Source organism: Equus quagga, chromosome 19 (assembly GCF_021613505.1).
Source record: "Equus quagga isolate Etosha38 chromosome 19, UCLA_HA_Equagga_1.0, whole genome shotgun sequence".
In the NCBI taxonomy this organism is placed as follows: Eukaryota; Metazoa; Chordata; class Mammalia; order Perissodactyla; family Equidae; genus Equus; species Equus quagga.
In genome coordinates this window covers 10,597,641-10,739,395 of record NC_060285.1, presented here as the reverse complement: position 1 = coordinate 10,739,395, position 141,755 = coordinate 10,597,641, and the positions used below count along the sequence as shown (strand labels likewise).

Below are 141,755 nucleotides of genomic sequence, written 5' to 3'. Positions count from 1 at the left end.
GTCTGAGAGGTTGATTCCTGAGGTCACGCGGGTAGAAAGGGTCAGACACAGGCCTCTCCGTTTCAAGGCCAGAGGGGCTCTTAAGCAGCCTTCTGATTAACCACCAAGCGAAAAGGGCCACCAACCACCTTTGGGCTAAAGGGAACCAAGGAGAGGGTTTGTCCATCCTTGGGCTGCAGCTTCAAGAGGGAACCACAGGGTCTCAGCGCACCCTCCTCCCCAAGGTGAGCCCCTCCCTCCCAACCAGGAGGCTTTGCGGCTGGCTGGGCACTGGTGGGACCCTGGGAGGACACAGCTTCCCAGAGACCAAGCTCCAAGGTTGAGAGGTCAGCCAGTCTAACTTCATTGGTTATTTTTATAAACTTAATATATTTTTCAGATTATAAAAGCAATATATATATTTGTTATAGAAAATTGGAGAAGTCAATAAAATATAAAGAAGAAAATAAAAGTCAACCCCTTTATTGCTTTACCTTTTGTCATAAAAATTTTAAATTACGCTAAAAAGTAGAGGGCATATAGTCTAATGAACCCATATACCAATCCCTAATTTTCAACAAATATCAACATTTTCCATTCTTCTTTCATCCATCCCCCCACATGTATTTTTTAAAAAGGAAATTCCAGAGATCATATCATTTCACCTGTAAATACTTCAGTAATTACCTCTAATAGATAAGGACTTTGTTAAAAAAACAAGAAACACACACAATATCATTATTACACCTGGCAAAAGTAATACCCTTTCTTTCATTAGATCATTTAATGTGTAGTCTATGTTCTAATTTCCCTAATTTGTCTCCAAATTTGTCTTTTTATTTGATTGTCTTTTTATAGCTGGTTTGTTTGAATCAGGATCCACACAAGGCTCATATATTATATCTGGTTGATATTTCTTATAAACCTCTCTCTCTCTGTCTTTCACTGAGATAAAATTCACATGCCATAAAATCCAACATTTTGAAATGTACAATTCAATGGCTTTAAACAGATTCACAAGGTTTTGCAACCATTGCCACTATCTAATTCCCTAACATTTTTATCACCCAACAAAGAAACTCCATACTCACTATTAGTCACTCCCCATTTCTGCCCTCTTTGCCTCCAGCCCCCAATGACCATTAATCTACTTTGTCTTTTGCCTATTCTGGATATTTCATATAAATGGAATCATACAGTATGTGACCTTTTGTGTCTGGTTTCACGTAGCGTAAAATGCTTTTAAGGTTCAACCATGTGGTAACCTATATCATTACTCCATTCCTTTTAATGGCTGAATAATATTCCAGACCGAGTTTCCTAGTCTGGATTTGGTTGACTGCATCCCTGTGGTGTCTTTTAACATGCTCCACTATCCCCCATATTTCCTATCAACTGGTAATTATATGTAGAGTCTTGAAGCTGGAGGCTTGATGTGATTTGGATTCAACTATTTTATCAAGAGTGTTTCATAGATGATGTTGTGTCCTTCCTAGGACATCGTAGCAGGAGCCACAGGGTGTTGGGTCATCCCACCTTTTAGGGATGTTGAGGTTACCCAGTGGCTTTAGGTGTCGTTAGCCTCATCTTCTGTTATAAAGTTCTCCATCAACATTTTACCCAGTGGATTCAGCATCTGTTGATGATCAAGGACCAGGTCTTCTGTTTCACCCTCAGTTTGTAGGTAAGGAAACCGAGGACGGGAGAAGAGAAGTGATTTGCCCAAGGTCACAGGGTTAGTAATAACCAATAGCTGCCACATATTGGGCCCTTGTTCTATGCCTGGCACTGGAAAGCACTTTACATGAACCGACTCATTTAATCCTCTCAACAGCCCTTTGTGGCTGGCTTCATGTTGCGATCTTCCTTTTCAAATGGGGAAACGAAGGCCCAAAATGGTAAAGGAACCTGCCTTCGATGAGTCATTTTGTAGTTCCCGTCAGGAGATGCTGGAGGACAGAGAAATGGGAAAACACAGTTCTTGTTCTGGTAAATCTGGACGTAGACAGGAAATCAGAACCACAAAAGAGAGCGAGAGAGAGATGGGAGTCATGGAAGTCTTCTCAGAGGAAGCACCACTGGAGCTGGGCTTTCAAGAATGTGTAGGAGCTTGCCATGGGCAATAAAGGCAGAGGAATGAGCCCACCGCATGAATAAGCCCTGAGGTGTGATTTGGGCTATGGCCAAAGGCTCCATTCCTCACTATGGACTTAGTCTCACAAACGTCTGCCCTTGGGATGGAGGAAGAGAGGGTGTGGCTTGGCCGTCACATGCTTAGAGTATGCAGACATTATTACAGAGTGAGGAGTGCAGAGAGCACTGGCCTAGGAGTCTGCAGATGAGTGTTCAATGAGCTATGAGGCCTGGATGCTGTACCCAGGTATGGTCTCTGCCCTCAAAGGCCCAAGAAAAACTGATGGAGCTGGACCTGGGGGCATCAGCTCCCACCCCAGAAAGGAGAGAGGCCACCAGCTCCATTCTTCAGCTCCAGCTCCAAGATTCTGCCTGGAGGGATCCCCCTCAGATACCTGGACCATTGACTGAAAAGACCCTCCAGCAAACTGTAGTTCAAAGTGCCCATTGTAATATATATGCATTTGTTTCCGTGTGCATAGAATGTTTCTGGAAAGGTCCAGAAGAAAAATATTTGCAAATCATGTTTTCTTTAATATAAAAAAAGCACCTTGAAACCAATAAGAAAAATGCCAACTATATGATATAAAAATGACTAAAGAATATGAACAGACTGTTCACGGAAAAGGAAACACAAAGGTCTCTGTAACTCAGGCAAAGATGGCAGCCTCATTCAAAACAGGAAAAATGCAATTTAAAACTACACTGAGATTCCCCTTTCATCCGTCAATTGAGGAAAGATGCAAAGTTTTGGTAACACACTGATGGCAAGATTCTGAGGAAACAGGCTCCTCCATCCACAGGAGAGTAAGTGAGCGCAGCCCCCGAGGAGAGCAGTGACGATATCGATCAAAATGGCAACTGCACACGTCCTTTGCCCTCGGCATCCCACATCCACGTATTTTATCTTACCGATGTAACCGCACGGGGGTGGGGGGAATGGGTTGTGAAAAGGGTTATCCATAGCAGTGTGTGTGTGTGTGTGTGTAAAACAACTTATGTCTGTCAATAGGGGCTGATAAAACAGACCATAGAACGTTCATCTGATGGAGCACAATGAAGCCGTAGAAAGGAATGAGGAAGCTCTTTATGTACAAATGGAGAAAGATCTACACCAAGTATTGTTCAGTGAAAAAAAGGCAGGTTCAGAGAAGAGGATAGAGTTGGTGGCTATTTATGTAAAAGGCAGAGAGGAGAAAGAACACGCATGCATCCCTCTTTTTCTATTTTTATCACACGAGTATCTCCGGCCGGCGGTACAAGAGGCTGGTAAGGCGGTTGTCTCCTCCAGAGAGGACATGGGTGGCAGGGGAAGGCATGGGGGAGACCTTCACTGTACCCGCTTTGTAACTTTTGAATTTCGATCCACAGGAAAATATTTTCCATTGCAAAAATTACATTCAAAGTTGAAAGGTTCATTTTACAGAGAGGGAGATTTGTGGGTCAACAGAGTTTGCAGGTTCCTCTCCCACCAGGCGCAGGGTGGAGGGGGGCAGGGGCCAGGAGGACGTCATTGGTGGGACACTCTCCTAGGTTTCCTGATTTAATCCTCACAGCCACCTGCCCATTTCTCAGTTGTGAACACTGAGGCTCAGCACTGGAGAATGACACCCCAAGCGCACAAGCCTGGGGAGGCAGGGGCAGTCAACGTCCACTTCACTTCAAGGCTCGTGGCCCCCCACATGCCCTGTCACCACACAATGCCACCCGCAGCCGGCCAGCAGGCATGACGGATTTCTCATTTAACTGGCACTGGCCGTTCTTCATCCTGAACTTTCTGGTTATTGGACCAAAGTGGACTGTTGTTTGCCTGAATTACATTTTATTAAAAAAAAAAAAAAAAAGGATAAGCTGATTGAATGAACAGTCATAGGACTGGAATGAATCCAGCCAGATTTATCAGAGACTTGACTCAACCGGCCCGTCCGTTGGATTCTTTAGGAATTTACTTTAAATTTAGTAGGCTTTTGGATTTGCTGGCTTTTTGAATAGGCCTGGATTTGGAAAGAAATTCAATTAAGTAGCTCTTTAAATTAGCAGGATTATTTTTCGATTGAATTATGGCAGTTTCTTTCAAGAGTTAATTTGCCTCCTCTCTGAAGCTGTTCTAGAATTTACCAGACTGTTCTGGGGGGCATGGAGATTCCTACCACTTCAGGTTCAGTCTATGCAGCAGCTGCTTCCCCCTGAGGCCAGCCCTGGGGCCACTTCCTCTGGTTCCCCCTCCCCCACCACATAGCCTGGCTTCCTGGTTCACACTGGGTGGTAGTGAAGAGTTTCCAGAACTGTCTCCCCACTGGGCTCTCAGTTCTTTGGGGCAGAGGCTGTGGATTCAGCTGGGTCGCAGTGCCTGGCACAGATCTTGGCCCAGAGCAGGGGGTCGGGCCAGGGTGGGAATGAACTCAACTGAATTGACCCCAGGCCTTCTAATCCCAAGGCCGCAGCCTCCCTCCCACTTCGCTGGGACATTCAGCTTAGCGCTTTTGTGAGAGGGGAGGGGGTTCTAACCAACCCATGTTGGAAGTATACCCAGAAGCCCTCCATCTCTCCACTCCCATTCCTCCTGGCGTCTCCCCAGTAATGCAAGTCTCCAAAGTGCACCATCCTTTACCATTTACAAAGAGTCGTCCACTATCTCTCTTTACTCCTCAGAGCAATCCCATAAGAGGTGGGTTCTCTCCCTCCTTTTACAGCTGACATCCCTGGGGCTCAGAGAGGGGCAGGGCCTTGCCCAACATCCCAAAGCCAGTGGGTAGGGGAGGTCAGGACTCCAGGCTCCTGGAGGGAGGGGCTGAGGCCAGGAGGTGTGCAGGGTGGTGGAGAAATTGGGGGGGGGGGGGGGCCTCATCCTGTGCTGTACGGGTGGAGGGATGAGGGCTGTGGAGGATCTAGGCTCCAAGGGCATGAGGCCTGAGCCGTGAGATGCAGCAGCAGAAGGTCAGGGAAGATTCCACAAAGTCCTGGGAGGGGAGGAGGTGGCCGGCAGTCGTGGGAGGAGGAAGCGATGTGGGATCACCCATTCAATCATAGCAGACCTGAGGGCCTGCCGGGGCTGGCCCCGGGCTGGGCCTCGGATGCAGGCAGGGGCCCGCAGGACAGCAGCCCACTGCTCTCAGGAGGTGCACGGGCTGGGTGAGGAGGCGCAGGGTCAGTCTGCCTGGCAGGAAAATGACAACTCTGCTGGGCAGCGCTTACTGAGCGCCCACTGTGTGCCTGCCTCTGTTCTAACTGCTCTCCACGCACTGACCCAGTTAGTACCAACCTGGGGGCCGGTGCTGTTAGATGCCCACTTCGCAGCTGGAGACTGGTGTTGGGAGGTCGGTGACTTGCTCAAGGTCACGCAGCTGGTAAGAGGGAGAGCTGACTTTGAACCCGAGCAGGAAGGCCCGAGAGCCTGGCTCTTAACGAGCTGCAGCTGCCTGGCAGCCCAGGCTCATCAGCAGGGCGAGGGGACATGCGGGCTGAGACAGGGGCTCTCAGAGGGCGGACTTTTCTGTTCTTTTTTCTGTTTGCCTTGAAGCAGAGGAATGAGCTAACTGAAGGTGAGAAGACTCGGGTTTAAGCCCCACCTCGTGCACTCACAACTGTGTAACCGTGACCCCTCGCAGCCTCAGTTTCCCCATCTGTAAGGTGGGGAAAGAATCCTTATGGAGCTTATGGAGGTAAAGCCCAGTGCCTGGTACACACCAGGCGCTCAGTAAAGTGGGGTCCCTTCCCTCTCTTGAACCCCTGAGGAGGTCAGGGACAAAAAGTCAGAGGGGCTTCCCTCCAACCCCTCTCCAGGGGTCTGGAAAGGTCTTCTTGTCCAGCCCACTGTGTGTACAGAGAGTGGACTTGTCTCGGGCCAGAGATGCGCTCCAGAGGAGGAAATTCTTTGAACTCTTTGATGATGATGGGGATGACGGTGGTGATGAAGATGAGGTGGTGATGAAGAGGATGGTGGCGGTGGTGGTGACGAAGCTCTGGCCCCTCCCTGACATTCCAGCAGGCCAGGGCGGGCTCGGCTAAGTGCTGGGCATCGCTCTGGGAGTGTGTGAGTGAGTGTGGGCACCCAGAAAACTCCACTGTGGGAATGACGGCCTTAGCCCTGTCACCAACTGTGCCTCGCCCTCAGGTCGTGGCCCTTGATGACTCCCTCTGACCTGCCTTTTCTACTCTCTGACAGAGCCTGTCCTGTGGGATTGACTGCCCAGATTGAGGCCACACTTCCTAGAAGGTTGTAACCAAAGCCCAGAGAGGGGAGACACTTGCCTGAGGTCACACAGCAAATCTGGACAGGGCAGGAACCCAGGGCTTCTGATTCTTGACTCTCTACCAGCCCTATCTTCTCCTGCTGAGTTAAGAGGGTGATAGGAAGGCTGCTTTGAGGCAATCTTTCAGCAGATCTGCCTGAGTTCCTACTGTGCACTGGCACTGGGAAGGGCCTGGAGATGGTGGAGACCTGACCCTGCCCTGTGGCAGCTCACAGGGCCTTGGGGGAAGGAGCCCCAGCGAGGCGTACAGGGAAGGTCAACCTCGGAGGATGGGAGAGGACCTTCCTAGAGGAAGAGAGGGTAACAACGAGAAGCGAGGGAAGGAAGGGGCGGGCACGGACTTCCTGGAGCAGAGGCTCCTTGAGGTGGGCGAGGGTGTGGTATCTGGCACTCTGAGGGGCCTAGCAACCCTTGAGGAGTGATGGGAGAGGCCAGGGAGGGCAGGGGCCAGGAGCCTTGGACGCCAGACCAAAGTGTCTGATGGTGTCTTGTAGACCACGGGGTCCCAGGAGGTTTTGAGCAGAACACAGACTGAGGGTCTTCCCAGAGGGCAGCTGGGGGAGGGAACAGAGGAGTGTAAGACCCCGAGACTCCCTGAGTTATGGTGACCAAGAGGTCTTGGGAGCCTGGAGTGTCTTGTCCAGTGGGACACTGTGTGGGGAGGAGTGGGGTCTCGGGCTGGGGTGGAGGTGTTGGGACCTGGATGATGGTGAGAAAGAAGGTGGCAGCGTGTGGGGCTGTGTCCTGCGCCTGTCCCCATCAATGCCCCACTTCCTCCCCCTCTTGCATTCTCTGCCCCGATGTCAATGTCCTTGCCTTTTGGGGCCACATTCTCCCTCCTCTTCCACAACTTTGGGGACCTCTCTTTCCCCTACTCTGCCTGCCCAATTCCTGCTCATTTTTTTCTTGTTAATGAAAATAATTTTTTAATTGTGGTAAACATGCATAACTTAAAATTTGCCTTTTAGCTATTTTTAAGTGTACCGTTCTGTGGCTCTGAGTACATTCACCTTGCTGAGCAGCCATCACCAGAACTTTTTCATCTTCCCAAATGGAAACTCTGTGCCCACAGAACGCTAACTCCCCATCCTCCCCTCCCGGAGCCCGGAGCCCCGCCATCCTGCTTTCCGTGCCCGTGAACCTGACTCCTCCGGGTGCCGCCTAACAGGGGGAACCATACAGCCTGTTTCTCAAAGCTCAGAGGACAGGCCACCTCCTCTGAGAAGTCTCCCTGACTCCCAGGCGGAGAATTCGTGCAATAAGCTTCAGGCCTCCCCACACGCCCCCTACCCCAACAGGGGAGGCCCCCAGAGGGCTTTTCACCCAGCTTCCCGCTTCCATAGGGTGGGCTGCACTCAGGCCAGAGGAGGAAATTCTTTGAGCTTCTTTGAAGTCCATGATGATGATGGTGATGATGACGACGACGATGGCAGTGACTATGCAGAGGGGGAGGAATCTCTGGCCCTCCTGCTGGCCTATTTCTCTGACCGGGGCAGTCCCTGGAGGCCAGGATGGTGTCTTTGACAACCCTCTGCCAAGGCTGGGCCCCGGCTAAGTCTGAGTGTGGGGTGGGGGGAGGACAGCGGCTCTGTCACCATGATGACACCAGCCCCTTGTCCTCTGCTCCCCTCACCCCATGGCCCTTGATGCTGGCACTGGTGACCCTGGTTGTCCCGGCTGTGTCCTTCCATCTCCCCCTCACCCGGGGGAGGCTCCCCTCTCGCTGACCACGTGGGCCCAGACCCAGCCTTTGCAGGGCCTCCTGCTCCTGAGCCTCATTTACAGCCAAGGGAGCCGTCCCCACGCCTGCCCGGCACCGAGGCCCAGCTCTCCCCGGCATGGGCACTGGCTGGAACATGCTACCCGACTTGGCCGGAAGGTCTCTTCAGTGTTTATTTTTGGTGCCGGGGAGGGCGAGGACACGGAACACAGGGAGGTGGCCTGACTTGCCCAGGTGACCCCAGGAACCCGCTCCCCTTGCTGCTCTGGGCTCTGGGGCCACATAGGGAGGCAGCCTGCAGGGCCCCTGCCCCAGAGAAAGGTCAGACCCTAGGCTCAGTGCGAGCTGCGGGAGCCAAGCCGACCTGGGTTCAAATCCCAGTCCGCTCGCTCCTTCGGGGCCCACAGCTCATTCCTCATCCGTGATTGGGGCGCACATGCGATGCTGCTGCCTCTCGGAAGGGCCGGAGCACCCAGTGAGGACCACACTCCAACTCGGGGCCAGGCTTGGGGCTGGAGCTCAGCAAATATCCCCTCAGCCCTCCTTTCCTGCACTGACATGTGAAGGGGACAGTTCAGCGGTGCAGACAGGCCTCGAGACAGGGAGGTTCAGGTCCCAGCCCTGCCTCTGACCTACTCTGAACCTCAGTATCTTCATCTGCCTCTTATGGCTGCTGTGCTGTGCATGTGAGTGGGGCTGTGCTGAGGGGCAAAGGCCACCCGCGGCTGTGTCCTCCCTTCTGAGGGAGATGGAAGGGGCTTGTGTTAGGCTGGCCTTAAGGAGATGTGGGAAGGGGGCCCGGTGGGAGGCAGATCCCGGGCAGCAGGGCCCGGGCCCACTGAGGCAGACCCTCTGGAGGTTGTGTCCTGGACTCTGCCCTGTTCTGTGTGAGAGCACAGGCAAATCCCCTCCCCTTAGAGGGCTCAGTTTCCCCTTTTGTACGCGGGGATTTCCACAGCCCCGGAGCTGGGCTTGGAGTCAGGTGGGACGTCAGGGGACTCACTTCCCTCTCCCTGGGCATGAGAGGCTTCTGTGAGACCGAGGCAGGCCGCCGCCTTGCGAGCAGGGACACCAGGCACAAAAGCTCCTCAGGGTCCAGAAGGCCTCTGCAGACGGCCTGAGCCATTTGATAGATGGGGAAACTGAGGCTCCTGGGGTGAGGCGGCCGGTCCGGGGTCCCAGCGTGGAGTCAGCGCCAGGCCAGAGCCAGGCCCAGGTCCCTCGTACCCCTGCCCCTTTCCTTCCGACCCCGGCCCCCGGCGCCCCCTCCCTCCAAGGCCCAGGCTAGACCTCCGGCGGCGGGCGGCGCGGCGGGCGCTCGCCTGCTGCCCCCGTGTGGCCGCCGAGGGCGCTGCCTCCAGTTCGGGTCACGCGGCGCGGCGCTGTCCGTGACAACTGCGGAGCGGACCGCGGCGCACCGGCGGGAGACGGCGGGCCGGCCGCCCGAAACCCTCGGGCCTTCGCCTGCGATCGCGAGGAGGGCCCTGAATGCGGTCATTCACAAGCAGAAACCCAGGACGCTTCTGGGAGGCGGGGTCACTTCGACAGGTGGCCCTGAGTGTTGGCGAGCGCCCTGCCGTGGAGGCCAGGGCTGAATTAGGTGCTGGCCTGAAAATAGCGAGGCTTTGGAGCGGGTTCCAGGCGCTCAGTGGCTGTCCCTTAACCTCTCTGCGCCTCCTTGTTCTCGGGGGAAATTGGCTCACACATACACACACGCACTCACACACACCCCTCTTTACAGGCTGCCTGGAGGATTAACTGAGGTGGTGTCTAAAACATTCAGCCCAGGGACCGGCCGGTGGCGCACCAGTTAAGCGTGCACTTTTCGCTTCAGTGGCCCCGGGTTCGCCGGTTCGGATCCCAGGTCCGGACATGGCACCGCTTGGCACGCCATGCTGTGGTAGGCGTCCCACATATAAAGTAGAGGAAGATGGGCACGGATGTTAGCTCAGGGCCAATCTTCCTCAGCAAAAAGAGGAGGATTGGCAGCAGATGTTAGCTCAGGGCTAATCTTCCAACCTTCCTTATAAAAAAAAGTATTCAGCCCAGTGCCTTGTCCCAGTGTGCGTGGCCGGCCTCCCTCCATCCATCCCTCCCCTCCATGGCAGTTTGGGATGGAAATGCACCTCCCAAGGGTGGGAGGAGAACCGTGGGAGGAGAACCCTGGAGATCCATGGACAGAGCAGGAAGCAAAGCTCATCACAGTTTCCATCACAGTTTCCTTCTTCAGTGCGCTCACCATCCCTCTGAGGGGGTCGGGAGAAGGTCTCCATTAAGTACCAGTGAGGGGACACCACTTTCGACCCTCCCTGTAACGGAGCTGGGCCTCATCCCAGCACCGATCGGCAGGAGCCCCTGGGGAGTAGAAACACACTGGCAGATTTCATTTTATTGATTTCTACCTCTCCTTCTGTACATGGCAGCTTCATGGTTTCCACTGATGGTAGGGAGAGAAAGTTTCCTTTTAAAATAAACTTAAGTAAAAAAGTGAGTTTTTAACATGCATTATGTTTTAAAGTCAATCTCGTTTAGAGGCCCCCAACTCTGGCAACAGAAGTGACAGTGGGGTGAGGATGACAACAGTTGGGGCTGGAATCCACTTAGCTCCCTTCCACGCCCCTCGGGTGAGGGCAGAGCTTTCATTCTATGGACTTAGTTCGGACATTCAGCCTGGCACCCACTGTGTGCTGGAGCTGCCACCCTCCGAGTCTCCTCTTTGGTACGGAGACAAACCCCAGCCCAGGCGGGGGCCCCACCAGGCTGGACATGCACCCATCCTGGGTGAATGTGAGAGGAATGAGCGGGTCGGGTGGGGGCGAAGCTGGGGGCAGAAAGGCGGGGGCCCAGCCAGTGCTCTGCTCCACCAGCAATTGGTCCAGAGTTTGCAAGTGACCATCTGAGACCCCCCGTGCCTCCCAGACAGAACCAGCCAGGATGGTCAGCACCTGCGATTGCGATGTGCCCCTGTTTCCGGGCCGTTGGTGTTATCTGAGCCGAACCTGACTATTATGGATTGAATGTTTGTGTCCCCCAACCCCCAGAGTGATGGTATTGGGGGGGCCTATGGGAGGTGATTAGGTCATACGGGTGGAGCCCTCATGAATGCAATTAGTGCCCTTATAAAGGAGACCCCAGAGGGCTCTCTTGCCCCTTCTGCCATGTGAGGACACAGCGAGAAGATGGCTCTCTGTGAACCAGGAAGCGGACCCTCACCAGACACGGAATCCACTGGTGTCCTGATCTTGGACTTCCCAGCCTGGAGAACTGTGAGAGATGAATGTAGCTTGGTGAGGGCAGACGCCAGCTGAGCACTTTGCTCGGAGACGGGGACCATGGGACTGGACAGTGCCCGGGAGGAGGCGGGTCGGGGGCTGCTGAGCTTGTTTGGGGCTTTCTGAGCTGGAGGAGTCGGGGAGGCCAGAAGGAGGGGTCCGGGAGGTGCTGTGGGTATAGACACTCTCACAGGCAGGATGCCCTCATATCTTCCCTGTGAATGGCTCCCCATCTTGTGTGAGCTCCTGGGGGCAGGGCTGGGGTCTCCCCTGTGCCTGGCATGGGCCTGGCATTCAGCAGGCTCCTAGTGAATTTTGAGTGAACAAAGTCACAAATGAGTGACCCAGAGGCATCACCCTAAGATTCCAAGACATTGTGGATCTGAAAGGACGGAGGCTGAATCACCCGGGAACGTGAAGAGTAGCTTCCAAAAGGACACACCCCAACCGGCACGGTGGTTGCCTCTGGGCATGGAGGGGGAGAATGAGGAGGGAGGGAGTCTTACTTTTGTGTGTGAATGTTTATATTATATATTATAATGTGTTATAATTATGCACTACCATGTGCACGTTCAATAAATGAATGTGGAAGTAAATAATCACCTGGGGAGCTCCTTAAACAAGCAGACTCCTGGGCTGCAGCCCCAGAGGATGGAAGCAGCAGGTCTGGGGGTGGCGGAGGGACCAGGATGAGTTCCCCAGGTGTTTCTGTCACAGGTGGCCCTGGACCACACTTTGGGAACAAAATCAATAGCTGAATCCTCTTCCCACCGGCCACCAGCTGGGCTCATTTGCATGGTCTTTTGCATATATTTGCATGACATCTCTGGTTCCGAATGATGCCCTTGTTAGCCCCATCCTCCTCTGTTCTGCTGTGTCTTGAGGAAAGCTTCTCCCTTCCCCACCCCACCCCCTAGCACTGCGCCCATCCCCCGTCCCGGCCACCCGCTTCCTCCTCACTCCCTATCCCCAGCCAAATACGTCATTCTTTTACTCCACCTCCACATTCTCCTAGTCCCCCAAGGCCTGGCACACACGTCACCTCCCCACCCCACCCAGCTGAACGTCTGTTCCCAGTCCCCACTCTCTATCCTCCTCCTCGAAACTCGCCAAACACCCCTCCCTCTCTCACCAGCGTCCCCGGGGACTGAACATCCACTGTGTGCCCAGGGCTGGGCCAGGCCCTTCGTCCATCTCACCCCCCAAGTCCTCCAGAGACCCCAGGAGACCAGACCCCATTAGACCCATTGTACAGACAAGGCCACTGGGCCTTAGAGAAATCACGTGACTCACCAGAAAGTGGCGGCTCTTTGCACCCCACTGACCTGCCTCCCAGAGCGCCGTGGCCTCCACTCTGCTTGCGTGAAGGTCATTTGGGTTTTGTTTTGCTTCACTTGCTTTAATCGGGTCTCCAAAATTACCCACGTCATACACACTCACTGAAGAAACATGCAAACGATCCAGGAATATTGAAGAAAATATGCGTTCCCTCCCCCCACCACCCCAATAACACCGTCTAGGAAGAGCCAGCGAACCGTCTGGGGTCTGCTTCCAGCCTCTTATGCACTTATATACAGATGTGATGTACGCAAATATGTAGGCATAGCATTTTTATTATAAGATATACATGCAAAAGACATACAATTTAAAGAAAAACAATACAGACGCCCATGTACTCACATCCAGAAAAACTGCCAACGCCTTAGAAACACAGCCCTGCGCCTTCCACAGCTGCCGCCCTCCCTCCTCTGACTTTCCTACAGATCGACCACATGTGCATATATGTGTTCTCTCTCTCTCTTTTTTTTTTTTATGAGGAAGACTAGCCCTGAGCTAACATCTGCTGCCAATCCTCCTCTTCTTGCTGAGGAAGACTGGCCCTGAGCTAACATCCATGCCCATCTTCCTCTACTTTCTATGAGGGACGCCTACCACAGCATGGCTTGCCAAGTGGTGCCATGTTTATACCTGGGATCCGAACCCGTGAACCCCCGGACACTGAAGCAGAACGTGTGCACTCAACTGCTGCGTCCCCGGGCCGGCCCCGCATTTATTCTTAAATAGTGAGTTAAGGATGAGAACTGCTAAATCGTTGCGTGTGCTGCATGTTCAACTCTATTAGGCAAGGCTAGACTATTTTCCAAGGAGACTGAACCAATCTTTACTCCCACCCATAATGCATGAGCATCCCCACAGAGCCATACATCCTTGCCAAATGTGCAACTGTTCAACTTTATAATTTTTCCAAGCTAGTGGGAATAAAATTCCAACTCATTGTGACTTTAATTTACATCTCTCTGATTACTAATGAGATTGGATATCTGTCTTGTTTTTATCTTCTATATCCGTAGTGATTATTATTTTATCCTTGATATATTAGTCATTGAAAGAGTTGTGATAAAATCTCTAATTATGATAATGGATTTAATTTCTCCTTATTTTGCTTTGTATATTTTGGGGTTATGTTACCAGGTGCATAAGAGTTTAGAATTACTACGTCTTCTTGGAGTTATATATTCCTTCTTTGTTTCTAATAATGCTTTTGCCTTGAAGCCTAGTTTGTCTGTTATTAACAGAGTGATAAATCGTTTTTTTTTTTTGAGGAAGATTAGCCCTGAGCTAACTGCTGCCAATCCTCCTCTTTTTGCTGAGGAAGACTGGCCCTGAGCTAACATCCATGCCCATCTTCCTCTACTTTATATGTGGGACACCTGCCACAGCATGGCTTTTGCCAAGTGGTGCCATGTCCGCACCCAGGATCCGAACCGGCGAACCCCGGGCCGCCGAAGCGGAACGTGTGCACTTAACCGCTGTGCCACCGGGCCGGCCCCTGATAAAGCTTTTGATTTTGATCTTTTTCCAGATAAAGAAGGACAATTTATATTTGTCTCCCTCTCTTCCTCTTAGTTGGGTCAAATCACTTCTAAACTACCAGTTGGCCTTTGTGAGAGGTGACTTGATTTCTTATTTTAAAACTATTTATATTATGGAAACTTTTCAATATAGACAAAACTACAGAATCATATAAAATGAACCCCCACGTGCCCATCAACCAGCTCAGATATACACCAAATGAACACATTTATCTCCATTTGTTCTCCCATCCAATAGTATTTTGAAGAAGCTCTCATCCGTCATATAAATTAATCCCTAAATATTTAAGAAGTATCTCTAAAAGAAAAGGACTAAAAAGAAACCCAATTCCCATTACTGTCCTATAACCATAACTTCCTGACATCATCAAGTGTCATCTTTTACAATTTGCTTTTCGAGTGAGGATGTAAATAAGGCCTGTGGGAGCGTATAATTGGTCAGCATCTCTTAAGTCTCATTCAGACTACAGGCTCCTACTCTCTCTCTTTTATTTTCCTTGCAATTTGTTGAAGAAACCAGGTCCTTTGTCCTTCATATAAAAATATTTTATTTGATGGGATTATATAGATAATATTCTTTAGCAGTATATGTTGGCCGTGTTTCCTCTTGGTACCTATAAGTCAATTTTTGGTTTTTAGCTGGTGCACAGAACTCCATAGTTACTATTTTTTAAAATGTCTTATCTCCTCTACTTACCTACTGTGAGCCTTGGAGGAGATAATTCACTCAGCAAACATTTAATGAGCACCTAGTCTCTGCTAGGCCCCATGCCCGATCCTGAGAGCTGTAGTAGGAATAAGCCAGACACATTCCCGAAGCTTCAGCTCAGACTTTCATGGTCTGCAGCATGTTTGAAGAGACCTTGTTAAATGCAGGTCCCAGGGCCCCCTCCCAGACGGGCTGTCTATCTCGTCTAGCACTGTCCTGTACAAATACGTGAGCCACAAACACGAGCCACATTTGTCAATTTATATTTTCTAGTAATTATGCAAAAAGATAAAAAGAAACAGGTGGAATTTTCCTTACAGAAAATTTCAATTATATATTTAACTATATATTTTAATATATAAAATAAAATATATTTAGTAAATATATTTAATATATAAATAAAAATGTATTTTAATTATATATTTTATTTAACCCAGTATATCCAAAATATTATCATTTTTAACATATAACCAATAAAAAACATTATTATTGAGATGCGTTGTATTCTCTTTTCACGTGCTAAGTGTTTGAAATCCGGTGTGTGTTTTACATTTACAGCACATCTCCACTCGGACCAGCCACATTGCAGGTGCCCCGTGTGGTTCGCGGCTACTGTGGGACAGCGCAGCTCGCGAGTCTCATCCGAATGGCCCCGGGGCTGTGAACAGCACTTTGCAAATTCCAGTGCCCCAAACAAAATTGAGGACAAAGTTATAACTAGGCTCAAATCCCGCCCCCAACTCCTCCCTCCCCGCCCCAACACCCTCCCGCCCCTTCCTGGATGCGTGACCTCGGAGCGCCTCTGCCTGCAGGCTGGGTCTCCGCGCCCGCGATGGGCGGGCGGGTCCCTCCTCGCGGTGCTGCAGGAGCGTCTGATGAGACGGGTGCCGACGCCCTCCGCGTGTTCGCGCCAGCGGGCCGTGAGGATGCGCAGGTCCCGAGGCGGAGAGAGGACCGAGCAGGGCTCCAGCCTCAGGGACCGAGCGGGCCGCGGGCCCGGGCTCCCCGCCGGGGTCGGGGTACCGCGTGGGGCTCGGCGAGGGGCCACGTCCGCCCGGCGCCCTCAGCCTGCCGTCCCCGAGGCCGCCACGGGGCGGCGCTGTGGGACAGGGGCCCCGGGGAAGGCGCGGGGGCCCTGGGCAGGTGAGGCAAGAATTCCTAGTAACCGCTCCTCTGGCGTAGACTTCCCTAGGGAGGGGAGAAGGGGATCATTCTGGTTTCCTCTGTGGCAGGAGGGGAAACTGAAGCGAAGAACTGTTCCCTCTCCCACGTTTATCCAATTCAAGCAACAGTTGCTGTCATGGGAGGAACTCGGGCTTCCCATTCCAGGTGAGGTCCTGATTCTGATCAGCCGAGGGACCTGGGCCGTCGTTCTAGCTGCCGGGCCTGCTTTCCCACCTGTAAACAGGGATGCCAGTACCTCCCAGGGCAGGAGTGGGGCCACTGCAGATGATGGCTAGAAAGGGGCATTGCCAGCTGTCTGATGCCAAGCTAGGGTCAACACATGCGACTGAAAGGTGAACTTTGAAGAATGAGGATGAAAAAAACCACTGCCATCAGCAAAGAGCCTAATGCCCTTTACACTGTCGGAGCGGCCCATGAGGTTGCTGCTACTGTTGCCCCCATCTTACACAGGAGAGCTGAGCCTCAGAGATGAGGTGTGGCTTACCCGAGGTCACCACAGTCCAGCAGAGCCTGACTCAGGCTTCTGTGCTCGCGCCTGACCAGATGTTAGCTGAAGTTGGAGAGGGGCACTTTCCCTGCCCGGCTGTTGTCTTCTATCCCTGGCTCCTGGCTCCCTTCCTTCCTTCTCGGCTCCTCTGGTCTCCCCCCACCCCCCGGTTGCCAGTTTCCCATTAAGACAAGAAGCTTCTCCATGCCCACGACTCATGCCTGCCAGTCAGAGTGGTCCATGCCCCTGGCCACGGGGGTGGACTCAGGGGTGGACGTGTGGCTCCAGTGAGGCTGGATTCTGGGACTCTGGTCGGAACTGTTGGGAGAGACTCTCTCCTGCCTGCTGAGAAACTGAGCAGTTGTGAACCTGGAGCCCGGGGCTTCTGGAGACGCTGCTTGAGCCTCTGGCTTCATCTTTGACTGAGAGGGGCTGCCTGGCCATGGGCTTGTGCACCAGGATGCAGCCGAAGCACCCCAGCCTTCCACGTGCCTCTCCCTGCCCACGCTGCCCAGAAAGGCCACCTCCTGCCCGTCTCCACCCCCTCCCCACCACCAGCTCACCAGACCTAGGATCTGGGGATTGCAGGCCCCTGAGATGTGGGTTCCCCCAATTCCCTGCCTCGACCAGGAAAGTTCTCAGCTCCACTCCGACAGGTGGGCAGCCGTGAGGAGTAAGCCCTTTGCCTAGAGATGCACAGTTGGCGAGCAGTGGGCCTGTGGGCTGGAATCCCATCAGTGCATTCATTCAATTCCTCATCCAGCAAGCCTCTTCTGAGCCCCTGCCCAGGGGCAGCCACCAGGGTGCAGGGTGCGGGCTCTGGAAACAGACCCCAGGGCTCCAATTCCAGCTGCCTCCCTCGCCAGTGTATAATCATGGGCAAGCTGCTTCACTTTTCTGTGCCTGTTTCTTATCTGTAAAACAGGGGAGAGAGGGAAGTCCCCTAGTGCCTCCAGAAACCAAAAACCTTCCACCTGCTGACAGTAGCCCCTCTTTCATAAGGCCGCGCTCTGCACATGCTGCCCCTCGCTTCGATGCTCTTCCAGAGGGACCATGGAGTGGTTGAGAGCTTGGACTCCGGATCCGGGCAGTCTGGGTTCCAGTCCCAGCTGGAGATGAAGGAGAAGGGCATCCCAGCAGGGGAATCGCAGTGCAAAGGCACTGAGGTAGGAAACAGTCCACTGCATTGGGGAGAAAGTTCCTTGGGGCTGAGTGAATAATGGCTCCACTCCTAATGTAGCAGTCCTGTCTCCTTCCTTCTGCCCTCAGGAGAACTGCTTTCTCTGGGATGGGGCTGTGGAAACATGGACTGGCTTGAAGGCCCAATGGAGAATTTGGGGATCCTAATTAGCATGATGGTCCTGGGCCCTAGGGGAGAAACGGTGCCCAGGTGGAGTGGAGCCCCTCAATTGGAGCTGGAATTGCAGTTGAGCCCAGAGGAGCAGGCAGCCCAGCCTTGGAGAGGGCCTCAGGTGCCCAGGATGTGGGGCAGTTACCAGGAGGCAGGAAGGCCAAGGGCCCAGGTTGACAGTGCCTGGCAGAATGGGGGAGGGCTGGGGGCGCCGGTGCAGGCCCCCAGCAGCCAGACGCCCTCGCATTGCTTCTGGGCCTCTCCGTGGAGGAGCTGGAAGCTAACATAGGACTCTTTCGGGGGCCTGAGGTGAGCTGGAGTCACTTCCTTGCCAGATGGGAGAGGTTGCCTCAGTCTCTTCAAGGCCAGGCTCTCCACCCATGAGGGACTGGCAATGTGTGGGCACTGATGGTGGCGTGCGAGGCCAGGGGCACTGAGAGGAGGGAGAGGGCCGCAGCCGCCGGGGCTGGGGGCCTGATGCCGAGACGCTGCCTCCCTCTGCCCTCCCAGCAGCCTTGTGAGGCGGGAGCTGAGGCTTCCCACATTTTACAGAGGAACAGACACAGGTTCAGAGAGGCCAAGTCACTTGCCCAGGGTCACACAGTTGCAACGGCAGGGCCAGGCTTCAGCCTGGGTCTGGATGACGCCTGAGACTATGCTCCTTACCACTGCGGTGTCCGGTCTCCTGAGTGTGACCTCAATAAGCAGAAGGCTAAACCGTTTTCTGAACACCTCCCATGTGCCGGGCCCTCTGCGCATCAGCTCCGTGAGCCTGAGCCCACCCGGCAGGATCCCTGTCACCTCATTTCACAGCCGGGCCTGAGGCAGAGAAGGGCTGGGCCTGAGCTGTTCCCGCCTCGGTTGGGCATCCGAGTTACCATGAAACCGCGGGCACATCCCTTTTCCTTTCCCGACCTCTGTCTGCCCATCTGTAATTCGAGGAGACGGGGTCAGGTCCCAAAGGGCCTTTCCAGCCCTGATGCTCTGAGACGTGTTTCCCGGGAGGCTGACAGAGAGCGGCCAGGATGACAGCGTGGGGTGTCCAAGCCCGCCTTCCCCTGCCTCACCTCCAGCAAGCCCATTCTCCAGGTCTTGGAGTGAGGCCTGCCTGTCTCCAGGGAAGAGAAGGAGCATGCGTTGGTGAGCCCCGCCTCCGTGCCTGACACTGTGTGGCAGGATCTGCGTGCACTATGCCCTTTAGTCCACATGTTGTCACCCCTGTGAAAGCGGGACTGTCATTAGCATGTCGTTCTTACAGATGAAGCCCAGAGAAGGGGAGCAGATCACCCAGGACAGCCCAGGGAGGAAGGGGCACCACGGGGCCCCTCACCGAGGCTGTGGGCTCCAGAGCCCAGCCCTTTCTGCGCCCTCCTTCCTGAGGCAGCAATGTCGCTGGGCGTTCCTTAGCCAAAGGCTGATTTCTTTCCCCTGGGTTCTTGGGTTCTTGGCTGCCGGGGCAGCAAGGCCATTTGCAGCTCCCCCCACTCCTTCCCTGCAGGGACCGTGCCGTAAATAGCCTTGTCCATCCTCTCCGTGGGTTTCCACCTTTGCCTCTCGCAGTGCTCAATTGCCTGTGTCCTCCCCCCTCTCACCTGTCATGGAGAAGACGGGAGCCATCCATCCCTTCCATTTCCCCATCGTGACTGTGCCCCTGCTGAGGCTCCTCTGGCAGCATCCCCGTTCCTCCTGTCTCGCTGCCCAGCCCAGAAAGCTGCTCCGTCCTGCTTCCTTCGGGGGCCCCCTGGAGGAGACTCAAAGGCTGCGTGGAGGCCGGACCTCCTCTGACTGTCACTCTGCCCGTTCTGTGCTTCCAGCTTCCTGTCCTTGCCCACTTCCCACTCCAGCCCACTCAGCCGCCACATGCAGCTTCCTGCGTGCCTCCTCCATCACTCACTCCTCTGCTCCAAGACCACCCAGGGCTCCCCACTGCCTGCAGGGAAAGGCCCCAGATCTTCAGCCTGCTGCCCTCACCTCCTCTCCTGGCTCGGCCCCCAGTGGCAACTGTCTTCCCCCTACATGCACCCCCTTCCCTCCCCCCTCTCCTATCAGCCAACCTCCGCCACGCAGGGCTGGAACGCTGGCAGCTGTGAGGCCAGAAAGCCTGGGGTAAAGCGCCGAGTGGCTGCCTGACCTTGGGTAAGATAGTCGCCTCTCTGATGTCTGTAAAATGGGGATAATAATAGAATCCCCTCACAGGGCTGATGGGGAGTCGAATGAGAAATCAAAGCTTAGGGGCTTTGTAACCTGTAAAGTGTAGGCATTTAATTGTTATGTTGTCAGGTAAGGGATTGTTGAGATCACCCTCAAACTGTAACAAGAGGCTGGGTGGGGTGTCTGTGCTGGGGATGGCGGGTGGAGGGCCATCTCACAGCCTGGAATGGAGCTGCCACCTGTCTCCATTTTGCAGGGGCTTGAGCGTGGCTCCAGGGGCCGACGTCCACATCCTCCTGTTGCAGGTGAGGAAAGAGGCTGGGGTCACACTGTTGCTGAGCAGGGAGTGGCAGCAGCCCTCTCCCCATTGCAGAAAGCTGGGGTGTGAGCTTGTTTGTCCCCTCTGGCCTCTGGGATTTTCTTCGGCTCTAACTTGGGTTTTAGTGGCTTCGTGGTCCAGCCCTGCAAGGCCTCAGCAGGGCGCAGCGCCACGGGGGCCACAAACTGCCCGGCAGTGCTCCCTGTCAGCAGCTCCACTTGCGAGGCTGCCTCGGCCTCTCTGGTTTTTCCATGGAGCCCCCACCACCACTCAGCCCCTCCAAGCCTTCTCCTCGAGGATGCCCCTCACTCAGCCACAGCCCACAGGGAGGGGTCTCTACCTTCCTCTCTGCCTGGCTGGATGCAGGCCTGGGGGGTTCTCCATCCTGGGAACCTGGAGCATCCAGCTGCTTCCCCAAAGACACGCCAGGCCTTGGGGGTGGGGGGAGGCCGCCATCTGCCCCTCCACATCCACATTCCCCAACCCCACGCACCTCTTGCTCTCCGCCTCTGACTCAGTGAGCAAGTGTCTCTCTCCCTCTAGAACTCTGTGTAGGTCTTCTCTTGGTCCATTCACAGGCTCCCTCTGCCCCCTCCTGGCCTGCTCTTGCTCTCTGTCCTGTCGGCCTCTGTCTCTCAGCCGTTGTCTCTCTCCATCTTTCTCTGTCTCTGACTCTATCACTGTCTCTCTCAGTCTCTGTGTCTCTCCCCTTGCCCATCTCTGTCACAGCCCCTCTGTCTCTGTCACCTGCTCTCACATCAGGGTCTGATGTCCCCTCCATTCCTCCCAGCACGTTCCCCACTTCCTGAACCCTCTCCCACCTCTGTGGACTCGCCCGTAAGCCCCTGGAGCAGGTGTTGACAGGGAGGCCCAAGAGGAGGGGAGGAGAGAGGGGGCTCAGAAAGACCTGGAAAGATCCTGGAGCCAAGAAGGGGAGGACAGCGAGCTGAGCTGCTGCTCTGCTTGGCAGGGAAGGCTCCAGAACACAAGGGGCAGGTGCTGACCTCCAGACCCTCATTTCAAGGGGCCACATCCCAGGAGGAGGTAATCCTAGTGACAGGTGGGGTGTCAGAAGCCGGGTTCTGGATGGGGCTCTGCGCCTGTCCCTGTATGTGGCATCTCAAACCCCCTTCCTGGGCCCGTCTTTCCTCTGTCCGTGGGGTCCCCGGAGGTCCCCTCTTGGCTTCCCTCCCCCTGCGGGCACTGTGAGAGCCGACAACAACCTCCATGCAGCAGGGGCTCCAGCCTACCTGCCCTTTTTGCCATGGTACCTGCAGTGGACAGCTATGGTGACTGTAACCAGGGAGCCCTGGGGGCTGTCCCAAGCCGGGGCAGGGATTGCCCACGGTCCCACCCGGCGTTGGTGGCAGGGCTCGGGCCAGAGGCCTCAGGACTCTCAGCCAAGGGTTCTTTGCCAATGCCACAGCCCAGGGTTGAAGGGCTGGGGACCCCGACCCTACTCCATCTTTGCTTGTTTGGCTCAGCACTGGATCCGCTCTCCAAGACCCTTGCTCAGAGTAGGAGCTCAACGAATATTTGTCACGTGAGGAATGAATGAATGACACAGAGCCCTTTGAAATCTGTAGCCGGCGGGGCTGATGTGTGAGCTGATGACCAGGAGCCAAGCAAATGCCTCTGCGTGGGGGCATTCCAACAGCGCCTGTGTGGGGATTTCTATACCAGATTTGAGGCCTCGAATGGAGGGAGGGGTGGGCCCTGGAGGTTGCCAGTGATTGTGGGAGGGAGCAAAGATAGACTCGAGCATCCTCCCGATTTTGCCAAGTTCCAATTCTGTCCTTCCCCACCATTTCCCCAGGGCCTCTTGCCATCTTCTAAAGGACACAGGAATAGAACCCCAGCTTGTCAGACGTCTCAGGGCTCAGCAGGTCATTAGGTCCAGTGTCTAACTTTGAAGATGGGGAAAATGAAGTTCAGAGAAAGGAAGAGATAGCTCAGGAGCACACAGTAAGTCAGAACCCAAGCTTTCTGTGGCCTCCCAGTCCTCATATACTGAGAGCTAAGTGATCTGTCAAGTTTCCTTTTTTGCACAGCTGCCAGGAAGCTCAGAGGTCAGTTTTTAGATCATCTGTGTCTCATATGGTAAGCCATCAAAATCCTTTCTGGAAGGCAATTCCCATATGTTTGGGTCCAATAATGTGCCCGACACCATGCCATGCCTGGTCACATATGAGATCTCATTTAATCCACACCACAAGCTTGTGAGATGGATATGAATGGCCCATTGTTACAGGTGAGGAAACAGGTTCAGAGACATCAACCAATTTGCCCAAAGTCACATGGCTAGTAAGTGGTAGAGGCAGAATGCAAACCTGGGACCCTCTGGGTCTCACACCCGTGACCTTTTCTCTCTATAAATATGCACGTAACTGCCAGTGCTCTTGGCTCCATGGCCGTCACTGTGCCCCCGTGCCAGTCGTTCCTCCTCATGCGTGCTCACCCGCTCATCAGACAGCCCCATCGGAAAGCTGCAGAGGGGGAGCTTGGTTTGGAACTCAGGTCTACACAGTCCTTGTGGGAAGATTCAGATGCTGGGGGTCGCATTTTGAGAGAGTCTGACAAACATCCTGGAATTCCATTAGTAGTTAGCCAAGCAAACAGCCACAAGAAGAAAACAATGAAAACAACAAAAAAACTGCCCAAAGATGTTGATCACAGCATTGCGTCATGCAGAAGAGTTGGAATTTATCAGGATACAGGAGGGGAAGGACTCGGATGGGGGGGGGGGGGGGCGGGGAAGCATTAGGCCAGCAGAGCTCATCAGAGGCTGGCTTCACGGGGGGACCCCAGCTTGGTTGAATGCTCTGTAGTCTCTGGCTTGAAATTCTTAGTTTTCTCCTTGAACGTGTGTTCTGTGAGTGAAGTCCAGTGGGACAGTGCTGCATGCACATGAGCAGGGCAGGTCGTCTGAAGGAAGGAAAAAGCTTTATATCTGAGTGCCTTCAATGGCCCAGTTTTCTGGACTTTTGAACAAAAGACACAGATTTTCATCTTGCGATGGACCCCATGAATTAAGTACGTGGTCCTGTGTACAGAAGTGGGAAGGGCACTGGGCTGTGACCCGGGAGAGCCGGCCTCAAGGTTACGCCCCTGTCGGCCTCAGTTTCCCTGCCTGTCACTGAGGGGTTGGCCTGCTGAACTCTATGATATTATGAACATTATGTTGTCATTCCAAATGGGAAATATGTGGAATCCATCAATACCAAGAAAAGTCAGCAGTGAGAAAAACTACAGTGAGGAAAGCCAGACACAGCACGAGGGGCCCCAGGTCGCAGCCTGGGGTCTAAGAAGCAAGAAAGAGAAGGCTAGAATGCGGTGCAGGAAACAGCTGAGTTGAATGCCTTCTAGGTTCTTTCCTGTGTTTTCCTTAAAGCAATTTGCATTCATAAGGAAAATAAGTTTTTCAGAAGCTGGCGGGAAGGAAGCAAAGACGAACCTCCAAGAATTAGGCCTGACGGGTGGGTTTCAGGTCGATGAGGGTGAGGTTCTCAGCTTCCTCAGACCACACCCTCTCACTCTCCCTGCCCTCCCCCTTTCCTCCCTTTCTCCGGCTTCCTTCTCTCCTGCCGCCCACCGCTCCCTCGGGGCTGTGACTGCAGGGGGGGGGGGGGGGAAGAGAGAGGGCAGGGCAGAGTAGGTGCAGTCTCCCCTTCCAGGCTCTGCAGGGAAGACGGGTGAGGAAGGGCTTGCTGGCTTCTCCAAGGCCCCTTCAGCCAGCCCATTTCCCTGGTTCCAGGCTCCATGATAGCTAAGGTTCTGACCCCAGATAAAGAGATCCCCCCATTTCAGCACCCAGGAGCCTGGAGCGAAGGGAGAGATCAGAGGAGCTGCCTGCCAGCAGCAGGGGAGGGGGCAGGCGGGTGGGAGGGCTGCGAAAGGGGAACAGGTGGGAGAGGGAAGGTGAGTCAGCGCTGAGCGAGCAGCGAGCGAGTGAGTGAGCGAGCAGAGCGAGCAGGAGTTTGCAGCGGAGCCCGGGGGGGGGGGGGGGGGTGTGGCCCAGCCGCCTGCAGCTGTGTGCTCAGCACCCTGCCCCCACCCCGTGCCCTTCCCAGGGCCCACACTGGCACTCCACTTTGGCACCGCAGAAAGTCCTTGCTTTTCGGACCCTTGTCAAAACTTGCTGTCTTACGTGTCCCTGGTCATGCTCGCATGTTAGCAGAGAGAGGCCTCCTAAAGGAGCCACTGTCAGAGCGTCTGAGGGAGTGGCAGCTTGGTGCCAAGGAAGGTGTGAGGGGGACCTTGAAGTGCCCGCGTGTCGCTCTGGATGGGGGTCCTCTTAGGATGGGCTCTACCCGTGCCCGCCCCCCACCCTTGCCCTCAGGGCTGGCCAACCTCTAAGATGTGCTCTGGGTTGAAGGTTCTGAGTCCACGGCGCCTGAGCCTGAGGTCCTCTTTAGTTACTGCTGCTTACCAGGGCCAAAAGCATCCCTGAGAAGGAAGTAGGCAGGAGAGGGCCAGACCTGGGGAGGGCCTCCCAGGGCCCTGCAGGGCTGGGAGCAGGGACACTTCTGAGGAGCCGCCAGGAAAGGAGGTGAGACCCCGGGGTGCTCTCCCTGGCAAAGGGGCACCAGGGGCAGCTGCACTTTTGTCTTGCTGAGTGGCTCCCCGTAGGCTATTCAAGGCCCCTGAGGTCACAGGTGCACTCTGGGAAAATGGGGGGGGGGCGGGGAGGGGATGGGGTGGAGTAGGGTGGGGTGGGGTGGGGAGGGCAGGGAGGAAAGGAGGCAGCCCCTCCCCTCCCGGAGCCCCTGCCTCAGGGAGGCCAGGAGTGAAGGGGAAGCAGGCCCTGGGGTCTCTGACAGTCCTCACCCTGGTTCAAGGCCCTTAGTTCCGTGGGCCTCTGTTTCCTCATCTGAGACCAAATCTGTGTCCTACCTGCCTCTTGGGGTTTGGTAAGAGTTTGATGAACTAAAGGATGTGAAGGGTGTTGTGCAAATGAGAGACATTATGACCACTTATTTGTTGGGTGACTTGGATCCCAGACCAGCCTCTTTCTCTCCAGGAAGCAGGTTTCAGGTTCTTTCGGTAAACAGTTAAACCATGTGGGATGCACAGTGATTGACCCAAATGGCCAAATGTTGCCAGTGCTGGTGAGATGTGGTCATTCACACAGCTGCCCACAGCCCTTCATAGTAGGTGAGCTTGCCTGCTGGTTCCCTGTATTTCCTGAGGTAGCTGGCATCTTTGCATAGAAGACTCCTGGGAATAGGGAGGGTGCCCTCTGCTTCCTTACACCCCAAATGTTGGGTACACGGTTGGCATGTAGAATAGAGTTAGGGCTGGAAGGAACCCTCAAACTCAAAGGTTCCACGATAGACTACCAAGCATGCCCACAATTCCGCCCTGGCGTGTGTGTCCTTTGCAATGTGACTTCCCCACACTCCTAAGAGGTGGGGTCTCATTGAATCTGGGCTGGCCTCACCACCTGGATTGGACAACAGAATGCAGTGGAACTGACGGCATGCAAGCTCAAGGCTCAAGAGACTTTACAGCTTCCGCCTTCACCTCCTTAAGCAGCTGCCCTGAGATGCCATGGAGGAATTTGGTGTAGCCTGTTGGAGGAGAACAGAAGCCCCCCAGCCAACAGCCAGGCCAACAGCTCGACGTGTAGGGGAAGCCATCTTGGACCTTACAGCCTAGCTGACATTCCCACTGAGCAAAGCTTCTGGAGCGAGTCCAGAAGAAACCAAACAAGGAACCCCCCCAGCCCACCCATGTAAGCTTGAGAAAGGATAAGCCGCAGTTGTCTCAGTGTTGGGGTGATTTGTTACACAGCACAGGCTAACTGAAGCCCAGAGAAGGGAAGGGACTTACTGAAGGTCCCACAGTGAAGCAGGGACCAAGTCTGACTATGACCAGGTTTCCCAGCTGCCCCCCAGAGCCCTTCCCACCATCGCAGCCAACTCCCTCGGCCCAGCCCCGTGTGTGTGCACGTGTGTAGGGGTGTCGACCAGGTGGGCCCTTCCCATTTCCGGCTGAATTATAGAGGGTTGGCGGACATCCACACAGGGCTGTCATGGCCATCGTCTCTTGGGAGGGAGGTATGGTTCATCCCATTCTACAGATGCACCAGAGACCAGGAGCTGCTGGGCAACTTGCTGGCAGCCACACGGCTAGTAAGCAGCAAAGCTCTGCCTCAAAGCCAGGTCCTCTGACGCTCTCTCAGGATCCTGCCCATTGGCTCCCAGGAAGGAAGATGGCAGGGAATAAGGTTCCCTCCAAGGGTCAGCATCTCAGAAAGGGGCACACACACGGGCACACACACACACCCCACTCACGTCGCGTTGGTCTGTCTTGCTCTCTCTTTGTCTCTCTCTCTTCTTCCCAGCCCTCCGTCTTCAACCAGTTTACCCCTAATGGACCATATACTTTATTAAAAATATATAGTTACAAACTCCATTGTCAGTCTGGGCTGGGCCTGGGGGTCCAGAGGGACCACAGGAAGGGATGGGCCCTCATCCTGCCCCTTGGGGTCCCGCCTCTGCGCTCAGACCCACCACCATCCAGGGGCCAAGATGGCTGGCTTTGAGGGCCTCCGGGGAGCAGCCAGGGGCAGGGGAGGGGCTAGGTTGCCGGGCCGGGGGGAGGAGGAGGGGTGCACAGAGAGGGGCCACATCCCCGCGTCCTGCAGGTACAAATGCGGAAGGTGGGTTTGGTGCCTCCGTCTCTCTCCATTTATAGATATTTACAAAAGAAAGTCATGAGCAACAGGCCACAGTCATGCAAAAGAAACGCACCCCCCTCCCTCCCTCCCCTGAGATGAACCCCCTGCCCACCCCAGAACACCATGATGCCCACCCCCCAGCAGTCCAGCCGCCTTCCCCAAGGTTCTGAGAGCAAAGGGGGCATGTCCTTGAAGGGTCAGTGGGGAAAGGGTGGTGGGTCTGGGGTCCCCAAGCCACCAGTGGGTAGGTGCTGGGGACCCGGGCTGACAGGGTGGAGGGTATCCTGGCCCTTCCCAGGCCTGGGCTCTGGAGTCAGTAGGAAGGGACTTTGAAGTCCAGTCTTTGAAGCCCCCACTTCCCTCCAGAAGGTCCAGGGAACCAGGGTCAGCTCTGTCCTGAGTGTGGAGGGGTGTCCTGGCGTCCCACCCCCAGCAGAGGCTCTTGTGGGAAGCAGTCAGCACAGGGCCCGGAGGTCAGATGGCAGACTCCCTGCGGTAGGAGATGTTGTCCAGCGGAAGGGTGGCTTGCATGCGCTCCAGATCCAGGTGGCTGCCAAACTCCAGCATTCGGATGATGCCCGCCTCCTCCTTGGAGCCCGCCTCCAGACCCAGGCCCGCGGCCACCGCGGCAGCGGCCGCTGCCTCCTCCTCCATCTCCTCTTCCTCCTGGCTCATGAGAGCCAGCTCGTTCTCGTAGCAGAAGGCACTGGGCGGGGGCGGCGGGGCGGGCAGCACGGTGATCTTGCTCTCCTGCAGCTCCCGGGCGGAACAGCAGGGCGTGCCGGCCACCTCGTAGGTCTTGTGGAAGCGCGAGTAGTCCACCTTGTAGTGACTCTTCTCCTCAAAGACCACGGGCTCAAAGCGGTGGCCCCACAGGATCTCACTGGCCAGGTAGGAGCTGCGGGCCTGGGTGGTCATGGCGGTGGCCTCCACCATGCCTTCGAGAATCACCACGATCTCAAAGTCCTCCGACTCCAGCTCCTCTTTGCCCATGCCGTAGAGCGGGCTGTCCTCATCAATCTCGTGGACGATGATGATGGGTGACACCAGGAAGATGCGGTCCAGGCCGATGTCATAGCCCACGTTGAGGTCCCGCTGATCCAGCGGCAAATACTCGCCCTCCTGGGTCATATAGGGCTTGATGAGCTGGGCCCGCACGTGGGCCTCCACGATGTGGCTCTTGCGCAGGTTGCCCACGCGCCACATCAGGCAGAGCTTGCCGTCACGCACCGAGATGACCGCATGGTGGCTGAACAGCAGCGTCTGCGCCCGCTTCTTGGGCCGAGCCATCTTGGCCATGATGGTGCCGATCATGAAGGAGTCAATGACACAGCCCACGATGGACTGGACCACCACGGCGATGACCGCCAGCGGGCACTCCTCCGTCACGCACCGGAACCCATAACCGATGGTTGTCTGCGTCTCCACTGAGAATAGGAAAGCACCCAGGAAGCCATTCACGTGCATGATGCAGGGTTTGGGGGCCACCGGGGCAGCCCCACCGCTGCCCACCGGGGCCCCGGCCGCAGCCACCGCTGGGCTGGCCTCCAGGTCACCATGGAAGAAGGCGATGCACCAGAAGAGGAGGCCAAAAAAGAGCCAGGAGACAAGGAAGGCCGCGGAAAAGATCATGAGCATGTAGCGCCAGCGCGTGTCCACGCAGGTGGTGAAGATGTCCGCCATGTAGCGCTGCGACTTGTTGCTCAGGTTGGCGAAGTAGACGTTGCATTGGCCGTTCTTCTTAACAAAGCGGTTGCGGCGTTTCCGCCGGGGCACGTGGGCCTGCCCGTTGCGGCTGTGCCCGTGCATGTCCTGAAGCCGGCGTGGTCACCTGGGAAGACGCAGGGCCTAGGGAGGAGAAAGCAGACGCGTGAGAGGCTGGGGAGTGAGGAGCTGCTGTGGGGGTGGGCTTTCCCAGAGCCCCGGGGCACCCGCGTCAGGGGGGCACCCAGGTCAGGGGTGGCAAGGCGCCTGTCCAGGGATGCTCAGGAGGGGAGGAGCCTAGACTGGAACCTGAGACGTCCTCCGCCCCATGGACAGAATGAGACAGTGAAGGGGGTTCTGACAACAGGGAGGGAGTATCGAGGCCTATGTCAGTGCCTCTGAGGCTATCCCAGCTCCAGGATTGGGGTCTGTGGGACCCGAAGCTGAGGCCACCAGGATCCAGGTCCCAGCCCCAGCCCCTCACTCTGCCCATCTCCAACCCTCCTTTGTCCTCTGTTCTGGGAGCTTCCTGATGCCCTTTTGGCTCCACCCTCCCACCATTTGTCCCATTTGCCCCAAGCAGATGGAGCTGTGAATGCTCTGGTCCCCTATCACCGCCTTGGTTTCAGCCTCTGCCATCTGGGATCTCGGGGGCTGGACATTCTCCTGTGCTGTCCAAAACGGCAGCCACTGGGCACCAGTGGCTCTTACATTTAATTAAAATTAAGTCAAATTTTGACCTCGGTTTCCCAGCTGCACTAGCCACATTTCAAGTGCTTAGTAGCTACAGGTGGAAATGGCCACCATACTGGACAGAGCAGATATAGGGCATTTCCATCCTCGCAGAAAGTGTGACTGGACAGTGCTGGGACCCACAGCCTCTCCTTGGCTCCTGTCCTGTCCCCAAACTTGTTGGGAGCAGCGGTAGGTGAACACTCCACTGGTAGTGATCATGATGGAGGAAGGGGAGCCTCCAGCTTTGGTTCCCGTGTAGGCATCGCTGTTCCTATGTCACAGGTGAGGGAACAGGGGCTCAGAGAGGGGAAATGACCTACCCAAGGCCACACAACTTGTAAGTGGGTCCAAACCCAGGTGTGTCTAACTCTTCAGCTCCCAGGTGCTGTCAACATTGATGAGTTCATGGTGTGGGGACCCCGAGTCGGGGAGGCAGACACATCCACTGTCGAGCTCTGTCCCCTTGGACAACTCACTTCACCTCTCTGAGCCTCAGTTTCCTCATCTGTAAAATGAGGATCAAAACTCCACCTCACAGGACCCGAGGAGATAGTAAGTGCTTGTTTGAAACCAGTCGCCCTCCTGCCTTCCTTCCCGCTTCCCGGGAGCGGGAGAAGCTGGTGAGAGGCAGTTGTCGCCTGTCAGCATCCCCAGCTGTGCCCGTGGAGGCGGCCCCGCACCCCACCGGGTGGCGGGTGGCGGGCGCACCAGCTGGGCCCGTGGCGGGCAGAGCCTCCCTCCACCCCTCCTTTCCGCGGGGGCCCCAGGAGGCAGATGATGCTGCCCAGCGCCCTGGCGGCTGGCAGGGCTGGGCCCGGGTCTGGGTTCCCGGTAACGTTTTGGCCCAGAATTATGTAAGGCTGGAAGTTCTATTTTCTGTCCTATTCTTCTTCCTGATCTAATTGTGCATCTGTGGCAATGTTTATACACTTCCCCCAGTTCAGGACAACTCGGTTGCCGCAGCAACCGGTGCGCGCCAACGCTGTAATTTAGAGATCAACAGCTTCAGAGCCAGCCTCTTCCCGGAGACACTCCCTCTCTCAGCCAGGGAGAGTGAGCCCTGCGCCCCCTCCCACCGTCACCCCACCCCGACTCTGGGTTCTTCTCCCTTCCTCCCTTAAAAGGAGCTCCCTGCATCCTACAGTCCTGAACTGAAGTCCCAGATCCACCATGTAACTTGGGCAAGTTACTCGGCTGCTCTGAACCTCAGTTTCCTCATCTGGAAAATGGGACCAGCGAGCCCATCAGTCTGAACGGGTAACATGGGTGTGCAATGCTGGCCCTCAAGAGGTCATAGCTTTAGCTAGGAGTGCCAGACCCTCTCTGCCACCTCCCTAGAGTCCCAAAGCCAGGGCTCCAGGTGGCAGCCCTGAGGGCACTGGGGGCCAGGGGCACCTTCTAGGCTGTAAATAGCTCTCAGGGAGGTCTTCCTTTGCTAAATGCCTCCCGCTCCGCTCTGTCCCACTGTCCTGAATGCCTGCATTAGCACCGAAGAAGGAACCAGAGCCTGAAGGAATGGAAGACCACTGATTTTAAGACCCTCATTTTACGCCTGAGGCCGAGGAAGCCCAGAGCTGGCACAGACTTGCTAGGGCCCCAGAAAGAGGCAAGGTGGGCCAGCCCTGAGCCTGTCTCCTCACTCCCGCTCCTGGAAGGTCAAGGTGCTCCTGGGGGGAGAGGCTGCCTCCCTGGAGGGGGTGGGGGTGGAGTTTGGGGCTGGGGGAGAGAGGGCCCCAGCAGACCTGGACTCACCCGCCACAGGTCTCTGGGAGAGAGGCTGGGGGGACAAGTGATGGCGACCTGGGCCTTTGGTGAGTGAGGACACTGAGGCCCTTGCCAGGTGAGGACCCTGCCCAAGGCCGAACACGAGCCCAGGGTGCTGGGGGCCCTAGTCTCCTGTCAAAGGGACGGGACCTGCCCTGGGACTGCATCCTGAGCTGCCGGAGAGGGCTGTTCGTGGGCCCCCTCTCCAGGAGGGCCCTGGGGATGAGGGGTGAGGAAGACCATCCCGCGTAGCTATAAACTCTTGGTCCTCGCCTCACCAGCACGGCCCACTGTTTCCCATTCATGAGTGGAAGCGACGGGAGCCGCAGCCAAGCCCCGTGCCCCAGGGCCAGCCCCAAGGCTCCTCGTGTCCCCACCCCCACACTCACACCTGCAACTTCAGTGCTCACCCCCAGCCCCTGCCTTGCCACCCCCGTCTCCCCATCCCCAGGAGCCCCACATGGCAGCCCAGGGTGGGGGACAGCTTATCCCCTGCCCCTGCACCTCCTCTCCTGGTCACAACAACTATTGCCAAGCCCCTGTGCCGACAGCTTTACCTGTCTTAGCTCGGGTGATGCTCAGAAGCGTCTGCTCCTGGGCTGTTGGGAGAGCTGCCCCAGGCACAGGTGCTCCACCCAGACCCGCCACTCTTGCCCCCCGAGGAGCCCGTGTGCAGACCCTCAGCCAGTGCCCCCAGCCCTCCGTCGCAGGGACCCGCTCACATAGAGAACACTCCCGTCACCAAGGACTCCCTCGGCCGAAACGACAGGCCCGCCCGCACCCACACAATCTGGGACCCAAAAGTGACAAGTACGAAGCTTGGCGTTGTGCTTTCATGTGACAACCACTGGGAGAGGACCAGATTTTCTTCCCTTGTTTGTCACACGGGGCTTCCTGTCCAAGGCACAAGGGCCGGAGGGAAAAGCGAAAGAGGGAAGGGGCACAGAGGCAGAAGGGGGCGAGTGGCACTGACAACTGCGTGCCAGCCTGACAATTGCGTGCCAGCCTCCTCTGGATGTGGAGGTTTTACTAAAAGAACGAGCGAGCGAGCACTCTGGTTGTCTAGGCACCTGTATCGGCTGCAGTTCAGCTGTGCTTTTCTGGGAGGGAGGGAGCTCTCGACTCCTCTGCTCCGAACGTGCCCTGCGAGCATCAGGGAGGAGCGAGCGGTCAGCACATTTCTAGGCTGGAGGCTCTGGGAGGCAGGGTTCTCTCGCTGCCTTGCTGGGTCACCTCAAAAGTCCTTCCACTGCCCACCTGGTTCTTCCTCCAGTCGCTGTCCTTTATTCGAAGAGGACATCCTGGGACTCTTTTCACAGCAAAGTTTCTTTCTTTTTGGGAATCATGGGCATGGGAGATGCTGGCTGCTTTTAAAAAATTGGAATGTCCTTTCTCGCCAAAGTGAAGGATTGACAATGCTGGTCCGGTTACCAAATTCTTTTTCTCTTTTAATTTTGCTGTGCTGTGGAGATCCACAATCTGGAGCCCCTAGTCCAGACTTCACTGGACAACTGGGGAAACTGAGGCCGAGAGCAGGGTTGTGGCATGGTGAATCAGCAGCTGGTAAAGGACGCTTGGGCCTCAGGGAGACAGTGAAGGTGACCAGCAGGGCCGTCCACTCGCTGGCACCCTCGCTATCCTGCCCCTTGCTGAGGAGTCAAGGAGGGCTGGGCCCTGCCTACAGGGGTCCAGAGGGGGCAGGAAGACCACCTCTTAGGTTTTCCCTCGGATTTTATGACCCTAAACGCCCCCTCCTTACCCACAACTCCTTTCTCAAAAGAAAAGCTGATAAAGTGGCAGCCTCGGTGGACTCCAGCACCCCAGGCGGGCTGTGAGGGCAAATCTCTCAGCTCCCACCCTCACCACTCAGGGGAGACACGACGGCGGCAGCCGCAGGTGAGCCTCAGCCGGGCCCTCCGGCCCCAGACAGCAGCGGCCGCTCGTGAGACCTGGGGCGGATGGGGCCTGCTCTCAGCCCCCTGGACAGCAGGAGGGAGGGGCCAGAAGGCCACACTTAGGGAGCACTCAGCCAGCGCCAGCCCGCAGGGCCCTTGGGCATCCCATTGTTATTGGGTGGGACAACAGGCAAGATGAAGTGACTTGCCCGAGGTCACACAGCTCAGCCATGGGGCCCAGCGGAATCCGCCGTCCTTCTCTGTGGCGATTCTCAGGAATCGAACACTCTGGAGTGCCAGCCCTCTGCCAGGCACCGCCTGGCCTGCCTCGCTGAAGCGTCACTGCAATCCTTTGTTCATTTAACAAGTATTTATTAAGCACCTATGACAGCAACAGCAGGGTTATTATTTCTGTTCCCAGCTGAAGAATCAGAGGCTGGGGTAGGGGCGGGGGGGGGGGAGGAGGGGGGGGTCACGCAGCAGAAGCGACAAAGCCAGGGTTCCGACTCAGGCCTAGCTGGCTCCAGGTCCTCAGATCACTCTGGTCCCCACGTGCTCTGCTCCACCAGGATTCCCTTGTGCCTCCCGCCAGTGCCCTGGCCAGCCCAAGCGCCCTCCGCTCTCTGAAGCCTTCGCTGGCTGTCCCGCCAGCCGCCAGCCCTGCTGAGCCCCCGGCCCTCACTGTCCGTCTCACCACTTGGCTTCTGTCCAACTTTGTGAAAGTACGTGCGGGTCAAACCCTCGTGTTTGGGTGGCAAGACCTGGTTCTCAGTCTCAGCTCTGTCACCTCCTAGCATGTCCTCTTTGGACCTCAGTTTCCTCATCTGCAAAATGGAGATGATGATAACAGTACCCACCTCACCAGGCCGTTGTTGAGGCGAACATGACACCCACTACAGAATAGAGACATCGGCTGAGGGTCCCACAGGGCATTGCAGGTAAAATGCAAAAAATGATGATGATGGTGATGATAATGACGATAATGAAGAAGATGATGACGATGAAGATGATGATGATAATGAAGATGATGATGATGATGGTGAAGGTGATGATGATGGCGATGATGAAGATGATGGTGATGGCAACGTAAGAGCACTGGACTGGGAGTCAGGAAGCTTGGCTTCAAGTCCTGGCTCCACCACTAACTTCTCCAGTCAGCTGCTCCTTCGCTCCATCTGCAAAATGGGCGACCGTAATTGCTCCCTGGTAGGAGGGTTGGGAAGATGTAATGAAACAAGGCGCCCAGCACAGAGTCTGAAATAAGGCGGGTGATCCAGTGGGTGTCCTGAGTCTGATCAGCCCACCCATCCCTGAGCCCCTCTTGGGCCTGGAGTAGGGGGTTGACTCTTCTTTTCCCACAGGGAGCACCCACAGGGCGATGGGCTAACAGTGCACCCCAAGTGGTTCGAGAGGGTGCGAAGACTTCCTTGGGGGACGTGGAAGGAATGAACACCACGGTCCCACTTCCCAGCCCCATGAGGGCACAGGGCCTGCCCTCCTCCAGCTCTGACGCCTCCCGGGGCCTGGACGGGGGCCCTCTCAGCTCCAACACACAGGGCTTTGCAGAGGGACAGGGCTCAAGGTCCAGGCGGGTGAGCTGTGCTCCTCAAAGAACAAAGGGGAACTGAGGCTGGATCTGGCACCGGGGGAAACTGTGGCAGGGTGTCTCCTCCTGCCTGTGCCTTCTGCAGGCCCGGTCCTGCTCCTCAGACCCAGGGAGGTCTGACTGACGCCTCTTCATGAATTTCCAGAGCCCACATCTTCCCGTCCCAGTGCTGTGCCTTTGACTCTGGAGTCTCTGTGCCACTTTCTGCCTGTGTGACCTTGGGCAAGTTACTTAACCTCTCTAGCCCCTGCACGCCTCATCTTTAGGTGGGGCTAATAACAGTCCTTACCTCATAGGATTGTAATGAGGGATACGTGGATCGTGCACATCACATGCCCAGCACAGAGTAAGTGACTGATAAGTGGTCTGAATCACTCCCAAGGGCGAACAGTCCTTCCCTCGACCTCCCCGGAATTTCAGAGGCAGCGTCCCAGAGCGCCCACACCCCTCCCGTGGCCCTGCCCGGCGTGTCTTCCCGCACCAGTGCCAGGGAGCAGGGGACAGACGCTCACAGGGCAGGCAGGTAGTGGGCGGTCCTGCCCGGCTCCCCAGGTCCCTCGAGCTCCCTGAACCTGACGTCTTCACGTGCAGAGGAACCGTCATCCCTACCTTGCAGGGTGGCCGTGAGGGCTAGAAGCAGCTTGTCGATTGTCACAGACGTGCAGGCCACACAGTGGTGCTCAGCCAACACTGTTTCTCCCCGACGCCTTCTTCTGGACCCTGGGTCCAGCCCCTCCCCCACTGGCCAACGGTGTGACATTGCGAAATCCACACAGAGAAGTCGGTATGCACTTCCTCTGTGCGGGCACTGTTCTGAGTGCTTCACACTGATCAATTCCTGCCACCCGCACCATGACCTCAGAGGAAGCTACCATTATCATCCCTACTTTAGGAGTAAGAAAACCAAGGCACAGAGAAGTTCAGCAACTTGCCCAAGGTCACACAGCTTGTAAGCGGCAGAGTGAGGATTTGGAAACAGGCTGTCGATATCAGAGCACATTCATTAGACACGCTGCTCTCCTGCCTCAAAGAAACATTGTCACATCACATGTTTCTTCCACTTAGTAAACATTTATCAAGCCTTACTATGTGCCAGGTTCTGTGAGGTCAGTTCTATTGGGAAAAGAGGAACTGAGTCATAGGACAAGTTGGAGCCAGGACCCAGGTCCTGCATTTCGGGTCCAGCCAGAGTCTAGACACACAAGCGACTGAGCTCCAGAGGGGCTCTGAGCAGCGTGGGGTGAACTGGCTCATTCCTCCCGCTCTGCAGCCCCTCTCCCTCCCAACCACTCAGCCAGCAGGTGAACAGGCTCAGAAAGCAGGTTCCCCCGAAATGTCCAGCCAGGCCTTCCGGTCAGGGCCAAATGGCAGGAGCTGGTGGCTGGAGGACCCAAAAGCTACTGCTCCAACTTGCAAGTGTGCCCTTTGCTGCATTGCCGACACCTGGCCCTGGCCCTGATGGAGAGCTCACCACTTCCGCAGGGGCCCCTGCTGTTGGCCAGACAGCCCCACCAAAGAGGTCACCCCAGACACGGTGTCCCTCTTCCCTAGGGGGATGTGAAGGCAGAGCAGATCCCCGAAGTTCCCTTTTCTAGAATAACCTCAGCTCTCTCGCTAGTGGTGGGATTCAACCCCCACTGCCTTGCTGTGGCTTCGGAGGATCTGGCCTGCTGCGCGCTCTTCCTCCAAGGTCACCCGTTCAATTACTATTTACTGCACCTTTGCTGCGGGTCAGGCACAGGCCGCGGACTTGCCCAGCTTCTGGGTCAGCTGGGGAGAGATGCTGTGCCCGTAACGAGCATCTGCACAGGCGGGCAGCCATAAATTGTGGTAAGTGGCTGGAAGGAAAAAAACAGCATGATGCCAGAGAGACGACAGGGGCTCTAGTAGGATGGGGGTCCCCGAAGGCCTCTTTGAGAAAGTGACGTTTAAACTGAGACCTGAGCAGTAAGTGGGAACCAAGTCTGTCAAGAGAATTGTGTGTCTGTGTGAAAGGGGGGGTGCAGAACATTCCAGACAGAGTTTGGTGTGTCAAGAATCAGCAGCAGGGCCAGGTGGCAAGAGCGAAGTGAGCAAAAGGGAGAGCTGCCCAGGATGAGGTCTCCGGGTTGGGGGTGAAGATTTCATCCTCATGACCATGGAAACAGGCGGCGGGCAGCCGTGCTTTGCCTGGTTTGGTCTTTTAAATTTTCACGGGAAATCTTTAAGACAAGTAGAAATAAGGGATAATGCAATAAACCCTTGTGTACTCACTACCAGGCTTAAGAAGTATAACATCCTCAGTACGGTCCCAGGGGCACCCCCTGCCCTTGTCTGGCCTCGGAGGCCTCCTCTGTCCGAGTGTGGAGTGCGCACTGGGACAGGTGTGTGAGGACCCCGTGGGGGGCACAGTGGAGCCCGGTGAGGGGGCTACCGCTGCGGCCAGGCTGGCAATGATGGTGGCTCGGAGCTGCCCCGGCACACTTGTTGTGGACAAAGAGCCCGCAGGGTGGTGGTGCCCTGGATGTGGGGCTGGGAGGAAGGGTGTCAGGATCAGGTAGCGGTGGGACACTGAAAGAGGACCGGCTTCCAGGATCACTGCAGGTTCTAGTGTGTTGTGGCCTTGGGGTATCCAGACGGAGACATCCAACGGATGCGAGATCCTGGGATCTGGGAGGAGTTAGACACGTAAGATCTCGACCCCCTGGGTGATGCTTTGGGCTGTGAGAGTGGATGAGCTCTCCTGGAGCGACAAGGCCGACGGGAAGAGAAGAGGGCCTCAGACCCAGCCCGGGCATCCCCTGCTCGTGGAGGAGAAGCTGGCACGGCAGATGGAGGCCAAGCGGCGGAGAGAGGGGCAACTGGACAGCGGCCCCCGAAGCCGGACAAGAGGGAGCTTTAGCAGAGCTGCCCGGCTAGCTCTGACCAGCCCACACCACCCGAGGCCAGCGGCCCACCTCCCTGCTCCACGCGGATGCCCTCCCTCCCCCACCAGAAAGGGTGAAGACTCTTCTTGGGCAGAGAGAAGGCAAGGTGCTGGGGCGGGGGAGCTGCGGGCGGGGGGCAGGAGCAGAGGGGCCCTCGGTGCAGCCCAGGGCTGCCTCCCCCTCCCAGCACCCCAGCCAGGGGTGCGGCAGGCGTGGAGATCGCTGCCCTCCACCCACACTGCCTTGCGCTTGGCCTCTCAACAAACACGACTCCAGGAGCTGCGGCTGCTGCGCAGAGAAGAGAGTCTCCCAGATCTTGGGGAGTGGGGGCTGATGTCCCCCCACTCACACAGGATCCCCTGGATTCTCTGCTGGGCCCACAGGCGGCACCTCAGAGGAGGCGTGGGGGAGGCAAGGAGTGGGGCAGGGGGTCAGCCGCGCGCCAGGCTCGCTCCCTCCCTTGCAGGGGGTAATTCAGCAGGGGCCACCCCAGGGTGACTTTGACTGCCTGTGGCACTTGGGTGCACCCCGGGACCTCAGCCTGCAGCCAGTCACGCGTGCAGATAGCCGGGTGTCTCGTGTGCCCAGACCAGCCTGGAAGCAGCCCGATGCCCATCCATGACTCGTACGCCACGCAGCCAGAAGAAAGGGAGAGGGAGCCCTGGAAGGAGGGGTGTGGGTCTCCAAGATGCGTTCTTCAGCGAAAAAAGGCAACAGCGATGAACGCTGAGTATAGTATCTACCGTCTGCATAAAAAAGGAGAGAAAAGAAATTTATAGATACGCGTATTTGCTTGTCTGTGCTTGTCTGTGGATGGAGACCCAGGAAACTGGTGACACTGGCAGCCTCCGGGGAGGGGAAGCAGGTGGCTGGGGATGGGGTGGGAGGAAGAATTCTCACTGAATTCCCGTTTGTGTCTTTTTAATTTTAGAACCATATGAATGTATTACCTACAGAAAAAAAGACACATAGAAAGTTTTAAAATTAGTGTGTACATATGTGTATTTTTCTGAGAAGAGTCATAGCATTCATAAGGTCCTCAAAAGGGACTGTGATCCCAGAAAGACTGAGAACACTTCACTTATGTGCTGTGTGGCCATGGAAAAATGCCTTAACCTCTCTGAGTCGCATCCACAAAAAGGGGAGGAATAACACCCACTTCACAGGCATGCTGCAAAGATGAACAGTGACGGTGGAGGGAAAGGTTTATAAACCGTAAAGTGCAGAACATTTTTTGGAAGGGGGTGATTTCCCGTCACCTCCCAACCCCCTCTTCCACCCCTCTGAGGCTCCTCTGAGCCACTGGCCTCCTAGCAGCGCTGACGGAGGCCACTGCCTCGCCCTCGCCTTCCTCCTTGAGCCCTCCAGGCCGGGGGCCCCGCGCAGCACCCAGGCTCGGCCTTGGCTTAAAATACCAGCGCCCCAATCACCCTCTGGAGCAGTGACAAGCTGGCGTCTGCAGCACATCAAACCCAGCTCTGCCAGGACAGAAGGATCGCCCCTCCCCCGCTGTCCCCATCTCAGGCTGTGACCTCCCAGGGGGTCACTCAGGCCCCAGGGGGTCACTCAGGCCCGGGAGTTACAATGTGGTATAAGGACCAACATCTAGTGTTTACTCCAGGCCAAGCCCCAGCCTCTCCTTTGGTCCTCTGACCCCCTGGGGGTGAGCCCCGTCATTTTCATTCCCACTGGGGGCTCAGGAGCTTCCCCAGGCAGACGACCCTCCGGACTAGGACCTGGACGCTGGCCCCACCCCTAGTCCATCCAGCCTGCAGAGTCCTCCCTGTTCTAAGCCACATCACTACCAGACGACTCCAGAGCCTCCTCCTGCACCTCCCTCTCCGTCCTCTCCTCCTGCAGTCCTGTCTCCACACGGGCTGAGGCCCCATGTCACTCCTTGCTCAGTGCCCTCGAGGCTTCCCATGGCGCGGTCCTGCCCTCTCTGACCTCACCCTCCACTCCCCACCCCCACCCCTGGCCACGCGGGCCTTTCTTCCTGTCCCTTGATCGCACCAAGTTCGTTCCTGTCTCTGAGGCTTTACACTGGCTGTCCCTCTGGTTGGGATCCTCCCAGCCTCGAGCCTTCCTGCCATTCAGGTCCTGATGCAAAGGCTGCCTCCTCTGGGCACGCCCATCTGCATCCCACTCTTCCTTGTGGCATGCCGGGACCCAGGCCAAGCCCATCGGCAGCCTCCTTAAGTGTGGGGACCTCGACTCTCACTTCACCCTGAACCCCAGTGCCGGGCGCACAGAAGATGCTTAATAAGCATCTGATGACTGACAAGGAAACGAGACGGTTTCAGCCTGTCATAATCCCTGTGAAGGACCCAAGCAGGGCGATGTGACAGAACGTGACCAAGGAGGAGCTATTTTTGTCACCGCAGTCAGGGAGAACCTCTCAGCGGAGGTGGCCTCTGAGCTGAGACCAGAAGGATACCTTCTGTGGCACTGGAGTGGGGGCAGCACATCCGAGGCCCCGGGCCTCTGCCTTGACCTCCCACAGGGCCCTGGCTTCTCCTTAGCAGCCCCTGGTGTCCTCCTGGGGTGAGCAGGGCATCCTGGCTTCAGCGCAGGGTCCTGGGTCCATGGGGGGGGCATGTGCAGGGCCCAGCTGCAGAGGGCGGGCAGGCAGGTCCTGGAAGGGCCAGAGATGGCGTAGGGGCACTTGGCCTGCTCTGCCTGACACTCCTGCTCATCCACGAGTGACCGTCACTATCAGAGTGCCTACTACGTGCAGGCAAAGCGCTACATGCTTACTCACCATTTCTGACCATCTGCCCAGTGGGCTCCTCAGGCCAGACACTCTCAGGCTCCGCTCACTCATCATTCATTCATTACCCTGAACACACGCTGAGCTGAAACGGCATCTGCCCCCCTGCCTGATGTGTCTCCACACAGCAGAGCGCCTCACTTCTGAGGGCGCTCTATAAGTCACGTGGAGGGAACCAACATGTATTGAGCGCCTACTATGGGCTGGAGGAAGAGCAGAGAGCAAGACACAATTGCGTGTCAGCGTGTGAGGACAGGAGGCAAAGGGTCTGCACGGCCAGAGGGCGTAGGGAGTCGGTCCCCAGGAAGATGTGGGGCAAGTGGGGAGCACAGAGAAGCAGCAGGGCTGGACCAGGGCCAGGCTGGGCAGAGTGGGGCCCAGGCCCCGGCGCGGGGTGGTTGACTGTGGGGCTCGGGGGCCTGGAGCTAAGTGGGCTGCTGGGCAAAGGAAGGGAGGTCTGAGGACAGAGCAGGGGCATCCGGGAAATCTCATCATTTATATCCTTAGGAACCGAGCATCCTGGACAAGAGCAGTCTGCACACCCGAGCCCCTGTCAGTGGGGCCCCCAGGATTTCCACGCAGGCACCAGCTCTCCAACTTTCTGCCCAAGACCCAGGGTAGGCGCAGACATATTGTACATCGCTACCCATCATACACTAGATATATTTTAAAAGCTGAAGCAAGAGCGTCACAAAATGATACTTACCCTCACTGCATGAAAAGTGCTTGAGATTTTCTAAAGAAAATAAGTAGTGAATTCACTAAATCAATTTTACAGCCACGAACGGGTCAGGACCGCACGCAATTTGAAAAACACTGAGCTGGGGGTGCCCAGGAGCTGTGGACGCGTTGACACAGGGACCTAGGGCTTCTTTTGAAGCTGCGACTGATCACGCTTGGGCCACGGGCTTTTGGGGGAGCTGTTGGAGGTCACGGGAGAATTCTTGGAACAGTCTTTTAGACCCTGAGTCACCTCTAGTGTCCGAAACAATAGGGACTCTGGGTTCTGCGTCCAATCCCTTCCCCTGGCCCTGTGTTAGAACCCACTGCTGTCCCCCTAACAGGTGTCACTCAGCAGTTGCTTGCATACCTCCCATGACAAGGGGCTCACCCCTCCTCAGGCAGCCACTAGAGTGTGGGGAGCGAGGCTCCGCTGTGCTTTCAATGTAGCTGGTGAGTGTAACTCCCTCCCATGGTGGGCTCTCCAGTCCCCTCTCTGTCTCCTGGCCTGTGGTCTCAGGGACCCAGGCTAGCTCTACGGTGAGACCATGGCCCACTCTCTGCCCCGCCCGGTCCCCTCTCTTCCCTCCTGCCCAGTTCCTGTCCCCTGTTTGGGGGGTGGCCCTGGAGCCCAGCCAGAGAGAGGCTCTTTCCAAGGTCAGGTGGCCTGAGGATCTGCAGCTGCACCGCCTGGCACTGGTGCTTAGGCACCCCACCCCCACCCAGGCAGGTCTGGAGGGCTCAGCAGGGAGGTGGGGCGCTGATACCCAAGACAGCCAGAGAAGCAGCATCAGAACGTGATGGCCAGTGAGCGTGGGGGCTGGGGGCCCGGAAACCTGCCAGGAGCTGCCACGGAGTCACACTCAGGCAGCTCATGTCAACAACAGGCCATGTCACACTCACAGGCTCACGGGATCTTCCCAGCAACCCACAGATGCAGGGGTACAAGCCCACCCTACGGGTCAGAGAATGGAGGCTCAGAGAGGAGGAAAGGCTGCCCAAGGCCACACAGCAGCCGAAGCACACCTGAACATACATCTTCTCTTTCCAAGCCTCAGGCCTCCACTGGGACCACCGAGGCCAAAGGAGAGAAGCTCGGAGGGCTGAGGGAAGTGGGCCTCCCTGCCTGTCAGGAACAGGCTGAGACCCTCCGGCCTCAGGGTGCAGAGGGAAGGGCAAAGTGGGAGGCAGGAATCAATTAGCAGAACCTTCTAGAGACGAGTGGGCTGCCCTGGGAGACGGTAAGCTCCCCAACCAGCGAGGTGTGGGGGACTCTGATACCCATGTGTCAGAGTGACTGGAGCCCCCTCTGTCCCCCCATGTCACCCCCAGTCAGGGCCCCTCTAGCTCTGTGCTTTCCTCCTCCCCTGTATGGCCCCACGGAGTTCCCGAATCGCTGACCCGGTTCCATCTGTCCCCCAGGCTGAGCAGCACCTTGACTCTCACAGGGCAGGTGGGCCGGGACCTCTTCCCAGGCCTACGGGGGGCCGGGGGAGGGGGGGCCGGGGAGCGGCTCCTCCGGGGAGTTCGGGGCGCAGGCTGGGAGAGAGACTTCGCTGGGGCATCCCAGAGGCCAGGTGGTGAAACCTGGTGCCAATTCTGCCACTAAGTCGGGGTGGGGCACACTCCCTCCCTGAGGCCTCAGTGTCCCCATCAGTGAAATGAGAGCGATCCCCCACGGTGCACACACCCTTGGCCTCGCTAAGGTCCCCTCTCATCCTTGCAGCCCAGGTGGAGCTGGGTGGGCTCCAGGAACAGATGGGGCAACAAAAGGAAAGCGCCAGGCACACCCCCCATCACCACAGATTGTCCCCATTTCACAGAGGAGCAAAGAGAGGCTCCCAGGAGGACACGGACCTGGTCAAGTTTATGCGGGGGAAGTGAGTGGTGGAGCTGGGATCAACCCCAGGCCTGCTGCTGCCCCTCCCCCTCTCTCCAACCTGGGGATTTTCCTGGGAGAGGGCGTTGGAGCCATCTAGGTTTCCTCTCCTCCAAACACCACAGACACAGGGGGTGTCTGAGAGAGAGGGGGACAGGGTGTCTGCAGCCCTGAGGGTGTGGGGCAGAGGAGTCAGGAGGAGCCCTGGGCTCCAGTCCAGCCACAGCGCTGCCCCCAGCTCTGGGTGACCTTGGGCAAATCGCTGTGGTCTCTGGACTCAGTTGCTCCGTCTCCCAGCAGAATGCAGGAGAAAAATCAGACACAGGGGCAGACTGGGGCCAATGGGGAAAGCTGGGGAGCATTTTCTCCATCGTCCCAGGCCCAAGGAGCACCTCTGCCCAACTGCACCCCTGTGCCCTGCCCCGTCTCCCCTCTGCCCTTCTGGAGGCCCCCTGCTGGGCCCACCTGAGCAGGCCTAGACCAAAGCTCCCAGCTGACAGGTCACCATGACAACGCCACCTTCTCCCCACAGGGCTCCCGCTGGGGTCGGGAACACCAAGGACCACGAGGACCACCTTTCTTGGAGGCCCCTAGGGATCCTCTCCTTGACCTGCCAACGCCCCTCATGGGCACCTCACCTCCCCGTCCCCCTGCGGCTGGATGTTCCAGCTGCTGTCTCTAGCGCTGGCCAACAACTGGCCAGGTAGCCAGAGGGAGGAGTGGGGGATCTGTCACAGGGACAGAGAGGGGAGGCCCAGGCTGGGAGAGATGCACCCTCCCTCCTCCAGGAGGCCCAACGGAGGCTGGGACGGGGCGCAGAGGTCAGACAGAGGTCAGACGGCTGCCAGAGGACCTCGGCAAAGGCTTGCTTCTCGCGAAGCCTCGGTTTTCTTATCTGAAAAGTGGGAGTGATGGTCCTCACAGGGTGGCGGGAGGGTTAAGTGAAATCGTGAACATAAGGCCCAGCACAGAGCCTGGCCCCCGGGGGCCTGTCCCCCTTCCTGCACAGGACCCCTGAGGAAAGCTCTCCCCGCCGCCAAGCAAAAGCACTTCTATCTGAGCAGCTCACATGTGTGCGTGTGAGAGAGTGTGTGTGTATAAGAGTCTGAGTGTGCAAGTGTGTGTGTTGGGAAGAGGCGAGGCACGGGGATGCAAAGGGAGGAGGCAGGGGCCACAGCCCAGCATCCCTCTCACCCATCTGCCCAGCCTGTGTGTCCTGAAAAAGAAGAGGCGTCTTGGAATCAGGCAGAGCCCACCAGTTCAGATCCGGTCCCAGTCACTTTCCACCTGCTTCCAGCCAATCACTCCCCCTTGCCGAACCTCAGTTTCCCCTTCTGTCAACAGAGAGAACTGCAGATGCCCCACATCTTCCGGGTCTCCACAAGGACCAGACGGCGGGCTGCAGGGGAAGAACTGGCCCAGGCCTTTGGAAGTGGGGCGCCGAGACCCAGAGCAAGCTGGAGCCCGAGACCCCCTGCCCCCCGGGCTGCACCCCACCTACCACCCCGTGAGCGCCCGTGTGCGCGCCCGCCGGCAGGAGCGCGTGTGTGACTCAAGGTCTATTCATAGCTGAGCTCCACCAGCTGCGGCGTCACAAGCAGAGGGGCCTCAGCCCATATTATTATTTCAATTACCATCTGAATTAAAAGTTTGAGCAGCGATCAGCCCACGTATCGAGGGGAAGAGGGAGCAGGAGAAAAATAAAGATGAAAAGGAGAAGAAGGGCTGCGCCTGGAGATCTCCCCACACCCCGAGGAGGGCCGAGTCCCCGAGGAGGCTGAAAGGTTATGCCAACCCCCAGGATTTCTGCCTGTCCCTTGCCCAGGGCCCAGGGTCCTAGTGGGGATGGGAGGAGCACTTTGAGATGACAGCCCAATGGCAGCTACTTTGTGGAAATAGATCATTCGGTCCAGATTCTTGGTCACATAGATGGACATACCAAGCTCAGAGAGGGTGAGGAACTGACCTAAGGTCACACAGCGAGCCACACCCAAGGCTGCTGGCTTCAAGACACTCTCTGGTTTCCCCTGACCTCACAGGCTGTATAACACTGACATCTGTGGGTGGCCCTGGGGCAGGACCACGGAGGACAGAGGTGGACCTGCTGTCCCTGCTGGTTTCCCTTCCTGTTCTCCTCTTGCTGTTTCTGAGGCTGATTCCCCACCCGCAGCCCCAGCCTAGAGCCAGTACTCTCTCAGTCAGTCCTCCGCCAAACCACCCAGCAGTCTGCACCCCCAATCCCAGACCTCAGGCCACCATCAGCCCAAATGCCCCTCCTTGCCCACTGGTGCAGGGGACAGAGCCCAGGCCCCAATCTAACTCTCTGGGAAGGTCGTTCTTTCTCTCTGAGCCTCAGTCTTCCCATTTGTAAAATGACTTCTCTCCTTGGGTGCATTCTGTGTCTTCAGAATGGGGCCCCCAGAGGATCCCTGAGGGGGTGTCATTCTGTGGGGGCGACAGACCATCTCCTGCCAAGCCGCAGCCCAGGGGAGGGACGTTTTCCACTCTTTTCCCAAGGAAGTTCCAGCCTGGCCCAGCCTCAAACCCAGGCTCTTCCACTCCCCTGCTGTGTGACCTTGGGCGGATCACACAGACTCTCTGAGCCATGGCTCCCCCATCTGTAACACGGGGACGGCAATTCGACATTGCGGGGTTGCTCGGAGGATTAAATGAGAAGGGATTTGCAAAAAGCTCCTAGCCCAATGTCTGGGGTGACAACGTGAGTTTCCTTGCTGGGAAGTGGGTAAGCGATGGGCGCTGCTTCTCAGCTCCTCCTGGGGATATCAAAGACTCCTGGGATTTTGGAGGTGGGGATGTCATTCAACCTCACCCATAAAGCAAGAGTCACCGGGTCAGGATCCCTGGCAGGTACTCATCTGGTTCTGTTTGAATAGCTCTGGGAATGAGGAGCTCACTATTTCACAAAACATGCACCGATGTTCCCCATCCTTCTCCAACTCCAGCTCTAAGAATCTTCTAGAAGCGGCCATAATCTTCCAGCTTACCCCCAAATCCAGCCTGTCCCTGCCTGGGACTGCCTGAAACGGGCTTTAAAATGAGCCTGAAAGGGAACTCTTCAAATAGAACAAACGAGGGGTGGGACTAATGCCCAGGCATGGTGGGGAGGGGGAGACAGGGAGCAGGAAGGGACAAAGGAGGAGGCCAAAGCGAGAAGTTGGCACTCAAAGCTCCTGGGCCCTGTCCGGGCTTGTCCACCATGTTCCACAAGGGGTGTGTGTCCGCCTGTCCACTTCCAGGCAGGGCTGGGAGCCAGGAGCCCCGGGTTCAGGCCTCGGCTCTGCTCCCTCCACCCCCAAACCATCTCTGTGACCTTGAGGGGGGCGTCCACTTCCCTCTCTGGGCCTCAGTTTCCACCTTTGCAAAATGAGGGCATCAGAGCAGTGATTTAAGCTCCAAGCTTTCCGTCTGAATTGAGACACTGTCCTACTGCCCCCGCCAGTGGCTGGGTTGGCCTGCCCCCCACCCCCAGCCCAGCGTGCGGGGAGCCACGGGGCCTCTGCGGGTCTGTGGTTTCAGGGCCAGAGACCCTGTCTCTTCCCCTGTCCCGCTCTCTCACGTTCAGTACCTCTTTCACGTCTGGTGCCTTGGAGCACTCTAGCGTCCCCATTTTATAGGTGAGGCGACGGAGACATAAGGAGGCAAAGTCACCTGCTCAAGGTCACAGAGAGCCATTCAAGCTTCAGGACTTCCTCTGTGCCCAGGGGAGCAGTGGGACTCAAGGGTGTCTGTTTTCAGGAGAGTCACAAAGATCTGCAGTGGCCAACTGCTCTCTATACACATGTAGACTCTGCACGGGGTGGGGGCGAGGGGCCGCCCAAGGTCACACAGCAAGGCAATGACAGATCCGGGTCCTGAACCCAGGCTCCTTGCCTCTCACGCCCTACCTAGCCAGGGGGATGGCAGCATGGTCTGGCCTCCTGCCCCAGCCTTGGGATCTCCCCAAGACTGGAGCCCTTATTCTGCCTCTAGGCCCTGCTTGGCTGCTCCCAGAAGCACCCCGACACCTGGGACTGAGGCGGGAAGAGTGAGCAGGAAGACAGGAAAGAAAGTTGAGGGTTGGCCGCGTGCCCCCAGCCCTCTGTCCCTCCCTCTCCTCGTGCAGGGGGAGCGGCGGTGATGTAATGCACTCGGCTTTGGTCCCGGTGCCAATCTCAGAAGAGAGACGACAGATTGCGTGAGCCAAATTTGGCATCCTAGGGGGAGAAGCACGAAAAGTGGAGATGTGGAGGAGAGGAGCGAGCGAGGAGCCTGGGGAGGCGCAGGAGAAGCCCCCTGCCCAGCAGACCCTGAGTCGCCTCCCCTCCTTCCACTCTAGCCTCCACCCGCCCCACCTCGCCAGCCCACCTGGCCTTGGGGCCTCCCCTCCTCACTCTAAGAGACCAGCTAGGCTACTCCCCGGCCCCTCCAGCCCCCCCAGCACACCGCTCCAGCTCCAGTTCCCACCGCCGCTAGTCTCCTGGTTACCATGTTGCTGGTTGTCATGTCGCTTACATGTCCTCGTGACTCAGTGGTCCCCGCGGAGGGGCCCCCTCCTCCTCACACCCCCCTCAGCACTCGCCCCCGCCTCCCCCAGATCCACATTAAGAACCAGCCCGCCCTACAAGCCTACACTGTTCCTCCTCCCCTTCCCTCTTATCCTAAGCTGAGAAATCTCGCAGCATCTCCCAGAGCCACTTCATTCTCCGTTCCGCAAATGTCTGTTAAGAACCTACTATGCTCCAGGATTGTGCAAGCCGCTTTCAGAGATCTTTAAATCATGCAGTAATCCAGAGAAGTCAATACCATCATCCTCACTCTCCAGTTGAAGAAACTGAGGCTCAGAGAGGTCAAGCCAGCTGCCCAAGGTCACCCAGCAGAAACTCAAGGCCAGCTCTGTGTGTTCCCAGTCACCCCAAAGGCTTTTTCTGGGAGAGGAGCTTCCTTTTCAAGGGGAACCCAAGGGTTCTTGAGGAATAGCGTCCAAGCCTCAGATCCTCCCTCTAATTCCTGGATGATTTTCTGCTTGGCTAGCCGTCTATTTCAGACCATCTTCCCCCTGCCCATCAGCTAGCCATCTTCCCAAAGGTAAAATGAGTCCTTACTCCCATCTACTTTCCCCAGGCTCACGCGAGCCCAGGGCCTGCCTTGGAGGTCAGTGGGGCAGGCAGTGGTGTCCTCATTCCTCATAGGGAAGTTGAGGGTCACAGATGAAAATGACTTGCCCAGGGTGCTGGTTCCTCAGGTAGCTGAGCTGATTTCTAGGAGCCTGAATGGAGGATATATGAGGCCCACTGCCCCGTGTGGAAAACCCCAGAAAGAGCCCTTCCTCCTAGTGGAGAACAGAATGGAATGTTCTAGGCTCAGCCCTCCAGGCTCCGATTTGGATATGGGTCAGCTCAACGGCCAGCAGCCTTCGCTCCTGCCATGTTGCACTTCAGCCTCACCCCACTATCCTCCTCCACCTTCTGCTCCCCTCATCCCAGGCCAAGCTGGGGCCACAGTGTGGCTCTCAGGTCCCCAAAGTCCTGCCAACAGCCCCTTAAAAGTCCAGAAGCTCTGGAGGTCATAGGACTGGATGTGGGGAGAAACAGAATAGAGATTTTACACTTACACACACACATGAACACACACAGAGGGCCCGGTTTCCCTCTGGCCCTTGCCTGCATGGCCCCCGGGCCCCCCTCCCTCCCTCAGCTCCCTGTTCCTTCATCCTGTGCTCTGGAGGCCCTCACCTGCCGGCTCTGCCAGCGGCCCTGCCTCTAGTCTCTCCACGCTCCCGCCTGCCATCTCTGCGTCCTTCCCCATCCTGGAGCCTGGGCCCTGGGGGCAGAAGTAGGATGTTGATGCCGGTGGGGGACACTCAGCACGCTGCAGGGGAAGTTTCCCTGCTCCAGGTTGTTCCGACCTCTTTCCTTGGGGATCCCTAGGGAGGGAACGCGGTCTGCGCCTCTCTCCACAGCGCAGCCTCCACCTCCGGGAACTGTGAGCTGCCTCACTGATCGGCTCCCCGTCCACCCCTTCTAGGGTCATCTGGCCCAAAGTAGGTGCTCAAAGACGAGAAGTGGGATTTTGTCCTCTGTCAGATCGCAGGACCATATGCAAACAGGCTGCAGTTGGGGAGGTGGAAAGGAGACCCCCCCCCTTTGCCACAAGTCACCTGCCTTGACGCTCCTCTGAACCGAACCCAGCGTGACAACTGGGGGTGGGTGGAGGCAGGCGAAGGTCGTAGCCGGGGCAGGAGGTCAAGGCCCCTTCCACCCACCTCTCCCCTCCTTCCTGGCCGCGCAACCCAGACCTCGACGCTCCCGACGGACAGACGGACAGGGCTCCCCAGCTCTGGAGGAGTCGCCGGACCGCGCTGAACGCGCGCCTGGCAGCCAGAACCCGGGCGGGGATAAGGAGCTCAGCGGGCGCGGCCAGAGCGGCCGGCCCAGGACACACAGACACGCACGCGGCCGGACAGACGGACGGACAGCGCCAGCGGCGGGCGCGGGCCCGGCTTACCGCGGGGCGGAGGGTCCGACGAGTGTCCGGGAGGCGGCGAGCGGGCGCTACATCCCACGGCGCGGTCGGGCGGGCGGCGTCCGGGCGGGGAGAGGGGAGTCCCGGCGCCCCCTCCCCGCGAACTCGGCGGGCCGGCCCCTCCCCCGCCTGCGGCTCTGTCCGCGGGTCTCCGGGTCCCCGCGCCTCGGGGCCGTCCCGCGCCGCTCCCCGCGGGCCGCCCAACTTTCAGCGCTGACCCGCGCCGCGCCCTCGGCGCCGCCTGGGCGTCAGCATCGTGGGCCCGGCCGGGCTCAGAGCGCGGGGCTCCGGGGGCCCATGGCGCTCGCGCCCCCCGCCCACCCGCAGGCGCCTGCCCTCCGCCGCCCTCCGCTGTCCCCTCGCTGTCACTCCGTGCTGTCCCCCGCCCTGCGCTCCGCTCCCTGGCCGGCTGCGCTCGCCTCCCGCCCCGAGACCCCTCGGCCGGCGGCCCGGGCTCGGCCGCCACCTGCCGCGCCTGCCCCCTGGCCTCTGCCCCGCGGCCGGTCTCTGTCTCTCTCCCAGTGTCTCCGTCTCTCCCTGCGGGGTCTCCGTCTCCGTCGCCCTCTGGGTCTCTCCCCTGCCTCCCTCTGCCTCTGCCCGGTCTGTCTCCCTTGCGCGTCTCTCTCTGTCTCCCTGCCCGTCTCTGCCCCTCTCTCCCTCCCACTCTCGGTGCGGCCCCGCTGTCTCGGACCCAGGCCCCGCCGCCGCGTCCCCGGCTCGCCCGGGAGCCCGAGCTCCCGCCGCCCGCGGCGCGCCGAGAACTCCCAACTCGCCGCCCGCCGCCCGCTTTGCCAGACTTTCGCCCCTCCTCACACGTGACCCGCGCCCCACTGCGGAGGCTGCGCCCCAGCCCGGGAGCCCCGGGGGCCCGCGGGCCCGGCCCTGCCCTTGTCCCGCGGCCCAGCCGGGCGGCCACGCCCTGCCACCGGCCCGTCGGGCGGGGCAGGGGCAGGGGCTGGGGGCTGCGCGGCCCCGCTCCTGCCCCGGATCCTGCCCGGGTTTTCCTCCTCCCTGGAGGAGCGCTCCTCCCAGAACCCATTCCGAGAATCCGCTCCCGGGTGTTCCAGCCCCCAGGGGCAGGTGGAGAGGATCCCGGGAGGGCAGCGGTGGGAGAGGGTCGGCGCCGGGTGCGGTGGCGCCGGGCCCCTCCCCTCCGCGGCGTCCTTCCCTCCACACGCACCCCGCTCCGGGAGACGCAGGTGGCCCTGCTGGAGGGACTTCACAATCACCGAGGCAGCACCGCCCCATTTTACAGACTGTGAGACTGAGTACCAGAGAGGGTCACAAGTTGGCCCAAGGCCACCCAGAGGTGGCAGAGCCGGACCAAACCCCAGTCTCTTGTTCTCTGCGTCCCCATTACTCCCAAGTGACCTTATAAGGGAGGATGGCGCCCTTCTCCCTGCCCTGAGTGTGCCCAGGTCTAGGCCCCACACTCGGGACTGTGGGGAGAAGACCCCAGCACCCCACAAGGGGCCAGCCACTTCCGTGACCATCCTGTCACCTCACTCCAACGCCCTGAGGAAGCGGGAGGCAAAGCACTCCTCCTCCAGTGTGGCGGGGTGAGCGAACACCTGCAGTCAGATAGCCAGAAGAACTTCCCTGGGAGCCTGGCCATCTCTGACTAGCCCCAGTTTAGAGAGGGAGAGACTGAGGCACCCCAAAGCCAGATTGCGAACTTATGGAATATGAAGTCTCCTCCAGCTCCTCCTTCAAGCTGACCCCCCAAAGATGCCTCCAACCTGGGAACCACAACACACGAACCCCGTGAGTGTCTCCCTTCCCCGCAGACCCTCCCCCAGAGGATCCAGTCCCCACTTCTCTGTAAGGTGTGCAATCAGGCCCCGCCGTACCCCACACCCCACATACCCACACATGCACCCTGATTCCCACAGGTTCCAGAACACACCAGATGCTCCACACCTCTCTGCCTTTGCATGTGCTGTTCTTCCTGCCTGAAATGCCCTGCCTCCTTCTCTGCCAGAGAATTCCTGCTGCTGTCCAAGTCCAGCCTCCTCACGCCTCCCCTGGGAAGGCCTCCTGAGGCCCCAGCAGAAGCCGTTCATCACCCACTCATTCATTCATGCAGCCCTGGGCACAAGTTTGGTTCACGTGAAGTGGGCTTGGGAGTCAAGCCAACCCGGGCTCGAAAGCACTTAGGAGCTGCCTGACCTTCAGCAAGTTTTTTATTTAATCTGTCTGTAAAATGGGGACCCTAACCGTCCCTCCCTTCACAGGGGCAGATCCAGTGAGGTGGATGCACAAGAAATGCACAGCTCATAGTAAGTACCCAATAAACCTGACTGTCCCGTCTCAGTCCTGCCTTCAACACTGCAGATGTCCATAGTGCGCACCCCATTCCATGCCCTTCTTCCTCATTGCCTTGCTGGGTCCTCACAGGCCAGCAGCCAGGACTGCTGTTCTGTTGCATGAACCCTCGGTGTGTGAATGGATGGGGGAGCTCAAGCAACCCGAATGCCAGGGCAGCAGTAGATGTGGGCCCGGTGCCTGTCACCTTCCCGTGGATTCCAAGCCAGAGGGTGCAGGGGAAGCAAATGGCCTGTGGTCTCTTCCCCTGGCCAGAGGCCTCACCTGGTGGCTGCCCTGAGAGTGTGTGGTGCCGGGGAAGGAGGAGGGGCGGGAAGGAGGAGGAGATGCAGACAGGCGCGTCTGTAGACCCAGAGCGTGTGCTTCTGTGGAGTCAGACCCGAAGCTAGGTCACTGCGCACAGGTTTTAAGGAAGGGGTGGGGGCTCTGGGGCAGTGACTTCTGGGAGAGGGGAGGAGGAGGCCTGGTGGCTGTGATGTCACAGGGAAAACATCTGGTGATGTCACCTTGGTGGGCCTGGGGCTGCAGCCTGGGGCCCCCACTGCTCATCTCCCGTAAGCAGGGTCCTGCGGAGGCTGAGGGTGGACTGCGAGGAGGTGGGGGAGAGGCAGAAAGGGTGGTTCCAGGCAGGGAGAGGTTCACGGACCCCAGGAAAAAGAGTTCTTTCTCCACCATCCAACCCCTGTGTGACTCTCGGCATGGCAGCTCGCCTCTCCTCTCTGGGCCTCAGTTTCCTCATATGTAAAAGGGAGGATGACCCTTTGAGGGGCTGTTCTGAGGATGATCAAAGACTAAAGGAAGAATTTGATATTGTCCATCCCTTCCAGTGTTCGAGTGGCTGCTAGCCCTAGGCGGGGCGGGGTGGGGAGGTAGGGGGAGGGATGTGAGACAGGTGTGGGGGCTGGGGGGAGAAGGCTTGCGTGTCAGAACCTGGGTGACCCTGGGCAAGTTGCTTGACCTCTGTGGACCTCAGAGGCCTCTTCCGTAACAGGATAGTCTGGACTGGGTCCCCAGAGGGCCCATAGACTTCGTCCTCATCTAACACAGAAGCCCCCCGGCTGGAGCGAGGAGATCTGGCATTCCTTGAGTGGGTCCTCTCAGCCCACCCTGTCCTAGGCCGAGAACTCTATGATGTGGGCGCTTGTTACCGATGGGGAAACCGAGGCACGGGTTGTATTGTTATGTGGGTGGTCTGGCCTGGGTGGCCAGGGAAAACTCTCTGGAAGGGTGAGACACTCTGAAGTGTGATGGAGAATGATGGTAAAACTTTCGCCCATCTGTACGTTTTGCCAAAGCTGCCTGCCCGTTCTCCACGCTCCCATTCAATCCTCGCATCGCTCTGGGAGGCGGAGACTCTGACCACCCCTAGTTCCGGGCGGGTGTGGGGGAAGCTGAATGGGGGAGTGGAGAGAGGGCCTTGCTCAGGTCACTCAGGGAGTAAGCTGGGTCCGAGTCCGAATTTGACCAGCTCCTAGTTTCTAGGGAAAGGTCATCCCAGGCCAGCAGAGCACTCCCGGACTGGCTCACTCTGGGAGCCCAGTCAGGCCTCCCTGGTCCCACAGGGGCCCTGAGAGCCTGTGCAGAGGGCTGGGAGGGCCGGAGGGGAGGCGGACTTGGGCCAGGCAGGTGGGACAGCAGGGGAGGGGACTTCAAAATACCAGAGTCATAGAGCCCAGAGGTTTTTGGCCAAGAGAGTTTCTTAAAGTAGACCAGCCCATTCTACAGATGGGACAAACTGAGGCAGCCCAGCTGCTTAGATAAGAAATTAGACCAGGACACAGCTGGCCTGCCTCAGAATGCTAAAGTCCCAGCAGCCCTGAGGGGTGAGGACCAGAAGTGGGGAAAAGGGCACTGGGGGTCCAGCGAGCCAGGACCATCCCAGCAGGCTGTGCCCTGGGGACAGAGGACTGTAGGGGTCTCTCCCACCCTCTGTTCCCCCCTCACTCACCCCCCAGCACTCAGTAGTCACCAGGGTGGAATATTTTAGCACCTATAGAAAAACCGCCACAGACGGCCGTGGCAGCTGTTGCTAAGGAGACGCTCCCAAAATAGCCCCCCTCCGCCAACCTTTCCTGCTGCTGCTCCTGCTGTGGGGAGGGGAGGAGGCCAGGCGGGGAGGGGGTGGCACACGAGCCCTGGCCCCAGGTTCACCCACCCTCCCTGGCCCCTGATGCCCACACTGGCCAAAGACCCAGGCAAGTCCAAGACCCGGACAGCCACAGGTCTGCAGAGGGGACAAGAGCTAGCCTGAGCATGGCTGTGGCCTCAACCACAGTCCTCAGCTGGGGAAGAAAGTCACTCAGATGAGGGGAGAGCGAGGAAAAAAGAGCTTTTGCACCCAAGACCCCCAGCACGCTCCCACACATGCACAATCACAGACCTCCCCCTTTTACACATCCACTTGTGCACATCACACGTACAAACCCACAAATGCCCACCTAGATATTCATATACACCATGAAAGACACAAATAGACGCATGGGTAAACACATATGCCACAAATACACAACACACACCTGCGAACACACACCGCACAGCCATAAATACACACATTTACATACACATCCTTAAATACTCATTCCAAGTACACACGCACACACACACACACACCAATGTATGCATATCTGACACATGTACACATACACACACACCAATGTATATACAACTTCACAGTACACGAACGCACAACTGCCCAAAGATGCCCAGCATGTAGCATTCAAAGGGCATTGAGTGAGTTACCCGTGGGCTCTGTCCAGGGCCACGTCCTGGGACCCCCAGACATCCTCACTTAGCGGCAACCTCTGCTATCCAGCACAGAGTGGAAGATTAGCAGGTGTACAGAGGGTGGGTGGAGGCTGATGTCTCTGTGGACCCCTCTAAGTGGGTGGTCTGGGGACCAAAGGCTCGCTGGTGCCCAGGAGAGCTGCCCTGGCCCATTCCTTCAGAAGCAGAAAATGGGGGGAGGGAACTCCCGCCTGCAGACTGGAAACCTCTGGACACGGAGCATTCGGAGCCTCAGGTTCACGGTGCAGCTGGTTCTTACCAAGGCTGCACTTGGGGCTGGGGTGATGATGAGGATAAGAAGGCAACAGAGTGACAACGGTGATGGTCCTTGACACGTGCACAGCACTTTACAGTTTATAAGCCGCTTTTACACTCGCTATTTCACATACTTGGTAACAGCTGCTCTGAGGTTGGTGGTAGTGTCCCCATCTCTGAGACCCAGACAGGAGAGGGGGCTTGAAGACCACACAGCAAGTTACTAGCAGGGCTGGAACCAGAACACGAGGAGGTGCCAGCTCCAGTCCTACGTGCCTTCCGCTCGGCTGCGCTGCGCAAGCTGGGAAGCAGGCCACGAGGGCTCCGCTTTGGCCCTCATTTCGCCCCATGACGTTGGGGAGCAGCCAAGCCCTCCATCTCCCCACCTGGAAAGCTGAGAGTGAATCCCCAGGGGTGCATTCAAGCGGCAGTTTGTGGCCACAGTCAGGGCTGGGGAGGGGTGCTTGCCGGCTGCCCTCGGAAAGCCAGCGCAAGGACGAAGGGCGCCGGGCCGCCCCCCTCCGCGCCTGGCCGGCCGCCGTCTCCCTCCAGCCTCGTCCGTGCTCCGGTTCATCGATCCGGGCTCCGGGTCTTCGCTGGCGCCCCGTCGCTCGGGAGACGCGGTGAGCGGCTTGCGGTTGCCTTGGGAACCTCCGGGGCCGGCTGCGCAGGAGGACCAGCGCGGCGCGCGGGAGCCGGGCCTGCGCCGCGAGCCGAGAGCGCCGCTGCAGTCTCCGAAAGACACCTGTCGCCAGCGGCGCGGGGAGGGGGCATCGCGGCCAGAGGAATGTTTTTCTTTTCATTGAGGTGACTTACAAACAGCAATACATTTATCTTAAGAGCACAGCTCGATGAATTTTTACATATGTATAAACCCGTGTACCGCCGCTCGCGTCGAGAGACGGCACACTTCCAGCGCCCCAGCTGCCTTCCTGGGGCCGGGAGGTTATTTTTCATTGCCTTTCTTTTTGCACTTCTCCGGGAATAAACCGGCGAGGGAGTGATCGCCTTCGGAGGACACGGAATTTCCGTGTTTTCTCCCGGCTCTGCTTTGCCCGGCCCTCTTTGGGCCTCGTGTCCTCTAAAGGGGAGCAAGAGACTGGAGTTTGTTGCGCGGTTTATTCCTTGCAAAGCGCTTTAGAGACCTAGCTAACTGTGACCCTGGTAACGAGTCGAAGGAGTTAGCATTTGGTTTATACCGGTTGGTTACCGATGGGAACACTATGACCCGAGGAGATTAAATAAATTGCCTAAATTTGGACAGCTCGTCCGTGGTGGAGCTTGAGACTCGGACAAAGGCCTGTCTAACCTTGACGTTCATCCTCTCCTTTTTTTCTTTTTTTCGTGTTCGTTGGCCTCTTTTGAAGAGCGGTACAAACAGAAGGCTCTGGCAAGGCGGGTCGTATCATATCTCTGCGCCTTTGCGCATGCAGTTCCTTCTATCTGGGACTCTACCCTCTTCCCCCAGGTTTTGTCCTTGAGGCAAGCTCCTACTCATCCTTCAAAACCCCACTAGGGCATCCTTTGAAGCCTTCCTAACTGCAATACTCCCTCGCGACTCACTGCAACCCGGAGTAGTCTCTCTGAGCCTTGTCCGACCGTGCACAGGCAGCCGCCACCCACAGAGCCCCGGGGTCTCCTCGAGGCTGCGTCTACGTTCAACCTGCAGGGCGCCCAGCACACAGCTGGTCTTCAATAAATGTACTTGGAACTGAACGTGGAGGAGAGGTTTTGGAATCTGGGTTTCCATTTCTGTATAAAGGGGACCCTACACTGGCCCTGCCGCGTGTCACTCAAAACATATCGAGCCAGGAAAGAGCTTTCCGAGCACCTGGGGCGGAACTGCAAGAAGAGAAAGGCTGCCCTTGGTCCCCCGACTCGGTTAGGGAATGGACTCGTCCGCGCCTCCCGGGCGGGTCCTCGGGGCTGCCTGGGGAGAGTTCATTCCTTCCACGAGGGAGCGTCTACGCGCCGAGGGCAGAAGCAGCCATCGCAGCCCCTAGGGACGCATAGCTCCCCCTTCCTTCCAGGGCCCTGCCTGTAGATAGGCAGCCGGTTAAGCGGTGGAGTGTCCTCAGGATCGTGATTTTCACTTTACATCCACACTTTCCTTCCTCGCAGAATTTGAGGGAGTTGGCAGGATATGCAATATAGCGGTGAAATGTAACAAAGGGAAGAAAAAAGATTATATATGCATTTTTTCCCTATAATCAAGCAAGCCCCCCATTCTCTCCCCCGTAAATCTGACTTTGAACGTACAATTTGCTTTGTTAATGAGGAAAAAAGAATCCTTGTCCTTTGAACGAAGGAAATTTCCCCTCCTGGCGCCCCCTCTGTTCACTCCTATAGCAGACACCTTTTGGGTATCAGGAAAGTGAGGCCCGAGGGGTGAGGCATTTGCCCAGAACCAGCCAGCAGCAGGGACAGCATCAGCTGATGGAGCAGGCTGCCAGAGTACTGGCTCCGGCTAGACCAAGACGGGGGGCGGGGGATTTTCCTACTTCTCCACTGGGAGCTTTGAAAATACTCCACCTTGAAGATGGGGTAGGCGTGACAAGGGCAGGGCTGAGTACTAAGGACGCAGTGGGGAGAGGAGGTCTGTGTGACCTGGGGGAGCAAGAGACAAGTTTGAGCCTCAGTTTCCTCATCTGCAAAATGGGGGCGATGAGCTCCCTGTCTTGAGACATAGGGCGTATCAGTTGCATAGGGAGATTGGGAAGGCCAGATGCAAGAAGGACCGAGTAATCAGCCGGCAATACTATCTTTATTATCCTCATTAACAGACGGGGAAGCTGAGGCCCAAGGACGGGACCTGGCAAGCTCAAGGCCCCTGTGGCAGGCCCAGGACTGGATCTTGGCCCCGGGGCCACCCAGCCTGGGTTCCTTCCTCTCCGCTACCATGGTGGTCCCTCTGCAGCCCTCCCCTGGCCTTGGGCAGTTCCGCTGTGGTCCTCCCAGAGAAACAGAGGAAGGAGCAGGCTTCCAGCCTTGTTCCAGCCCCTCGCTGGCAGTCGGGGCTGCTTCTCAGGAGGACAGATGTTTCACCAAATGGCAAATGCACGTGCCTTCCCTGGCTTGGGGAGGAGGTGGGCGCTGGGGAGGAGATGCCAGCTGGTTGGGCAGGGAGAATGGTAGCCACACCTGAGGGACTTAAATAGCCACCACCTTCTCTGGGCACCTGCTGGATGGGAGGCATCTGGGTAGGGCTGCGGGAGCAGGGAGCAGAGCGGCTCATTCAGAACCTGTCACAGCCCCTCCCAGAGGGACGTGGACCATGCCCCTCACCTCTCTGGGCCTCAATGCAAAGTGAGGATTTGAAGCCTGCTTCGGAGGGTGCTGACTGAGGCTGAACAGAGAGACTCTGACTAACGTGCCTGTCCCGGGCCTGCTACCCAGTGGATGTTCAACACTTGGTAGCTATTGTTATCCCAATCTCCCTGCCAGGGCAGGAGTTCCCACTGCAGCGTCCCTGACAAATGGGCACCCACCCTCCACTCACTGCTCTCTCATGACAAGGAGCTCATCACCTCCCATGACAACCCACAGTGTAATGTAACCCTGGAGTCAGACCATGTGTCGGAATCCAGGCTCCAATATTTACTATCTGTGTGAATTTAAGCAAATTACTTAACCTCTCTGTGCCTCAGTTTCCCAGGTGTAAAATAATAAGAGTACCTCACTCCTAGTGTTGTTTAGATTATTGCCTCTCAAGTTTCATTGCACACAGATCACCCAGGGGTCTTGTTTCACTGCAGATTCTGATTCAGTAGGTCCAGACAGGGCCCGAGATTCTGCATTCCCAGCAGGTAATACAGATGCTGCTGGTCCTTGGACCACATTCTGAGTCTCAAGGGGTTGCCTTGCCCTGGGAGTCATGGTGAGGGGGCCGTGGAAGGGTCACGAGTACAGCAGTGACAGATTTCACCGTGGCAAAGCCTCTCTGGTGGTCTGTGGCCAGGCGTGGGTGTGGGAGGATGCCAATAGTTTAGGGAGAGGTGAAGGTCCTGAATGGGAGAAGGGGCTACAGGGGTCAAAAGGAGGGAGGTGGTAAGGGCCCTTACCTCATGCTGTCCACTCCTACAGATGCAGAGACCAAGGCCCAGAGCGGGTGGTCCACCTGCTCAGGCCACACAGCTCAGGAAGGACGTCTGCCCACCGGTGGTCCTTCAGCCTTCACTCTTCCTGCCTCCCGGCTTGCCTCTGGAGTCTCTCCTGGCCTGTGCTCCTCTGTAACATCTTGTCATACCAAGAAGAGGGAGACGCTAGTGAGGGCCCTGGATCCGCCTGGGCCTCTTTCATACTCGCAGTAACCCCTTTTACAGATGAAACCACCGAGGCCAAGAGGGGAAGGTACTCAGCACCTAGGCTGGAACAGAGGGCAGGCTGACTCCCCTCCTGAGAGACTTTGATCCCACTGTTCACCTCTGATAGCTCAGGGCGGGACCAGGCGGCTGTTCAATTTAACAGGCGCCAGGGTGGGGCACCCGGCTCCAGCTCCTCTCCCCACCCAACGATGGATGACCAGTTCAAACCCCAGGATGATGATAATAGCAGTGGGTCACCGTCGATGGGGTGCTTCCAGCCTGCTAGGCTCATACCCAGCCCTGGCACGCCGGACCCCTTCACCCCGGCACCGGAGTTATTAGCCCAGTGTACAGAAGAGGGAACTGAGGCAGAGAGGGCCCAGCGGCTTGCCAAGGCCGTGCGCGGGAGGACCGCGGGTGCCGAGGGGCGCAGCAGAGGCCCGGGCTCCCGCGGGCACCTCTCGGAGCCGGGCGCGCCGGCGCGGGACCTCGCAGGCCCAGGGTGGCCTGGGCGGCGGGCAGCGGGCCGGAAGCCCCCCGGCCTGGCCCGGCCGCCCCGCCCCGGGACCGAGTTGCTGGGACGGGCCGGGAGGCGGGATCTCGGGCGGGGCGCTTCCTGGCTCCCCCGGCGGCGGCCGGCCTGGCCACGTCACCGCCCGGCCAGGAGCGCGCGGGAGGAGCGGCGGCGCCCGGGCGGGGCGCGGAGCTCGGGGGCGCGGGCAGGGGCGCGCGGGGCCCAGGGCCGGGGACGTGGCAGCCGCCTCGCCCGCACGAAGTTCCCCGGAGTTGCCTGCGCGTGGGCTCAGGGCCGGCGGGCTGGACCATGAACGTGTTCCGTATCCTCGGGGACCTGAGCCACCTCCTGGCCATGATCTTGCTCCTGGGTAAGATCTGGAGGTCCAAGTGCTGCGCAGGTGAGGGGCGCCCCCGGCGGGAGGCGCGCGACCCGAGGGACCTCACCTCCGCCGGCCAACCCCATGGGGGCCCCTGAATCGGTTCAGGGTGGGGGCTTCGGCTTGGGGGTGCTTGAAACTGTTTTTGCACAGCTCAGTTTCCAAAGAAAACTTAAAGTCGTACCTCATCAGAGAAGGAGGACCCTGAAGACTACGGAGGGTGGGCTGCGCCTGCTTCCCTCCTTCCCTCCCACCCTTGGCGTCGCCACTGCTAGTTGAAAGAGGAGGAGGAGAAGGAAGTGGACTCCCTCCAGCCAGTCCTCCCCTTGGCTCCTCAGGAGCAGCACCCGCTTGAGGCCGTTGTTTTCTCTATTCCCGCTCAGGCCAGGATGGGGGACTTGAGGTGGGGGGACTGGGGAAGTACGCACACAGGAAGTGGCCCCCAACTCTTAGTCTTCTCTTTTCTTGCACCCCCTACGCCCCTCCCAGACATCCTCCCAGGCTGGGCCCCTTTCCCTCCCCCACTGCACGTGGCACAGGCGGCTGTGATGTGGCAAGCGGGCACAAGCCCGGCCCAGGTGGGCATGGAGCTGCCCTTGAGCAGAAGCCCAGGGAGAGCGGGAGGGGTCCTCCTCTTGCCCAGCAGTCTGACTGCCCTGCTGGGGGTTTGGGGAAGTTTCAGGGCTGGCCTGGCGGTGGCCAAGCAGACCCAGTGCCTAAGAGGCTGCCCAAGCCTCCTGCAGCCATCTTTGTCCGCTGGTGTCCAGGAGGCGCGGGCCTTCTGCTTGGCACTGAGGTGACGGGACGTAGAGACGAACGCAGGCTCCTGGTGGGGGTCCAGGAGGCAGAGAGCAGACCCCTGAAGGCTTCATGGAGGCAGCAGCTCTGTGCTGGCTCCTGGCAGATGGGCAGGGCCTCGCCCAGGCAGGGGGTGTGCTGTGAGGAGGGCGCTGGGGGTGTAAAACCCAGGGGCCACAGAGGGCAGGGCATGTCCAGGGAAGGGTGAGCAGCCTGATTCGGGGGGGGTCTGGGGAGGAGATGAGACCGGGGGGTGGGTGGTCCAAATGTGAAGGGGCTAGGGGGTTGGGACTGGGGGTCCATGGAAGGTTTGTGAGCAGGGGACGGGGCTCAGAAGGGGACCTGAGGCAGGTCACTCTGGAAGTTATGTGGAGAGAGGAGGCGGAGAGAGCAGTGTGGAGGCTGCCAGCCTGGGCGGCTTGGTGCGTGGGAGGGTGGTGTGAAGTCAGTCGGAGGCAGTGGTTCTAGACCTGGAGGCCGTTCAGGTTTGGGGTCTCCGGATAGAAAGGCACTCACGGCCCTTCAGGTTCCCACTCAGGGAAGTGGGCTGGGATGCTGAGAGGGGAGATCAGGGGCAGAAGGCTCCAGCAAGGGGAAGGGACCTGTCCCTGTGCTTGCACGGCTGGCCCTGGGCCCGGTGAACAGCCACGACCGGGAGGGGGCGCTGTTCCCCAACCCACTGGACTAGGCACGTGGCGTGAAACGCCGACTGAGATGCTGGCCTGTGGAGCTGACTCTAGCGGTGGGAGAGTGCTGACAAGCAACAGTCCCAGCAACCGAGTAAATGATAGGGTTTGTTAGAGGAGTGAGCGCTCTGGGAGAAGGAAAAGGGCAGCTGGGTGGCGGGGCGTGTGTATGTGGAGAGGGATCGGCACAGGCCTGGTTGAGATCTGAGGAGCTGAGGGGCCTGCATGCCAGCCCTGTCAGCCCTGAGGTCACCCCCACTGACCCAGCCCTGAAAGCAGGAGACTGGGGCTTCGTTCTCGCTCCACCACTGACTCACTGTGTGACCCTGGGCCTCAGTTTCCCCATCCGTCAAGTGGGAGGGAGGGCTGCACCCAGTCCGCGGGTCCCGAGTGTGCTCAGTGGACCCCCGAAGGACTCTGGCCAGGCGGCAGCTCCTGTTCTCTTCTGCGTCCTGGGTCTCCCTGCGCGGCTTGCTTTGGTGGAAATTAATCACTGCTTTCAGAAGAGCGTGGAAACCGCAGTGCGCAAGATCGCCGGGGCTCCCAAAGCACTCAGGAAAATGTGAGCGAAGCCTGGGGGCCTGGCAGGCTGAGGACGGAAAGAGGGGAGGGTGGGGAAGACCGTGTGAGGTGTGAGGGGGTAGCCAGCGTCACCCCCAGGGCTGCCTCCTGCACCCCCCTAATGGGGCTGAGGGCCTCCTGGCCAGGCCTCTGCAAGGGGGCTCAGGGAGGTGGCAGAGCAGCAGGCTCAGCCCGCAGAGCTGCCTCGAGTCCTTATTGCCTCCCAGACTCCACCCCCGAGGGGGCTCCTTCACCCACAGCAAGCCCCCCCAGCAAGGAGGCGCCCACGGTCTCACTGAATCCTATTTCGTCCTGTCAGTCTGCGCGTCGGTGTGAGGCTGCCCATCTCACAGATGAGGAGGGTGAGCTCACGCTTGCCATGCGAGGACGAAAGCCGGCACAGGGCCCCAGCGCTCTCCAGAATGTTAGGGGCTTCAGCGGCGTTCATCCTCAGGGGTTCAAATTGTCCCCCTCCCCAAAATGTCCAGCACCAGAGGAATCGTTAGAAAAGGCACAGTTCAGGCATACAAAGGACCCAGACCCTGAATCAGGTAATGTCACTTCTCGGTGCCAAACTCCCCAGTCGTTCCCTTACATTTAGAATAAAATCCAGACTATCACCATGGCTGGAGGGAGGGGGTGAGGGGGGAGTGATCAGATCGGGCCGGCGAGGCAACGGGAGTGGCCCAGGCAGGCCCTCACGAACCAGGATAAGGATTTGGGTCTTTATTTTAAGGGCATTTGGGAGCCACTTAAGGACTTTAGGCAGAATTTTATTCTAAAAATAGCCGATTGGTTGCTGGGTGGAATTAGGGGAGGAGTGGGCAGCGAGGGCAGACTTGGGGTCACCAGTTGGATCATTGGGGTAGGGCGGCAGGGCTGAGTGAGGGGCACTGGAGTGGGGGCAGTGGGGCTGAGCAATATGGAGGGGGAGGAAGAAAGGGGAGAGAGACTCAAGGATGGCCCTCAGTTTTCTAGCTGGAGCACAGACGGGACTATGGTGGCATTTATGAAGGAGGGGAGATAGGGGAAGGAGGGGGTTCGAGGGGAGATGACAGGAGTATATAGGTCAGAACTCGGAGGAGAGTCCAGAGCCAGAGTGTCTCTGGCATGTGGGATGAGATGGCACAGGGACGGGGAAGAAGAAATGTCGCTCTCCAAGGACCAGGTGGCAAGGAGGACAGGAGCAACCAGAGGAGGTGAGAAGCCAGCAGTCTGGACAGTCGTGGAAGCCAGGGGAAGAGTGTGGCTTGAGGCAGATGGAGCGCTCAGCTGGCTTTGGAGATTGGGCGGCGGAGGACAGAGCTGACCTTTGGATGCAAAGCCGTGGGTGGCGTTGATGGGAGTGGTTTGGTGAAGTATCCAGACTGGTGTGGGCTTGACAAGGCAGGAGACGCGGCGGGGCATCCGCTGGCCTCGGCCAGCAACCTCCATGATGTATCAAAAAAGTGGCCAAAAGGAGACAACGGAGCATGATGGCTAAATGCAGCTTTGAGTCCTGGATTGGATCCTGGAACCGAAAAAGGGCGTCAGTGGGAAAACGGGTGAAATCTGAATGAAGTCTGGAGTTCAGTCAATAGTGCTGTACCAATGGGAGCTTCTTCGTTCTGGTGAATGTTCTGTGATTATGCAAGATGTTAGCGTGAGAGGAAGCCGGGTGAAGGGTATATGGGAGCTCTCTCGACTGCCGTTGCACCTCTTCTGTAAATCTAAAATTATTCAAAATAAACAGTTAAAAAAGAAAGAGGCCAAAGCAGGTCAGGAAATAGCCTGGAAAGTGTGACCCCGGTTTTATCAGCTCGATGCGTCCCTACATGTCATATGCGTGCACATATGTGTCGTGTGCACGTGTGCGCCAGCGAAGATCTGGAAGGATGCACACTGGGGCTGTGGGGTTCTTGTGACTGCTGGGTTTTTTATTTATATCTTCATGTATTATCTGGTTTTTGTTTTACAGAGGGTAAAAATAGTTATAACTTTTATAAGTAGAAAGTGCATTTTTAATCCTTAAAATTTGGAAAATAAAATAGAATGTTCCCCTGGCCCTGTGCCTTCCAGTCTCCCTGGTGAATCAACACCTTGTAAAATCAGTGAGTTGTTCTCTAAAAGATAGAGCCTTGGGGACTGTCAGTGGAACTCTGCGGGTGGAGCGAAGAGAAGCCTCGACACCCCCCACCGAGCCCAGCTCACACCACCCCCGACGCCCTCCCCAGAGCAGGAACTGAGGCAGGCGCACGAGGGGCCGCTGGGAACGCGGCGTTCGTGTCTTTATTTGGAGACCGGGAGACAGATTACAGCCTAATGAGAGGAACACAGGCTCAAGTGATCCAGTTGGAAGGGGTGTTTCCTAAGTGTCGGAGAGTGACAGTGCCCTGGACAGGGTGTCGTCATTAAGTGTGACTGGACGCTCTGTGGGCCCTTCGAGCTCAGGCTCGGGGCTCCTCGAGGCTGTGTGGGCCTGGGGGTCGGTGTTCTCATTGTCTTCTATCCCCATCTGGCCATAGGTATCTCGGGGAAGAGTCAGATCCTTTTCGCTCTCGTCTTCACCACCAGGTACCTAGACCTGTTCACCAACTTCATCTCCATCTACAACACAGTAATGAAGGTGAGGGGATGGGTGGCCGTGGAGGTGGGGCCTGCCGAGCACCCCCAACCCTGAGACCGCAGGCTTGGGAACTCAGGCCGTGGAGCCAGGCAGACCTGGGTTTGACTCTGGGCTTGTTGCTGTTAGCATCTGCGGGACCTAGGCTTGTGCAAGGCCTCTGTGTGCCTCAGTTTCCTCATCTGCAAAATGAAGATACTAGTACTTACCTCAGAGGGTTTTGTTGTGAAAGTTAAATGAGGAAATAAATATAAATATGCAATAGCTGTCATATATTAAACATTCAATAAAGGTTAGCCATTGTAATGGTTAAAAAATACACAAAAAATCAAACGTGGAACCCTGAGCTTTCAGAGAACTCATTCATCCATCCATCCAAAAAATATTTATCGAGCCCCTGCTGTGAGCCAGGTACCTGAAGACGACGAGGAGGCTCCCGTTCTCTAGGAACTGACATTCTAAGTGGGGAGACAGATAATAAAACAAGCAAGAAAAACTTTGTTTAGGGTTAGGGATAATTAAAAACTAATTAAAATAGGGTGATGTTTCCTTCGATTATTAAAAAAAGTTTTAAAAATAGGGTTACGTGATGTAGAATGAAGAGGGGGCTGTTCAGGGAGGGTGCTCAGGGAGGGCCTCTCCGAAGAGCTGACGTGAAAGCCAAGATCTGAGCGGCACAAGGAACCAGCCGTGTGAAGGAAGAGCTTCCCAAGCAGAAGGAATAGCTTGTGCAAAGACCCCCAAGACAGATACGAGCTCAGGGTACTCGAAGGACAGACAGAAGGCGGGCGCGTGGGGAGCTCAGCAGGAGAGGTCTGCCCGCTGGTGGTGGGGATGCTGGCAGAGGGCTGGGTGAGGACAGGTGGCGCAGGTTAACAGTTCAGACTTAATTTTGTGCTGGGAAGTTGTTGCTTTGAAGCACGGCCATTTCACAGAAGGAGAAACTGGGCATCTCTCATTTCCGCTCTGATGTCCCAGGCCCTGGGCCGTAATTGTTAGGTCATGCTTCTGAGCTTGTAACCAACCATCCTGCTCTTTAAGGCAACAGAGAAGAAGGAGCCCAGGTTTCAGAGTCAGAAAAGTAGGATGTAACTGCTTGGATTCTGGTTACAAAGACTTAAATTATTTTAAAGAGGTAATGGTTTTCATAAGATGAAATCTGGAGGTGGGGGCTCCAGGGCTGGGATGGCAGCTTCTTTTTAATTTTCTGCTCTGTCATCTTTAGTGTGACAGGACTCATGGTTGTTTGACCTATGCAGTTGCTCAGAAGGGCCCCATGCTTGGTTGAATGCTCTGCTCTTGCCATCTTGGAATTCTTAATTTTTGAACTAGAGGCCCTGCAAATGATATAGCTGGTCCTGAATGTGATAGCTATTGTCCAGCTTGCCTCAGGGTCACAAAATGGGTGCTAAAGCTCCTACCATCATATCACATTCTAGGTGGGGAGGAGGAGGAAGGTGAGAACTAGCAATAGGGTGCCTGCCAGCTAGGTAAGCCCTTTTTAAAGTGCTTTCCCCAAACTCTACCCAGTGACTTCCATCTACATGTTACTGACCACCCTTATCTGCAAAGGAAGCTGGGAAATATAGTTTTTAGTTGGGCACATTGTCTAACAGGAATCCTGTTTTTAAGGAAGAAAGGCTACATGGGGGAAATCCTACCTACCTATCTTGCAGGGCTATTGTGAAGATTACATGAGATAATATATGTAAAGTGCCTAGTACCCAGAAGATATTTGACCAAAGCGAGTTCTCTTTCTCCTCCGTATCAGAGATGTCCTTTTAGGGTTCTGGGCAACTTATTCCTAGAATTGATGGAATGGAGGATGCTGTTACTTGCGGGGTGTTGAACTCAGTGTCAACTTCAGTCTGAGGTCTTAAAATCACTATCTACTTAAATCCAACACACAAGTAGCAAAAACCATAAGCCAAGGGTCTGCCTTGGGCAGTCCTGCCAGGGACTGCAGACCCAGCTGTTGGCATGGCTGCATGAGCTCTAGGAAACTCAGAGGCCAATTTCTTGGTGACGGATGGTAATTAGTCTTTGGGTGGTGAACATGATGTAGTCTACACAGAAACTGAAATATTAATGATGTACACCTGAAATTTATATAATGTTCTAAACCAACGTTACCTCAATAAAAAAAAGAAAAAAAAAACGTGAGAAGATAAGCCACAGACTGGATGAAAATATTTGGAAAACATCTGATGAAGAAGTTTTAAAACCACTATACTCAGGTCCTTTATAGCTCCAACAGTCAGTTACTACTTTATTCTTCTTTCTTTTGTTTTTGTTTTGTTTTTTTGTGTCTGTTTTTGAGGGAGATTAGCCCTGACCTAACTGCTGCCAATCCTCTCTTTTTGCTGAAGAAGACTGGCCCTGAGCTAACAGCTGTGCCCATCTTCCTCTATTTTATATGTGGGACGCCTACCACAGTATGGCTTGCCAAGTGGTGCCATGTCCACACCTGGGATCTGAACCGGTGAACCCGGGGCTGCCGAGAAGCGGAACATGGGAACTTAACCGCTGCACCACCGGGCCGGCCCTATTATTCTTTCTTTAATGACAGTGCTAAGATTCTACAAATAAAATTTTGGCATATCACTCAAAAAAAAAAAAAAAAAAGAGGCTAGTTTCCACTTGCGTGAAACACAGACGTGATCACCACTTGACTGAATCATGCACTTGTTCCAGCGTTTGTTTCGTGCCAGGCCCCGAGTTAGGGGCTGGGAGTCAGACGTGCTCAGCATACGGACCCTCCTGTGGAGTCCCCCTCGCAGGGGAGACAGACTGTACGTAGACAGAGCACATGCAATCCTGGTGGCAGTGAGCAATTTCACATGGAGCTATGGTGACAGTACGTGTGCTTCATTCTGGTGCGAAAAGAATTTGAGGAAATAATGTAACCTGAGTTTTGAAGTACAAATAGGAGTTCTCTAGGCCAATGTGGTCCTGGACCAGCACCATCAGCGTCACCCAGGAACTTGCTAGAAATGTAAATCCTTAGACCCACTCAGACCTGTTAAATCAGAAACTCTGGGGGCAGGGGAAGGGCAGCCATCATGTGATTTCGATGCACATTCAAGTTTGAGAACCTCTGGCCTAGAAGGGTAAAGACTAGATCATAAAATCCTTATATGATGGAGGACAGCTACTGTAATTAGAGAGAGCTTTTCTGTAGGAGCGACGATCAACTGATTGAAGGGATGTTGGTCCTTGGAGAAGAATGCTCACAAGTCACTGATGCAGTGGCCAGCCCAGTAGCGTAGTGGTTAAGTTCACACACACTGCTTCGGTGGCCTACGGTTCACAGGTTCAAATCCTGGGTGCCAACCTACACACCACTCATCAAGCCATGCTGAGACAGTGTCCCATAACAAAGTAGACGAGGACTGGCATGGATGTTAGCTAAGGGCCAATCTTTCTCACAAAAAAAAAAAAAAAGCCTGGGAACGCCACTGCTGAATTCCTTGACGAAGACCAGTCCCAGTTTTTTTGCCTAACGCTCTCCTAGGCCTATGAGTCTCCATGGTAGCACAATCAGTCCCAATTAGAAGCATGGAGTCACTCAACAGAAAGGTCATGAGCTTCATGTTTTAGGCCACTGACCTAAGAGAAGTTGCGGACACATATCACCTCTCCCACTTGAAGGCAGAGCACTAGCCCCTGAGTAGGTCCCAACTCAGGGTGGCCTTGAAGCCCAGCAAATAGGCTGGGAAATGACTTCCTTGATTCCCATGTGTCTCTCCCTTTTCAGGTGGTTTTTCTCCTCTGTGCCTATGTGACGGTGTACATGATCTATGGGAAATTTCGGAAAACGTTTGACAGCGAGAATGACACATTCCGCCTGGAGTTTCTTCTGGTCCCAGTCATTGGCCTCTCTTTCCTTGAGAACTACAATTTCACTCCCCTGGAGGTAAGGGAAGGGACCCAGAGTACTAATACCCCAAGGGAAACATGCTCCCTAACATTCTTCCCTCTGGACCCTTAGTAACAACTGGGCTTGCCTTCTGCTACAACTGTGACTATTACTCACATACTGTTCAGTTCTAAGTTTAGAAATTGGCAACAAGCTCTTCACACTGCTCCACTTGAAAATGGGCACGTCTAGACAGTCACGCTCTTAAAGCAGGCATCACAGCACCACTGCCACATGAGCTAAGGTATGCCAAGTGCCCAGCATCCAGAAGACATTTGACCAAAGCGAGTTCCGTTTCTCCTCCGTATCAGAGATGTCCTTTTAGGGTTCCGCGCATCTTATTCCTAGAATTGGTGGAATGGAGGATGCTGTTACTCGCGGGGTGTTGAACTCAGTGTTCTATAGAAATGTTCACGCTATGTTGTGAAGAGAGCAGCATACTTGAACCTTTTAAAAAATATTTTGCATTTACAGAGAAAGGGGTCGAATGATGTACCGATTAAAATTATTAAAAATTTCAAGAATGTGATTTTTCGCTTCACTGTACTCTCGTTAACGTATTATGGTAACTAAGTTCTCTTAAAAAGATGGTCCCCTTCTTGGCCTTCATCAGCTTCCTCTGGCCATTTCTCTTCGGCTCAGATCCTCTGGACATTCTCCATCTACCTGGAATCAGTGGCCATCCTACCCCAGCTCTTCATGATCAGCAAGACTGGCGAGGCAGAGACCATTACTACTCACTACCTGTTCTTTCTTGGGCTGTACCGGGCACTCTACCTGGCTAACTGGATCAGGCGGTACCAGACCGAGAATTTCTATGACCAAATCGCAGTGGTGTCTGGAGTAGTACAAACCATCTTCTACTGTGACTTCTTCTACTTGTATGTGACCAAAGGTAGGTGCTGGGAGAACAGGGTGGTTGCTGGCACTGGCCTACGGAGTTACTATTCAATTCAAGGGGATGTGGAAGAGAACAGAGGCACCTCGTGGTGCTTACATCCTAATGTGGGAAGAAAACAAGTATTTTCAGGGAACAAGCGCCATGAAAAAAATAATACAGACCAAGAACATACTGTATTTACTGCGCACACAGTGTGTAGAGGGAAGACGGCTGGGGGCTAACATTTGATCTAATACTTGATTAGGAAAATATAGGAGAAAAATGTTCTACAGAGAACAGCGTATGTATAAGCCCCAAGGCAGGAACCAGCTTGGTGTGACAAGGAACAAAAAGCCTATAAACCTGGAGAGTGAATCAGGTCAAGCAAGGACAGCCACAGAGGACCTCATAAGCTAGGATAAGGGGTGTGCATTGTATTGATGGCAAAGTGTTACTGGAAGGTCATTTAAAGAACCACTCCACCAGATGCCCTGCAGGGTAACAAGCAGCCAAAGCAGGGAGACTAGTTATGGGGCAGCTCCAACTGTCCAGGAAGAGGTCTTCAGTGGAAACAGAGACGTGGACAGATCTTGAGTGGAGTTATGAAGGACTGATGGACTGGATGTGTGGTGTGGAAGAGGCCACCTGCTAAGTTTATGGCCTAAGGAGGGAAGTGGTGGTGGTGGTGGTATCAGTAACCAAGACAGGGGTCAGTGAGTCTGTAGTTAACCTGCAATGCAGCTTCCCCCTTGGCTTTAACACCTGACTGTTGACTGTGAGCTGGGCATTAGAGATACTAAGATCATGCACAAAGTTAGGAAGGAGTCCTTCCATCAGTGTGGTAAACTCCAATTTCATCTCCATTTCCTTCTAGTCCTTAAAGGAAAGAAGTTAAGTCTTCCAATGCCAATTTGAGGGCCCTCAGAGACGTTCTACACCTCAAGGACAGAGAGCAAACTACACGAAATGTTCTCCTGGGTGACTTACACAGACCAAACGTTACAATCAAAGCCAGAAAAATGCTTAGTGTGGATCTCAGCAAAGCATGATCATTCCATCTAGAAGACATTCTCATCAGTATCTCCCTTCAAGAGGTAATGAAAAACCTGGGCCAATCACACCAATATGGTGCCTCACAACATCAAGAAACCTTAGGTGACAAACCCTCGAATGGGTCAAATAAACTTGCTCTCCAAGGGCCTAGTGGGAGACTCATGCTAAGGAACAGTCAGTCCCAATCTGAAAAGACATGCTTCCATGCATAAGGCGAATGTCCCAAATGAAGACCACAGTCCAGTATCACAAGCACGCTGTTGTGGTACTTTTCACTTCCTGGGTAGGAGACCACCAAATTTACCGAGTCAAGCCACAAAGGTGATGGCCTACAGGTGTGAAATGTAACCTGCCTTCAAGCCACAAGCAAACCAAACTTACCACCTTTGGTTAGATTTAAGTAGTTTCATGTCTCACCTTTAAAACTGACTTCATTCTTACTGTCACTCACAGTAGCCCCATAATCAGTACTTTAGTCCAAATAACCACCTCTGTGGGTACCACCAGCAGGACGATCATTTTACTGATGAGGAAAAGGACACCTAAGCCTTTACCTACCAGGTAGTCTGCCTTGCTGCTTTCTAATTCAAACCTTTACATTAAGAGCAATCAATCCCACCTCCCTTCCACCATTTTAAGTGCAAAGGTGATTAGTCAATCCAACATCCTCAACTTTGGTCTTGAAGCAAATAAAAACTTATAAGGACCACCCTTGGACTATAGTCAATTTTTAAGCAATAAAAAATTCACACCTTATTGTCAACAGTGTTTTATTTATACCTACAAAAGAAAACAAGATGGTATCAAAAGGACAATTTACAAACTAAGAATAGTAACATAGCTCTTAGCATCCTGTGCCTGAACATCACACATCTACAAACCTTTCAAGTCTTAACACAACAGGAATGTGTTCAGAGACCAGCAGACATGAATAGAGCACTGATCCCAAGCAAAAGCCACCAACCACCCAGCCAGCCATCTTTTAGAGAAGTCCACAAAATGAACTGTTAGGGAGGGATTGGGGAGTAGCAGCCCCATAGCTTAACATTGAGATCTTTTCTAAATGAGTCTCCACCATGACTGCAAAAACTAGCATCAGATGAGGACTCTTCTGCTCATGTTCTGAAGCAGAGAGAACCTGAATCATAAGTGACAGACACAGAGGCAGAAGAGTTACTCCAGAGCTATACAGGAAAAACTGCTAGATCTCAGCTGTGCTCAGGCCACTATAGCTTTTGAGATTTGGAATATGCTGTTACTTAGACTTTAAGATTGCAACATCTCTGGTGGAAAAAAGCAAGCAGCAGACCAAACACCCATTGCTTGCCCAGAGACCTTGCCTGCAAAGGGATGCTTTTAAGACCTGCAAGAGGAGGACACCCCCTGTGGTAGTACCTCTGTGTTTAAAACAAAAAACGAGTTTTGGTGTAGAAAGAAATGTCTACAATGGACTGGTCAGTGCTTAGGCAACATTTGGGGGGGAAGGGGGGCGGATACTTTGGTTTGAAAAAACAGAGCAGTTTTGCCATGTTTTTCCTGTGCCTACCATCCTCCCTTGGCCTCAACTTCTGTAAGAAGGGGGGGAAAAAGAGAAGTAAAGTTAAGAAAGAAGAAAGTGAAAAAAACAAAAAAAGATGTCAAAGTTCTTACATGCATATATTTCAGCTTATGCTGACAACCTACCTGTACGTTGCACATTCAACCATACTTTCAGAACCCCTCAGAAACAATCCCTTCTCTCTCCCTGAAGAATTTTAAAAGGAAAATAAAACAAAAATCCCAAATATTTAGATCTTACAAACCAGCAAGCACTCTCAGGCCTTAGCCAAAGAATGCAATGGAGCCTTCCTCCTTTAACTACATTATTAATGAACAATACTGGTAACAGCATAAAAAAAAACTAATAGTCCCACAGTGGATATGAAAGAGGTTTCTGGGGCTGTCTGATCTCCCTGTTCTGTTATGGTGAAAACAAGAGCAGAAGATTCTTTCTAGGCTTGTCTATTACACGAAGTCTCAGGAAAAGAGTATTATTGTGAAGGGGCAAACTCCCCTCCCTTCAGATGGAGGAAAAGCGAAAGGACTCCGGCTTCAGTCCTCTGTCACTTTTCTTAAGCACTACCTACCTGTAACAAAGCTGAGTGCAAAAGGATGCCGAGGAAAACCTGCATCCCAAAGCTGTTAGAAAGCACTGCAGAGAACAGAGTGTGAACACAATTAAGAGTTCTTTCTTAATAAACCCTTAACATTCTTTATTCAAGATAACTTGGCCAAAAGGGCTGACTAGCTGGCAAAGAGTTGCTTTTATTCTAGCTCTACAGATACTGAGCTTAAAAAGAAAACTTGCCCATTCAGTATATTCGGTTTATAATTAAAGGTCGTTTTTACACTGCAGGTGAATGCATACTTAACTGGCTAATAAAATAAATTTCCAGTGAGCACGTATGTTCATTCTGCTCACAGCAGCTGTCTGGTTGGAAAATGAATTTCACAGATGGTCCCTGGTTATACGGGGAAGAAAAATAGGCAGCTTCCACCAGATGCTGAGATGCTACATTTAACCATTGCAATAAACACTTGGGGTTTTTAATTAAAAGATACACTTAAAAAACTCAGACTCAGCAATTCAATTTCTAACCTGACACTAAAACGGTTATTTTTCAGTAATTGGGAAGGGGAAAGGCAAGGTGTAAGGGAGACAAAACCAATTAGAAATTTTTTTAAACTGTCAAATGCACTTAACAAGCAATCAGCCAAAACAACATGGCAAAGCACTGTCTGAAAAACTCATCAGGCCTTGAGGAACCCTGTTCCAGCGTGAAAAATGTTAAAAAGCATTAGAGAAAGTGTGCAGGGAGCTCCCTCTCGGTTTTCTAACCCAGTAATGAGAGCAATTTAAAGCAAAGATGCCATCTTCTTCTGCAGAATTCAACCCTCCACCCTCCCCCACCCCAACTCAGGACAACAAAATATGGGCTCCCACAAAAGGGCCTAATACCTTACTTTTTCTTTTAAGATGAAAAATAGCTCAAATATCCTCAACATGCAAGAAGTTGGGGGGGGAATCTTCCAGTCGGCTGTGTGTGTGTGTGTGTGTATATATATATATATATATATTTTTTTTTTTTTTTTTTTTACAAAATCTGTTATTACAGACTGGATCATTTTGGTGGGCAGAAGAAACCTGGCAGTGAATTCTAACTAACCTGCATGAAAGACAAATCACAATGGTTGGGGAAAAAATAAAAATAAAAAAGAAAGGAAAGGGGAAGAGAAAAAAAAAGGGGAAAGACAGCGCTCCTTTAAATGTAGTTAAGTTTGCACAAGTCACTACCACTTGAGTGGTTTCATTTACGTGAAGGAGGAGGGGGAGGAGGGGGAGGAGGGTATTGGTAGGCAGTCTGCCCCATGTAACCTATCATATTGGTAGCTCCTGGAGGCTGTGCAAACTGTTGTGACATCAGTGGCTGTGGCTGCTGCCCAGACCGGCCTATCCCACTAAACTGCTGGCTAGAGCTCTGTGAACTTCTCCCAGTTGAGGTGGTGCTACTAGCCCCGTAAGTGCCAGCGCCATATTCCTGGGCTGTATAGCCACTGGTGCCATAAGCAGCTGCCCCATAGGTGCCTTGACCATAGGTGTATTGGCCTGCTTGTGCTCCAAAGGCAGAATTTGGACTTCCATAGCCACTGCCATTAGCGTAACCAGCTCTATCGGTTTCACCACGATCCCGATAGCTTGTAGAGTCTCTCCGGCCACCATCCTTGACTCCTCGAAGCCTCCGGTCACACTCATCCTGATACATCAGGTTGGGATTGTTGGCTGAAGAAGTGGTCCGGTACCGAGAACGACCTCCTGATGGGAGGATACAAGGAATTTTTAATGCCAGATACAGGATTCAAATATAACCACACGTAAAAATTCTACTAGGTACAAAAGTATTCAACATTTTTTTTTAATCTTTAGCTAGGGCAGCCTCCAAATCAGTATTTAAAAAATATACCCATAATTTGACTCTTTAACAGGACACATTCCAAAGAATGATAAACATTAAAAGATACCCAACTTCCCACCATTTCAGTCCTTTCTTTATTTGAGGATTACCAAGAAACACAATCTTTAAAATGTAGGAACAATGATAAAGAGGTTTAGGTGACTTACCTTAGGTTAAAAAAAAAAAAAAAAAAAAAAGACAAGCAGCTAATATCACCATGACGGGACCCTCTCTTAGCGCACAGTGGCTCTCAAATGTTGCTTTGTAAACCTAACTGCACCAGAATCATCTCACAAGCTCTAGGAAAAAAGGCTCAGATTCCTAGCTCAATTCCAAAGCCACTTAAAAAAAAAACAAAGCTGTATTTTAAAAAACCTCTTAGGTGATCCTGATGCAGAGCTTCAACACGCAATAGGCTGAGGAAAATATAATACCAAACTGGGTCGTCAGGAAGCCCAGGTTCTAGTATATTTTGCAACTGTCCAATTTTCAGATTAAATCACACTACTGAGGCTTTCAAAGGCATTAAAAGCAACCATAATTCAGCTCAATTCTGAATACACACCATATACTTCAAAATACAAAGGTCAGTTTTACATTGTTATCTACACAAATACTCTGCTGCAAAAGTAGGACAATCCTGACCGCACTGCCCCCAAACTTCACACTGTCTTACTCAGGAGAGATTACTAAAACCTACTAGGCACTGTCCTTTATTAGCAAGCAACATACTTAAAGGTTTCACAGGAATTAAAAAACAAGACACAATGATGAAAAAAGATACCTTGGCAGTACCTGGAGAACTCCAGGACTTACCCTTACCCCCTCCGCCGCCGCCGCCTCTGTGGTCCACCAGCTGCATCAGTTTAGGATTGATAGCCTGATTAGCCTCTTCCAGCACCTTGATCAACTCTCTGGCCTGCTTTAGATTTCCTGGGGTGAAGAAGGTGTACGCGGTGCCCTTATTGGTGCTACGGGCTGTTCGGCCAATACGATGCACATAGTCCTCTGAGCTGTTTGGATAGTCATAGTTGATCACAAACTTGACATCTTCCACATCTTCAAAGCCAATGATGAGTCAGTGTGTAGGTTGATGTGGCAGGGAAAGAGAAGGTAAAGGACATGCCAACAACAGGTGGGAAGCACGAATGCAGATGACAGCAAGAGGAGAGAAGACTAAGTTAGTGACCACTCTGCATAGGAACAAAAAAAGACTCATCCCAACAGAGTAAAAGAGGATTAACGATTCTTGGGACATGCACAGGAAGTGGCATCTTAATCAGCTGCAAAATCCTAAGGAAATCCCATTCAACCATCCAAACTCCCGCCGCCTCTGTATTTTTACCAATACACTGACAGGAGTTGCAGCAAATTCCAGTTCTATCCTTTTCAAAACTGGAACGTAGAAAAAAGTGGTACCACCGTTAACTTACAAGGCCAAATCACTTCTACTCTGTTGGGAGAAGCCTGGCAAAATCTACCAGTAACATAACAAACTTACCTTTAAACCAGTCACAGAGCAAAATGAAAAAAGAAACTTCATATACCTTATGACTACGTTTTCAAAGAGACTTAATCAAGATATTTAGATTAAAAAAAAGTTTTGCTCTTATATTTTAAAAAACTGATCAGAGCCAAGTACACCTATTTTCCTTTGCAGAAACACCCAAATCATCTTTCCCCTTTCAATTACCACAAGAGCACATTACACTAAAATTTCACTGTACTACCAAGCCCAGCTCTGCCAAATGAGGTTTTTTGCTCAACTCAAGGTTACTTCAACTTGATTCTTGCTTCAATTAACAAAGATCGTCTACGTAACCTGGGAAATTAAAGAGCCAAAGAGTGTGGGAAAAACCATGAAACCTTGAGACACAAGTTCAATGTTCTGTCCACTGCTGGGAATTGGGCTGAATAACCTCCTAATGCTTCAAGTATGTAAATGTTAGTGTAATGCTTTCAGCTAAATGTCTATTTTTACCTACTTAAACAAACAAATTTAAGAATATAACAAAGAATCCTAATGTTTTGTGGAAAAAATCTGCATTTTACAAAGAATATTCAGAAAATATCCTAGATAAAACACAGATTTTTGTGATATAAATAATTAAAAAACATTCTCTGTTTGTTACCAGACCGATGCACACTCCCTCCTCCTTTGGGAAACCGCTGCAGCCGATCCCGTCTCTTTGCCTTTTATTTTTGGCGGCCTCCTTTCGAAAACTCCGCCTTCTGACACGGGACCACTGGAGCGCGGGGAGCATGCATCAAGGGTCCGTGGCAGTGAGAAGTCCCCACACACGCTCGCTCTGTGAACTGGCTTAGATGCTTCTCTGTAGCCCCATTTGGTTGCCAAGCGCCGGAGAACCTGGGTTTGGGTAAAAATTTCAGGTCCTCCAACGCCTCCCCCAAGGATAATTGGGGTGATTGTAGAAAAAAATAATTAATAAAAAAATGTAAGTTACATCCAAAGGGTCAGACTGCATCTATTGCCCAGACTGGATTAATTTCAGGGGGCATGGGGAGATGATTAAAAAAAATATTCAGCTGTTGTTAAAGGGCCTGTGAAGAAAGGGGCATTATGTCTGTTTCTTATTACAATAAAGGCTCCTCAGTCTTTACTGACCCCTAAAGTCCTGAAATCACACCAGAAAGACGAGAAGGCAGTTATCACAGGGGGCAGCGTGAGTCTCCGGCTAGGGTCGTTGATGCAACAAAGGAAAACCAAAAATTTACAGGGCCAGGATGGATGAGATGGGGGGATGGGAAATTACGCTCCATGACCACATCTTCAGAGCTATGATAATGCTCCTTTGTCAATCCCACTGTGTACGGCCATGGGCAGCAGAGCAAGGTGAATTACTGCGGTGGATGCACAGACGTGTGCTCTCCTAGCAGAAAGCACTGGGGACTGGAGTCAACAGTTCAGATACTAACACTTGGGAGTATTTCTGGAGGGGTTCAATAGGGGACAGACATGGTGCAAGTTCTTCACACTAGAAAGGTGTCCTGTGTGTGCACACATAGAGCTGGCTGAGGGCACATAAGAGCAAGCGCAGGATTTGGTTTTTCTCCAGTCAAGCCTGCCCTGATGTTATTGTGCACTGCCACAATATTATCTTGCTGCCTTTAGTGAAGATGCTGTAGCAGGATAAGAAATTGAAAAGTTAATGTTTAGGCCAGCTGCCTAGCATAAGAACTCTTTGTCTGACAAGCCCTATGACATGGCCTGAATCTCCAATCACTAACTGGGAGGGACTGAGAGTAGCCAACAGGCTCATCTAGAGCTGCTTCGGGCCAATGTAGATTTTGCCTCGGCCATGTACAGTGATCTGCAGCTGATATCAAAGCTTCTGTTAAAAAACAAAACAAAATAAATTCAATACTTTTACTTTAACAACGTGTAGTTTAAACAAAAAAAGGAAAAATTAAAAATATCCCAGTGGAAAGGGAATAGTGATTTCCTAAGGATGACTATTACAAAATTATGGGAATCCAAGAACTTACCTGAAGGGAACATTTAAGAGGCCATCGCTCGACAGGAAGTGAAAAAAGGCCTGGTGACTCAGCTGAAAATTGCACCCCTGTCTATGAGGTAGAAGCCTTCACTTTCCAGGATCTTGTAGGACCTTGGTCAGCATTCTGCCATTTTGGTGGGTTTTCCCCCTCCTTTTGATTTTTACAAGGCAGCAAACAAAGGGGCCCAAAACAAGCACTGATGTCGAGTAACAAGAAACAGACTCAGGTACCTTCCCTCTCCCCTCACTTGGATGAGTGGGGGTGGGATGAAGAGTCTACGTTATTCTAATGGTAGCCAATTGATTTGGTTTAGAAATGTAGGGGACGTGGAACCAATATTTTTAATTGTCTAGGCAAGATGCACAAAGAAGCTACCAGCACATAGCAAGCCTGTTTAAAAACCACGATCACTGAAAGCTTTTATGTAAACTGCTTTCAGGCCTCAGCCTCTTCTCCCAACAGGCCCAAGTTCTAACCGCACAGATCCAGACATGACCTCAGAGGGCAGAGACACTTTTCAGTCATGGCTGCAGGTCACCACCTCTGAAGGAGGGAATGATGAGCGCAACATATGAAAAGCCTTCATTACTTTTGTATTCCATTTTGAATGCTTGTCCTCCTTATGTTAAGTCTTATAAGGGAATATGGTACTTCTTGCCTTACTGGGCAAAAAAAATTAAATACCTGCCAAAAATCTAAAGATATTTTTGTGACAGAAATCATCTCATCGTTTAATATAAGAGTTTTGAGTTAGACCTGTTTAACTCAGAACAAGGGGTAAAGTACCACAAAATATTTCCACATATCTTAAATCATAATGGGTCAAAAACTCCAAGAAGATCAGCTTCAAATTAAGTCCTTAAATTGGAAGCCAGCACATCAGTGCTATCAGTATGGGTGGGAGGAGGGGATAAGCAAGTGCCCATGCCAATTTTACTTCAGTAAACAAAACTGCGCAACGCAAACTTAATTGCGGAATGCTATAATATTTATGGACTCATTAAATCCCAAGAATATACTGTGTTAGCATTCATGGAATTGGACCTCCATACATATCTAGCATAGATAGACTGGTATAGGGAAAAGAATAACCAAAGAAACCAGCCTCTAATAGCTAGGTTCAATTGGGCTCATTCTACCCAGCCAGAAAATAAAATAAAACCAGGAAGAAGCTGAGCTGTTCAACTGAATGTCTCCTCTCCCTCTAACTTTTGAAACAGTCATGCCTAGGCCTTGCTGCAGACCAAAGCCTGTTTGTTAGGAGCAGGAAGAGACTTTGAAAAGAATAAAAAAAAAAAAAAAAAAAGGAAAAAAAAAACACCAAGGCTAAAAAAAAGTTGTGGGGGGAGAGGGGGTTCACACTTTGTAGTCTTCCCTTCTAAATATTTATCTAAAACACATGTATATATAATTCTAATTTGAAATGACAGACAAATCTTTAAACCAAAAGATACATATACCATTGACAGAGACACCTATCTATACAAACCTAGCCCACGGGAGGCTACATCTGTGGCAATGAGGATGGGAGCCTTTCCAGAACGGAACTCTGCAAAACAAGAGTGGTACCATGAAAGCCAAGTTACAAAATCAAGGCTAAGTGATACATCCTAAGAAAATGACTAAATAAACATTCCCAGCTATTTGGCCTTTTTACAACTACCACATTAAAATTTCAAGCAATGGTGTTAGAACACGTCAAGCTCTTTTAAATTGAAGGGAAATACTACTTCTTTTGGGGCAACAGACAAAAAGTTAACTCTAATAATGAAATATCATTAAAACAGTGTGGCAATTTGTAATAAAACTAACACGGGGCAGAATTTTCTCCCTTTAAATTATGACACCAAAGTTATCTCCCAAATGAAACTAAACCAAAAGTATTAAACGTGGGGGAGTGGGTCTCTCCACACCACAGGGGTGGGAGGAGCAAATTTAAAAGATGTGGAAAGGAGAAACCATACTTTCCCCCTGTGAAATAACAGAAAACTATATATTGGTCTCTGCGCCCAGTTCCTGGCACTGACCTCCTAAAACCCTTGAAACAGAGATGCTAGGAGAATCTTTTGTTCTAATAAATCAGTCTTTGACCCTGGTTCCTGACACACAGTTTCTAAATCCCTCAGAATTTCCTGGGTAATAGGACTGTCTTTTGTTCTAATAAAGCAACACTTGGTGGGATCCAGGATAGTTCCTGGATAGGGGCTGATCACCAGAAAAACCGAACCATAATCAGAACCTCGGAAGTTACAGCCCCACTCTCTATCCTCGGAAGAGGGGAGAGAAGCTGGAGATTGCGTTAATAACTGATTATTGCCTACATGATGCAACCTCCATAAATATCCCAAAAGCATAGCGTTTGGGAGCTTCTGGGCTGGTGAATGTATTTATAAAGACAAGAACTTATTAAATAAAGGAAAAGTGATATAAGATGTGAAAAAATGTAAAGAGCCAGCATGACTAACCTTAAACGACAGGGAAAGACTCTAGAAATGCCACCAATATTCAATTAACTATGGTAGAGCTAGGCAAACTCTGGTCTGAGGATCCAATCTAGCACAATGCCTGTTTTTGCAAACAGAGTTTTACTAGAACACAGGCAGGCCGTTTCTGTACATATTGTCTACGGCCATTTTTGTGCTCTAACAGCAGAGGTGAATAGTGTTATGTGAACCACCACTTGGTCTACAAAGCCAAAAACATTTACTACGTGGTCCTTTACAGAAAGTCTACCAATCTGTGAAACAGAATATGGACGATGCTCAGCTTTGAACTCACCATTAAGTACCCAATCTCTTTCTGGTTGACTCTTATCTCCATGAATACACATAGCTGGCCAACTGTCAGAAGAAAAGTGACCAATATTTTAGAAATCTTAAAAAAAAAAAACAACGGGAAAACTAAGCTTAAAAAAGGTGTGCTATCATATGGAATTGTGAATGTTAGACTACTTGACTAGATGACTGTGTCCATTTAAAGAACAAAGCATATGACAAACATTATTGAAACAGTACACGACATTCGCAATACCAATTTAGAAATTCCTACTGAACCTGAAGCTAATTAATTACCTCGGTGCCACACTCACCCATCTCTGCGCATCCTTCGAGTGAGGTCATCACAGCGTCTCTTTGTCTCTACAAATATTATTGTCTTATTTTCCTTTTCAGCCATTATTTCCTCCATGAGTTGGATCAACCTGAGACCAACAACAATGTAGTCACCCAGAGAAGACCTCCCTATACACTATATAGAAGCTATGTAGAGCTGCAATATCAACCCCCTAACACTACAATGCTTTCTTTTCTCATCACTTTCTATACAGCTGGTAATTTTCAGGGCTGGGATTCAAATCTAAGGATCCAGAATCCTTGCCTTTAACCACAATGCTCTGATGAATGATACAAAGAATGGATGGAAAGCTAGCAATGCTTTTAATGTTTTGAGGCCTCAAAAAATCTTGGCTTCTCTAACACTTTAATTTTGGAGGATTATTAGGAAAGGTTCATCAGCATTATCAAAACAGTGAAATCTCTCATACTTGTGATCTTTTTCACTTTCCATGCAGACATCCACAATCTGGAGGATGTTGTGGTTGGCACTCAACTCCAGATTGCCTACGTTGATCTGGGTATAATCACGCAGGAAATCCTCTGCAAGCTGTCTTACTTCTTTTGGCCAGGTTGCACTCCACATCAATGTCTGCCTATCAGGCTATCAGGAAAGGAAAGACTTTCTTTTAGGCTAAGGAACTGTGACAGGCAAAGGGCATAAAGATAGTGTATCATCAGCTCTACGCACCCTGATCTGGTCAACAATTTTACGGATCTGGGGTTCAAAGCCCATATCAAGCATTCGGTCAGCCTCATCCAGTACAAGGTAAGTACATCGGCGCAGATTAGTCTTTCCTGACTCCAGGAAATCTATCAGGCGTCCAGGAGTAGCTATACAGATCTCAACACCTGTAAAAGAAAACCAAAGATCTAGCCAACCAAGAACACTTCATACGTTGTCCAAGCCTCAGGAAACTAAGCAGCACAGCTCTGGTGGCAGAGCACTAGCTAAACTTTAACACAGTACCTGGAAAAGCATGATTTATGGAGAATACAGGTATAATCATCAAATCTCCAAAAAGTTTAACTCTCTAGCCATGTTGACTTTCCCAAAATAGCATTTTAACCATACCTGAGAATTTCTAAGAAGCTGAAAAAACTGAATTTTTTTCACAAGAACCTACTGTTTTCCTCTTCAATTTCATCCATAGAAATTGGTAAAATGAGATAAACTAGTAATTCTCATATGCTGAAGTTTAAAAAAAATTACCTCTCTCCAAGTCTCGAATCTGGGGACCTTTAGGAGCACCTCCATAAATGCAAGTACTCTTCAATCTAGAGCACTTGCCATAGTCATCAGCCACCTGCTGTACTTGCTGGGCAAGCTCTCTGGTAGGAGCCAGAACTAGACACTGAAACAAACACACACTTGAGACATTTATCCCAAATTTTAAAAAAAGTACAAAAGTGCTCTACTGTCTAATCTGGTACATACTTTCAAAGTATGTGACGGGGAGGTGGAAGAGTGGTTGGAAAGGTAGGGGTGTAGACAGTACACTGGAGTGTGGTAAAAAATTCTGAGAAAATAATATTTAGCATGTGGAATGATGGTTTACTTTTGACACATGATTCATTACAGTTCATGTGTGCTATATAAGTGGATTTACAGATTGTATCATCCAGTTTTAACTAAACGCTCTCACAAAATGAACAAGTGGCTCTAAAATATTCCTGCAACAAAACCATGGATTAACTATTAGTAAGAAACAGGTGAATAAGGAAAGAACAGAGCTGACACTTTCCTGACTTCTGGTTTAAGCTCTTAGCCAGCCACATTAGGCAAAAACAATGACTCATATACAATCTGAGAAGCAGCTGGCCAAAACAATACAAAATGGAGACACTCTGAAACAGGTATCACATACACTATTAAGAATGAATTTTGCTCTGTGTACTAATCCATTAGATATTAGCTAATGATAATAAAGCTAACTTTATTAGCCAGATAGAATGTATTACATAATGCAAATATATTATTTCTTTTTGTGATTATTTTAGACACAGAGTAATAATGTACATGTTTTTAAGTACACATAGGAAGTGCAAGCTCAATTTTTAAAAAACAGGTAAGAATGTACATTAAAAATGTTTGAAGACCACTACTCAAATCTTACAGGAAACAGCCTAAGTGAAAATAATCCAACCACGTAATTGGGACAGCTCTATATAAATATTTATATAAGTATTACTCAACCACAAACAATACACACCCTGAACCTGACTTAGACCCACAGGGGAAGGACCTCAACTTCCTATCTCTTCTGTGTTCCTCACAGCATCACCAAGCAATTAAAAACTACACTTGGATTCACTGCACAGTAAATGCCCAAATATGAAGGTACAGTATGCAGTGATTAAGCGTGTTTCAAATTCAAGCTCAGCCATTTAATAGCTGTATGACCTTGGGCAAGTCATTTAACTGCACCACGTCTAAGATTTATCAGTAAGATGGGGGATTAATAGCACTTCCAGATATGAAAGGAGGGCCTGAGAATGAAATCTGAAAACATGCATAAAGCACAGTGCCTGAAACACAGTAAATCATTAAATTGTAGCTGTTCTTAGAATTATAAAACAAACTAAAATACACTTACAATTGGGCCATCTCCCCTTTCCAAGTATGGCTGGTGGTTAATATGAACGATAGCAGGCAGCAAATACTGGAGGGAAAAAAGAATGACAGTCTTTATACCAAAACTAAGCTATTATTTTAATAGTTCTAAATTATCACAGGAATTTATAATGCCTAAAGAAGAAAGTGAAAACAACTCACAACTGTTACACAAATGTGCAATGTAAATTGGAACATAAAATGCTTCCACATATTTCATATAGCTAAAAAAGCTGACGTTACCTACACTATCTGAATTAGAATTTTATGAAGAATTGAGAACATACGGGATAATTAGAATAGCAACATAAGTTAACACAATGTTAAAAATCTTCCCTTGTTGGTAACGTACCGCCAATGTCTTCCCAGAGCCAGTCTGAGCAATGCCCACCATATCTCGACCACTAAGAGCCAAGGGAAACCCCTGGCACTGAATCGGAGTTGGTTCTGTAAAGTGCTGATCCATCAACACATCCATTACGTACTCTGTAAGGGAAGAGGTGTTACTGCTTTTAAGTAAAACTAAGGAAACAGCCAAATTCTTTTTTTTTAAAAGAATTTCAAAAAACTAAGCTTATCGAAGGCAAGATTTATCCATCTTTACATTTCTTCACGAGAAGTGTTGTTTTTTTCTTTAGTTACCCTCTCTGACCCGCTGACTACTCCCTCTCTCTCAGAGGGCTGCTGCCAAAACCATCTACCGTTCCCCTCAAAAACTTGAAAAACTACCCCCCTAAAGTATCTAACACAGAGTGGGCATATGGTACTTATTGTTTGCCAAATTCAAACTATATGCAGCTAAAAGACAATTTCATTGTGCTCTTTTGTAAAAGGAAAGGCAAAACCCCCAGGAGAACATGAAAACTCTCTAAAAAAGTTCTAAATCAGAAAGGTGAGCATAAAAAAAAAGTATACAACAACATAACATTTATTTCTAGCCTTGAGTAGGTTTTAAGAAAAAACAATTACATAAAATAAATTATTACCTTTGTGAAAGGTTTCTCTACTTGTCTTTTCAACAAAATCCTAAGCCTGGGTCAAAACCTTTATTTAAATAGCCTATTACCCATGTTTACCACTCAATCAAAATTAACAGTCATGATCCTGGATGGAAGAACACTTACGTGGGAAGTTAGCATGATGGAAAGCAAACACAGGTTTAGGACAAACATCTCCCCCTCTCACTGTAATCTCTTTCTTTCGACGCAGTTCATCAACCTCATACTACAGAAGAAAACCAAGTAAGACAAATTAGTAAGCAAGTTATTCTAAACACACAAAACTTTATGGTCCAATTCAGTGGAACTACTACCATATCCAATCCATGATTACAATGGAAAATACGTGTGAGGATCCTCCCAGCTTTGTGAGTCAATGAAGTAGGTGATAAGAGTTCCATTTTCCACATAAGAAAACAGAGACCCAGAAATAGTAAGTAATTTGCCTGAGGTCAGAACTAGGAAGAGGGAGAAAATGTAGAACTTAGGACCAGGCGCTCTTTCCGTTAGACTTTCTTCTGAACAAGCAATCATTTCAAGGGTAGAGTCCAAAACCATCATAATGAGGTTAAAAACAACAAAAGGAGTCAATAACGGCAACATTTTAAATCCATTTAACTTACTTCATAGATGTAATACAGATAAAATCATATATGACAAACTGGTTGGAAGCCTAACAAATGAGGACGAAGCAATACATTAGGTACAAATTTAAAGTGGTTCCTCTTATGAGCACCAGGAGTCTTAATAAGAATCTAAGGAAAGCACCACCGCACCAGAGTAAAATATACCAGCAACAGCAGTATCTGAGTAAACTCTGGCTAATAGGTCTACCTGGTTCACTCTGTGTATGAAAAAAAGTTAAACAAATACCCACCCCCGCCTGCCGCAAGAACTTACTGGAGTGAGCCTTGCCACTTCTGGATGTTCCACATAAAAGTTCTTCTCAAATTTGGGGAGCTCACTCAAATCCCACTTCTTTTTACGTAAACGCTCCCCAGGATTACCAAATTTCTTCGGGGGAAGGCCGCCACCACCTCTTGCCCCAAACCTAGAAACGTCAAATGTAAAGTTTATAGTATTTGTAAAGCAAAATACCTTATATGCCATAAAAAATATGCAAAAACATAGGACTCTTAGGATACTACCAGCTCTCTGCAAAAAGAATATTACTCTTATTTGAAGGCAGGTGAAATTCATGAAACTTCCTTTACTATCCAACAATATTGCTACAGGTCACAATGATGAAAAATTAAAAGCTTTCATATTTAGAGACATATCATGGGGATTACAACCAGATTATGGAATCAGAAAAGGTATGAAATTTGATTCTGTCACTTACAGTGTGATTTGAGGAAATCATTTAACTTCTCTGTATCTCAGTTTCTTGTGTAAAGGACGACTACTACTACCACCTACATCAGAGGTTGCTGTGAACATCAAATGAGTACGTGTAAAGGGCTTAAACCAGTATCCGGCACAGTAAGCACTCAGTACAAGTTAGCATAATTATACTCACTCAACAAAGTTACTGGGTACCAACTACGTACCAGGTACTGTTTAAGTGCTCCTGGAGACACTAAACTGAATAAAGCAGAAGCCTCTACTCTTGTGTAATATTCAGACATGGAGTTAAGGGAAGACATTAATGTAAGCTTGAATTAAATGCAAGGTCGTGGACAGGGAGAAAAACACTTCAACCAAGTCACCCTATACCTGGAACAACTTCTTGGACCCCTTACCCTTTTTACTGAGATAAGCACTCCTTTTGCCCACTAATCTGCTAAGGAAAACTACTAGCACCCCTAAAAGACCGGTGGGCTAGTCTTCAACTCCAGCTGACACTGATGAAGAGGAGCCAGAGGAAAGGTTTACAACCCGTCCTGCCCCTTCGTCTTCCCCTTCATGTTCTCTCTCTGTTCCTAGGCAGATAGTGCTATTAATTTAATTATAAATTTACCCAAAAAAACCAGTGTCTTATTTAAAGTTTTAAAAACTCGAACAGATTTAAAATGAATCTTTTTGCTTTATCTTTCACAACAGACAAGTTCAATTGGAATACAAATATGGCCACTAGCTGGACCTGAAATGTTCTACTTTTTCTAGAAGAATCCTAACACTAAGATAGTCTTCTTTTCCGTATTGCAACCTACTAAAGTGTAGGGCTTTGTCTGGGGTACAAATAGTATACAGCACATTTTCAAACCTTTTCCTTAGCCTTGAAAACACTATACCGAATTTAATTTTCCTCTTCCACTCTAACCCACTCATAACATCATGTGGCAGATGGCTCTACTTGATAATCGACAGGCAGTACCTGTACTAACTACTTTAAAGGGCCTCAATTTCCTGGCATTCCAAGTATTCCTAAACTTTTTGGCTTAAAGACCCAGCTAGGCATTTCTTTAAATACAAACAAAGACTCGCGGCAGGAAATTTTCTTGGGACCAGTGAGTACTAACATTCAATAGGCAGAACTCGGATTCTATTTCTATACTGCTGAATTGGTAAGACAAATGAGGACTCAAAACAGGAAAAGCATATTGCATAGCAATACATTTATCAGAGATAAGATAAAAAGGACCAGACCAATTTCTAGAGATTGGCAGCCTAGTCTATATACATTTACGTGGTTCCTAGAAGGTGCCATTTCAATGCTCTTGCTGCTGCACTCCAAACACCCCAGACCTTAAACAAATTAAACTTTTAAAATTAAACTTTTGAAAGTAAGGTTCCTTTTAAGGCTTATTCATTACCTTTACTTAAAAGAAAAAAAGACGTTCTTCGTTTCTCTCTCTTGTCTTGGCTAACTGTCCAAGACATACTACCCTACTTTATAAAGATTTAATTTGAAACATGGGGCTCTTTATAAACATGCTGTCTTCTATCTTCATAATTAATGCTGACTTCAATATTTGAGAGGCTTTCACTCTTGTATGGTTTTTGAGCACATCTGTGCCATCCTTTAAAGATGCACATACCTTAAGCCCTGGCACACTATGCTGTTCACGAAATGTTTTCATCAACAATTAATACAGTTTAATTTGACTGCAATAAATGCAGCTTTGAAATAAGCCACGAGGATGTAACGTACAGCATGGTGACCACAGTCAATAATATTGTATATTCGAAAGAGCTGAGAGTAAATCTTAAAGTTCTCTTCACAATAAAAAATTTTTTTTATAACTTTGTATGGTAACTAGACTTACTGTGGCGATCAATTCTCAATGTCTACCAACACTCAATCACAACATTATACACCTGAAACTAACGTGCTACATGTCAATTATATTTCAATAAAGTAAAATGCAACTTGGAAGATTTACGCATGCAAAATAGCATGCCAAATCATACTAGCTAAAATGTACAATGCACACCATTTTTGGACTGTAAATGTACATATAGTAATCTCACCCATTCCCTTTGCAAAATAATAATCCACTTCACTTGAAAACATTCAGTTAAGAAGGAAACAATAGCAAGGCAAACCATAAAGGAAGTTTCATGATAAAGACAGGTAGAGCACGGACTTTACGAGTGCCCTTTTGTTTCAAACGAATAATTTTTAAAGTTTTTTTTTTAATGTCACCTGATACTCAGAGAATCAAGATGGGACAAACTAAGTATGGATCAGTAATTCACTTTTTCCTCTGTTCAAATTTATTTTTATTACTAAAGCATATGTATGGTGAAAAGAAATATTAAACCAAACACCTACGGTTAAACAAAGAGAACATTACCATCACCTTAGTAACCTCCATGTGCCTGCTTCAAGTTTACAACCCCCACAACTATCTCGAATTTTAACCATTCCCTTGCTTTTCATAGTCTCACCATATTTGTAGGTATTCTTATACATGTTATCCTTCTGCCACAATTTGCTTTTTTGCTTAATACTATGTTTGTGAGTCATCCAAGGTGATGCAAGGTTTTCCTTTTTCACTGCTGTACTGTATTCTCCACTAGGTAATGTTCTTTTTCCTAAGCTGTTGTATCAAAATTCACTTCCAAATTTAGCTATACTGTGAAACACTAAGCAAACATTCCACTTCTCACCCTCCAAATTTAACACTAAGATCAAATATTTTCCTTCCTGATAAGGTACAAATCAAATAATCCTTTTTATTTTGTAAAATAAGTGATAAGTGAGGTGCTTGTGACTACAAGGTCTGGTACTTGCGTATTCCAACCACAAAAGGCCAAAATGTTTTGAAAAAATACTAAAGAACATCTACTACAGAAAGACAATTATACACAGTATCCCAGTTCCCCAGAACAATGCAAAATAAAGGCAATTATTATCCCCATCTTCAGATGAGAAAACAGGCTCGCAAAGGTTCAGGATCCTGCCCATGGTCAGAGAGATATATACATTAATCAGTGACGTCACATTATTTTTTTATCCAGAGATACAACTTTTATTACAAAAAAGTAACAGCATAAATCGACATGGATCTCTTAAGCAACTTTTTCGTCTAACCGACATTAAGATTTGAATCTTAGCATCTGGGAGAACTTCAGTTTTAATCCTGTTAACGTCCAACCCAGCTACCAGTTCTACTAAATCAAAAACTTTCCGGTTAGGCTGCAAAACTAATGCTCCAGTCCAACTAGAGGGAAAAAAAAAGACTGGAGTAATAAAAAAACAAAACAAAAAAACCCTCCCTCCCCACACACGACCATTTGATGGCAAATAATTTCGTTTCTTTGTGCTTCCTCCGGTTTAGTTAGAAGGCGACTAAAAGTGATAGGAACATTTTTAACACTACAAGTCGGCCTTTGAGCCTCCAGCTCCGGGAACAGTTACCGCGGGCGACGGCTCACACTGGGGAGGCCATTTCGCGAGCAGATTTCCCCGGGCCGACCTCGGAGCCCTCCTCCTCCTCCCCCCCCGGAGCCGCAGCGACAGCCCCCGCTTCCAGGCCGAGCGCGGAGGCCTGGGGATCAGGTGACGCCCGCGCCGGCCGGGCCGCCGCGGCCAGCCCCCTCCGCGCCACGACGGCCGTCCGCAAGGAGCGGCTGGGGCGCCGCCAGGCCGCCGCCCCGCCAGGTCATCAGCGAGCCGGGCCAGGCCCACCCGAGGCCGCCGGCACGGCGCGGAGTCGGGAGCGGCGCCGGCTCCGCAGGAAGCAGCCCCCCCGCGCCCCACGCGATCTCTCCTCTCCTCCCCCCTTACCCTCCACGGTCACGATCCCGGTCCCGGTCCCCAAAGCCGCCTCCGCGCATGGTCCCAAATGGATAGAGATCTGGGAGCGGCGCACGGATGGCCGGGCTCGGGAGGGCCTGCGGCTCCGGTCTGGTGACGACCGATGGCGGCGGCGCCTCCGCTGTTGGGGCGGCGGCAGGCGCGGCGCTCTCTCGCTCCGACGCGCTGTCTCCCGTCGCAGACGCCACCGTCGCCGCCTCTCTCGTCGGAGACGGGAGCAAAACACAGAGAATCGGGGTTATAAAAACAGTGGATAGGTTTGGCTACGCTCAAACCCGGCAGTGCCGCGGTTTAGGCGTCTCCTTCCTTCCCAGCGGCTGCACAAAATGGCGGCCGGCGCTGAGCCTGCTCCAGCTTAACGCTACGTACGTCGGAGGCGATACGTAAACAGCGTCTCGAATAGCCCAAGAGCTTCGCGGAGTACTAGGGGTATTCTTGGAAGCATTTTACGTCAGTTGCGGAGATGGCCGCACTTTGCAGTAGGTAGAAGGAAAACAAAGTACGGATCTGGCGTAGAGTTCTCGCGCCACCTGAACTAGAACGTAGGGTGGGGGGAGAGCCTCCGACGCGACGTAACATTCTTTGCGTCGTTAGCCGGCCCACTATTGCGAAGATGCGCAGTGTGCGTAACGCATTCTGTTTGGAGAATAGAGGATTTTGCCGGCTTCCGACCGCGGGACGGAACCGGGGGATGCTTGTGCAAGTTTCTTTGCAGAAACAATAACTGCCCTCCATATTGCTGTCGTCAGGTTTCAGGGCCTTCAGGTGCCGAAAGCCCAAGAGGGTCTTTGGGGTCCCTGGCTGGCGCTCCTTCGTGGCCCTGCCGGCTCTTCGGCCCCGCCGCCCTGGGCCTGCCGAGACTGGCCGCGCGCCCGGCGCCATTTCCTTTCGGTCGCCTCTCGGCGCGCTGTCGCCGGCAGCCATGATGGATGCGCCGTGTCCGTTCTTTCGGGAGTTGGCCGGGCGACGACCTCCCGGCCGGGTTAAAGCGCTCTCCGCTCCGCTCGGCTCCCACGGACGTGCATTTTCTGAACAGAACGTTGAGCCGGCCCCAGCCAAGCACAGTCGGCTAACAAAGAGCCGGGATGTGGGCGGAGCCCCTCTTACGGTGGCCGCCGCGGGCCTTCGGCCGCCATTAGCCCGTGGAGGCCTTCGGCTCGCCCGAGACGGAAAGGTGTCAGGGCGGTGGCCTTGAGACCCACAAAAGGTGGCGGCCTAGGGCCATGCTTTAACCCCTCGAGGCCGCGACCTCGCGCTTCCTTGGGAGCCGCCTCCCTCTCCCGCGCGGCCTTCCCCGCAGCTGCGCTGGGAGGCTCGCGAGCTGCTCGTCCCACATCTCTGTTTCTACAGACGGATCGGAGGGGACATCGGCGGGCCCTCGTGGGGGCTGCGTGTGGTGTCTCCTACGCTGTTCTGTTTCCCAAATTTTTACGAAAGTAGCATAAGGAGCAGAGCTTCATGACAGGCCGGTCAGATGTCTCTTGGGCCGTAGACTCAGATGGGCAGTCAGATTCATGGGACACGTGTTGACTGCCTGATGGACTGAGCAGTGTGCTAGGAACTGGGGTACAGCAGTGAACAAACGAGTTCCTGTACTCACGGAGTTTACACTGTAGCGGGGGAGATAGACGATAATTATTGTTTGTCAGGCAGTTGCCAACTAAGATGAAAAGAAAGAAAAATAAAGCTGAGGAAAGGGATAGAGAGTGTACGTATGCCTGGTAGGGGGGAGTATGCCGGTGACAGAGTGTTACATAGGGTGTCCCGGGAAAGCCTTCCTGGTCAAGTGACATTTAAGCAGAGCCTGAAAGCGAAGGAGCTAGCCTTGCTGACACGAGGAAAGAGCAAGTGCAAAGAACCCCCGGCAGAATGTGGGTGGAGTAGAGGTAGGAGGAAAGGTCAGAGAAGGCCAGAAATAAGAAGGGCTTGTAGGCCACCGTAAGGACTTTATCTTTTCCTTTCAGTAAATTGGAAATCTCTAGAAGGTTTTAAGCAGAGTGACAAAATTGAGAATAGTGAGCTAGGGCAGAAGCAGGCATATTAATTAGGAGGCTAGTGCAGTGATCCAGGTAAGAGATGATGGAGCTTGGTGCAGGTTAATAGCAACCAGTAAGGGAGAAAAAGTCTGATTGAAAATTGAGCTAATGATTTGCTGATGGGTGGGATAGGAAAGAAGGAAGAATCAAGGATGAATCTGGTAGGAGTTGGCCAACAGTTAAGCTCCTACTGTGATTTAGACTGTGTAGGCACTGAGGGAGTTATTGCGACTGGTTTGTCTACTTATCATATGTGCCAAGTAATTAAATCTGAGCCTCTCTATATAGCAATACATAATTTATAGAGTAAGGTAGGTCCACTGAAACCCTCCCTACATTTTCCCAGGGGGAAATAATATATTTTGCTACCTGATCAGGTCCCTGTCTTAGCAATTCATAGCTCCTTTGTATTCATAAAGCTTTACACAGTAAGTAATTATATAGTTCTGTCATTATTTGATTAATCCTGCCCTCCAGAAAAAGTGAACTTTTAGTCTTCCTCTGGCAGACAAATTTCTGATTATAAAGTGAATCCATAGTGTGCATTTCTCATTCTTGATCTAATCTCTATGTCTTCCTACCAGAAATGGTTGAAGCTTATTACATTTTTTCTAAACACAGAAAGTTGTTCATTAAGTTGGGAGGTCGGAGAACCTAGGAATTTCATTAGTAACAGTCAAGACTGTTGATAAAAATGAAAATATGCTTTGCTAAGTTCATCCTTTTTTTTGAAAACTTAACCATACCATGCGCTCCAGTAATCATACTCCTTAGTATTTACCAAAAAATTTGACAACTTATGTCCACACAAAAACCTGCACAAAGATGTTTATAGCAGTTTTGTTCATAATTGCCAAAACCTGGAAGCAACCAAGAAGTCGTTCAGTGGGTGAATGGATAAACTGTGGTACATCCAGAACCTAAAATATGTTCTCAGAATTTTCTTAGTGGGGGGATATTTGAAGAGCGCTAATGTAAAGAGGTGAACACAGACCAGGTAGGACCTGACGGACTTGAGAGCCAGGCTCCATCTAAAGTGGGTGCCTCACTGTCCAGCCAGTTGTTGCCAGGCAGAAATTTAGGCCCAGAGGTGTTAGTTGTTGACTCTGATTGAACATGTGTGTTAGTGACTTCTGTATTAGAGAGACATAGAAGAATGGAATACCACCCTCACTAAGCATTTTTCAATTTTGCTATTGTGTGTAAGTTTCTTGCTTAAAAACTTTCTATGGCTCCCCATGACCTAAAGACCCAACTTTAGCTCCATAGTCTGACATGTAAGGCCTTCCAAATTCTGGCCCCAACCTCTTACCACCCTCCTGCTTCAGCAAATCTCTCTTCTTGACTTTTTTTTTGTTTGTTTTTTGCCAATTTCTGTGATTTTTGTTAATCTCCCTCAGTGCATGCAAATGGGAAACTCAGGGTCTACTTGTGCCTCCTCCCCACCTTGGAACCTTAGGGAAGTGATTTCCTGTACTCTGGCACTTAGAGGCATTAATCACTTGATTAACCAAATGAAAATGATATTTTTTCTGATCTCTTTTGAGATAATGAGGGCAGCTGTTCAGTTCCTCCCCTCAACACACAGCTCACAAGCAAGCTGAGGAAGAAGAGTTCAGACTATACAGTCAGCTCACTAGGGGTGAAATAGAATTAGAGAGCGAAAGACTCACAGTCCTAGAGATTAACAGTGTTAATGCATCTTAAAGACTCTAAATGAGAAGAGGGGGTTATAATTAACAAGGTGTGACAAATACTACAATCACACACACAAATGCTTGGCACTTATTTTTTGGAATGTGTAGGATAATAAATCCACCCTACCCTTTGCCTCAGCAAATGGACCCTTCTAATTAGGGCAGGACAAGAAAACCATTTTTGGTGACAGAAAAAAATCATTATAATTCTTTAGCAGCTTTCTAAGTCAACGGATCGTAGTAGCTGAAGGCTCTTAGGTTTGTTGAATATAAACGCATTTAAAGTCAGTGTTAAATGATGGGTATGGGAGTGCAAAATCTGAGAAGCCAGGTAAGTCAAAAAGCTTTGCATTGGGGATATGGGGGAGGAGGTAATGTGGGGGAGGAGGCAATAAGGTAAGGATTTTACCTTCAGTAAAATCAGCAATGCTCACTAGTGCTTAGCAGAGGGTGTTTGTTTAATGGAGGTGCCATTAGGATGCCGTGGAGTACTCAGTTCCACTTCCAGATGCATGCCAGTTGAGGACAGAAACTGTCAGTGGGGACCTAGCCACATATGAGGTAACTGGTTCTCAGTCCAAAGAGAAAATTCAGAGATATTCCAGTAGATTATAAGGCACAGGGATGTAATTTTTTTTTTTAGATTCCTGGTTCCCCAAATTCTCCATTACTCCGCACCCCCGCACTCTCACCGCCCCCCCCACCCCCACTCATGCCCACTGTCGCAAAGTTTGCAGCCAATCCCAGGGTTTTCAGCAGTTGAAGTCCAGATGCAGCTGACATTACTGGCTCCTCATTGCTTGCTAGCAGTAGAAAAACAACTATCACAGGCTTGGACCGGCCAAAGGCTGTGGCCAAGGCCATTTCAGTGGTAATATTTCAGTTCTAGAGAAGCCATAAAACTGTCCCAAGCAAAGTACTGGGTCACTGTGGCCAAGGACCATCTGCCATGTCACCTGCTGGGCCCCAGTCTCTGAGCTCTCCTTCTGGGGGTTGAGGAGTGTTCAAGAGTTAAAGAGCAGACCTGCCAGGGCTGTGTGCCTATGACTGCTGGTGGTTGGGAGGCCCTGCCAGTCTGCTGAACTGCAGCAGGGCTTGTCTTTGCTGGGGAATACAGACAAGTCTTTCCTTCCTGAAGAACAGGTGATTGGGTTTACTTTTGACAAACATAAAGAGGAAAAAGCCCTTATAGGTTGGAGGGGAGGGAGTAGGTATATGCTAAAATTGAGACCAAACTCCTTACTAGCTGAGCAAGAGTGGTGGGTTCATGTGTGTGTGTGAGGAAGATCTGCCCTGAGCTAACATTCCTTGCCAATCCTCCTCTTTTTTTGCTTGAGGAAGATTAGCCCTGAGCTAACATCTGTGCCAATCTTTCTCTACTTTGTATGTGGGGTACCTCCACAGCATGGCTGATGAGTGGAGTATGTTCACACCCGGGATCCAAATATGCAAACCTGGGCTGTGGAAGTGGAGCACGTGGAACCTTAACCACTTAGCCACGGGCCCACCCCAGGTTCATGTTTTTAAATAGATTCCTCTGTGTTCCCTGGACAGATATGGGGGTGTTTATTATATACGGAGCTGAGTGGAGAGTCAGAGAGGAAAGTTGGCAACGTCCTGCTAAGAAATAGAATTGAAAGGAGGAGAACTGACCATAAAGTATATAATTATGTTAAAGTGAACTGTACTTTAGAAATATATAGACTTAATAATGAAAACCAAGCTGGCACCGAAAATCAGAACATAAGGACAAAGACAGTGAAAACATTGATAGGACAGTGAAAACACTGATAGGTCAGTTAAACACCAACTGGTGTCTCTAAGATATTATAATAATGGGAAGGAAAGTTCTGGTATTTACATCATTTTGATCACAGAGGCAAAGAATAGTTTGCACATACTTGGAGGAAAAACAACTAACATTAGGGTTATCTCCGAGGAAGGACTGTGCCAAAGGGCCAAGCCTAAAGACACACACAGGAGCACGCACATGCACACACACACACACCCCTGATCTGGGGGTGGTTCAGATTGGTACTGGGTAGAAGGAAGGTGGAGTCAAAACGAGAGGCTTTTGCTTTTGTATACATATGTAATTCTAGACATGTATGTCTGAGAATTTATGGGGGTACTGCAGGCCTGTTGTTTCCCTCAATGTGGCTCCTGCTTAGAGTAAATAAGTCAGTGTAAGCAGACTCACGGGGCTTTACCTCCTCTACCTACTGGAATCACTACACAGACCAGTTCTTTGATTGGGAAATGAAGGAGCTGACTCGCTCGGCAGTACTCGGGAACTGAATTGGGATTGTGGTGTTCAAGACAGGCTTTTTCTCTCTGCCAAGGAGGAGTGAAACTACTTGGGGAAGGAGGTGGAGAAGAGGTTGGCAAAGCAGCCATCCCAGAGCTATTCAAGGTAGAGGGTGTCTTGTTAAGACAATGTGAATGGCCAGGGTGCCTGGCAGGCCTGTGTACCTGCCCCAAACCTGGTCAGGTTAACCCCAGACAAGGCAGTTCCCTCAGTGGCTACACTCATAGCTGTCTGTGCTTTTGCTTTGTAGCACTTAAGCACGTTTGTGGTTATTTGGGTGATTTTCTCTGCAACTCCATGTCTCAAGGACTGTCTGTCTTGCTTAATCATTACAAGATCCATTGTACGTGGCACCTAACTGGTGTTTCAATATTGGTCGAATGAAGGCAATATGCTTTACTACTTATGCATGGGATATGCATGGGAGTGTTTGACAACAAATTCAGAAAGATGAATAATTCTGTAAGGGAGGAAAGAGATTCAATCCCTAGAGGATATTGAGGGGTCTTCAATTATATTGGTCATGTTTCATTTCACACGTATTATTTTTTCTAGCTTTTTGTCTTAAATACTTCCTAATACATTTAAAATATACATATGAATCAATGAATGAGAATCAATGTAACGGGCTGTCAGAGCCCCTTAATAATTCGAGGTTTATATCCAAGCAGCCTTATTCTGATTCCATGTTCATCAGGCAACTTTAGCTACATGTGAACTTGCTCACTGAGGCAATGGGTTTTCCAGGTCAATCTTTACATCTGGTCTGCCTGACATTATATTCTATTCTCCAATTTCACTGGCATCCTGGTATACTCTCCTTGGTGGCATGTATGCTTAGTCAGACTGAAGCATCTCTCTAGAAATTAGTCAATACTGGGCCACTAAACATATTGAAGATGAAAGCTAAAGGCCTGACCCTGAGGCATGGAACATTTGCCACCATATGAGACCTCCTGGGAAAAATCCAACTAGCCTTCCCAGGTTGAAACCCTTCTCTGTGCCTGCCTTCAGACTTACACAGTCTTAAAAATGTTATTTAAATATTTAAATCTTGTGTTGCTATTTAACTTTCCAAGAGTTTGTGACTCATGTCCCTGACCATATTATAAGCTCTTGAAGATAAACTCTCCCTACTCCCAAAGGGCCCAACATATTACTCTGTAGAAGAATGTTACACTGATGACCTGCAAGGAACCAAGCCTCCTGGTATTCAAGCCCCGTGTAGTTCCCTCCCACAGTGACTTGCTTTGGCCAATGGGATGTTAGCAAGCATGAGGCAAGTAGAGGCCTGGTAAGCACTTGCCCTCTTGGAACCCAGCTGCCATGTAAAAAAGCTCAGGCTAGAGTACTGAATGATGACAGAGAGAAGTCCCACCCTTTCAACCATCCCTGCCACCACCCCAGATATATAGTCAAGGCCACCTTAGACCCTCCAGCCAACACATGAGCTGAATGCAGCTGCATGACTAAGCTGTTTCCTTGTTCCTAAAAGAATGCCTCGTCTTTTTCTAGCTGAAGGCAGAACTGCTGTAGCCATCTTTTGACCATGAAGGGAGCTTTTGGAGAATAAAACCAGCACACTGAGCATGGAAAACTGGAGAAAAAGAAAGAACCTGGGCCCTTCTGACATTATAGAGTCGCTGAAATGACTAACTATGGAGCTGGTTGACTTCTGGATTTTTGATTCTATGAGATGGCATATTTCCTCATTGTTTGAGTTGGGTCTTCTGTTACCTGCAGCTGCATTCTAGCTGATACACTCCTTAACCAGCTCTTCTGGTACAAGTACAAAACACCTGAAATGCCCTGCATAGTATACAATAGACATTCAATCAGCTTGTCATTGCTGAGAAGGAAAAGATTTTGTGGTGGAGACTGCCAGTTGCTTACCCAACAACTACTGTCCTTTTCCTCCTCAGTTATAGAACTCTGAATTTCAGCTAAGCATACTGCTGTCTAGAACAAAAGACAGTATTTCTCTACCTTCTTTGTATATAGATATGGCCATGTGACTGAGTTCAGGCCAGATGTAAGCAGAAGTGTTGTGTGGGAGGGCTGCTTCACAGGAGCTGACTCAGCTGTAAGCAACATTTTTTTTCGCCCTTCTGCTTTTCATCTTGCTTTCCCCAACTTGGTTTGTCTAACTAGAGTTCCAGGCACCGTTTTTGGCCATGAGCTGACCTTGAGGATGGAACTCAAGAGCTAGGATTGTCAAGCAGAAAGACAGAAGCTTGGGGTCCTGATGGCAAAGTAGAGTTGCCATACCAGCTCTGGACTGCGTGGTTTCAGATTTCTTGTCTATGAGAAAAAAATAAACCTCAATTTTGTTTAAGACACTATTATTTTGGGTTTTTCTCTTATATTCAGCCAAGCAAAATCCCAACTAATATAATCTCTTTAACAATTTTCTTTTTAAAATATTGAAGACTGGTATAGCAGAGTATATGAAGAGTATGAATAATGAGGAATCTTCCACCAGAGTGTTAAGCAAGCCCTGTCTGGCTTCCTTTTTTCCAGTTCCCTGAAGCAGCATTTGGGAGTCTCTTTGCTGATGCGTTGGTTGAAGTTCTAGATTGCAAGTAATAGAATCCAACTCTGGCTAACTAAAAGTGAAGGGAAATTTATCAGAAGGACATTAGGAGTCATTGAATTGGCAGGAGGCTGGAACTCCCCTGGGATGGACAGGAGTCTGGGCAACTCTGCAGTCTAGGAGTCAGAAATGTGTACTCTAGCAGCAGGAACAGCCTGCTCAGGTCACTGCCACTGCTGCCGGCCCTGCTGCCCCTGCTGTCATTGCATGTATGAGTGGCCTCTAACCCATGCTGTCAACCTTGTGACTGTCACTCAGTAGCCAATGTCTCAGGATAAACTACATGAGTTGAGGAGAGGGAACTTTTAAAAAGAAAACCGGGGTGTTATTATGATGGAGAAATGGAAACTGTGCAACCAAAAAATTCTAAACATTCTCCATATCCAATAAGCCACAGTCAGGTGAAGGAGAGTTGACTAGCTGCAGCTTGGTGCCTAAGGTCCCAGTCCCTCCTGTTGCCATGAAGATATCCCTTCTCTGAGTCTAGTCTATTGTATTCCCTATTTTTTGGCTTGGCCACCTTATTCTGATCTGGCTTTCTGTCCTGGTTTTTTCCTTGTTCTTTAAGGAATGATTGAATAGGAAAGCTAGAAAGGGATGGTACAGATCATCTATTTCAACCTCTTCATTTTAAATAGATACTAGGTTTCCCCAGATTTTGAATTCTATGTTTCTGACTGAAGCTGGTATTGAATTCATACTGTGTCTTGTGAATCCTAGTGTTTGACTCTTACTGTACCTGATTCTTACTAACTGTTATGGGTTTAATTTTGTCCCCTCTAAAATTCATATGTTGAAGTCCTAACCCCCAATACTTCAGAATGTGACCTTATTTGGATATAGGGTTGTTATAGATGTAATTTGTTAAGTTGAGGTCATACTGGAGTATTGGGGGGGGCTTCTAATCCAATATGACTGGTACCCCTATGAAAAAGGGAAATTTGGACACAAAGACACACATTCAGGGAGAACGCCATGTAAAGATGAAAGCAGAGATCAGGGTGATTCTTCTACAAGCCAAGGAATGCTGCAGATTACCAGGAAACCACCAGAAACTGACGGAGAGACATGGAACAGATTCTTTCTTATAGCCCTCAGAAGGAACCAAACTTGATCTTGGACTTCTAGCCTCCAGAACTATGAGAGAGTAAATTTCTCCTGTTTAAGCCATCCAGTCTGTGATACTTTGCTATGGCAGCCCTGGCAATCCAATACACTAACCTTCCCAGGTAAAACCCCTAATCTCCATTTGACGCTTCTTCCTTCCTGTTCTGATACAAACATAATCTCCTCCTTAGGTTAGAGAACTTTATCAGTAATCACTTGTGACTCTGCCTTTTCTTCCTCTCTATATATTCAATCTCACACCAAATCTTAACCACCTTTTTGAAATGTCTATCCACTTCGTTTCTATCACCCCAGTCCCATTATTTATCATCTCACAATTGAATTATTGTAACTGTTTCCTAAATTGTCTCCCTGATGTCAGTGTTATTTTCTTTATCCATTTTCCGTGTCTCTACCGGCTTAATCCTTCAGCTTGCCCATGCCAACAACCTCCAATCAGAGCTACCTGACATTTTTCCTTTTTTCTACTATAAAGCTTTCCCATTCCTCTGTCTGCCTTTCAGTCTCTACCAAAAGCTACAGCTCTTGCTGTAGCAAACTCTGAATAAACAGCCTCTGTCCTCATTTGGTGGTCTTCATTTATTTCCACAGAATGAATAATCTATGAAAGAAAAAGACATGTTTTTTCCAGTGCATTTTCTAACTTGGTGGGAGGTAAGCCTAGAGCTGCAAGCGGCATCTTGGCTGCTGTGTGGGGAAAGCCTGTCTGAGAACAAAAGCAGCATGGAAATAAGCAGAGCAGGAGATGGAGGCAGCGAGAACAATCCTGATGATGCTGTTTGAGATCGTGGCTCCAGCTGTGGCTAAAGTCAGCTCTACTTCTGAACTTTTCAGGTTAATAAGCCAATAAATTCCTGTCTTGCATTTGTTAGTTTGAGTTTCTGTGGCTTACATCCAAAAGAGTCCTGATTAATAAAATCTTTTTTTTGCGCCCCTCTCTCTCCCTTAAAACAAGGGGCCAGAGCTATTTCTACAGTCAGGTGGTGATGTTTTGGTCACTGGTGACAAATCGAACCCTAGCCTAGAAAAGTTCACTTTTTCTAGATTGCCACTGTACAATCTGCTGTGCCATCCCAAAATTGGCCCCAAGGTTACAGCTTTTTAGTTCACATTTGCATGCTCAGCTACTGTTCTCCAAAGCAGGACATACCCAAGTGGCTGAACTGAGGGGTTTCTAGCCTTAGCCACATGCCATATTGAAACGAGCCTTTCCCACAAAACTGTAGACCCCTGTGTTGAGCCCTGGTTTCCAACCCTATTGCCCACCTCTTGGTAAATTCTCCTTGGTGAGGGGCTACTTAGCTTAACCCAGAAAAATTTTATGAATTTTAAATCTTGGGAGTTTTATTTCCTTCCCTACCAAAAGGCTCTGGGCTCTTATACAAATTACTCCATTCCCTCTACAGGGCTGGGCATAGTGGAGAATCTCTAGGAGATGCCCAGTTTTTATCAAGTAACAAAACCTTCCCTTCCCCAGGACAAAAATATGCATTCATATTTGAATACACAAAGCCTTTTAAGTGACTTTGTAGAATCTAGAAAACCTGCTCCTCGATGACTTTGTCTCTGCTTATTCAGAGAGACAGCTTCTGTGGTCTAAAAAAGTAAAAGGAAAAATAGCTTCTGTCTCCCAATACCCCACACTGTGAACAATTTCTGCTTGTCAGGTTGGTCTCTTTGTTTCGAAATCTCAGCGTCTATACCTTTGCATATGCTGTTCCTCAGCTTAACCTTTCCTCTCCCATTTTTGGAATCCTATAATCCAAGACCACACTGCTGACAAATTAATTATATAATCATTTGCTCTCTCATTCTTTCATAAATATTAGTCTTTTAACTACTGTACACATTCTTTCAGGGCAGGAACCATGCTTTCCTTGCATATTCTTTAGCATTTAGTATTCGATATATAATTGGTGAGTGAATGACTTAATGGATAATCAAATACCTTTTGTAAGAATGGTACTTTCAATAGTTGAATTTTCATACAAGCTGATGCAACATAAGAGATTGAATCTTTTTGAAGTCTATAAAGATTGTCATTGTATATGTTATTAGTATTTTAATTTTTAAATATTTTTGTCATACATTCAAAAACTAGATTTTATTTTTAACAATTAGAAAAACACAATATTATTTTATACATTTCTAAAATTAGTATTTAGAAATTTTACATTTAACTTCAATATTTTTAAAAAGATTTTGAATTCTCTACCCAAAACTTAAAATATAAAAGTCATGCTACCTTTATCACCTAAAATTGTAAAGTTCCTAATTAACTTCCTCTTTATCTTCTCAATAAAATACGTCTGTATCAGAAACACAGTTTTTAAAAGTACTTTCAACTTGTCAAAAAATCAAATGATTAAAATTTGGCTTAATTTAATGTTTCTTTTCTGTTGCTATAAAGGTGAATGTACAGTTTGATATTATAAATACAAAACACTTTTTTGTGTGTCCTGTAAACATTCCTCCTTTAAACATCTCCCTCCTTTGAAATCCTCACCGCTGTAAGTTTTTAAGGGGTAACTGTAGGAGAATGGGATATTTCTGAGCTCATAGATTTTCCATCCGTTTAGTGGCTCACTTTGGAAAGTGAAGTGAGGGAATCAGGTACCCCTTCCCTAACTAGTTTTCAATAGGTTTATTTATTCATATACATACATATGTTCCTGAACTGACATACAATGTATAGTTATTATAAATCAGGGACTTTTAAGATAAATATAAGATTTAAATCTCTTTTGCTGACTTTCCTTTAATAACATGAAAAAAAACCAAACTCTTACTTCAAGATCTGAAATTTCAGGCTGTTTTTCCATTTCTTCAGCTCCTAATAAGCACTAAGAAGCAATTTGCATCAATTCACCACCTACTCCTTGGCATCACCAATTCCTCCAGCAGTTATTGCGAAGGTGGCTTCATTTTCAGGCATCTCAGGACTAACAGAATACAAGGGAACAGAAGTTTATAAAAAGCTCTATTTCTATAAATACTATATTCATGTCACAGGCATCATACTCCTATCAGTCTGAGTCTCCAGAGACATCTCAGAATTGGTACAGCTAAATGTGGACTACAGAATTTACCTACAAGTATCATCAACCCTCATAAACATTTATTGAACAACTTCTATATGTAAAGTTCTGAATGTCAAGAAAAATTACCCCAAACTTGGAAATAGGCAAAAGGGATAACTGGGTATTCTTTCAGTATACTGTCAGGCATTGTGTAGGACCTTTAGGGGTTTATCTGATTCTCAAGGGTTGTGCACCTTTCTCTTGACCAGATTAACGTAGGGGAAAACTGTGAAAGACTTTGAAATTAACTGAAAGATTACTGAGCACCTTCAGTGGAAAAATAGGTTGCCTAGCACATTCTTCCAAGTTACGCAATTCTATGAGGACTCTGTGCCTTTCATTGTCTTTGAGCTATTTACAACTCTGTAAGTTGTAGAAAACTGAGTAATGCAAATTATTCTTGTCCATAGAAATGTAAATTGTGTGAGGAGGAATGCAATTGATTATTGTCCTATGGATATTGGCCCATTTTTGATCAATTTATAATTCATTTCAGCATTCCTTATTTGACTATATATGTGAGGTAATTTTATTTTTCCTTTGATCTGGTTTAAAAATCTTATGGGTTCCTGCATTAGTTAATGAATTAAATAAAATCTTTGACATTTTACAGATGGAGAAAGACAATTACCATATGATTTCACTCCTATGTGGAAAACAAACAAACACATAGATACAGAGAACAGATTGGTGGCAACCAGAGGGGAAGGAGTGGGGGAAGGACGAAAGGGGTAAAAGGGTACATAGGTATGGTGATGGATGGAAACTCGACTTGGTGATGAACACGATGCAGTCTATACAGAAGTTGAAATATAATGATGTACACCTGAAATTTATATAATTTTATAAACTAATGTGACCTCAATAAAAAAAAACTTTGACATTTGTACGTGAGTCATGATTATATACTCTTCTAAATTTTACCTCAATTTATTCTACAACTCTGTAGGAGTAAGATTAATTTGTGCAAAACTGATAGCAATACAGATGATTCTTATCTGAGGGCAATGCAGATGATTCTAGTCCATGGCAATAGAAATGGATTTCATTGTGTAGAGAAGTAATTGATTTCCCTCCAGTAGAAAAGACAACTTCAAATGTTACAATTTATTGCCTGGTAGGATACTAACCAGTTTTGCATCTATTAGTAAATATATTTCAACATTCCTTTGATCGACTATATAAATCTCTGTTCCTCAAATTATCCTTTGAATCAGTGGTTTCTTCATTCATCAAGGAGTCAAATAAAATCTTTGATGCATGTTAATTTTATATTTATTTGCAAGAAAGTCATGTTTTTTAACTTTTTGAAAATCATACTTTTGCATGTACTAAACCCTACAGATTTTACAAAAATGAGACAGCGTCCTTACTCTCAGGAAGTCTAACAGGTGAGCTATGCATATGACAAATATGCAAAGTAAGCTAAGTTTCATAAAGTCAGCATATATCTTATAGAACTCTAAAGAAAGGAGACATTATGCCAGCTAAGTTGACTAGGAGAGGCTTCATAGATAATATCTGAAGAGGCCTTTGAGGCAGAAATGGGGATATTTCAGGTACAGGTAATAGCATGAACAAAAAAATGGGAATAGAGAAGCTTGTTTTGTGTATAAAAATAAGAATTTAGGTTGCATTTGAAACATCTCTGAGACAGTCACGTAGAGGAGTTCTGTAAGCAGTTGGAAATGAGTATCTAAAACTTGAGTAAAAGATTAGACTAGAAATAGAAATTTGAAAATCACTGCCCATGAAAGAAAGGGCCTACTGTACTATGTGCTGTTATTATATCTAGGTTATGGTGACTGTATAGTAATAATAATAGCTTCCATTTATGAAGTATTTACTAATTACTATGTGTTGGGCTCTGTTATATTATTTCATTTAAACTTTATGAGAACACTATTGGGTATGTATTATTTGATGAGGAGTTTTAGGCTGGTTAATTTTAAAACTACAGATGAGAGGCAGGCTCCGAGGAGTAGAATTTGCTTGTCCCTTTGTTGGGAAACATTTACATTTCTAAGGAAAACCTCTATCTGTAAAGATGCCTCCTTGTCTGTGCCAGGAAGAAGGGGGATGGCCTTATCTCTAGAAACTCTTAATGCCAGAGGCAAGAATTTAAGTTGGTTACTGTCTGGCAACCTCATGTAACTGACCCCCCCCACCCCCAAATCCTCCTTTGTCTTTAGCTGAGGATAAAATTCAAGCGGTGGCTTCTGCCATTTACTCAATCCGGTTTGATTCTTATCTAAAATTTGTGGGACCGCCAAATGGCCGGACCCTACGGGCACTGACACCATTTTAATTTTTTTACATATTCCTTTGTCTTGTAAAGAGATAACTCACATACCTATGCCTTAAATTTAGCCTTACTCTCCACCCAACTTTGCAGCAGAAGCGGCAGCAGCAACAAGCCGGCAGCAGCTCCTCCTGCCCAGCAGCGGCTCCTCCTGCCCAGCAGCGGCTCCTCCTGCCCGTGGGCCCTGTCCCCACGCAGCAGCCTGACTGCCCATGGGTCCTGTCCCCATGCTATTCTATTCTCTAAATAAAAGAGCACTACTGCCAGATCTTAAGAGTCTAAGAAATCTTTCTTTCGACTCCTCTGCTCACCGACCCCGCATCATTATTAACCACATTTTATAGATGAGAAGACTGAGGTTCAGAGAGAACTATTTGCCCGAGTTCACATTGCTGGGAAGTGAGGATGCCAGAATTAGAGACTAAGGTATTTGACCCAAAGCTCATGTTCTTAACCACTAGGCTATATTGCGTCTCAAAGTTGTTGTTGTTGTGGTTTTTTTTAATTTTGTTTGTTTGTTTTATTTTGTTTGGAGGGTGGAGATTAGACAGTGCACTTGGAGCACACTATGGGTAAGATTACTTCCCTTAGGAAATAGTAGAGGGTCTCCCCTGCGGATAGCAAATTGTCTGTAGATAAGGTAGGTCTTGCTAGACTAAACCTGGAGTTGAGTAAGAAGGCCTGAGTGGAATTAGAAAATAACCTTTTGGCTTTGATGGAAAATATTAAGTCGGCCACTTACAAATGGCAGGAAGACAAAGAGTTGAGAAAGAGGGAAGCCAACAAAGGTATCTGCAAAGTTGAACCATTTTTTTTTTTTTTGGTACTAGAAACAGAATCAAAAACAATTACTTCAGAAACTTGACCATTTGTATACCTTTTCATTTTTTTATAATTATTTAAAATTTGTTTTTCCTTTGAATTTAGCAGAGTTCTTTACTTTTAATGTCCACTGATCTCAAATATGCTAAGTGGAATAAAATAAATAGGGTTTTTATTCACTTAAAAGTTTTAAGGAAAGAAAAATGTACACTTCAGGGCCAGGTATAGTTAGTTACGGGAGCAGTAATATAGTGACATTCAAGGAAAATGGCTGGGTTCCTTTTTGTAGTCACGTCTGTACACCTGGAAATTTTTATGAGAATGCTTTTCTGCTCAATTCTTGGGAAATTTTGTTTTCTTTTACCAAGAAATGTCTTTCTCTTACATTTGTATAAGGTAGAAGTTGAAGCCATGGAGTAGCTATAGTAGACGAGCTATGACTTCCCTAAATAGAGCATCTCCAATAAACTAAGAACTGGTGTAATGATTAAAAGTGTAGGCCCTAGATTCAAATCCTGGTTCCATCCTTTATTGGTTGTGTGATTTGGGGCAAGTCCACTCATTTATTCATTAAGAAAATATTTTTTGAGCACCTGCTATATCCCTGTGGTAGGCACTTGAGATCTCTAAGTGAAAAAACCAGACAAGGATCCCTGCCCTGTGGAACTCATATTTGCAGGGAGGGAGAGGCAAACAATAAATAATGGACAACAAATAAATATATTATGTGATATGTTAGAAAATGGTAAGTGTTATGGGGAAAGAAGAAATAGAACTGGATAAGGGAGATTGGAAGTGTGGAAATTGGGAGGAAGCTAGTTGCAATTTTAAATAGGGAGATCAAGACAGGCATTGTGGAGAAGGTATCAGTTGATCAAAGACTTGAAGAAGGTGAAGGAGATAACCAAAAAGAGGGCTATGTGGGGAAATGTTAATCCAGGCAGAGAGAACAATAAGGGCAAAGGCCCTAAGGTAGGAGTGTGCCCCGGTATGTTTATAGAACATCAAGGTGCCCATTGAGGTTGAAGCACTGTGAGAAAGGGCGAGAACAGGAGGAACAGGAATAGGGCCATTCATGGGGCCTCTGTGAACCACTGCAGAGACTTGGGCTTTTATTCTGAATTAGGATGGAGAGCCATTGGAGGGTTTTAAGCAGAGGACAGATATGATCTGACTTAGTTTTACAAAGGATCACTCTGGCTTCTGTTTAAAATAGACTGTAGAGGGACTGGCATAAAAACAGACACACAGATCAATGGAACAGAACTGAGAGCCCAGAAATAAACCCACACATTTATGGACAGCTAATTTTTGACAAAGGAGCCAAGAACACACAAAGGGGAAAGGAAAGTCTCTTTAATAAATGGGTTGGGAAAACTAGACAACCACATGCAAAAGAATGAAAGTAGACCATTATCTTACATCATACATAGAAATTAACTCAAAATGGATTAAAAACTTGAGTGTAAGACCTGAAACCATAAAACTGCTAGAAGAAAACATAGGCATTACACTCTTTGACATCGGTCTTATATTTTTGAATATGTCTCCTTAGGCAAGGGAAACAAAAGCAAAAATAAACAAATGGGACTACACCAAACTAAAAACTTCTGCACAGCGAAGGAAACCATCAACAAAATGAAAAGACAACCTACCAGTTGGGAGAAGACCATATATCTGATATGGGGTTAATATCCAAAATATATAAAGAACTCATGTAATTCAACAACATAAAAACAAACAACTCAATTAAGAAATTGGCCAGAGGATCTGAACAGACATTTTTCCAGAGAAGATATACTGATGGCCAAAAGGCACATGAAAAGATGTTCAACATCACTAATTATTAGAGAAATGCAAATCAAAACCACAATGAGATATCACATCATGTCTGTCAGAATGGCTATTATTAAAAAAACAATAACAAGTGTTGGAGCGGATGTGGAGAAAAGGGAACTCTCGTACACTGCTGGTGGGAATGTAAATTGGTGCAGCCACTAAGGAAAACAGTATGGAGATTCCTCAAAAAAATTAAAAATAGTACTACTGTATGATCCAGCTATTCTACTTCTGGGTATTTATCCAAAGAACACAAAACACTAATTCGAAAAGATATATGCACCCCTATGTTCACTGCAACATTATTCACAGTAGCTAAGACTTGGAAACAACCTAAGAACCTATGAATGGATGAACAGATAAAGAAGATGTGGTATATATATAAATGGAATACTACTCAGCCATAGAAAGAAGAAATCTTGCTATTTGCAACAACATGGATGGATCTTGAGGATACTGTGCTAAGTAAAATAAGTCAGATGGAGAAAGGCAATTACTGTATGATTTCACTCATATGTGAAAGATAAACAAACAGACACATAGATACAGAGAATAGATTGGTTACCAGGGGGAAAGGAAGGTGGGCAGAGGATGAAAGGGATAAAGGGGCACATTTGTATGGTGACAGATGGCAACTAGATTTTAGGTAGTGAACACAATGTAGTCCATACAGAAGTCGAAATATAGTGATGTACACCTGAAATTTATATAATGTTATAAACCAATGTTACCTCAATTAAAAAAAAAGACTGTAGAGTAGCAATGGTTACCTAACTGGTTGGGGTCTTAGTTTCCTCATGTGTAAAATGGGGATAACGACTTCTATCTCTTAAGGTGGTGGTTATAAACAATGAAATATATATATAAAGCACTTGGCAGGGCCTAGCACATTGTAGCCACTCAATAGGTGTTAGCTGTCATTATTAGCATCGACATCTTCTCTACCAAAAAGTTTTCTAAAACCACAGAGAATTCTTTGTGAGAAATCTTTAGGGACCAGAAAGAAGGGAGTATATGCTGCACAGCAAACTAAATTTTGACATTTTAAGCTCTGACCTAGTTTTGCTATTTTTACTCAAATTTATGGAAATTTGACATAACTAACTTCTATGATAACTTTAATTATCCTTTATTGAGTCTGCAGAACTCTAGTATTCTCTTAGGACTGTAAGAACTGCAAGACTGTTTGTTCCTGCAAATTTGGAGGACTTGATGAAATATACAAATGATTGAAAAAGTAGATGGAGTTCATTTATTTGTTAATTCAATGAATAGTTATCGAATTCCTGCTGTGTGCTAAGTACCATGCTAGGTGCTGGGAACATTAGTGGACCAGACTCAGTCCCTGTTGTGAGGGAGGCGTACATGTCAGTAGCCAGTTACAATTTGGAGTGAAAAATGTTTGGGAAAGTTCTAAGCACAGCAATCTGTCCAAGATATAAAACAAGAAATTTTAGTAAAAAGATGGAACAATGTTACTATCTAATTCAACACAGAACATTTGTAGCAAATTTTTAGAGACTGCTGAAGCTCCATAAAACACAGCATTTATATATTATAGTCTCCTACCAGGGATAGGTGATGAAAAGCAAAATGGTCTGAATAAAAACCAGATACAGGAGGAACTGATTATTTAATATTTATTCAATGACAATACATAATAAGTACTGTGATTCATAGCAAAAGCCAGATTAAGAGCTCATCTGATTTCTTTCTGGCCAATTTTCCCTCCCTGAGGTAAAGAGTTATTACAAATCTTTGCCTTGTTGCTCAGGTTGGCTAATCATTCAGTCACAAATACTGCACATCTATGATGTCCCAGGCCCTGGGAATACAGTGGTGAGCAAGAGAACAGTGTCCCTATCTTCAGTGTATTTCCTGTCTAGCGGGGATAATCTATGTTACAGAAGTCATTACCAATGGATTGTAAGCTCCATGAGGGCAGGGCCTTGTCTTGTTGTTTTGCTCACTGCTCTATCCCCAGAACCTAGAATAGCTGATACGCAGTAGGTTTCTCTGTAAAAATGTGTTTATAATTCTTAATTAAATAAGTAAAGTACTGTGAAAGAATATAAGGTATAAAATAGGGTACAGTGTAGACTGTGAGGGTCAGGGGAGTTTCCCTGAGGAAGTGATGTTTAAATTGGAACTTGAAAAGAAAACTGGCAGAAAGAAAGGACTTCCATATATTCCTGTCATACTCTGTACTTTCCTTGCACTTGCCACACTTCAGTTGGAATTGATTATTTCATTATCTAGCTTCGCTGTAAGCTTTGGAAGGTCAGGGACCAAGTCTATTTGTCAACAGACTCCCTGAATCCCTAGAACCTAGTGCATAGTAGGGAGGTCCCAATGAATTGAATAATTTTTCAGAAGGAAATTCAAACATGTAGTGTTTGCCAGTAGTATAATTATAGCCTTAGGAGAGGCAATTCTATTTAATACCATATGCACAAGAATCTGATTAAGAATAACATATTTACCTGTCATAAATCTTGGCAATTCTCAGTTCTCCTCTTCCCTTTCGCAAGCTTATTCTTGTTGTTGAAGCATGAGCCAAAATGTGTCCCCCAATGGGTTTTTTGGGGTCTGCCTGAAAACTGAATTAATAAAACACCTTTTCAGGTTTCATCATATGGGCTATATATAGTAATATCTACAATTACAAGGCAACTTTTCTGTGGAGGATGGCAGGGGATGGGGCAGGCGGGTGTTCTAAACAAACAGAGGCTTGTTCATAAACTATGGAGTGGAGTAGGATTTGGAGCTGCAATATATCCCACTGCCATCCAGCTCGGGCTTCTGAGATTCTTATGATAATAGTTGATGTTTCGTTTGATTTTTTTTTTAATTCTTCTCCCCAAAGTCCCCCAGCACATAGCTGTCTATTCTAGTCGTCAGTGCCTCTGATTGTGCTATGTGGGACGCTGCCTCAGCATGGCCTGATGAACGATGCCATGTCCACACCCAGGATCTGAACCGGTGAAATCCTGGGCCGGCGAAATCCTGGGTGGCCGAAGCAGGGTGTGCAAACTTAACGACGGGGCCGGCCCCTTATTTGATTTTTTAAAAAGAAAAAACGCAAATAAAACATTATTCACTGTCTTAGGATAACTCTTAGGGTTAAGCAATTTTTCTTCTTTACAAAATACAAAGATTGAATGTATTTATTCATTCATTCATATCAGAAATATTTATTAATAGCCTACTATGTGCCAAGCACTATTCTAGTCTAATGAATAAGAAATACCCAACTCTCTCTCATGATGCCATGATGTAAATAAGAGCAGATTGAGAACCTCCTTCTTGTACATTAACTATATGTTGGAAGCCTTCAATGTTGTACTGGTTATGCATAGACAGTGAGAATAATCTTGGAAATATCTTTGTCTTTATCATTGATGCCTAAAGTTTATTCTTTTAAAATAGGAGACAGAAGAGATTAGCTCTTACTATGTCTGTTCATATGGATTAAAAAAATATATTGTGATTACAAGGTAGTTAAAAATATTATTGACACTCATCTTGAGAGAGATACTCACTAGGGGACCAACACTCACTTGTCAGGAAGTGAAAGGTTTTCTTTTCTTCTTTTAATTTTTTTTTTTAAGGATTGGCACCTGGGCTAACAACTGTTGCCCATCTTTTTTTTTTTTTCTTTTTCTGCTTTATTTCCCAACACCAACCCCCGCCCGCCCCCCACCCCGGTACATAGTTGTATATCTTAGTTGCAGGTCCTTCTAGTTGTGGGATGTGGGACGCTGCCTCAACGTGGCCTGACGAGCGGTGCCATGTCCGCGCCCAGGATCCGAACTCTGGGCCACCACAGTGGAACGCGCGAACTTAACCACTCCGCCACAGGGCCGGCCCCAGGAAGTGAAAGGTTTTCACACGCCTAATAGTGAGCCCTTCCCAAAAGCCTGGGTGCACAAATCCTCAACAAAATGCTAGCAAACCAAATCCAGCAGCATATGAATAGGATTATATACCATGACCAAGTAGGATTTATTCTAGGAATGTAAGAGTAGTTCAACATAGGAAAATCATCAATGTACTATACCACATCAATAGAATGAAGGAAAAAAACCCCACACGATCATCTCAATTGATGTAGAAGAAAACCTAGGCTTATAAATCATCGATAAAGGGAACTGAACATAAACTAACAAGTTATGCTTGATCAAAATAAACTGTGGTATAGCATAATAGCCTCAGCTCTGGGAGAACATAGTTACAAGTCAATTCAAATTCTGCTTGCTTCAGGAAGGTGTTCAGGATTCTGGTTACTTTAAGCATAAGGCTTGGTGTAGTGAGGGTGTGGCTGATTGACATGAGATTAAACAGATTGTAGGTTGGTGGGGATAAGAAGCTCTCTGGTAAAGGAGTCTGCTAATATAGACTGCTGCTTGATTAAATGGCTCAGAGGTTAGGACCAGAAGATCCCTGGCTGAGGTTGGATAGGACTGGTTAAGATTCAGCAGGTCCACTGTGGGAAAGAAGACAGAGAGTTCGTTTTGGAGTTTTGGAGTGAACCACTATGAAGAAAGCAGCAGCCAGGCAGTTGAGACTGACAACGGTTAAGAAGTCAGAAGATTGGGTTGCTTTACTCAGGCCGCTGAAGGGGGGGGGTGGTTACGCAATAAAGCCACCTCAGTTGAATGGAATAGCTAGAGGTGAGTTGTCTCTGTAATGCTTACAGATCAATGCCACTCTTTTTAATGGAATGGCTCTAAACTATCCATGTTGTGGGTGGTTCTTAAAGTCTTAAAAGAATCCTATATGCTAGAGGCCCTGATGATATTCTCAACTGGGCTGTGAACTCTGAACTTGCAAACGCTATATTTATGCTTCTCTAATGCATTTTTCATGTTCTGCCTTTAATGCAGTTATTATTCACATATTATATTTCCCCTCAATTGCTCTCCTATTACCCATGAGTAAGCTCCTTAAGGGCAGACGACACTGTATGTAGCTCTGTAGCAACAGCCACATGGCGAGTGCTCGAAATATTCTTTGAACTTAAGATAGGAAGGTACAAAAGTACCACGGAGAATATTGGACTGGAGAAAGATTGATGCTTTCACAGAAGGTAGACCAGTTAGGAATTTCTATCAACAGGAGACAAGAAAGGATAGTCAGGGTCAGCTAAAAAGGCAGAGAGAAGTCTTTTCGTTTTTTGGTTTTCTTTTTAAAGATTGGCACCTGAGCTAACAACTGTTGCCAATCTTTTTTTTTCCTCCCCAAATCCCCCCAGCACATAGTTGTGTATTGTTTTTACAGAGAGAAGTTTTAACAGCTTTGTTACTGCTTCTCACAGATGGTCTCTCACTACTCCTTAGTGATTCTCCTATATGAGTGTGGTTAGCTTCACCTCCCCTTTTCCAAACCTCAGTCATCGCCTTAAGCCCCCTTTTCCATTCTTGTTCCCTCACCTCGGACGACATTGCCTGCTTCTTCACAAAGAAAACGAGGGCTCTCAGGAAGAGGCTCCACCAACTTACCCTTCTTTATATCTGCTATCTACATACTTACCTACAGTTGTACTCATTATTCCTCCTTCCCTCTCAAAACTCTTTCCTTTTTTATTATTTCAGCAAGTCCTTTTATACCTTGATGCCTTTGTGCACACACAATTCCCTCTGAAATGAAAGCCCCTTTCCCACTGTCTTTGTTCATTTAGCTACTACTCACCCATCAAGTGTCATCCCTTCTTGGAAACCTTGCCTGATCACCCAAAACAGAGTAGAGTCTGCCTCCTCTGTGCTCTCATACCACCTCTATGCCTCTATTCCTATACATTCCTCTATTAAAGCATGCTACATGGTAATTTTTAATTCATGGGTCTCACTCTCCCACTATAATCTAAATCCTTGTTTATCTTTGTAACGCCAGTGCCTAGGAAAGTGCCTATAATATAGAAGACACTCAAAAAATATTGTTGAATGGATACAGAGGAGAAGACAATTTGGGTCTCTCCAGTCTAGATCCTTTTGGATACAGATTTATGACATATTTTCAAAGAAACTGTAATTCAAGGAACTTTTAAAGGGTATTCTGACAGAAAGGCAAGCGTAAAAGGAAGTAGGATTTCCCCCTAATTGAAGTAATCACCCCCACTACAGATAATCTAAAGAAGAGTAGGAAGCTGGAGCTTCTAGAAACATAATTATGTTTTTTTCTTAGCAAACTATTGTTTGCTGTTACCAATGTGGTACCCTATGCACAAAAGAGAATTGGCTCCAAGCTAATAGCAAAAAAAAGAAAGCAGGTGTTACAATACCTATATCAGACAAAGTAGACTTCAAGATAAGACAGGTAAAGAAAGACAAAGAGGGGCAGTATGTAATGATCAAAGGGACACTCCACCAAGAAGACGTAACGCTTATAAATATCTATGCACCCAATGCAGGAGCTCCAAAACATAACGCAACTATTAGCAAACCTAAAGGAGACAGTAATAATAACACAATAATAGTAGGGGACCTCAACACTCCACTCACATCAATGGATAGATCATCCAGACAGAAAATCAACAAGGAAACAGTGGAATTAAATGAAAAGCTAGACCAGTTGGACTTAACAGACATATATAGAACACTGCGTCCAAAAACAGCAGAATACAAATTCTTCTCAAGTGTGCACAGAACATTCTCAAGGATAGATCATATGTTGGGAAACAAGGCAAACCTTAATAAATTTAAGAAGGTTGAAATAATAACAAGCACCTTCTCTGATCACAATGCTACAAAGCTAGAAATTAATTACAAGAAAAAAGCTGAGAAAGGGACAAAGATGTGGAGACCAAACAACATGCTATTGAACAACCAATGGATCATTGAATAAATTAAAGAAGAAATCAAAAAATATCTGGAGACAAATGAAAATGGAAACATACCATACCAACTCATATGGGATACAGCAAAAGTGGTCCTAAGAGGGAAATTCATCGCAACACAGGCTCACCTTAACAAACAAGAAAAATCCCAAACAAGCAATCTCAAACTACACCTAACTGAATTAGAACAAGAAGAACAAACAAAGCCCAAAGTCAGCAGAAGGAGAGAAATAATAAAAATCAGAGCAGAAATAAATGCAACCGAAACAAAAAAAGGCAGTAGAAACAATCAATGAAACAAAGAGGTAGTTCTTTGAGAAGATAAACAAAATTGACAAATCCCTAGCCAGACTTACAAAGAAAAAAAGAGAGAAAGCTCAGATAAATAAAATTAGAAATGAAAGAGGAGAAATAACAATGGGTACCACAGAAATACAATAGATTATAAGAGAATACTATGAAAAGCTATATGCCCAGAAAATGGACAATCTAGAAGAAATGGATAAATTCTTAGACTCTTACAACCTCCCAAAGCTGAATCAAGAAGAAATAGATAATCTGAACAGACCAATCACAAGTAAAGAGATTGAAACAGTAATCAAAAGCATCCCAAAAAATAAAAGCCCAGGACCAGATGGCTTCCCTGGAGAATTCTACCAAACTTTCAGAGAGGATTTAATACCTATCCTTCTCAAGCTATTCCAAAAAATTAGGAAAGACGAAACGCTTCCTAACACATTCTACGAGGCCAACATCACTCTGATACCAAAGCCTGACAAGGACAACACAAAAAAGGAAAACTACAGGCTGATATCGATGATGAACATAGATGCAAAAATCCTCAACAAAATCTTGGCAACCCGAATATAGCAATACATCAAAAAGATCATACATCATGATCAAGCAGGATTTCTACCAGGGACGCAGGGATGGTTCAACATCCGCAAATCAATCAATGTGATACACCACATCAACAAACTGAGGAATAAAACCATATGATCATCTCAATAGATGCAGAGAAAGCATTTGACAAGATCCAACAGCCATTTATGATAAAAACTCTTAACAAAATGGGGATAGAAGGAAATTATCTCAACATAATAAAGGCCATATATGACAAACCCACAGCCAACATCATACTCATTGGGCAAAAACTGAACACCATCCCTCTGAGAACAGGAACAGGACAAGGATGCCCACTATCACCACTCTTATTCAACATAGTACTGGAGGCTTCGGCCAGAGCAATTAGGCAAGAGAAAGGAATAAAAGGAATCCAAATAGGGAGTGAAGAAGTGAAACTCTCACTGATTGCAGACGACATGATCTTACATATAGAAAACCCTAAAGAATCCATCGGAAAACTATTAGAAATAATCAATAACTACAGTAAAGTTGCAGGGTACAAAATCAACTCACGAAAATCAGTTGCATTTCTATACTCTAATAACAGACTTACAGAAAGAGAACTCAAGAATACAATTCCATTTACAATTGCAACTAAAAGAATAAAATATCTAGGAATAAATTTAACCAAGGAGGTGAAGGACTTATGCAATGAAAACTATGAGATATTATTGAAAGAAATACATGATGACATAAAGAAACGGAAAGAGATTCCATGTACGTGGATCGGAAGAATAAACATAGTTAAAATGTCCATACTACCCAAAGCAATCTACAGATTCAACACAATCCCAATGAGAATCCCAATGACATTCTTCACGGGACTAGAACAAAGAATCCCAAAATTCATATGGGGCAACTCAAGACCCCAAATTGCTAAAGCAATCCTGAGAAAAAAGAACAAAGCTGGAGGCATCACAATCCCTGACTTCAAAATGTACTACAAAACCATAGTGATCAAAACGGCATGGTACTGGTACAAAAACAGGCACACAGATCAATGGAACAGAACTGAAGGCCCAGAAATAAAACTGTACATCTACGGACAGCTAATCTTTGACAAAGGTGCCAAGAACGTACAACGGAGAAAAGACAGTCTCTTCAATAAATGGTATTGGGAAATCTGGACAACCACTTGCAAAAGAATGAAAGTAGCCATTATCTCGTGCCATACATAAAAATAAACTCAAAATGGATCAAAGACTTGAAGATAAGTCCTGAAACCATAAAACTCCTGGAAGATAATATAGGTAGTATACTCTTTGACATCAAACTTAAAAGGATCTTTTTGAATACCATATCTTCTCAGACAAGGGAAACAAAAGAAAAAATAAACAAGTGGGGCTTCATCAGACTAAAGAGCTTCTCCAAGGTAAAAGAAACTAGGATCAAAATAAAAAGACAATCCACCAACTGGGAGAAAATATTTGCAAATCATATATCTGACAAGGGGCTAATCTCCATAATATATAAGGAACTCACACAGCTGAACAACAAAAAAACAAACAGCCCAATCAAAAAATGGACAGAGGATATGAATAGATATTTTTCCAAAGAAGATACACAGATGGCTAATAAGCACGTGAAAAGATGTTCAACATCACTAACCATCAGGGAAATGCAAATCAAAACTACACTAAGATACCACCTTACGCCCATTAAAATGGCTATAATCACTAAGACTAAAAATAACAAATGTTGGAGAGGGTGTGGAGACAAGGGAACCCTCATACACTGCTGGTGGCAATGCAAACTGGTGCAGCCACTACGGAAAGCAGTATGCAGATTCCTCAAAAGACTAAAAATAGAACTACCATATGACTCAGCTATCCCACTACTGGGTTTCTACCCAAACAACTTGAAATCAACAATCCAAAGTGACATATGTACCCCTATGTTCATTGCAGCAGTATTCACAATAGCCAAGACATGGAAGCAATCCAACTGCCCATCGACTGATGATTGGATAAAGAAGATGTGGTGTATATATATATATATATATATATATATATATATATACAATGGAATACCACTCAGCCATAAAAAAGACAAAATCATCCCATTTGCAACAACGTGGATGGACCTGGAGGGAATTATGTTAAGCGAAATATGCCAGACTGCGAAAGACAAACACTGTATGATTTCACTCATATATGGAATACAAACACACACATGGACAAAGAAAACAGTTCAGTGGTTACCAGGGGAAGGGGGGGTGGAGGGATGGGCACAGGGGGTGAAGGGGAGCACTTATGTGGTGACAGACAAGAAATAATGTACAACTGAAATTTCACAATGATGTAAACTATTATGAACTCAATTTAAAAAAAAACAAGAGAGAATAGGTACTACTGCTTGTCACTGATTACTCCAGGTGAAGGGCCTAAATGTTTAGAATGTCATCTCCAAAGGGAGATGATTTTAAATGAACTAAATTGGGAAATAAATTACAGGGTTTGTGAAAGTGCTAAGAAAACATATAGGAAAGATATTATGGGGAGAAAAAAAGTCCTCAAAAATCACTCATAAACTAAGAGCTGTACTTAATCAAAATAGATTGCAAGACAGCATAACAGCTTTAGCTCTGGAACAATATCAAGCCAATTCAAATTTTACTTGCTCCATCAAGGTATTAAGGATTCTGTGTAGAATTTTGTGTAGAATTTATGGCTCTTAACCTTCCTTATAGGACACTAACACTTTGATAATTTAATAAAAGATAGAGACTCTCCCCCAGAAAAAGGCACATATGCACATATACAAACATTTTCATGTAAGTTGAGGAGATACATGGTTTTTCCCCTCTCTGGTGCAGATGAGTATTATTAACAACCAAGATTTACTGAGTCCTTACTATGTGGCAGACACTCTTCTAACTCATCTAATTATTTCCCTTTGCTTAGATTCCACATTTAGTAAACAACTTTGGATTAAAATTTGGATTCCTATAGAGGTCTGCCTACCGGTCACAAGAACCTCAAATGTAGCTATGTTTTTCATTATCAGTCAACTGACCCTCTGATCTTTCGTTGGGTCTCATAAGCTTGATTAATATGAGTCTGACCCCCGCTCCCCTCTGAGAGATGGACTGGTTCTCAGCAGGCTGATCAAATAAAATCTCTGCCTGCAAGGCCGAGGGCCCTGAATTCTGGTCAATTCACCAGAGTAATGGACGCATCCCTACAAAGCCTCTTAAATGACAGCATGCCAACCTTTCCCTAGGCACGTACAGCCCTGATGTACTGGGTGAGTTTTGGAGTTAGACCTGGGCTCAAATTTTGGCTTATCAGCCAGCCGGGTGACCTCAGGAAAATTGTTTAACCATTCTAAGTGTCTGCTTCTTCATTTTAAATGGGGATAATAACTGCACCTAAGTGGTGGGATAGTTGTGAGAATAAAACGAAGTAATTTAGGTAAGGCATTAGCCTAGTGACTATAATTATTATCTGCTTTCCTAATCCTGACTCAAACACCTATTATTTATGTTATGTTGGGCTAGTTACTTATTTTTATGAATCTCAGTTTCTTTAACTGTAAAATGGGAAAAAAAAGACCTTACCTCTTAGGGCTCTTGTGAGGATTCAAGATATATTTAATATAACTTGTTGGGAGCCAGGTCATTTATACACATTAGCTCTATCCTTACAGTAATCCGGGCACATAAGAAATACTCAACAACTGGTAACTAATATTATTTAACTAAACAATTCAGTTAAAACAGTCACTCTTTCAGTGACATGTAGACCAAGAAACTTCTTAAAGTTCCCTTGAGCCTCCTGAGTATTCTAGCAGTTATAACAAAGTCTTGAGTAAAGTTCAAGAAGGTGTAATAGCATTCCACATTCTTTTAGAGGGCTTTAATTTACTTCTATTTCTGAGCAAGTAAAAACAGCTTCAGAAAACCACCCACATCCCTGCTTTAGCCTATTCTCTTATTTCCCCTTCTTTTATATTTTCTTCTCCTCTTCTTTCCTTCTTTACTCAGGGGCTAGGGGAGTATGATGAGAAAGAGGAAGAGATGGGGTGGATATTGGGAATATAGAGGGGCCAAGAAAGATTGTTTCATTTATCCCTGTCTGATTGAACAGGATACAACATATTATATTGTTGAAGGTAAGACCCACAACAGCCTGACCTCCCAACTTCAAATTAGGTGCTGGGGTCATGTAGTATAGGATTATGGTGATGGTAGGGCAGGGGATATTTTTCTGGGAGTAGGATGGGGAGGGTAGCACAGGGAGGCTAAAAGAGCATCAACTGTGAAGTCAGAGATACCTGGGTTCAAATCTGGGCTTCTGTTTTTTAACTGTGTGAATTAGCAAGTACCAAGTACTCTAGGCCTCTATTTCCTCCTTTATAAATTAGGAACAATAATAGTATCCACCTCAAATACTGATTGGAGCGGGCACCTTGAGCGGCCCGGGCAAGGGTAACCTTGTGGGACAACTGGTACTCTTGGTAGTTTGACTTGCAAAGGGGTAAGCTTACAGATGGAAGTTTTGAGAAGGAGTCCATTAAGGAGAGAAAGGCTGAGTGAGCATGCCCAAGAATGAGGAGCATGCTTTGAGATTAGGGGACGATAGGAAGAGAGCTGTCCAAAGAGAAGAGTGTTGGGGAAAGAGAAGAGACAGGTTTTTTTTTTTTTTTTTTTCTGCTTTATCTCCCCTAATCCCCCCTGGTACATAGTTGTATATCTTAGTTGCAGGTCCTTCTAGTTGTGGCAAAATTTTAATTATTTCTTTTGAGGAAGATTAGCCCTGAGCTAGCATCTGTGCCCACCTTCCTCTACTTTATATGTGGGATGCCTACCACAGCACGGCTTGCCAAGCAGTGCCATGTCCGCACCCGGGTTCCGAACCAGCAAACCCCTGGCCGCCAAAGTGGAACGTTAGCACTTAACCGCTGTGCCACCGGGCCTGCCCAAGAGACAGTTTTAAAAAGGCGTATGTTTAAGGACTTTTATTAAGGGCCGGCCCCATGGCCAAGTGGTTAACTTCGCGCACTCTGCTTCAGTGGCCCAGGGTTCGGATCCTGGGCGCGGACATGGCACCACACATTAGGCCATGTTGAGGTGGCGTCCCACACGCCACAACTAGAGGGATTCACAACTGGAATATACAACTATGTACTGGGAGGATTTGGGGAGAAAAAGAGCAGGAAAAAAAAAAAGAAGATGAATGGCAACAATTGTTAGCGCAGGTGCCAATCTTTAAAAAAAAAAAAGAAAAGAAGTTTTATTAAGTAATCTCCCCCTTCTGTTTCCTCCCAAAATATGCAGAAAAATCTACACTTTTTTCAAAAATTTGAAGAGGGAATTCTGGGGGCTTGGGGGGGATGTGGGAGGGATGCAGCCACATACTGAGATTGGCTTCACAGAAAGAACAGGGAGGCCCAAGGAGGCTGAGTTATGCTGGGGGGACATGAGAATTACAGATGATGATGCATGAAAGCACCTGGCACATGGTAAGCAATCAATAAATATAAGTTCTCTTAATTTTGAGGGGGAGGAAAATAAAGTTCAAATAGTTTAAATGACTTGCACAAGGTCACCATGCTAGAGACCTTGGCTTAATGTCTTTTCTCTAACCGTACTGCTTCTTAATTTATGCTAATGATGTTGAATCAGTAGGTGACACCCTTAGAGAATAAACTGGCTGCACATTTACAAAACTGCACACATTCTAAGATGACTTTTGTTTTAGGAAAACAAATACACAAATGAAGTAGGTGGCAACATCACGGTCTTATTTGTTGCTCATCTTATTACTTGCCCTGGTGTGGAGCTTTAAGGCTGATACTTTGACCTTGTATCTCCACACCTTCATCAACTGGATCATTCCAGTTCTAAAATCTGTATGTGTAAGCCTTATCTAGGAGCTACTGCTCCTCTGTATTATACAGCAGCTCCTTGCCTCTATAATTTTGTTCCTTTTTAATACGACGTGCCATCAAGTATAATGCACGGGATATAAGCCTCAATTATTGTCAGTGTACTTGGGGACTCATACCAATTATAGTGATATTTCTCTGACAGGCCCCAGGCGAGCTGCAGCTTGGAGTTCCTCACCAGTGAGAAGCAAAGATATTTTCTTTACAGGAGGATTTCTAATAGCATTTGAAATCCTTTAGTTTAAAGCTGTTCTGGTTTTTTTCATTTAGTTGTGGCAATTTATGTGCTTTATATGACGACATGCATTTAATTTGTATTGTTATAATTTAACATACTTTAGAATATACTAATTATAGTGAATCTTGTTTCCTTACAACTCGGCTAGGTGGAGGAGATGATGTTTCAAAGCAGGTTCATCCAGCAAAAATACCAGCCTTTGTTACCTTTTCTGGCTCTTTACTTAGCTCACTTCATTATAAATCTCTTCCCCTCTCCAATTCCTTCAATTATTTCCTTTCGGTCACCTCTCTATTTCTCCTTTCATTGTCTTATTGCAGTTAATTCAAACGGTTTTACTTTTTTTGAAAGTTTCTACGAATGTAAGAAAGAGAACCCCATCTGACCTAATTTCCACTGATTTCCTTTGCCTTCTATCTCTAGATCAGCAGTTTTGGCCTCTTCAATGTTCCCTCCTCATACCTGAGAAAGAACATTGCTCTTTAACTTGTACTGTTTTATTTGAATGCAACCCACTTCCTCCCTCTGAGCCAATGAGTCATTTTCTCTTTTTAAAGCGAGCCTTAAAAATCTTCCATTTCTCTTCAGTTTAAAATAATTCTCTTTGTGAAGTACTTCATGCCCTGTGTATGAAAGACAGCCTATAAAACAGAAAATTGCCTTAACCACTCAAGGACTACAGACAATGTGTGACCCACCAAGACTTTAAAATTTTGACTTAAACAGACATCATTTATTTTTCTTCTTTATGGAGGCAAGGCATATGGTCCCTTTTGTTCGCTAGTGAATTCCCAGAATCTTGATACATAGTAGATTTTCAGTAATATTTATGGAAAGAATAAATAATTGATTTCCCTCTCCTCAATCTTTTTAACTTTCTTAATACTATTTGTGTGGTTAATAGTTTTTACATTGGAATTTCCTGTAATTAAGTAGAAAATACTCCTAATAGGGTATCGGAAGTGAGAGATACATCAAACTGTAGAAGACGCAGCAATACTCTTTGGGTAAGTTTAAAAAATGCCTAAAGAGAGACACACTCGTTTCAGTACAACTTACAGAATTTACAATAGCATATGAAATATCTTCTAATATATATGTCAATGGCTCATTTATCTGCTGCTATATGATGTATTGACTCAGTTTTAAAGTAATAAAACTTTATATTGCAACCATCAGAATAGTAATTGATTTAAGCAAGAATCTTCAATGGATGCTAAAACCAATGGGTGAAAGCTTATTGCAGAAGAAGATATTTACACGAGTCCCAAAGTATCACGCACAAATTTCTTATTAATTACAAAGAGGAAAAGGTCTTTTACAATGGAGAAATCTTGCAAACACCATCTTAAGCACATGATCAAACCCAACATGACTAATAATGGGACAAACTGCTCTCTTGTGCCCCCGATAGGATTTACTGAGAAGGCTATCATATCGCTTAAGTAGTTTTCCTGCTAAAACTGTTTGACATTTTAAATACTGAGAAAAAAAGTCAACTCTAAATTGAGGGACATTCTGAAAAACATTTGGCGTGTGCCCTTCAAAAATGTCAGTGTCATAAAAGTCTAACCAGAGGTTGAGGTTCTGATTAAAGGAGACATGACAACTACATAGAGTGCATGATCTTCACTTGATCCTGAATCAAAAACAAAACAAAAACCCAACAACTATAAAGGACATTAGTGGGACAACTGGAGACGCTTGAATACAAGTGTATATTAGATGGCACTAGTATGCCAATTTTAAGTTTCCTGAATGTGATAATTATATTGTGATTATATAGGAGAATGCTTTTGTTCTCAGAAGAAATATGCTGAAGTACTAAGAGGTGAAGTGTCATGATGCTTCAATGTTTCAGGGAAAAAACTCTCAAATGCTTCACCAGAAAATATACATACATGTATGTATATGTACGGAGAAAGAGATTTTACACATATGCTTACACCCGCACACATAAAAACACACGAGAGAGAAAAAAGGTGGCAACATGTCAATAATTGATGAACCTAGGTGAAAGATATATGTACTTTTGTACTACTATATACATACTTTTTTACCATTGTACTACTCTTCCAACTTTTCTCTGGTTAAAAAATTTCTAAATAAAAAGTTGTTGAAATGATCTTTAAAAAAGCAGCAGCATAGATTCAGGGTTATTTTGATTACTTATTCAGACACATAATGCTCATATTTTTTGATAGTGGTAACTAACCTTTCTTCACATTTTGTGTTTTCACTATCCTCCTTTAGCTCTCCTTGCCTTTCCATTCACTGCCGTCTTTCAAGCAGAGCCATCAACAGGCGCATTATGTGCACAAATACTTCAACAAATTCTGAAGATGCCTAGTGTGGACTGAAATTCTGTTCCTTCAAACAGAAGACTTCTCTCATAGGACCTCTTATAAATATATCTCATTCATATGCTGTAGGGAGCCTGCTTTTTTGTTTTTAGGATAACAGTTTATCAGTGCAATAGAAGTCATTCATGTATCTGGAATATAAGTTTTTATTTCTCTAGGATCTTTTTCTTATTGTCCTTCAATATTCTTTTAGTCCTAGACAAAAGGGGAGCCCAAAGTATCTCTCAAAATAGTTAAACTATTGTTTTATTTTATAAAGAACTACAGAAAAATTGGTTCTGGATAACAAATAAGTGATATTGGCAACTATGAAGCAATATGCACTGTGCAATAAAGTGATTTGTGATATATTTGTGCCTGCAACAAGACTGATTATTTTGGAATTATTTTCTATTCTACACTCTAACCCTCTTGATATTAATCTTTGTGAAATAAAAAAGCAGAATATTGGGGCTTACGTCATAGTTGCTCCTGGATCAGCAGTCATTTGATTGGTCACAAACACAGCCACATTATATTCTGCATTAAGAAATAAAAGTAAGAAACTAAGATAATGGCAATATAAATATAAGAAGTTCATTGTTTAGATTTCAGAATTTAGAAACATTGTGCCATGAATTTATTTTATAAACAAGATCAGATTCCTATTTTTTCATTGATAACATGAATTAATTTATTTAATGCTATTATTATTATTTAGGTACCTTATTATATTAGAATCAATATTTTTGGTTAAAAAAAAGAGTTGTATTCCCACGAAGGTAATTTTATTTTTTAAAAATGTATTGCCTCCTGACATTATTCTGAGCTTTTCTGCAAAGTGTACTCAGCAAAGTCATAGATGTTATTCTGATAGCGCCATTTTATTTAAAAAATCTACCTTCTGAGATTTTTTGGAGTCGCGACAACATCTGGGCCAATTTTTGCTGCCGTTCAGCTAACTCCCCACGACCGCTGAAATCCACTCGAAAAAGTGCCATTATTGAATCAATGATCTGCACAGAGTTAATGTAACAATAAATAGCATTTGGAAATGGAAGGAAGAAGTTGATTTGAATCAGAGTCAATAGAAGAAAAATATTATGCTAAATAGCTCTGCGAGCGAGCAATATTTAAATGCCTATACCAATAGCTTGAAGATGCCAGCTTCTTCATGGAACTTTGCTGCTACATAATCAAGTAGCTCCATCTGATGTTCACCTGGTGGGAAATGCAGAGAGAAAATGTTAATAAAAGCTAGAAGAAACAGACGCTAAGATCATTTATGTCCTTGGGAGTCAAGCAAGAGAGAGTCCTTGAAGGATTTTCTTAAGTATTTATGACTTTGTTAAATTCAATTTCGTATTCTGCCTTAGCATAAATGACAAATGCTACATTATCCAAAAAGAATGTTACTTTCCATTTTAAAGGCGAAGAATAAGAAATAATTTGAGGGCATTCTAATATCTAAGGACTTATCACATGGTAAAATTTGTGGACTGACTAAATTAATTTGGAGAAAAGTAAAATAGAAAGAGAAAAGAAGTGTCAAAAGTTGTATCACTCAAATATTAAATCAGTGCTGTCAACCTTAAAACAGCCCAAACATCCAACTGCATGGGGTTCTTACTAGTATATGCACGTGCATAGAGTACATTGTCCAGTACTGCATCATGGTCTACATTGAAGCGATCAGCAATGTCCCGAAGGCGATCTGGACGGCTAGAGTATGCCAAGATTAAGGATCCAATAAATCAATTCCAAAAAAAGTTTAGATAACAACTACAAAATATAACACCTTAAGTAAGCAAATTAACAGAGAAGCAAAACAGTGTACCCACAAAGGTATTCTGAAGGATGCTAATGACCACTTAAAATCTAGACCAGATTTTATTTTTCAAAAGTGCCTCAATTTATGAATACCTTAGGTAGTGATAACAGTCATAGAAATCATGAGGCGGTAATGAATTTAAACATTAAATTATCTAACCTTTACAAACATTTTGGAAGTTAGTCGTTATGGCCTATATTACATTTTACAGTTGAGGACACTGACAAACAGAGATTAGGTGAATGACTCAGGATTATGCAGCAGATCAGTTACAAGAGAAAAACTAGACACTAAGATTTGTGAATCTCTTTTGTTCTCAGTTCTAGAAAAGTAGATCTATTCTAGGAAAACAACATCACTGAGTTATAATTCGAGTCACTTCAAAGTGAATTAATTCACTCTCTTCATAATTCTTACTTGTTTAATATGAAATAGTTTAATATACTATTAATCACATGTTGCCCAAAAGTGATAAATTTGACTACATGAAGCAAAAGGTCAAAAAAGTAACTTCAAGGGTCAGAAGGGAACTATCAACCTGGGGTTTTGGTTTACTTAGGGTTTAAAATCCACTTTCTTCTAAAGGAGTTGTGTTAGCTTTCTGAAATTAGTAAATTCATAGAGAGGCAATTTCAGTGTACCTGCAAAGGGATTCTGGAAGATGCTAATAATCACTTATATGTATCTAACCTATAAAGGAGTAATAAACATTTTCTTTTAGGTCTTTGGTGATCTCAACAATATGTCTACAGTATCCTCTAAAGAGAAGTGAGGTAAAATAAAATGCATTATCTGTGATCTCACTTCACTTTGTTTACAGTGTTTATATAATACTGATCATACTATAAGTAACTGTAAAGCAAGGACCATTTATAATCTTATTTGTGACCCTTGCAACTAGTTCGATAAATGTGGGATTGTCTTTAGGCTCTCCTAGCCATCTGTATCCTCATGCACTATATGTGTCCTTTTCTTCAGAGCCTCAGTGATGGCCACTAAAATCTTCCATTGCTACTGGGTATATCCTGGGCGGACAAGCCAAAGGAGACTTTGGAATTGGAAGAGGAGTGTTTTTCACCATGTCAGTTTTTACAAAACCCAGTTAGTATGTGACCAGGAGTGTAAAGTTTGGCTTATGCTGAAGGAAAGTTCAAATCAATCTACAAATATTTATTAACTGACAACCATAGGGAATCGATTATCATATTAACCAATTACCAATGCAAGGCATTATGGAAGATATAAGGAGTTATAAGACAATCTATGCCGTAGGTAAGCTTAAAACATAATTAAGGAGGCAAAATATAAACACATAAAAAGAAATATATCAAGAGAGAGCAGTATATGGGTAAAGAGTAACATCCTACTGTAGCGCTTGCACGTCCTTGCTCCCCCCAGCTGTTCCTCCCTACTCCTTCTTGCATAAGATTTGGCTCCTAACTATTCCACTCTACCATTCTTGATAAAATCCAAACTGCCCAAACGGTGGCTGTTATTCTGCAAGAACAATTCCTCTGTCTCCAAGAATCCCTAACCAACTATCGGAAACTAGCTGAACTCCAGGTGAGTCCCTCTGGCTAAAGCCCTGTACAACGTTCCACCCTCTTTCCCCAAGTCCTTCAGTCTTCTCATACCCAGTATTTACAAATAAAGTCTTCTGCAAATGGTTCTCTGGTTCTTTTTCTTGTACTAGAGTATTTTAGATGGTAAATTCTATAACAGATCAAGAAGGAAAGGTTTTCTAAGTTGGGTAATTAGAGAAGATTAGAAAAGGCAGGCCTACAAATGAGCCTTAAAGGATTTGTGTGATTCAGAAAGACTGTGAGGTAGGGAAAGAGGGAGCAAATACCCAATAAGATAAAAATATACCATGCAAATTTCGCTATGACTGGCCAAATTAATATTCAGGAGTGAGAGCAAAATAAAGGCATTTTCAGATATGCCAGAGCTTAACGTCTACCACCTGGATTACTTTTCTGAAAGAACTACTTGAGTAGATACTCCACCAAAACAAAAATACAGGAAAGAAGATTTGGATGTAAGAAACCATAATCTTTATAGTTAAATCTAAATAATTGCTGACATAATGTTTTCAAATTTTAACAGCAAAGCATGTTTTAGAGACAATAAGATCAGACTAGAACAGACTGATCTCTTTGTCTGTAATAGTGACAATAGTGAGTACGAGCTTAGAGTGCTAGGCTGGGGCTTCACTGTGAATGGCCTTACAAACGTGTGCAGGTCTTCTTTATTGTTAAAAAGAATTTCCTCTGAACCTGACACCTCCTCAAACTACTGTATTTCTTCTTCTATTGATTGGTCAATTACACACCACCTCAATTCCTTACTGTTTATTTGCAACAAGCTTCCATCACCTCACTTTACTGCAAATCCTCTCTTGGATTCCTAATTTCCAAGTTCAGTGTGATCTTTCTCAGTTTGCACCTTCATTCTCTCCCTCTCTCTCTCTGGAACATTGCCGATTACCCTTTTCTTCTTGAAACTTTCCTTTTGCTCAGCCTCCACACTGGATTTCCTCCTACTTTGTCTGTCTCTATGGGTTCCTCTTTTTAGTCCCTCTTCCTAAACATAGGCACACACTGAAGTGCTATTCTCAGTTCTCTTTTCTTCTCCCTAAGTTCTCTTGCTCCCTTGGCTATTCCATCCATTTCTTTGGCCCTACTCCTTTCTCAAGCCGAGTCCAACATTTCCAACAGCCATATGGATGGCCTCCTGTACTTCATATTCACATTATTATGAAATGTCACACATTAAAATGCAACATCATCCTTTTTCTGAAACACGATCTTCCCGATTCCGTCCTTAGTGTCATTCTTCTCCCAGTATCTAGACAAAAAAACCCTGAGAGTGGTTTCTCAAACCTCTCTTTCGTTTGTCTACCGAATACAGTCATTACGTCCTATCAATTTTCCTCCCTAATACTTCTTGTCTTTTTCTTTTTATTCCTACTTCTCCCAACCTAAATCAAGTTCTCATTACTCGCCTAGAATATTGCAAAAGTATCCATTTACAGTCATCATCCGGTTTCAAGGCCCTTCATGTCTAAGACCCAGATCGCCTTTCCCGCCTCGCATTCTGGAACAGTTTACACTTCAGTTAGACTGCAGTTCTTTCTGCCACCCAAACAGCTTCTGCCCTTTTCCCTTTTGTGCTTTTGTTCTCTTCATACTTTTCCCTTTATTTGGGACCATGACTTTGAGTGAGTCAATAATCTTCTTTCTAACTGTTAAGTAAAATCTTTGGAGAAGAGGAGTAAAAATGAAGATATATTTCCTCTCATGTATTCATTTTGTCAATTTTATACCAAACTCACGTGGAGATGTGAAATCTTTTAAAATAAAAAGTAACTTGAGAACTTGACCAGCAATGGTTTTCCCCTTGGCTTTTCTCATTATTGCTAGTTTACGGGATGATTACAAAAATGACATATTTCAAACAAATTCTCTTTAAAGTAACAGTACTATATTACACTATTATGTTAGCAACTTGTTTAAATAAAAGGGTACAAAGTATTTTCTGTATCAATGAAGATAATCTTTCCTCCTGAGTAGCCACCTGCTCCTGGAAGTTGAGCTGTCACTAGGAAGCAATTAAAAATTAATTAATATTAGTGGAGTGAATAAACTTTGTACAAATGAATATATAAATTAACATGGGATTTACCCTGGTTGCAACTCTTTAGTCAATCTAGCAAAGAATCGTAATCCTTTAGTTTCTAAACAAAGAGCACGCTACATTTTTATATTACTAACCCGTGGTAAAATTGTAAGTATTCTGCCAGGATAGCAGTAATTCAACAAAGAAAGTCACTCACTGTCTCTCACAATGGGAGATACTCATGAACATTAGTTCTCCTAAGAATAGAAGTAGACTTTAAACATTACTGATTTCTTTCTATAAGAAATAATCACAAATATAATTTATGCTATATAACTCATCTAAATAACTTTTCAATTAATGTATGTCAAATTTTTTTTATTTTTTTATTAATGTTATGATAGATTACAATGTATGTCAAATTTTTAAGTGCCTTTCCTTTACATAGTAGTAGTAGTTAACACTGAGGAATTACTTTATATTAGCTACATGTATTATTTCATTTATTTTTCAAAACAATCCTAAATTTGGCATTATCATTATTCCTATTTTACTGATGGGGAAAATTAGAAAGGTGAAGCAACTTGCCCAAGGTCTCACAGCTATTAATGGTAGAGCCCAGACTGGAGGCAGGTATTTTGATTCCAGAATTCCCTTCTTAACCACTTTGCCATGCTCCTTCTATTTAGGTCAAAGGAATGCAGAGTAATGTCTTCGTGCAAAAGAAGGTATTTTTGCTTATTTTGTTTTAGAAAAAATTGTTTTGAAGTCTTTTTTAGAGCCAACTTCACTCCATGGAAAGTAAGGGATTCTAGGCCTCGAGAGATTTTGTGACATTCTTACAGATACAATATAGAAAAGCTGGAATAGGAAAAATTGAGACAGTGGATGCTCCTCCCCACCAACACATTCATACCCACTTACCTCCTCCTTGTTTCTATTCAGGTGTTCAGAGTGCAGCACACACAACATCACCTCAAGCATCACACATTCAAAGACCAGCTCTGGTATTTGTGTAACCATGGGCAGTTGACTTAACCCCTCTGAGTTTTAGTTTCCTTGCAAGTTTGTTCCGACTACATGAGATTATGTGTACCAAACTCAAAGTAGATTAGTAAGTTATAGCCGTGATCATTATTATTATTGTTGTTGTCATTGTTATGTATCCTTACCACAGAGAGTATGAGAGAGCTGGGTTTTTCCTGTTCGAAATTCTGTGAAATATAGAAAAAATTTTAAAAATCATACATAATTAAATTTTAGATATTTTCATAAAGAATAAGTCTGGCCTCAGAGTATGGTTTTCTTTTCCAACAGTCAAATCTCACACATAAAGTACCTCTGTGTCACGAAGGGATTCTGCATATATGAATACCAGCAGTAAAAGTAACTTTTTAAGGTATTTTTTCACAGAACTGTCCTTTAGATAAAAATTAATTTAAATCAAGTTTTCCTTAGGAATAGTCATATAAGTGAAAGTTTAAGACTCCACCACAGGAAGGAGAGCCTGGGTTCTCCCACTGACCTGAGATCCTCAAGGGCAGCTAAAGTAGTCTCAGATTGGTGGTATCCCCTAGCTGCCAACAAAAGCAAGTCTCTCTGGAGGAAAACTTCCCCACTCACCAATTGAGGCCCATGGAACTCCGATAGATTAAAATCAAGCAACACGTTCACAAATATCAATAAATACACAAGAAAGTAAGCCACTAAGACTGAGAGTCAACAGAAATAAAGAAACACAGATTCATTTCTCCAAGTCTATAGAAACATCAACAACAATAAAACAGATTTCGTTCTCTGAGGATTGCAAATACTGGAACTGTCAGACAGAGTATGTAATACAGCTTTGCATAAATTTTTTTTAAAAATAGAGGATATAATTAGGAAGGAGAAAATCTATTCTCTATGTTCATGGAACATGCATTTTCTAGAAATAAGATCCATCTCATTATTCAAATACCTTTTGAAGGAATAAGAGAAAAAAATTTTATTCTCTTCTATAGGAATCAGAGATAAAAAGATGAAAAATGCCAATAAGATTCATCTGTTAATGTTGGAACATATTTTAAATGCAGCCAAGAATGATCCTGTATTATGATAATTGGGATTTCATCATAAATTCCAAAATAGATACAATTTGTTATTGGTTGTTTATTTAATTATATATGTGTGCATGCATATATATTTTTTTTCATATGACAAAATATTAAGGTTCTACCTACCGCCAAAAGCTTCTGTGATTGCCATGCTTTCAATTCCACCTCCTAGCAACTTACTGGAAATAGAAAGTAAGCATTAGTAACAGGAACAGAAATAGAGATATCAAGAAAGAAGAAAGTGTTAATATCATTAGTATCATATCTATCTATCTACGCAACATGAGCAGGAATTCTTTGCTGAATAAATGGCACACCCCACCTGTTTAGAGCACAGGTTCTACTGCGTATGGGCAGGTGGATCAGCAAAATAATTTATAAGCCCTGCTGTTCTGACTTCTGGGTACCAATAGGAAGTGGGCTGTGCAGGCCTCATGTCTCACTATTATTCAGAATTGAATTGGAGTTTGAATAAATGGTCTTAGTTATTAACTGCATTTTTGATATTGTGCTGGAACTATGTTTCTAAAAGTCAACTGAATATCTGTTTTTTTAAAAAATGTACTGAGAAGCATACCAAAAATAGACATTAGGAGAATCCAGTGATTGTCACCATGATTGATTTATTCCTCACAAACCAAATTCTATGAAGAACATGTCAGAATAGAAAATATTTAAAGATGTTATACGCAATGCTAGCAGTTAGAAGAGTGTCAGATTTTGACAGCATACATTTAATTGGTAACTCAGTGTTTTAGTACATTTAATATTCTTGATATGAAAAGACCTAAAGTTAAGTCATTATCTCATATATTCAATAGATGCAATAAATATTATTTGTATTAATTGGGCTAAGATCTGTTAGGAGAGTTTTAAAAACTTTCACAGTTTCTATTAGCATAACTTTTGGGACATGATCAAAGATCAGACAAAGCTTTAAGAGATATGGATAATCCAATAAATTTACATTTACATAGTTTAAGAGAGCAACTTAAACATAAATTGAAGCAATGTTAGAAGTTATCCACAAATTCAGTGAGGACTATGGACTTCAATGAGGAAAAGAAAAATCTGATGCTGACCTGTATAACTTGAATGTAAAGGACAGGGGCTGAGAGACCATCCCATTTGGAGGGCATGCACTTGGAGATCCTAAGGGCCTACCAACTATTCAAGAGAGCTTTTCTTGTCCCTCCTCATCTTGAGAAAAATCACCCTGAAAGGTTACAGCTCTGGAAAAGCTCAGACAAAATTTCTGATTGATATGCTGAAAAGGTACCCCCAAAATTTACCTGAAAGGCACCCAAAATTATTTGGGATAGCATAGTTGTTGCCTTGGTGAAACTGAGGAAAATTTAGAATTAGGTAAAGAAATAGTGTTTTTAAATCTAGGGAGATTTAAAAATAGAAACACAAATCAAACCCACAGCTTATTATTTTCATATTAAATTTGGGAATAATCTGTGCATATTTGGTCTTTGAGAGCTTCTAAAGTTTAAGAGAATTTGACATTTTTATAATAACAGATTAGCCTCTAATTGATTAAATGATACAGACCTGCAGTTTCTAAGTTAATAACTAAGATTATGCACAGTACTTATTTGAACCTTTAAGAGTGCTGAATTATAAGTTTAATTTATTAGATTTACAAAAGATATTTAGGTAATTGGGAAGATTTTAATAATCAGACAAGTAAAGTTCTTAAAGGAAATATAATATAATAAATTAAAAAATAATTTAAAATGTTTAAGGGAACTTAGTTAACCATATTATAAAAGCCCCCTTAAGATTTGCTGGATTTATAAATAGACTTGTAGCTCAAGAAAGAATGTATAACATTTTAATAAATCAAATATTAATTAAAAAAAATCTAGTTCCTGAGTAATCTGTGCCCAAAACCCAACATCGAGGACACCGGAAAACCCACTATGACAGTAACAGTTTCTCTAGCTCACTGGTTCCTGGACCACAACGTAATAGAGCAACTGGAGAACAGCAAGTTGTCATTTGAATCAAGCTGTTTTGTTGATTAACCTGATTTTTGACCAAGTTGCTGTGGAGGAGGATTTCCCAAAGACTCTTCCTTAGCTGTTAGTCACCTGAAAAAAAGGTTCTGTGATTTTAAAATGTGAGGCAATGCTAAGTTACAGCAGTATTTTGTTGCACTGCAGTGTTTCAGACCCTTTAACAGGCTAGTGTGCACTGTGAATCTCTGAGAGGAATATATTGTATATTGCACTTCCCAACTTATTTCATTCACTATTTGTTTATTCATTCAACAAATACTTATTGACATCTGGTTTGTGATAGAGATTGTTCTGTGCACTTGGGGCAAAGCAGTGAACAAAAGAAAGAGAAATCCTTCACTTCGTGGAGCTTACATTCTAACGAGAGAAAAGACAATAAACAGAAATAAGTAAAATATGTGGTATGTCAGATGTTATTAAATGGTATGGATAAAAATCAGATCCAGAAAGGGGTTAAGAAGTGCAGAGGATGAAGGTAGGAGTTTAAATTTTCAAATAAAGCCATCAGAGAAGGTCTCATTGAGAAATAGACATTTTAGCAAAGACCTGAAAGAGACGACAGCAAGCCATAGATAATGAGGAAAGTGTGTCCAGGCAGAGAGGATGTTAAATGCAAAGTCCCTGGGGCAGTAGTGTATGTGGCACGTTCTAAGGATAGCAAAGAAGTCAGTCAGTGTGGTTGGTGCATAGTAAACTAGAAGAAGAATAAAAAATGAGATTAGGTTAGCGATTCCAGAAGACTGGCTTTTGCTCTGCGTGAGATGGGGAGTCATTAGGGTGTTTTGGGCAGAGGAGTATCGTGATCTGACCTACGTTTTAAAAGGATCATTCTGCCTCCTATGTGAAGAATAAACAGTATGGGTGAGGTCTGAAGGAGGGAAATTAGTGAGAAGTTATAATAATCCAGAGGAGATATTAATAAGTGGTTTAGACTAGTGAGGTAACACTGGAGGAGGTGGTGAGAAATAATTGGAAGTCATATTCCTCTCTTTCTCTGTACACATACACACACACAAATAGAAAAAAATATATAACTTTTTATTATCAAAAATTTCAAACATAAACAAAAGTAGACAAAAAAGTATAATAATGAATCATCATGTACCTATCACTCAGCTTCAACAATTATCAACTATGAATTCATGGTCAATCTTTCTTCATGTAAACCTCTAACCACTTCCCTCCCTTTTCATATTATTTTAAGCAGATTCTAGACAACATATCATTTCATCCTCAATAATTCAGTAGGTATCTCTAAAAGATGAAAACTCTTTTTTTTTGGTGAGGAAGATTGGCCCTGAGCTAACACCCATTGCCAAGCTTCCTTTTTCGCTTGAGGAAGATTGTCCCTGAGCTAACATGTGTGCCAATCTTCCTCTATTTTGTATGTCAGATGTTGCCACAGCATGGCTTGATGAGCGGTTTGTAGGTCTGCACCCAGGATCTGAACCTGAGAACCCCAGGCTGCCGAAGCAGAGCATGTGAACTTAACCACTATGCCACCGGTCAGCCCCAAAGACTCTTATTTTTAAGATGATTGCATTACCATTATCACACCTAAAAAATTAGTAATTCCTTAATATCAACTATCTAGTAAGTGTTCAATTTTTCTGTCTTATTTTTTTATAGTATGTTTGAATCAAGATCCAAATAAGATCCACATACTGGGATTAGGTGATATGTCTTTAAAATCTCTCAATTTCTAGGTCTTCTCCCTGACTCCATCTCTTTTTTTAACCCTTGTAATTTATTTGTTGAAGAAACTACGAGGTTTGTCCTCACTGAATATATTTGAAGGTAGAGCAGAGGGGATTTGTTAATGGATTAGAGTTAGAGTGTGAGAGGAAAAAAAAAGGCACCAAGGATGACACCAAGGTTTTAGGTCTGAGGATCAGGACAGAGACCGATCTGAGATGAGGGAGACTTTGGGAGCAGCAGATTTGGAGCAAAGACCAAAAGTGTGGTTTTGGAGCTGTGAAATCTGAGCTGAACAGATGACATCCAAGTGGAGGCATCTTTGACTATGAAATCCTTTTTCCTTGGAGTATCTTGTGAGGACAAGATTTTGAGGAATACTTAGAAGGAATACTGCTTTTGTTGAAATTGCTTTTGGTGACTGCTCTAACTTATGAAATGGTAACTCTGCCTGGTAAGTTAGGGGAAAAAAATACATTCTAGTCAACTTGCATTGGGCAGATAATGGCTATGTCTCAAGAATCATAAGATAGTAAATAAAAATGGAAGTTAAAATTGCCGATGGTGAAGAGCAAAAACAACATTGGATTATTTCTTCTAAACTCTTCAGTCTAACAACTGATTTTTAAGTAAAACCAAAAGTGAAATGGAATTTTCTTCACCAATGGGGAAGAAAAGGAAATGAAAATTTAAAGTGATTTTTAAAATGGTTTGTAGATTAGTATAGACTGACTCAGAAACTACTTATATCTTGTAAGAAATTTAATCCTGGTTTTACAAGCAGTCTGGAATTTGTTTGCTTTGGGTGCCTTTTGAGACAAAAAAAAAAATACTACTTCAAAAGGAGCAGCTATCTCTACCACTTATAGTAAAAATAACAACCAGATAGAGGAACAGAAATGCAGAATTCCAAAGATTATGCTTAGTGGTTATAAAAAAATACGAGATACATACTCAAATTCCTGGCTCCCAGTGGTGATATGGAAAACCATCTTCCTCTTCTCACTGTACTCAAATGCAGTTAAGAATCCCGGTTCCTACAGAAAGACAAAAGAAAAAGTTCAAAAAGGGTATAAGATGATGGTTTTAATTTCAAATGCTGCCAAAAACTATACACTTGATCATCAGAGTCATCATTTGATATGAGCTACTGTTCATCTGTTTTGAAGGCAGCACAAGATCATGGTTAAGAGCGCAGGCTCTTGAGCCACCCTACCTAGGTTCAATTATGACTCTAATACTTACGAGTCGTGTGGTGTGGGGTAAACTACTTAATCTTGCTGTACTTCAGCTGCCTCTTTTGGGTGAAATGGGGATAATAATACTGTCTTTCTCATCGGGTAGTTGTAAAGATTAAATGAGATATATTTATGGCATAAAGCAGAATGGTATTTTATTAAATGATTCAGCTGATTTCATTCAACAGCATCATTTCCCCCAGGTTTAGAAATTACAAGGAGCACGGAAATTCCCATTTTCACTACTCATGAGACAATATTTTTCACATGGTAGATATACTACTTATTTGCTGAATTAATGAGCTACAGCTGATGCAGTGGTGTAACTAGTGAAAATAGGCCCTGATGTGGTCTAATGTATTTCCCTCTTTGTTGTTTTATACTATGACAGTGATTCTCAAACTTCGGAGAACTTGAAGGGGAGAAAAAAGCCCAGGCTTTATCCTACTTCAGTGAGCCTGGGCTGGTGTCCTTTCTTAGCCGCTCTAGGTGATTCTGATACACACCAACGTTTAGAACCACTGTGCTATGAAACTGACTTCCTTTCTCTCTCTCTTTCTCATCTCTCTATCTCTCAATCCTTCTCTCTCTTTAAGAAGAAACAGCTTTAGTTAAGAAAGGGTAAGACTCTGGGTGTACTAGTAGGTGCTTGAGAAGGAGAAGGGTTCTTTTCTTTGGTGATGGGATAATTTTCCAAAGAAAAGAAGACTAATGCCTGGGAGCTATAAAGTAGCAGTGTTCCAAACACTGGGCACTGCTCTGGGGCTTCCCTAGACACCCTGGCAGTTGTAGAATTGACCCTTGGGTATACCGCCAGAGTGTACTCAGAAGCTAGAGCAACTGAGCTGTGTTCAGAGCGGGTCAGTCGGGTCCTCTCCAAGCTCAGGACCACACTGCCACTGGCTTGTGCCTCGACTGCCTCTGGGAAAAGAAATCAAATGGCTGTCGGTGAAGAGAGCTTCTCGGCCTTGCTGAGAATGAGATCTTCACATACACATGTAGAAAAGGAGAGGCTTGCTCTTCTGCAAAGAGGGAGACTTGGCGACTATCCTTCTGCTCATTCCTATTTCCAGAGCTGGTGCCTCCAGTGGCCCCTAAACGTTCTACACAAAAACTTGGGTCAAAGGGTTATGTGTCTGCTTGAAGGCTCTCAGCTGCATGGGCCTCTCATAGTCTGTGGGTCCAGCTACAAAGCACGGGTTTAGCTCAGCTTTAGTTCATACACGACTTGAGGAGGCAAGACAAAAATAAGGAGGAGCAAGATAAAAAAGCAAAAATAAAAAGGAGAAGAAGAGGCAGAGAAACAGAAAGGGGGAAAAAGTAATATACAGGGAGACAAAAAGAAAAATTTTGGTAAAAATAATTACTTCCATAGTGATCCAGGTCTCTTAACCCCTGCCTCAATGTTTCAGAAATTGATTACTGTTGCGTTGAAACTGAAGCGATGAAAAGTTAACATGGGGAGTATAACAATATACAGAATACATAATATAATACAGTATATAGTATAATACACTGTGGGAGCGCAGAGTTCCCACAGTAGTTTCCAGCGTTCCCAACGAGAAAGGCTACAGAGACAGGGCCTCCTAAGCGAAAACAACAAAGAATGGATCTTGCTTACGATCAGTTTGTTGGCCGCCTCTTTAATCTTGTCCACCTTTGCTTCTGAGAGCCCTTTGACATTGCACAGGGCTCTTCTTGTTGTCATCTGTATCCCTTTGACGGTACAGATGCCTACTGACTTCAGTTTCTTAATGTCAGCCACGTTCTGTAAGTCAAAGAATGGGTGTAGCAGATTGATAAAATGCCAGCCCGAAAGCCTCCCATACTATGTCATGTGCTTCGGTGCCCGTCTCCTTCCACCACGATGCCAATTTTACACAAGCAGCCAGGTGGAACCCACCCACCATGTAGCCAAATGTTCTGGAAATATCCGAGTAGAACATACCCAGCACGCTGCCAAATGTTCTGGCTGCGCCCTGATTTCCCAAGAATGTTAGTGAGACCATGGCAATGTAGCAAGGAATTGAAAAGAAAAGTCTGTTGGTAGAAAAGCTAACAAAATTATCACACGTTCGCCCCCTCAGTTCAGCTCCTTCCTTCTTCAGAACTTCATTACCAGTATGTTCTTCTAAAATTTTTACAGATTTTTTTTTCTCTATCCTTGGAGAATGCAAATAGCTACATCACCAAAGGACCAGGATTTTCTCTTGCTCCTGTTTTCTAAATCCAACCGCAAGAGACTAAATGTGAGGGTTTCAGGAGGTAATGTCACCGAAGCTTTACTAGCAACCGATTGCTGTTGAAATTCGCTGAGTTTGTTGCTCAAAGTCTGGATTTCTGTCAACATCATTTATTCCAATCACCTGACACAGAGGGCGAATTTTCTGTTGATGAGACAGTAGATAGCTCCGTATAAACCAGCCGTTCCCAACCAGGGGCGCTTCTGCACCCTGGGGACACCTGACAATGTCTGCAGAAATTTTTGATTGTCACAACTAGAGGATGCTACCGGCAAACGGTGAGTGGTCAGGAGCTGGGGATGCTGCTCAACACCCCACAAGGCACACGACAGCCCCCCACCGCAAGGAACTGCCCAGGCCCCGATGTCAACCTGGTCAAGGCTGAGAAAGCCTGAACTGGACAATTTCACAAAGCACTGAAAAAATACTTACAATTCCATGTTTTTGCAACAGGTCAATGTCTTGAAACAAAGATTCCTAAAGGAGACAGGACAGAAAACCATGGAGTTTTGATTCTTCACATACAACTGTTTCACATCTTTTAAAGAGTTAATTCAGTATTATGGGTCACTCCAAAATGCCTCAGATTGCATTTCTCTAGATAGATTGAGGAAGGATCAATAATGCTTTTTCAAACACATTGCTCCGTACTTAGAAGGAGGACCAACATGGAAAGGGCCCAATACTTTTGTCATGGCCTCTCCAAATCTTAAGACCTTAACTGAAAGGAGTGGAACAGCATTGAACCTATTTTTAAATACATTTTCTCAACCTTCTTCCCCACCAGACCTTGAACTCCTCCCTCTGCGATTCGGTACCAGTATGCATAGGTACCAGCATGGCCATACCAGTTGTTAAATTATTAAAATACTCTCATGCCAGTTGCTAAGTAGCTAATCTTAGCACCGCCTGCCAAACAAGTTGTTATATATTTGTAATATTGCCTCTCTCAAGAACTATGTTTTATTTCTCCTCTCAGTTTCTAAAAATAGTAGCTAGCAGGGGAAGAACTTCATTTTTCTGGAATGACTGAATGTCTACATATCTTTCAACATTCTCGTCATACCTCTTCATCTTGGAATCCTGGTTCTTCCTGCACAACTTGATCTTCCTTCATATTGAAGGTGGGGGGGAGGGGGCGGCAGAAAAATAATCAATTCTGGGAAAATAAGAAATATTATCTGAGAAGTAGTCATAGATCATATACTTTACAGAATCCTTTGCCCAGAGAACTCCTGGATTTCACTTCAAAGTCACTGACGATCAGAAGGACAAGTAGAGAAACATTGAGTCTGGAAAGACTGGGCGGCCCATCTCCTTTCTGCCCGGCACGGGGCGTTCTTTCTTTTGTGGGTGTATGTATGTTGGGGTGGGGGACTTAGTTTCTTCTCTCTTTCCTCAAAACTACTTTTTATCATCTTCTGACTCCCTATAGCCCCGTTGATCATGACTCTCTGAGAGTGTCTTTTCTGCTGTCGTCATTTAGAATCGCACGTTGCTGTTCCACCTCTCACGTCTATATGAAGCACACCACGAACTGTGGGCTCGCCTCACTCTTCCCGCATCCTCCCCGGCTCCTAGAACTTAGCCTACCCTCCACAAACAGGTTTTATTTTTCTCATGTACAATGAACACCTGCCTGCTTACTAAGTATGGATGGGCTCCCTTGTAACATATATCCTTTTTGTTTCATAAAACATTAGATATATTTTGTTTTATGGTATTTCCTAGTTTCATGATTTTTTTGAGATTTAAAGTTATGGTGGATACCCAAGGTTATAATCTTAGGGCCAGTAAGCAGAGAAACAGTCTTTGATTTAACACTGTAGCAGCTGTTCTAAGATCTCAGGAATCTACAAGACAAGCGCGTGTTCTTTAGAATAAAACGTGGTCCACGTGTCAGGGTTCTTGGTCTCTTCCATCTCTTCACTTCAAACCAAAGTCAGGACCTGGGGCCCAGAAGGAGAACAAAGCACTAAGATAGAGGCACGGTCCCTAACACCTAGAACCTCTAAATAGCACGTATCCAAGGCAAAGGAGGAGGCAGCGTACATGGAATCTTCTGGAATCCTCCCTCAGCCGTAATACATATGATTACCCAAAATTCCACAGACTGTCCTCAGTGAAGGAAAAAAACCCATCCATCTCTTCCCTCCCGATAAAATCTTTCTCAGGCAGCGGTTGACGGATGAACAGGGATCTGAGGCAGGGCTCCCAGACACCCGGCTTCAGGCGCCCAGAGCCGGCCACCCCGGCGCCGCTCTCAGCGGGAGGCCCGGGCGGCGCCGCTGCTGGACGTTCTCCCGACACCCCATTCCCTCCCAAGGACGGGGAGGCGGCAGCTCCAAGACCCGGGTCTGACTTGATTTAAAGTAAGGATGCTGGAAACCCCTCCAGATCACTGAGATTCGTCCCGGGGCGCGGAGGAGACCCGCCAAGCCGCCGGCCCAGGCCCAGCAGCGCGCGCCAGGCCTGACCAAGCAAAGGCACCCACCCTGGAGCTTCCCCACCGCCTCCTCACGCGCTTTCCCTTTTTGCCACAAACCCCGCTCGTACCCACAGGCGCCCCGAGAGTTTCAAGGTGAATCCCTTCCGCCCCCCTCCCGGGATTTCCACTCTTCAGAGATTCGACTCGGACCCAGAACGCGGAGACAGCGGCCCGCGCGTCGCTGACCGGAAAGTTTGGCGCCAAACGACTAGACTTCGAGCCGACGAACGGCATGGGCGTGGCAAGGACCAAGGGGCGGGCCCACAGAGGGCGGGGCAGAGGCTGGGGGCGTGGCTAAGACCGAGGGGCAGGCCCACAGAGGGCGGGGCGGAGGTGGGGGCGTGGCTAAGACCGAGGGGCGGGCCCACAGAGGGCGGGGCGGAGGGTGGG

At 48.2% G+C, this 141,755-nt stretch overlaps 4 protein-coding genes across 17 annotated transcripts; 1 reads left to right on the top strand and 3 right to left on the bottom strand.

The window, feature by feature from the left end:
• Nucleotides 1–26,804: 26,804 nt before the first annotated feature.
• On the bottom strand, nucleotides 26,805–50,764 carry KCNJ4 (potassium inwardly rectifying channel subfamily J member 4). 13 transcript variants are annotated; one of them, XM_046646871.1, is made up of 4 exons: nucleotides 49,598–50,519; nucleotides 48,826–48,913; nucleotides 34,070–34,387; nucleotides 26,805–28,962 (listed from the first exon to the last, which is right to left on the bottom strand). In XM_046646871.1, the coding sequence occupies exon 4, from the start codon at nucleotides 28,921–28,923 to the stop codon at nucleotides 27,589–27,591; it is 1,335 nt and encodes a 444-aa protein (XP_046502827.1). In that variant the 5' UTR covers nucleotides 28,924–28,962; nucleotides 34,070–34,387; nucleotides 48,826–48,913; nucleotides 49,598–50,519; the 3' UTR covers nucleotides 26,805–27,588. The 13 variants fall into 13 exon arrangements, with proteins under 13 accessions (XP_046502827.1, XP_046502824.1, XP_046502823.1 ...); XM_046646868.1 differs by lacking the exon at nucleotides 48,826–48,913 and adding an exon at nucleotides 36,538–36,656; XM_046646864.1 differs by lacking the exons at nucleotides 26,805–28,962; nucleotides 48,826–48,913 and adding exons at nucleotides 36,538–36,656; nucleotides 37,072–37,467 and having other exon boundaries at nucleotides 49,598–50,764.
• A 9,196-nt stretch (nucleotides 50,765–59,960) lies between these two features.
• Nucleotides 59,961–73,808, top strand: KDELR3 (KDEL endoplasmic reticulum protein retention receptor 3). Its single transcript, XM_046646320.1, has 5 exons — nucleotides 59,961–60,197; nucleotides 64,726–64,826; nucleotides 68,581–68,739; nucleotides 69,385–69,637; nucleotides 70,497–73,808. Exons 1-5 carry the CDS (start codon nucleotides 60,107–60,109, stop codon nucleotides 70,535–70,537), a joined length of 645 nt encoding a protein of 214 aa, XP_046502276.1. The 5' UTR covers nucleotides 59,961–60,106; the 3' UTR covers nucleotides 70,538–73,808.
• Nucleotides 71,429–90,449, bottom strand: DDX17 (DEAD-box helicase 17). 2 transcript variants are annotated; one of them, XM_046646318.1, is made up of 13 exons: nucleotides 90,085–90,449; nucleotides 85,809–85,959; nucleotides 85,035–85,134; nucleotides 84,263–84,396; nucleotides 83,894–83,959; nucleotides 82,510–82,651; nucleotides 81,988–82,148; nucleotides 81,728–81,900; nucleotides 81,275–81,385; nucleotides 80,965–81,026; nucleotides 79,676–79,735; nucleotides 75,484–75,726; nucleotides 71,429–74,528 (listed from the first exon to the last, which is right to left on the bottom strand). In XM_046646318.1, exons 1-13 carry the CDS (start codon nucleotides 90,132–90,134, stop codon nucleotides 74,023–74,025), a joined length of 1,959 nt encoding a protein of 652 aa, XP_046502274.1. In that variant the 5' UTR covers nucleotides 90,135–90,449; the 3' UTR covers nucleotides 71,429–74,022. The 2 variants fall into 2 exon arrangements, with proteins under 2 accessions (XP_046502274.1, XP_046502275.1); XM_046646319.1 differs by having other exon boundaries at nucleotides 75,490–75,726; nucleotides 90,085–90,448.
• Nucleotides 90,450–102,139: 11,690 nt separating this feature from the next.
• DMC1 (DNA meiotic recombinase 1) lies at nucleotides 102,140–141,546 on the bottom strand. Its single transcript, XM_046646635.1, has 14 exons — nucleotides 141,434–141,546; nucleotides 139,944–140,036; nucleotides 139,310–139,354; nucleotides 138,256–138,402; nucleotides 136,351–136,433; nucleotides 131,801–131,853; nucleotides 130,751–130,792; nucleotides 129,488–129,560; nucleotides 125,760–125,851; nucleotides 125,277–125,350; nucleotides 125,031–125,145; nucleotides 124,609–124,669; nucleotides 110,403–110,519; nucleotides 102,140–102,818 (listed from the first exon to the last, which is right to left on the bottom strand). Exons 2-14 carry the CDS (start codon nucleotides 139,992–139,994, stop codon nucleotides 102,749–102,751), a joined length of 1,023 nt encoding a protein of 340 aa, XP_046502591.1. The 5' UTR covers nucleotides 139,995–140,036; nucleotides 141,434–141,546; the 3' UTR covers nucleotides 102,140–102,748.
• Nucleotides 141,547–141,755: the final 209 nt, after the last annotated feature.

What these genes read in the sequence shown, in the direction of transcription:
- DMC1 (XM_046646635.1), bottom strand. Translation starts at nt 139,994, where the DNA reads ATGAAGGAAGATCAAGTTGTGCAGGAAGAACCAGGATTCCAAGATGAA. An exon ending in CTGGCATCTTCAAGCTATTG is followed by an intron (nt 125,146 to 125,276) that starts GTATAGGCATTT and finishes AACTCTGTGCAG; the next exon opens with ATCATTGATTCAATAATGGC. An exon ending in ATTGCCAAGATTTATGACAG is followed by an intron (nt 102,819 to 110,402) that starts GTAAATATGTTA and finishes GTATTCTGTTAG; the next exon opens with TCCTGAGATGCCTGAAAATG.
- KCNJ4 (XM_046646864.1), bottom strand. Translation starts at nt 50,654, where the DNA reads ATGGGTTCTGGGAGGAGCGCTCCTCCAGGGAGGAGGAAAACCCGGGCA. An exon ending in GTCGGACCCTCCGCCCCGCG is followed by an intron (nt 37,468 to 49,597) that starts GTAAGCCGGGCC and finishes AACTCCTCCCAG; the next exon opens with ATCCCAGGATCTCGCATCCG. An exon ending in TATACTTCTTAAGCCTGGTA is followed by an intron (nt 36,657 to 37,071) that starts GTGAGTACACAA and finishes TTTTCCTTCCAG; the next exon opens with CCACTTACCACAATTTATGG.
- KDELR3 (XM_046646320.1), top strand. Translation starts at nt 60,107, where the DNA reads ATGAACGTGTTCCGTATCCTCGGGGACCTGAGCCACCTCCTGGCCATG. An exon ending in GAGGTCCAAGTGCTGCGCAG is followed by an intron (nt 60,198 to 64,725) that starts GTGAGGGGCGCC and finishes ATCTGGCCATAG; the next exon opens with GTATCTCGGGGAAGAGTCAG. An exon ending in TCTACAACACAGTAATGAAG is followed by an intron (nt 64,827 to 68,580) that starts GTGAGGGGATGG and finishes CTCCCTTTTCAG; the next exon opens with GTGGTTTTTCTCCTCTGTGC.
- DDX17 (XM_046646318.1), bottom strand. Translation starts at nt 90,134, where the DNA reads ATGCGCGGAGGCGGCTTTGGGGACCGGGACCGGGATCGTGACCGTGGA. An exon ending in GATTCGAGACTTGGAGAGAG is followed by an intron (nt 82,149 to 82,509) that starts GTAATTTTTTTT and finishes TTTCTTTTACAG; the next exon opens with GTGTTGAGATCTGTATAGCT. An exon ending in AAGAGATTGGGTACTTAATG is followed by an intron (nt 79,736 to 80,964) that starts GTGAGTTCAAAG and finishes CTTGTTTTGCAG; the next exon opens with AGTTCCGTTCTGGAAAGGCT.